Source organism: Ranitomeya imitator, chromosome 9 (genome assembly GCF_032444005.1).
Source record: "Ranitomeya imitator isolate aRanImi1 chromosome 9, aRanImi1.pri, whole genome shotgun sequence".
Taxonomy (NCBI): domain Eukaryota; kingdom Metazoa; phylum Chordata; class Amphibia; order Anura; family Dendrobatidae; genus Ranitomeya; species Ranitomeya imitator.
The window spans coordinates 119,784,795-119,927,480 of NC_091290.1; the positions used below are offsets into that span (position 1 = coordinate 119,784,795).

A 142,686-nucleotide genomic window follows, 5' to 3' on the forward strand; every position below is an offset into this window, starting at 1 on the left:
TGTCATCTCTGGTCAGAATATCATCAGTGTTTGGTCAGTGTGTCATCTCTGTTTGGTCAGAGTATCATCAGTGTTTGGTCAGTGTGTCATCAGTGTTTGGTCAGTGTGTCATCAGTGTTTGGTCAGTGTGTCATCAGTTTTTGGTGAGTGTGTCATCTCTGTTTGGTCAGTGTGTCATCTCTGGTCAGTGTGTCATCAGTGTTTGGTCACTGTGTCATCAGTGTTTGGTCAGTGTGTCATCAGTGTTTGGTCAGTGTGTCATCAGTGTTTGGTCACTGTGTCATCTCTGTTTGGTCAGTGTGTCATCAGTGTTTGGTCTGTGTGTCATCAGTGTTTGGTCAGTGTGTCATCTCTGTTTGGTCAGAATATCATCAGTGTTTGGTCAGTGTGTCATCTCTGTTTGGTCAGAGTATCATCAGTGTTTGGTCAGTGTGTCATCAGTGTTTGGTCAGTGTGTCATCAGTGTTTGGTCAGTGTGTCATAAGTTTTTGGTGAGTGTGTCATCTCTGTATGGTCAGTGTGTCATCTCTGGTCAGTGTGTCATCAGTGTTTGGTCACTGTGTCATCAGTGTTTGGTCAGTGTGTCATCAGTGTTTGGTCAGTGTGTCATCAGTGTTTGGTCACTGTGTCATCTCTGTTTGGTCAGTGTGTCATCAGTGTTTGGTCAGTGTGTCATCAGTGTTTGGTCAGTGTGTCATCTCTGTTTAGTCAGTGTGTCATCAGTGTTTGGTCACTGTGTCATTTCTGTTTGGTCAGTGTGTCATCAGTGTTTGGTCAGTGTGTCATCTGTTTGGTCAGTGTGTCATCAGTGTCTGGTCAGTGTGTCATCTCTGTTTGATCAGAGTGTGATCAGTGTATGGTTATTGTGTCATCTCTGTTTGGTCAGTGTGTCAGTGTTTGGTCAGTGTGTCATCAGTGTTTGGTCAGTGTGTCATCTCTGTTTGGTCAGAATATCATCAGTGTTTGGTCAGTGTGTCATCTCTGTTTGGTCAGAGTATCATCAGTGTTTGGTCAGTGTGTCATCAGTGTTTGGTCAGTGTGTCATCAGTGTTTGGTCAGTGTGTCATCAGTTTTTGGTGAGTGTGTCATCTCTGTTTGATCAGTGTGTCATCTATGGTCAGTGTGTCATCAGTGTTTGGTCACTGTGTCATCTCTGTTTGGTCAGTGTGTCATCAGTGTTTGGTCAGTGTGTCATCAGTGTTTGGTCAGTGTGTCATCAGTTTTTGGTGAGTGTGTCATCTCTGTATGGTCAGTGTGTCATCTCTGGTCAGTGTGTCATCAGTGTTTGGTCAGTGTGTCATCAGTGTTTGGTCAGTGTGTCATCAGTGTTTGGTCAGTGTGTCATCAGTGTTTGGTCACTGTGTGATCTCTGTTTGGTCAGTGTGTCATCAGTGTTTGGTCAGTGTGTCATCAGTGTTTGGTCAGTGTGTCATCTCTGTTTAGTCAGTGTGTCATCAGTGTTTGGTCACTGTGTCATTTCTGTTTGGTCAGTGTGTCATCAGTGTTTGGTCAGTGTGTCATCTGTTTGGTCAGTGTGTCATCAGTGTCTGGTCAGTGTGTCATCTCTGATCAGAGTGTGATCAGTGTATGGTTATTGTGTCATCTCTGTTTGGTCAGTGTGTCAGTGTTTGGTCAGTGTGTCATCAGTGTTTGGTCAGTGTGTCGTCTCTGTTTGGTCAGAATATCATCAGTGTTTGGTCAGTGTGTCATCTCTGTTTGGTCAGAGTATCATCAGTGTTTGGTCAGTGTGTCATCAGTGTTTGGTCAGTGTGTCATCAGTGTTTGGTCAGTGTGTCATCAGTTTTTGGTGAGTGTGTCATCTCTGGTCAGTGTGTCATCAGTGTTTGGTCACTGTGTCATCTCTGTTTGGTCAGTGTGTCATCAGTGTTTGGTCACTGTGTCATCTCTGTTTGGTCAGTGTGTCATCAGTGTTTGGTCAGTGTGTCATCAGTGTTTGGTCACTGTGTCATCTCTGTTTGGTCAGTGTGTCATCAATGTTTGGTCTGTGTGTCATCAGTGTTTGGTCAGTGTGTCATCAGTGTTTGATCAGTGTGTCATCAGTGTTTGGTCAGTGTGTCATCAGTGTTTGGTCTGTGTGTCATCAGTGTTTGGTCAGTGTGTCATCAGTGTTTGGTCAGTGTGTCATCAGTGTCTGGTCAGTGTGTCATCTCTGTTTGATCAGAGTTTCATCAGTGTCTGGTCATTGTGTCATCTCTGTTTGGTCAGTGTGTCATCAGTGTTTGGTCAGTGTGTCATCAGTGTTTGGTCAGTGTGTCATCTCTGTTTGGTCAGAGTATCATCAGTGTTTGGTCAGTGTGTCATCAGTGTTTGGTCAGTGTGTCATCAGTGTTTGGTCAGTGTGTCATCAGTTTTTGGTGAGTGTGTCATCTCTGTTTGGTCAGTGTGTCATCTCTGGTCAGTGTGTCATCAGTGTTTGGTCAGTGTGTCATCAGTGTTTGGTCACTGTGTCATCTCTGTTTGGTCAGTGTGTCATCAGTGTTTGGTCAGTGTGTCATCTCTGTTTGGTCAGTGTGTCATCTCTGTTTGGTCAGTGTGTCATCAGTGTTTGGTCAGTGTGTCATCTCTGTTTGGTCAGTGTGTCATCTCTGTTTGGTCAGTGTGTCATCAGTGTTTGGTCAGTGTGTCATCAGTGTTTGGTCAGTGTGTCATCAGTGTTTGGTCAGTGTGTCATCAGTGTTTGGTCATTGTGTCATCTCTGATTGTTCAGTGTGTCATCAGTGTTTGGTCATTGTGTCATCTCTGTTTGGTCAGTGTGTCATCAGCGTTTGGTCAGTGTGTCATCAGTGTTTGGTCAGTGTGTCATCTCTGTTTGGTCAGTGTGTCATCAGTGTTTGGTCAGTGTGTCATCAGTGTTTGGTCATTGTGTCATCTCTGTTTGGTCAGTGTGTCATCTCTGTTTGGTCAGAGTATCATCAGTGTTTGGTCAGTGTGTCATCAGTGTTTGGTCAGTGTGTCATCAGTGTTTGGTCAGTGTGTCATCAGTGTTTGGTCATTGTGTCATCTGTTTGGTCAGTGTGTCATCTGTTTGGTCAGTGTGTCATCTGTTTGGTCAGTGTGTCATCTCTGTTTGGTCAGTGTGTCATTTGTTTGGTCAGTGTGTCATCTCTGTTTGGTCAGTGTGTCATCTCTGTTTGGTCAGTGTGTCATCAGTGTTTGGTCAGTGTGTCATCAGTGTTTGGTCACTGTGTCATCTCTGTTTGGTCAGTGTGTCATCAGTGTTTGGTCAGTGTGTCATCAGTGTTTGGTCACTGCGTCATCTCTGTTTGGTTAGTGTGTCATCAGTGTTTGGTCATTGTGTCATCTGTTTGGTCAGTGTGTCATCTCTGTTTAGTCAGTGTGTCATCAGTGTTTGGTCACTGTGTCATCTCTGTTTGGTCAATGTGTCATCAGTGTTTGGTCAGTGTGTAATCTGTTTGGTCAGTGTGTCATCAGTGTATGGTCAGTGTGTCATCTCTGTTTGATCAGAGTATCATCAGTGTTTGGTCAGTGTGTCATCAGTGTTTGGTCAGTGTGTCATCTCTGTTTGGTCAGAGTATCATCAGTGTTTGGTCAGTGTGTCATCAGTGTTTGGTCAGTGTGTCATCAGTGTTTGGTCAGTGTGTCATCAGTTTTTGGTGAGTGCGTCATCTCTGTTTGGTCAGTGTGTCATCTCTAGTCAGTGTCTCATCAGTGTTTGGTCAGTGTGTCATCAGTGTTTGGTCACTGTGTCATCTCTGTTTGGTCAGTGTGTCATCAGTGTCTGGTCATTGTGTCATCTCTGTTTGGTCAGTGTGTCATCAGTGTTTGGTCAGTGTGTCATCAGTGTTTGGTCAGTGTGTCATCTCTGTTTGGTCAGAGTATCATCAGTGTTTGGTCAGTGTGTCATCAGTGTTTGGTCAGTGTGTCATCTCTGGTCAGAGTATCATCAGTGTTTGGTCAGTGTGTTATCAGTGTTTTGTCAGTGTATCATCTCAGTTTGGTAAGAGTATCATGAGTGTTTGGTCAGTGTGTTATCAGTGTTTGGTCAGTGTATCATCTCTGTTTGGTCAGAGTATCATCAGTGTTAGGTCAGAGTGTCATCAGTGTTTGGTTAGTGTGTCATCTCTGTTTGGTCAGAGTATCATCAGTGTTTGGTCAGTGTGTCATCAGTGTTTGGTCAGTGTGTCATCAGTGTTTGGTCAGTGTGTCATCAGTTTTTGGTGAGTGTTTCATCTCTGTTTGGTCAGCGTGTCATCTCTGGTCAGTGTGTCATCAGTGTTTGGTCAGTGTGTCATCAGTGTTTGGTCACTGTGTCATCTCTGTTTGGTCAGTGTGTCATCAGTGTTTGGTCAGTGTGTCATCTGTTTGGTCAGTGTGTCATCAGTGTTTGGTCAGTGTGTCACCTCTGTTTGGTCAGTGTGTCATCAGTGTTTGGTCAGTGTGTCATCTCTGTTTGGTCAGTGTGTCATCAGTGTCTGGTCATTGTGTCATCTCTGTTAGGTCAGTGTGTCATCAGTGTTTGGTCAGTGTGTCATCTCTGTTTGGTCAGTGTGTCATCAGTGTCTGGTCATTGTGTCATCTCTGGTCAGTGTGTCATCAGTGTTTGGTTAGTGTGTCATCTCTGTATGGTCAGTGTGTCATCAATGTTTGGTCAGTGTGTCATCTGTTTGGTCAGTGTGTCATCAGTGTCTGGTCATTGTGTCATCTCTGTTTGGTCAGTGTGTCATCAGTGTTTGGTCAGTGTGTCATCAGTGTTTGGTCAGTGTGTCATCTCTGTTTGGTCAGAGCATTATCAGTGTTTGGTCAGTGTGTCATCAGTGTTTGGTCAGTGTGTCATCTCTGTTTGGTCAGAATATCATCATTGTTTGGTCAGTGTGTCATCGGTGTTTGTTCAGTGTGTCATCAGTGTTTGGTCAGTGTGTCATCAGTGTTCGGTCAGTGTGTCATCAGTGTTTGGTCACTGTGTCATCTCTGTTTGGTCAGTGTATCATCAGTGTTTGGTCAGTGTGTCATCTGTTTGGTCAGTGTGTCATCAGTGTTTGGTCAGTGTGTCACCTCTGTTTGGTCAGTGTGTCATCAGTGTTTGGTCAGTGTGTCATCTCTGTTTGGTCAGTGTGTCATCAGTGTCTAGTCATTGTGTCATCTCTGTTAGGTCAGTGTGTCATCAGTGTTTGGTCAGTGTGTCATCTCTGTTTGGTCAGTGTGTCATCAGTGTCTGGTCATTGTGTCATCTCTGTTAGGTCAGTGTGTCATCTCTGTTTGGTCAGAATATCATCAGTTTTTGGTGAGTGTTTCATCTCTGTTTGGTCAGCGTGTCATCTCTGGTCAGTGTGTCATCAGTGTTTGGTCAGTGTGTCATCAGTGTTTGGTCACTGTGTCATCTCTGTTTGGTCAGTGTGTCATCAGTGTTTGGTCAGTGTGTCATCTGTTTGGTCAGTGTGTCATCAGTGTTTGGTCAGTGTGTCACCTCTGTTTGGTCAGTGTGTCATCAGTGTTTGGTCAGTGTGTCATCTCTGTTTGGTCAGTGTGTCATCAGTGTCTGGTCATTGTGTCATCTCTGTTAGGTCAGTGTGTCATCAGTGTTTGGTCAGTGTGTCATCTCTGTTTGGTCAGTGTGTCATCAGTGTCTGGTCATTGTGTCATCTCTGGTCAGTGTGTCATCAGTGTTTGGTTAGTGTGTCATCTCTGTATGGTCAGTGTGTCATCAATGTTTGGTCAGTGTGTCATCTGTTTGGTCAGTGTGTCATCAGTGTCTGGTCATTGTGTCATCTCTGTTTGGTCAGTGTGTCATCAGTGTTTGGTCAGTGTGTCATCAGTGTTTGGTCAGTGTGTCATCTCTGTTTGGTCAGAGCATTATCAGTGTTTGGTCAGTGTGTCATCAGTGTTTGGTCAGTGTGTCATCTCTGTTTGGTCAGAATATCATCATTGTTTGGTCAGTGTGTCATCGGTGTTTGTTCAGTGTGTCATCAGTGTTTGGTCAGTGTGTCATCAGTGTTCGGTCAGTGTGTCATCAGTGTTTGGTCAGTGTGTCATCTGTGTTTGGTCAGTGTGTCATCTCTGTTTGGTCAGAGTATCATCATTGTTTGGTCAGTGTGTCATCGGTGTTTGTTCAGTGTGTCATCAGTGTTTGGTCAGTGTGTCATCAGTGTTTGGTCAGTGTGTCATCAGTGTTTGGTCAGTGTGTCATCTGTGTTTGGTCAGTGTGTCATCTCTGTTTGGTCAGAGTATCATCAGTGTTTGGTCAGTGTGTCATCGGTGTTTGGTCCGTGTGTCATCAGTGTTTGGTCAGTGTGTCATCAGTGTTTGGTAAGTGTGTCATCAGTGTTTGGTCGGTGTGTCATCAGTTTTTGGTGAGTGTGTCATCTCTGGTCAGTGTGTCATCAGTGTTTGGTCAGTGTGTCATCAGTGTTTGGTCACTGTTTCATCTCTGTTTGGTCAGTGTGTCAGTGTTTGGTCAGTGTGTCATCTCTGTTTGGTCAGTGTGTCATCAGTGTTTGGTCAGTGTGTCATCTCTGCTTAGTCAGTGTGTCATCAGTGTTTGGTCACTGTGTCATCTCTGTTTGGTCAGTGTGTCATCAGTGTTTGGTCAGTGTGTCATCTGTTTGGTCAGTGTGTCATCAGTGTCTGGTCAGTGTGTCATCTCTGTTTGATCAGAGTGTCATCAGTGTATGGTTATTGTGTCATCTCTGTTTGGTCAGTGTGTCAGTGTTTGGTCAGTGTGTCATCAGTGTTTGGTCAGTGTGTCATCTCTGTTTGGTCAGAATATCATCAGTGTTTGGTCAGTGTGTCATCTCTGTTTGGTCAGAGTATCATCAGTGTTTGGTCAGTGTGTCATCAGTGTTTGGTCAGTGTGTCATCAGTGTTTGGTCAGTGTGTCATCAGTTTTTGGTGAGTGTGTCATCTCTGTTTGGTCAGTGTGTCATCTCTGGTCAGTGTGTCATCAGTGTTTGGTCACTGTGTCATCAGTGTTTGGTCAGTGTGTCATCAGTGTTTGGTCAGTGTGTCATCAGTGTTTGGTCACTGTGTCATCTCTGTTTGGTCAGTGTGTCATCAGTGTTTGGTCTGTGTGTCATCAGTGTTTGGTCAGTGTGTCATCTCTGTTTGGTCAGAATATCATCAGTGTTTGGTCAGTGTGTCATCTCTGTTTGGTCAGAGTATCATCAGTGTTTGGTCAGTGTGTCATCAGTGTTTGGTCAGTGTGTCATCTCTGTTTGGTCAGTGTGTCATCTCTGTTTGGTCAGTGTGTCATCAGTGTTTGGTCAGTGTGTCATCTCTGTTTGGTCAGTGTGTCATCTCTGTTTGGTCAGTGTGTCATCAGTGTTTGGTCAGTGTGTCATCAGTGTTTGGTCAGTGTGTCATCAGTGTTTGGTCAGTGTGTCATCAGTGTTTGGTCATTGTGTCATCTCTGATTGTTCAGTGTGTCATCAGTGTTTGGTCATTGTGTCATCTCTGTTTGGTCAGTGTGTCATCAGCGTTTGGTCAGTGTGTCATCAGTGTTTGGTCACTGTGTCATCTCTGTTTGGTCAGTGTGTCATCAGTGTTTGGTCAGTGTGTCATCTCTGTTTGGTCAGTGTGTCATCTCTGTTTGGTCAGTGTGTCATCAGTGTTTGGTCAGTGTGTCATCTCTGTTTGGTCAGTGTGTCATCTCTGTTTGGTCAGTGTGTCATCAGTGTTTGGTCAGTGTGTCATCAGTGTTTGGTCAGTGTGTCATCAGTGTTTGGTCAGTGTGTCATCAGTGTTTGGTCATTGTGTCATCTCTGATTGTTCAGTGTGTCATCAGTGTTTGGTCATTGTGTCATCTCTGTTTGGTCAGTGTGTCATCAGCGTTTGGTCAGTGTGTCATCAGTGTTTGGTCAGTGTGTCATCTCTGTTTGGTCAGTGTGTCATCAGTGTTTGGTCAGTGTGTCATCAGTGTTTGGTCATTGTGTCATCTCTGTTTGGTCAGTGTGTCATCTCTGTTTGGTCAGAGTATCATCAGTGTTTGGTCAGTGTGTCATCAGTGTTTGGTCAGTGTGTCATCAGTGTTTGGTCAGTGTGTCATCAGTGTTTGGTCATTGTGTCATCTGTTTGGTCAGTGTGTCATCTGTTTGGTCAGTGTGTCATCTGTTTGGTCAGTGTGTCATCTCTGTTTGGTCAGTGTGTCATTTGTTTGGTCAGTGTGTCATCTCTGTTTGGTCAGTGTGTCATCTCTGTTTGGTCAGTGTGTCATCAGTGTTTGGTCAGTGTGTCATCAGTGTTTGGTCACTGTGTCATCTCTGTTTGGTCAGTGTGTCATCAGTGTTTGGTCAGTGTGTCATCAGTGTTTGGTCACTGCGTCATCTCTGTTTGGTTAGTGTGTCATCAGTGTTTGGTCATTGTGTCATCTGTTTGGTCAGTGTGTCATCTCTGTTTAGTCAGTGTGTCATCAGTGTTTGGTCACTGTGTCATCTCTGTTTGGTCAATGTGTCATCAGTGTTTGGTCAGTGTGTAATCTGTTTGGTCAGTGTGTCATCAGTGTATGGTCAGTGTGTCATCTCTGTTTGATCAGAGTATCATCAGTGTTTGGTCAGTGTGTCATCAGTGTTTGGTCAGTGTGTCATCTCTGTTTGGTCAGAGTATCATCAGTGTTTGGTCAGTGTGTCATCAGTGTTTGGTCAGTGTGTCATCAGTGTTTGGTCAGTGTGTCATCAGTTTTTGGTGAGTGCGTCATCTCTGTTTGGTCAGTGTGTCATCTCTAGTCAGTGTCTCATCAGTGTTTGGTCAGTGTGTCATCAGTGTTTGGTCACTGTGTCATCTCTGTTTGGTCAGTGTGTCATCAGTGTCTGGTCATTGTGTCATCTCTGTTTGGTCAGTGTGTCATCAGTGTTTGGTCAGTGTGTCATCAGTGTTTGGTCAGTGTGTCATCTCTGTTTGGTCAGAGTATCATCAGTGTTTGGTCAGTGTGTCATCAGTGTTTGGTCAGTGTGTCATCTCTGGTCAGAGTATCATCAGTGTTTGGTCAGTGTGTTATCAGTGTTTTGTCAGTGTATCATCTCAGTTTGGTAAGAGTATCATGAGTGTTTGGTCAGTGTGTTATCAGTGTTTGGTCAGTGTATCATCTCTGTTTGGTCAGAGTATCATCAGTGTTAGGTCAGAGTGTCATCAGTGTTTGGTTAGTGTGTCATCTCTGTTTGGTCAGAGTATCATCAGTGTTTGGTCAGTGTGTCATCAGTGTTTGGTCAGTGTGTCATCAGTGTTTGGTCAGTGTGTCATCAGTTTTTGGTGAGTGTTTCATCTCTGTTTGGTCAGCGTGTCATCTCTGGTCAGTGTGTCATCAGTGTTTGGTCAGTGTGTCATCAGTGTTTGGTCACTGTGTCATCTCTGTTTGGTCAGTGTGTCATCAGTGTTTGGTCAGTGTGTCATCTGTTTGGTCAGTGTGTCATCAGTGTTTGGTCAGTGTGTCACCTCTGTTTGGTCAGTGTGTCATCAGTGTTTGGTCAGTGTGTCATCTCTGTTTGGTCAGTGTGTCATCAGTGTCTGGTCATTGTGTCATCTCTGTTAGGTCAGTGTGTCATCAGTGTTTGGTCAGTGTGTCATCTCTGTTTGGTCAGTGTGTCATCAGTGTCTGGTCATTGTGTCATCTCTGGTCAGTGTGTCATCAGTGTTTGGTTAGTGTGTCATCTCTGTATGGTCAGTGTGTCATCAATGTTTGGTCAGTGTGTCATCTGTTTGGTCAGTGTGTCATCAGTGTCTGGTCATTGTGTCATCTCTGTTTGGTCAGTGTGTCATCAGTGTTTGGTCAGTGTGTCATCAGTGTTTGGTCAGTGTGTCATCTCTGTTTGGTCAGAGCATTATCAGTGTTTGGTCAGTGTGTCATCAGTGTTTGGTCAGTGTGTCATCTCTGTTTGGTCAGAATATCATCATTGTTTGGTCAGTGTGTCATCGGTGTTTGTTCAGTGTGTCATCAGTGTTTGGTCAGTGTGTCATCAGTGTTCGGTCAGTGTGTCATCAGTGTTTGGTCACTGTGTCATCTCTGTTTGGTCAGTGTATCATCAGTGTTTGGTCAGTGTGTCATCTGTTTGGTCAGTGTGTCATCAGTGTTTGGTCAGTGTGTCACCTCTGTTTGGTCAGTGTGTCATCAGTGTTTGGTCAGTGTGTCATCTCTGTTTGGTCAGTGTGTCATCAGTGTCTAGTCATTGTGTCATCTCTGTTAGGTCAGTGTGTCATCAGTGTTTGGTCAGTGTGTCATCTCTGTTTGGTCAGTGTGTCATCAGTGTCTGGTCATTGTGTCATCTCTGTTAGGTCAGTGTGTCATCTCTGTTTGGTCAGAATATCATCAGTTTTTGGTGAGTGTTTCATCTCTGTTTGGTCAGCGTGTCATCTCTGGTCAGTGTGTCATCAGTGTTTGGTCAGTGTGTCATCAGTGTTTGGTCACTGTGTCATCTCTGTTTGGTCAGTGTGTCATCAGTGTTTGGTCAGTGTGTCATCTGTTTGGTCAGTGTGTCATCAGTGTTTGGTCAGTGTGTCACCTCTGTTTGGTCAGTGTGTCATCAGTGTTTGGTCAGTGTGTCATCTCTGTTTGGTCAGTGTGTCATCAGTGTCTGGTCATTGTGTCATCTCTGTTAGGTCAGTGTGTCATCAGTGTTTGGTCAGTGTGTCATCTCTGTTTGGTCAGTGTGTCATCAGTGTCTGGTCATTGTGTCATCTCTGGTCAGTGTGTCATCAGTGTTTGGTTAGTGTGTCATCTCTGTATGGTCAGTGTGTCATCAATGTTTGGTCAGTGTGTCATCTGTTTGGTCAGTGTGTCATCAGTGTCTGGTCATTGTGTCATCTCTGTTTGGTCAGTGTGTCATCAGTGTTTGGTCAGTGTGTCATCAGTGTTTGGTCAGTGTGTCATCTCTGTTTGGTCAGAGCATTATCAGTGTTTGGTCAGTGTGTCATCAGTGTTTGGTCAGTGTGTCATCTCTGTTTGGTCAGAATATCATCATTGTTTGGTCAGTGTGTCATCGGTGTTTGTTCAGTGTGTCATCAGTGTTTGGTCAGTGTGTCATCAGTGTTCGGTCAGTGTGTCATCAGTGTTTGGTCAGTGTGTCATCTGTGTTTGGTCAGTGTGTCATCTCTGTTTGGTCAGAGTATCATCATTGTTTGGTCAGTGTGTCATCGGTGTTTGTTCAGTGTGTCATCAGTGTTTGGTCAGTGTGTCATCAGTGTTTGGTCAGTGTGTCATCAGTGTTTGGTCAGTGTGTCATCTGTGTTTGGTCAGTGTGTCATCTCTGTTTGGTCAGAGTATCATCAGTGTTTGGTCAGTGTGTCATCGGTGTTTGGTCCGTGTGTCATCAGTGTTTGGTCAGTGTGTCATCAGTGTTTGGTAAGTGTGTCATCAGTGTTTGGTCGGTGTGTCATCAGTTTTTGGTGAGTGTGTCATCTCTGGTCAGTGTGTCATCAGTGTTTGGTCAGTGTGTCATCAGTGTTTGGTCACTGTTTCATCTCTGTTTGGTCAGTGTGTCAGTGTTTGGTCAGTGTGTCATCTCTGTTTGGTCAGTGTGTCATCAGTGTTTGGTCAGTGTGTCATCTCTGCTTAGTCAGTGTGTCATCAGTGTTTGGTCACTGTGTCATCTCTGTTTGGTCAGTGTGTCATCAGTGTTTGGTCAGTGTGTCATCTGTTTGGTCAGTGTGTCATCAGTGTCTGGTCAGTGTGTCATCTCTGTTTGATCAGAGTGTCATCAGTGTATGGTTATTGTGTCATCTCTGTTTGGTCAGTGTGTCAGTGTTTGGTCAGTGTGTCATCAGTGTTTGGTCAGTGTGTCATCTCTGTTTGGTCAGAATATCATCAGTGTTTGGTCAGTGTGTCATCTCTGTTTGGTCAGAGTATCATCAGTGTTTGGTCAGTGTGTCATCAGTGTTTGGTCAGTGTGTCATCAGTGTTTGGTCAGTGTGTCATCAGTTTTTGGTGAGTGTGTCATCTCTGTTTGGTCAGTGTGTCATCTCTGGTCAGTGTGTCATCAGTGTTTGGTCACTGTGTCATCAGTGTTTGGTCAGTGTGTCATCAGTGTTTGGTCAGTGTGTCATCAGTGTTTGGTCACTGTGTCATCTCTGTTTGGTCAGTGTGTCATCAGTGTTTGGTCTGTGTGTCATCAGTGTTTGGTCAGTGTGTCATCTCTGTTTGGTCAGAATATCATCAGTGTTTGGTCAGTGTGTCATCTCTGTTTGGTCAGAGTATCATCAGTGTTTGGTCAGTGTGTCATCAGTGTTTGGTCAGTGTGTCATCAGTGTTTGGTCAGTGTGTCATCAGTTTTTGGTGAGTGTGTCATCTCTGCTTGGTCAGTGTGTCATCTCTGCTTGGTCAGTGTGTCATCAGTGTTTGGTCACTGTGTCATCAGTGTTTGGTCAGTGTGTCATCAGTGTTTGGTCTGTGTGTCATCAGTGTTTGGTCACTGTGTCATCTCTCTTTAGTCAGTGTGTCATCAGTGTTTCGTCACTGTGTCATTTCTGTTTGGTCAGTGTGTCATCAGTGTTTGGTCAGTGTGTCATCTGTTTGGTCAGTGTGTCATCAGTGTCTGGTCAGTGTGTCATCTCTGTTTGATCAGAGTGTGATCAGTGTATGGTTATTGTGTCATCTCTGTTTGGTCAGTGTGTCAGTGTTTGGTCAGTGTGTCATCAGTGTTTGGTCAGTGTGTCATCTCTGTTTGGTCAGAATATCATCAGTGTTTGGTCAGTGTGTCATCTCTGTTTGGTCAGAGTATCATCAGTGTTTGGTCAGTGTGTCATCAGTGTTTGGTCAGTGTGTCATCAGTGTTTGGTCAGTGTGTCATCAGTTTTTGGTGAGTGTGTCATCTCTGTTTGGTCACTGTGTCATCTCTGGTCAGTGTGTCATCAGTGTTTGGTCACTGTGTCATCTCTGTTTGGTCAGTGTGTCATCAGTGTTTGGTCACTGTGTCATCTCTGTTTGGTCAGTGTGTCATCAGTGTTTGGTCAGTGTGTCATCAGTGTTTGGTCACTGTGTCATCTCTGTTTGGTCAGTGTGTCATCAGTGTTTGGTCTGTGTGTCATCAGTGTTTGGTCAGTGTGTCATCAGTGTTTGGTCAGTGTGTCATCAGTGTTTGGTCTGTGTGTCATCAGTGTTTGGTCAGTGTGTCATCAGTGTTTGGTCAGTGTGTCATCAGTGTCTGGTCAGTGTGTCATCTCTGTTTGATCAGAGTGTCATCAGTGTCTGGTCATTGTGTCATCTCTGTTTGGTCAGTGTGTCATCAGTGTTTGGTCAGTGTGTCATCAGTGTTTGGTCAGTGTGTCATCAGTGTTTGGTCAGTGTGTCATCAGTTTTTGGTGGGTGTGTCATCTCTGTTTGGTCAGTGTGTCATCTGTTTGGTCAGTGTGTCATCAGTGTTTGGTCAGTGTGTCATCAGTGTTTGGTCAGTGTGTCATCTCTGTTTGGTCAGTGTGTCATCTCTGTTTGGTCAGAGTATCATCAGTGTTTGGTCAGTGTGTCATCAGTGTTTGGTCAGTGTGTCATCTCTGTTTGGTCAGAGTATCATCAGTGTTTGGTCAGTGTGTCATCAGTGTTTGGTCAGTGTGTCATCAGTGTTTGGTCACTGTGTCATCTCTGTTTGGTCAGTGTGTCATCAGTGTTTGGTCACTGTGTCATCAGTGTTTGGTCAGTGTGTCATCTCTGTTTGGTCAGAATATCATCAGTGTTTGGTCAGTGTGTCATCTCTGTTTGGTCAGAGTATCATCAGTGTTTGGTCAGTGTGTCATCAGTGTTTGGTCAGTGTGTCATCAGTGTTTGGTCAGTGTGTCATCAGTTTTTGGTGAGTGTGTCATCTCTGCTTGGTCAGTGTGTCATCTCTGCTTGGTCAGTGTGTCATCAGTGTTTGGTCACTGTGTCATCAGTGTTTGGTCAGTGTGTCATCAGTGTTTGGTCAGTGTGTCATCAGTGTTTGGTCACTGTGTCATCTCTGTTTGGTCAGTGTGTCATCAGTGTTTGGTCTGTGTGTCATCAGTGTTTGGTCAGTGTGTCATCTCTCTTTAGTCAGTGTGTCATCAGTGTTTCGTCACTGTGTCATTTCTGTTTGGTCAGTGTGTCATCAGTGTTTGGTCAGTGTGTCATCTGTTTGGTCAGTGTGTCATCAGTGTCTGGTCAGTGTGTCATCTCTGTTTGATCAGAGTGTGATCAGTGTATGGTTATTGTGTCATCTCTGTTTGGTCAGTGTGTCACTGTTTGGTCAGTGTGTCATCAGTGTTTGGTCAGTGTGTCATCTCTGTTTGGTCAGAATATCATCAGTGTTTGGTCAGTGTGTCATCTCTGGTCAGAGTATCATCAGTGTTTGGTCAGTGTGTCATCAGTGTTTGGTCAGTGTGTCATCAGTGTTTGGTCAGTGTGTCATCAGTTTTTGGTGAGTGTGTCATCTCTGTTTGGTCACTGTGTCATCTCTGGTCAGTGTGTCATCAGTGTTTGGTCACTGTGTCATCTCTGTTTGGTCAGTGTGTCATCAGTGTTTGGTCACTGTGTCATCTCTGTTTGGTCAGTGTGTCATCAGTGTTTGGTCACTGTGTCATCTCTGTTTGGTCAGTGTGTCATCAGTGTTTGGTCTGTGTGTCATCAGTGTTTGGTCAGTGTGTCATCAGTGTTTGGTCAGTGTGTCATCAGTGTTTGGTCTGTGTGTCATCAGTGTTTGGTCAGTGTGTCATCAGTGTTTGGTCAGTGTGTCATCTCTGTTTGGTCAGTGTGTCATCAGTGTTTGGTCTGTGTGTCATCAGTGTTTGGTCAGTGTGTCATCAGTGTTTGGTCAGTGTGTCATCAGTGTTTGGTCTGTGTGTCATCAGTGTTTGGTCAGAGTGTCATCAGTGTCTGGTCATTGTGTCATCTCTGTTTGGTCAGTGTGTCATCAGTGTTTGGTCAGTGTGTCATCAGTGTTTGGTCAGTGTGTCATTAGTGTTTGGTCAGTGTGTCATCAGTTTTTGGTGGGTGTGTCATCTCTGTTTGGTCAGTGTGTCATCTCTGGTCAGTGTGTCATCAGTGTTTGGTCAGTGTGTCATCAGTGTTTGGTCAGTGTGTCATTAGTGTTTGGTCAGTGTGTCATCAGTTTTTGGTGGGTGTGTCATCTCTGTTTGGTCAGTGTGTCATCTCTGGTCAGTGTGTCATCAGTGTTTGGTCAGTGTGTCATCAGTGTTTGGTCACTGTGTCATCTCTGTTTGGTCAGTGTGTCATCAGTGTTTGGTCAGTGTGTCATCTGTTTGGTCAGTGTGTCATCAGTGTTTGGTCAGTGTGTCATCAGTGTTTGGTCAGTGTGTCATCTCTGTTTGGTCAGTGTGTCATCTCTGTTTGGTCAGAGTATCATCAGTGTTTGATCAGTGTGTCATCAGTGTTTGGTCAGTGTGTCATCTCTGTTTGGTCAGAGTATCATCAGTGTTTGGTCAGTGTGTCATCAGTGTTTGGTCAGTGTGTCATCAGTGTTTGGTCACTGTGTCATCTCTGTTTGGTCAGTGTGTCATCAGTGTTTGGTCACTGTGTCATCAGTGTTTGGTCAGTGTGTCATCAGTGTTTGGTCAGTGTGTCATCAGTGTTTGGTCAGTGTGTCATCAGTGTTTGGTCACTGTGTCATCTCTGTTTGGTCAGTGTGTCATCAGTGTTTGGTCATTCTGTCATCTCTATTTGGTCAGTGTGTCATCAGTGTTTGGTCTGTGTGTCATCAGTGTTTGGTCAGTGTGTCATCAGTGTTTGGTCAGTGTGTCATCAGTGTTTGGTCTGTGTGTCATCAGTGTTTGGTCAGTGTGTCATCAGTTTTTGGTGAGTGTGTCATCTCTGCTTGGTCAGTGTGTCATCTCTGCTTGGTCAGTGTGTCATCAGTGTTTGGTCACTGTGTCATCAGTGTTTGGTCAGTGTGTCATCAGTGTTTGGTCTGTGTGTCATCAGTGTTTGGTCACTGTGTCATCTCTCTTTAGTCAGTGTGTCATCAGTGTTTCGTCACTGTGTCATTTCTGTTTGGTCAGTGTGTCATCAGTGTTTGGTCAGTGTGTCATCTGTTTGGTCAGTGTGTCATCAGTGTCTGGTCAGTGTGTCATCTCTGTTTGATCAGAGTGTGATCAGTGTATGGTTATTGTGTCATCTCTGTTTGGTCAGTGTGTCAGTGTTTGGTCAGTGTGTCATCAGTGTTTGGTCAGTGTGTCATCTCTGTTTGGTCAGAATATCATCAGTGTTTGGTCAGTGTGTCATCTCTGTTTGGTCAGAGTATCATCAGTGTTTGGTCAGTGTGTCATCAGTGTTTGGTCAGTGTGTCATCAGTGTTTGGTCAGTGTGTCATCAGTTTTTGGTGAGTGTGTCATCTCTGTTTGGTCACTGTGTCATCTCTGGTCAGTGTGTCATCAGTGTTTGGTCACTGTGTCATCTCTGTTTGGTCAGTGTGTCATCAGTGTTTGGTCACTGTGTCATCTCTGTTTGGTCAGTGTGTCATCAGTGTTTGGTCAGTGTGTCATCAGTGTTTGGTCACTGTGTCATCTCTGTTTGGTCAGTGTGTCATCAGTGTTTGGTCTGTGTGTCATCAGTGTTTGGTCAGTGTGTCATCAGTGTTTGGTCAGTGTGTCATCAGTGTTTGGTCTGTGTGTCATCAGTGTTTGGTCAGTGTGTCATCAGTGTTTGGTCAGTGTGTCATCAGTGTCTGGTCAGTGTGTCATCTCTGTTTGATCAGAGTGTCATCAGTGTCTGGTCATTGTGTCATCTCTGTTTGGTCAGTGTGTCATCAGTGTTTGGTCAGTGTGTCATCAGTGTTTGGTCAGTGTGTCATCAGTGTTTGGTCAGTGTGTCATCAGTTTTTGGTGGGTGTGTCATCTCTGTTTGGTCAGTGTGTCATCTGTTTGGTCAGTGTGTCATCAGTGTTTGGTCAGTGTGTCATCAGTGTTTGGTCAGTGTGTCATCTCTGTTTGGTCAGTGTGTCATCTCTGTTTGGTCAGAGTATCATCAGTGTTTGGTCAGTGTGTCATCAGTGTTTGGTCAGTGTGTCATCTCTGTTTGGTCAGAGTATCATCAGTGTTTGGTCAGTGTGTCATCAGTGTTTGGTCAGTGTGTCATCAGTGTTTGGTCACTGTGTCATCTCTGTTTGGTCAGTGTGTCATCAGTGTTTGGTCACTGTGTCATCAGTGTTTGGTCAGTGTGTCATCTCTGTTTGGTCAGAATATCATCAGTGTTTGGTCAGTGTGTCATCTCTGTTTGGTCAGAGTATCATCAGTGTTTGGTCAGTGTGTCATCAGTGTTTGGTCAGTGTGTCATCAGTGTTTGGTCAGTGTGTCATCAGTTTTTGGTGAGTGTGTCATCTCTGCTTGGTCAGTGTGTCATCTCTGCTTGGTCAGTGTGTCATCAGTGTTTGGTCACTGTGTCATCAGTGTTTGGTCAGTGTGTCATCAGTGTTTGGTCAGTGTGTCATCAGTGTTTGGTCACTGTGTCATCTCTGTTTGGTCAGTGTGTCATCAGTGTTTGGTCTGTGTGTCATCAGTGTTTGGTCAGTGTGTCATCTCTCTTTAGTCAGTGTGTCATCAGTGTTTCGTCACTGTGTCATTTCTGTTTGGTCAGTGTGTCATCAGTGTTTGGTCAGTGTGTCATCTGTTTGGTCAGTGTGTCATCAGTGTCTGGTCAGTGTGTCATCTCTGTTTGATCAGAGTGTGATCAGTGTATGGTTATTGTGTCATCTCTGTTTGGTCAGTGTGTCACTGTTTGGTCAGTGTGTCATCAGTGTTTGGTCAGTGTGTCATCTCTGTTTGGTCAGAATATCATCAGTGTTTGGTCAGTGTGTCATCTCTGGTCAGAGTATCATCAGTGTTTGGTCAGTGTGTCATCAGTGTTTGGTCAGTGTGTCATCAGTGTTTGGTCAGTGTGTCATCAGTTTTTGGTGAGTGTGTCATCTCTGTTTGGTCACTGTGTCATCTCTGGTCAGTGTGTCATCAGTGTTTGGTCACTGTGTCATCTCTGTTTGGTCAGTGTGTCATCAGTGTTTGGTCACTGTGTCATCTCTGTTTGGTCAGTGTGTCATCAGTGTTTGGTCACTGTGTCATCTCTGTTTGGTCAGTGTGTCATCAGTGTTTGGTCTGTGTGTCATCAGTGTTTGGTCAGTGTGTCATCAGTGTTTGGTCAGTGTGTCATCAGTGTTTGGTCTGTGTGTCATCAGTGTTTGGTCAGTGTGTCATCAGTGTTTGGTCAGTGTGTCATCTCTGTTTGGTCAGTGTGTCATCAGTGTTTGGTCTGTGTGTCATCAGTGTTTGGTCAGTGTGTCATCAGTGTTTGGTCAGTGTGTCATCAGTGTTTGGTCTGTGTGTCATCAGTGTTTGGTCAGAGTGTCATCAGTGTCTGGTCATTGTGTCATCTCTGTTTGGTCAGTGTGTCATCAGTGTTTGGTCAGTGTGTCATCAGTGTTTGGTCAGTGTGTCATTAGTGTTTGGTCAGTGTGTCATCAGTTTTTGGTGGGTGTGTCATCTCTGTTTGGTCAGTGTGTCATCTCTGGTCAGTGTGTCATCAGTGTTTGGTCAGTGTGTCATCAGTGTTTGGTCAGTGTGTCATTAGTGTTTGGTCAGTGTGTCATCAGTTTTTGGTGGGTGTGTCATCTCTGTTTGGTCAGTGTGTCATCTCTGGTCAGTGTGTCATCAGTGTTTGGTCAGTGTGTCATCAGTGTTTGGTCACTGTGTCATCTCTGTTTGGTCAGTGTGTCATCAGTGTTTGGTCAGTGTGTCATCTGTTTGGTCAGTGTGTCATCAGTGTTTGGTCAGTGTGTCATCAGTGTTTGGTCAGTGTGTCATCTCTGTTTGGTCAGTGTGTCATCTCTGTTTGGTCAGAGTATCATCAGTGTTTGATCAGTGTGTCATCAGTGTTTGGTCAGTGTGTCATCTCTGTTTGGTCAGAGTATCATCAGTGTTTGGTCAGTGTGTCATCAGTGTTTGGTCAGTGTGTCATCAGTGTTTGGTCACTGTGTCATCTCTGTTTGGTCAGTGTGTCATCAGTGTTTGGTCACTGTGTCATCAGTGTTTGGTCAGTGTGTCATCAGTGTTTGGTCAGTGTGTCATCAGTGTTTGGTCAGTGTGTCATCAGTGTTTGGTCACTGTGTCATCTCTGTTTGGTCAGTGTGTCATCAGTGTTTGGTCATTCTGTCATCTCTATTTGGTCAGTGTGTCATCAGTGTTTGGTCTGTGTGTCATCAGTGTTTGGTCAGTGTGTCATCAGTGTTTGGTCAGTGTGTCATCAGTGTTTGGTCTGTGTGTCATCAGTGTTTGGTCAGTGTGTCATCAGTGTTTGGTTAGTGTGTCATCAGTGTTTGGTCAGTGTGTCATCAGTGTTTGGTCTGTGTGTCATCAGTGTTTGGTCAGTGTGTCATCAGTGTTTGGTCTCTGTGTCATCAGTGTTTGGTCTGTGTGTCATCAGTGTTTGGTCTGTGTGTCATCAGTGTTTGGTCAGTGTAACATCAGTGTTTGGTCAGTGTGTCATCTCTGTTTGGTCAATGTGTCATCAGTGTTTGGTCACTGTGTCATCTCTGTTTGGTCAGTGTGTCATCAGTGTTTGGTCACTGTGTCATCTCTGTTTGGTCACTGTGTCATCAGTGTTTGGTCAGTGTGTCATCAGTGTTTGGTCATTGTGTCATCAGTGTTTGGTCACTGTGTCATCTCTGTTTGGTCAGTGTGTCATCAGTGTTTGGTCTGTGTGTCATCAGTGTTTGGTCAGTGTGTCATCTCTGTTTGGTCAGAATATCATCAGTGTTTGGTCAGTGTGTCATCTCTGTTTGGTCAGAGTATCATCAGTGTTTGGTCAGTGTGTCATTAGTGTTTGGTCAGTGTGTCATCAGTGTTTGGTCAGTGTGTCATCAGTTTTTGGTGAGTGTGTCATCTCTGTTTGGTCAGTGTGTCATCTCTGGTCAGTGTGTCATCAGTGTTTGGTCACTGTGTCATCAGTGTTTGGTCAGTGTGTCATCAGTGTTTGGTCAGTGTGTCATCAGTGTTTGGTCACTGTGTCATCTCTGTTTGGTCAGTGTGTCATCAGTGTTTGGTCTGTGTGTCATCAGTGTTTGGTCAGTGTGTCATCTCTGTTTAGTCAGTGTGTCATCAGTGTTTGGTCACTGTGTCATTTCTGTTTGGTCAGTGTGTCATCAGTGTTTGGTCAGTGTGTCATCTGTTTGGTCAGTGTGTCATCAGTGTCTGGTCAGTGTGTCATCTCTGTTTGATCAGAGTGTGATCAGTGTATGGTTATTGTGTCATCTCTGTTTGGTCAGTGTGTCAGTGTTTGGTCAGTGTGTCATCAGTGTTTGGTCAGTGTGTCATCTCTGTTTGGTCAGAATATCATCAGTGTTTGGTCAGTGTGTCATCTCTGTTTGGTCAGAGTATCATCAGTGTTTGGTCAGTGTGTCATCAGTGTTTGGTCAGTGTGTCATCAGTGTTTGGTCAGTGTGTCATCAGTTTTTGGTGAGTGTGTCATCTCTGTTTGGTCAGTGTGTCATCTCTGGTCAGTGTGTCATCAGTGTTTGGTCACTGTGTCATCTCTGTTTGGTCAGTGTGTCATCAGTGTTTGGTCACTGTGTCATCTCTGTTTGGTCAGTGTGTCATCAGTGTTTGGTCAGTGTGTCATCAGTGTTTGGTCACTGTGTCATCTCTGTTTGGTCAGTGTGTCATCAGTGTTTGGTCTGTGTGTCATCAGTGTTTGGTCAGTGTGTCATCAGTGTTTGGTCAGTGTGTCATCAGTGTTTGGTCAGTGTGTCATCAGTGTTTGGTCTGTGTGTCATCAGTGTTTGGTCAGTGTGTCATCAGTGTTTGGTCAGTGTGTCATCAGTGTCTGGTCAGTGTGTCATCTCTGTTTGATCAGAGTGTCATCAGTGTCTGGTCATTGTGTCATCAGTGTTTGGTCAGTGTATCATCAGTGTCTGGTCAGTGTGTCATCTCTGTTTGATCAGTGTGTCATCAGTGTTTGGTCTGTGTGTCATCAGTGTTTGGTCAGTGTGTCATCAGTGTCTGGTCAGTGTGTCATCTCTGTTTGATCAGTGTGTCATCAGTGTTTGGTCTGTGTGTCATCAGTGTTTGGTCAGTGTGTCATCAGTGTTTGGTCAGTGTGTCATCAGTGTTTGGTCAGTGTGTCATCAGTGTTTGGTCAGTGTGTCATCAGTGTTTGGTCAGTGTGTCATCTCTGTTTGGTCAGAGTATCATCAGTGTTTGGTCAGTGTGTCATTAGTGTTTGGTCAGTGTGTCATCAGTGTTTGGTCAGTGTGTCATCAGTTTTTGGTGAGTGTGTCATCTCTGTTTGGTCAGTGTGTCATCTCTGGTCAGTGTGTCATCAGTGTTTGGTCAGTGTGTCATCAGTGTTTGGTCACTGTGTCATCTCTGTTTGGTCAGTGTGTCATCAGTGTTTGGTCAGTGTGTCATCTGTTTGGTCAGTGTGTCATCAGTGTTTGGTCAGTGTGTCATCAGTGTTTGGTCAGTGTGTCATCTCTGTTTGGTCAGTGTGTCATCTCTGTTTGGTCAGAGTATCATCAGTGTTTGGTCAGTGTGTCATCAGTGTTTGGTCAGTGTGTCATCTCTGTTTGGTCAGAGTATCATCAGTGTTTGGTCAGTGTGTCATCAGTGTTTGGTCAGTGTGTCATCAGTGTTTGGTCACTGTGTCATCTCTGTTTGGTCAGTGTGTCATCAGTGTTTGGTCACTGTGTCATCAGTGTTTGTTCAGTGTGTCATCAGTGTTTGGTCAGTGTGTCATCAGTGTTTGGTCAGTGTGTCATCAGTGTTTGGTCACTGTGTCATCTCTGTTTGGTCAGTGTGTCATCAGTGTTTGGTCATTCTGTCATCTCTGTTTGGTCAGTGTGTCATCAGTGTTTGGTCTGTGTGTCATCAGTGTTTGGTCAGTGTGTCATCAGTGTTTGGTCAGTGTGTCATCAGTGTTTGGTCTGTGTGTCATCAGTGTTTGGTCAGTGTGTCATCAGTGTTTGGTTAGTGTGTCATCAGTGTTTGGTCAGTGTGTCATCAGTGTTTGGTCAGTGTGTCATCAGTGTTTGGTCAGTGTGTCATCAGTGTTTGGTCTGTGTGTCATCAGTGTTTGGTCTGTGTGTCATCAGTGTTTGGTCTGTGTGTCATCAGTGTTTGGTCAGTGTAACATCAGTGTTTGGTCAGTGTGTCATCTCTGTTTGGTCAATGTGTCATCAGTGTTTGGTCACTGTGTCATCTCTGTTTGGTCAGTGTGTCATCAGTGTTTTTCACGTATGGATAAGTAAATTACAAAGCTTCTCCTATCCTTTGCAGACAGCACATGGGAAATAAAAACTCTTCAAAAACCTCAGTGTGAACATAGGCTTAGAATCCACCCCCACCCCCACCAGACTAGATCACTGGAATCTCGATCGCTAACTACTCTTCTTTACGGAATAATGGTCAGTTGACCTCATCAGTAGGGTATATTCACATGTTGAATTTTTGCAGCATTTTTTTTTTTCACTAAAAACACGTTGCTTACCAGAGGAAAACGCAACAAATAATATTAATGTTTTTGATGCGATTTTTTAATGGATCCATTTGAAAACCGCTGAAAGAACTGACATGCTGCCGATGTGAAAAAATTACATTGATGGTTAAAAGACGCAAGAAAAAAAAACTCATCAAGTTTGCTTGTACCATCAAACGCATGGAAAAAACGGCACTGGAAAAGAATACGCATTTGAGCATACCTTTAGCCGCACCAGGTAAGCTCAAGCTGACTTCCCATGTACTCTTTCGTGTTTTTTAGGTACGTTTAAAAACTTTATGAATTTATTGTTTGTTTTTTTTATTTTTTTTAAGCATTTTTTACGGAGTCTTATTTGATAACTAAGCCATGAGTCAGATCTGAGCAGTTTATTGGACATTTGTGCCAGTCACCTCCATACCGCATGGTGCAGAGCTCTGTGTGATGGCTTTACATGATGTTGCATGTTTGTTCAGGGCATTGTGGTCGGAGTGTGAACAGGGCATCGCTGGGCATTGTTCTGCAGTTGGGGAGGGGGTCAGTGCCAGCAAATTAGTGCTGAGTGTCTATCAGTGTGACCTGCTGGTGTGAATCAGCTGCAGCCCCTCTCTTTGTGACACTGTGACCTCAGTATATGGGTCCCTCTCGGCTCGCTCTACCGCCGCTGGACCATCTCACGGGCATGGAGATTGAGTAACCCATATCTGTCACCATGCAAGAATCTCCTAACTCCCTGGCAATGGATGGGTACTGTAGTAATGTGCCAGCCTTCCTCACCAAGCTGTGGACGCTGGTGGAAGACCCCGAAACCAACCATCTTATTTGCTGGAGTGTGGTATGTACTGGATGGGGGGCTTTATGGGGTATATAAGAGAGGAAAACTAATTTAATGTGTAAATTGTGTATTATTGTCTAACTTTTTCTGCTGTTTGTAATAACCCAATAAAAAAATAAAAGTAATCATATACAGGTGCTTTTCACAAAACAAGAATTTTATCAAAAAGTTAATTTATTTCAGTTCTGCAATACAAAAATTGAAACTCCTATATTATATAGAGTCATTACAAAATGAGTGATCTATTTCACGTGTTTATATCTGTTAATGTTGATGATTTTGGCTTCCAGCCAATTAAAACCCAAAAGTCATTATCTCAGTAAATTAGAATACTTTATAACAAGAGCTTGATAAATGATTTTAAAAATCCAAAATGTTTGGCATACTGAAATATATTTTGCATCAGTTACTGCATCAATGCGGCGTGGCATGGAGGCGATCAGTCTGAGGCACTGCTGAGGGGTTATGGAAGCCCAGGTTGCTTTGATAGCAGCCTTCAGCTCGTTTGCATTGTGAGGTCTGGTGTCTCTAATCTTCCTCTTGACAATACCCCATAGATTCTCTATGAGGTTAAGGTCAGGCGAGTTTGCTGCTAATCAAGCCCAGTGATACTGTTGTTTGTAAACCAGGTATTGGAACTTTTGGCAGTGTGGACAGCTTGTCGGCAGATGGAAACATGAAGTGCTCTAAAATTTCCTGGTAAACGGCTGCGCTGACTTTGGTCTTAATAAAACACAAAGGAGCAGGGGCGGACGCTGACAGCTTGGGGCCCCTGTGCAAGAAATATGTCTGGGCCCCCCTCCTTTTATTGCGACAAAAAAATGTATGTATATATATATATATATATATATATATGTGTGTGTGTGTATATGTATATATACATATATGTATATATGTATATATATATATACATATATAGCCACACACACATGAATGTATATATCTTACATAGTCTCCTTTATTATGTATATTGCCATTCCTTATTATACAGTGCCCTCTCTTGTTATGTGCAGTACCATCCCTTATATATTGATTATATAGAGCCCTGTTTTTTATTACCTACTGTAATAGCATTGGAGCATGGGAAAGCTTCTTTTCTAATGGAGGAGCTGATGGACTGGTCGTCTGGTCACCGGCTCCTCCATCAGCAGTCATATTGTATCTAAAAGGAGAGGGGACTATGCAATAAGAGAGGGCACTGTGAATAACAAAATTAACAAGAATACACTATGTAAGAGACAGTACTGTACATAACAGGAGAGGAAGCTATATAATAAGGGATGGCACCATATATAACTAGAGAGGATGGTCTGTAATAAGGGACGATGTTATACTTAATAAAAGAGGAAACTATATGCAACTAAGGATAGTGTTATACAGAATTAGTGAGTACACTATATACTAAGGGACTGTGTTATACATAATAAGTACGTACACTATATACTAAGAGACTGTGCTAGACATAATAAGCAATAATAATGTCTTCCTCCACCTCCCCTGTTCCTAAGTCCATTATAAGTCCCCTTTCCTCCCATCCCAATCCCCCACACTGCTCATTGTCCTCCTCCCCCCACATTCCATTATTTTCCTCTCCCAACCCCATCATTGCCCTCTTCACCACCTCCACCACTGCTTTCTCCACCACCACTATCATTGCTTTCTTCCCCACCACACCATCATTGCCCATTCCACCACCTCCATCATTTCCTCCTCCCCACCACCCCTATCATTGTCTTTTCCCTCACCACTCCCATCATTGCCCATTCCACCACCTTCATCATTTCCTCCTCCACCACCCCCATTATTGCCCTTTCCACCACACCATTATTGTCCTTTCCACCACCACCATCATTGCAGTCTCCCCACCACCCCATCATTGTTCTTTCCATCACCTCCATTATTGCTTTTTCCCCACCACCCCATCATTGCCCTTTCCACCACCTCCATCATTTCCTCCTCCCCCACCACCCCCATTGTTGCCCTTTCCACCACCACCATCATTGTCCTTTTCATCATCACCATCATTGCATTTTCCCCCACCACCCCATCATTGTTCTTTCCATCACCTCCATCATTGCTTTTTCCCCACCACACCATTATTGCGCTTTCCACCACCTCCATCACAGACTTCTCCTCCACCACCCCATCATTGCCTCCTTCCCTACCACTCCCATCATTGTCTTTTCAACTACCACCATCATTGCCTTCTCCCCCCACTACCATCATTGCCCATTCCACCACATCCATCATGTCCTCCTCCCCCATCATTGCTCATTCTGTCACCACCATCATTTCATCCTCCTCCACCACCACCCCCATCATTGCCCTTTCCACCACATCCATTATTTCCTCCTCCCCCACCATCCTTGCCCATTCCACCAACTCCATCATTTCCTCACCCCCTCCACCCCCATTATTGCCCTTTCAAGCCTCCTCCATCATTGCCTTCTCCCCCACCACCATCATTGCCCTTTCCACAACTTCCATAATTTCCTCCCCCCTCCCCCCCCATTATTGACCTTTCCACCATTTTCATCATTTCCTCCTCCCAACCACTTCCATCATTGCACTTTCCATCACCTCCATCATTTCCTGCTCCCGCACTATCTCATCATTGCCCTCTCTGTCACCCCCATCATTGCCTTCTCCCCATCAGCCCCATCATTGCCCTCCCCTCCCCCTACACACACACAGACACATACAGCATCATTCACCTCTCTGCACATTCCTCCACAGTGCTACACAGACGCACACACACAGACACACAGCACCTCCTCTCACCTGTTCGCACACTTTCCCGCAGCTGAAGTATCACCGTCGCCTTCCTCTCTCTGGCACAGCCAGCTGCTGAATGATGATGTCATCCAGCGGTGCTGCTGTCTGTGTGAGAGGAAGCGAGGGCAGGAAGCAGGACAGATCACTGCAGCTCCGCTACTATTTACTCTTTTAGGCAGCGGAGCTGCAGGGATCTCTCCCTGCCCGCCGCACATTAGGGCAAACTGACCAGGGCCTCCCCCCCCCGGAGCCTCAATTCGGATAAACAGGCCAGATTGCCCTCATTACTAGCCACCTTGCAGGGGCCCCCCTCCACCTCTGGGCCCTGGTGCAGCCACACAGGCTGCACATGCGGTATGTCCGTCCATGCAGTGACCCTACACCAGCAGATGACATGGCTCCCCAAACCATCATTGATTGTGGATACCTCACACTAGACCATGGAAATCAAGGTCCCAGAGTCTGGAGGAAGAGTGCAGAGACCACAATCCAAGCTGCTGGAGGTCTAGTGTGAAGTTTCCACAATCAGTGATGGTTCGGGGAGCCATGTCATCTGCTGGTGTAGGTCCACTGTGTTTTATCAAGACCAAAGTCAGAGCAGCCGTCTATCAGGAAATTTTAGAGCACTTCATGCTTCCCTCTGCCGACAAGCTTTTTGGAGTTGGAAATGTCATTCACCAGTAGGACTTGGCACCTGTCCTCACTGCCAAAAGTACCAATACCTGGTTTACAAACAACAGTATCACTCTGCTTGATTGGAGGCAAACTCGCCTGACCTTAACCCCATAGAGAATCTATGGGGTGTTGTCAAGAGGAAAATGAGAGACACCAGACCCAACAATGCAGACGAGCTGAAGGCTGCTATCAAAGCAACCTGGGCTTCTATAACACCTCAGCAGTGCCACAGGCTGATCGCCTCCACGCCGCATTGATGCAGTAATTGGAGCCCCGACCAAGTATTGAGGCATCTACTGAACATACATTTTAGTAGGTCAACATTTTGGATTTTAAAATCATTTTTCAAGCTGGTGTTATAAAGTATTCTAATTTACTGAGATAATTACTTTGGAGTCTTCATTGGCTATAAGCCATAATCATCAACATTAACAGAAATAAACACTTGAAATAGATCACTCTGTTTGTAATGACTCTATATATATGAGTTTCACTTTTTGTATTGAAGAACTGAAATAAATTAACTTTTTGATGATATTCTAATTTTGTGATTAGCACCTGTATAAAATAAAATTAAAATGATTTTTTTCTATGTTAAAATTAAGCAATAATATACAAAAGTTACCGTAATTCAAATTATTTTTTTCTATGTTAAAATGATGTAATAACATACAAAATTTAATTCAAGTTATTTTTTCTATGCTAAATTAAGTAATGGGATATGCAATTGTTATTTTTTTCTATGTTAAAATTAAGTCATAATATATAATAATTAAAATGTTTTTTCTATGTTAAAATTAAGTAATATAGAATAAAATTAAACAGCTCAATACAACTAAATGTAGCAACTGGTTTCTTCAAATTCAACCCAAGATAACACTTTTTCCTGACTACTGCAGTCTCAGAATTATTCACCCCCATGCCCCCTTCATGACAAGGGTATTTATTTATTCGGAGAACTACTCAGACTGTTATGACCTGCTAGAAATATCATGCATAGCCATAGACCAGCTTCTGCCAGGGTTCATGAGAAATCTTAGCCCATTTCTCTGGATAATGGCCTCCAGTTCACTAATATTCTTGGAATGTCAAGAAAGTGGCCCAAAAAGTTTGGAGAAGAGATCACTGCCTTGCACAAAGTAATGTGTGCAAAAATATACATAGGCATTGAAAGTTCTTAGAAAAAAAGCTTGGAGCAGAATTGGAAAGTTCAAGAAACCTTACATAACAGAAGTATGAAACTGTAACCGGCTGCCACCAGATTCTCGAGAATGCCGGTGGTCAAAAACCCTTGAGTGACAAGGAAAGACCTGCAGGAAGATTTGTTGGCAGCAGACATGCTAAAACGAACACCCTGCCTACAGTGAAGCATGGTGGCAGCTCTGGGGCTGCTTTACTTCCTCTGTCACTGAAAATCTGCAGTGTGTAGAGCTCAAGATGGATTTAATCAAGCACCAGGAAATCCAAAATCCAAGGAGAAAAAATATCATGCCTTCTCTAGGAAGCTGAAGCTTGGGCGTCATTAGAACATCCAACAGGACCAAAATCCCAAGCATAACTCATAGTCCGCCAAGGCTTGGTTTCAGAGGAATACCAAAAAAATTATGGAGGGGCAGTCACAGTCACTTGATTTGATCCTCATTGAATATCCTTGCTGGGACTTGAAAAACACGGTTCCAACAAACTTATGAACATTAATGACCTGGAGGCCACTACTCATGAAGAATGGGCTAAGATTCCTCAGGAACGCTGCCGGAGGCTAGTGTTATGACCTGGTGGTCAGGACAATAATGGACCTGGTGGTTAAGAGCACACGGAGTGACCTGATAGTTACTGATAATAAAGGACGAGCTCTGGGACGTGGGAACTCTGCTGACCGCAATCCCTAATCCTATCAAACACACTAGAAATAGCCGTGGATTGCGCCTAACGCTCCCTATGCAACTCGGCACAGCCTAAGGAACTAGCTAGCCCTGAAGATAGAAAAATAAAGCCTACCTTGCCTCAGAGAAATTCCCCAAAGGAAAAGGCAGCCCCCCACATATAATGACTGTGAGTAAAGATGAAAATACAAACACAGAGATGAAATAGATTTAGCAAAGTGAGGCCCGACTTACTGAACAGACCGAGGATAGGAAAGCTTACTTTGCGGTCAGCACAAAAACCTACAAAAAGACCACGCAGAGGGCGCAAAAAAGACCCTCCGCACCGACTCACGGTGCGGAGGCGCTCCCTCTGCGTCCCAGAGCTTCCAGCAAGCAAGACAACAATAAAAATAGCAAGCTGGACAGAAAAATAGCAAACCAAAGAAATACAAGCTGGAACTTAGCTTCTGCTGGGAAGACAGGTCACAAGAACGATCCAGGAGTGAACTAGACCAATACTGGAACATTGACAGGTGGCATGGAGCAAAGATCTAAGTGGAGTTAAATAGAGCAGCCAGCTAACGAATTAACCTCGTCACCTGTGGAAGGAAACTCAGAAACACCCACCAGAGGAAGTCCATGGACAGAACCAGCCGAAGTACCATTCATGACCACAGGAGGGAGCCTGTCATGATTCCAATGGCAGGGAATCACAAAAGGACAAGCACCAACGAGCTCTAGGGTGATGGAACCTGAGCTGACCGCGACCCTAAACCTGAACACACAAATAACAATAGCCGGGGAACGTGCCTACGTTGATCCTAGACGTCTCGCACCAGCCGAAGATCTAACTTCCCCTATTAGAAGAAACACAGACCTCTCTTGCCTCCAGAGAAATACCCCACAGAAATAGCAGCCCCCCACATATAATGACGGTGAAATGAGAGGAAGGCACATACACAGTATGAAAACAGATTCAGCAAAATGAGGCCCGCTAAAACTAGATAGCAGAGGATACCAAAGTAAACTGCGCGGTCAGCAAAAAACCCTTCAAAAAAACCATCCTGTAATTACTTGAACTCATGTTCCAACTCATGGAACATGAGGAGCAATTACAGCCCACTAGAGCAACCAGCAGCAAAGAAACAATTATATGCAAGCTGGACAAGACAAAAACAAAGCAAAACGTGGAACAAGAAAATCAAAAACTTAGCTTGTCCTGAAGACTACTGAAGCCAGAAGCTGAGGTAACAAAACACTCTGATAACCTTGATAGCCGGCGGGGAAATGACAAGAAAGCCCGGTTAAATAGGAAACTCCCAAATGCTAATCGAACAGGTGGACACCAGAGACAGCAGAACACAAATCACCCAGTACCATCAGTAACCACCAGAGGGAGCCCAAAAACAGAACTCACAACAGTACCCCCCCTTGAGGAGGGGTCACCGAACCCTCACGAGAACCACCAGGGCGACCAGGATGAGCCCTATGAAAAGCGCGGACCAAATCATCAGCATGAACATCAGAGGCAACCACCCAAGAATTATCCTCCTGACCATAACCCTTCCACTTGACCAAATATTGGAGTTTCCGTCTGGAAACACGAGAATCCAAGATCTTCTCCACAACATACTCCAATTCTCCCTCCACCAGCACCGGAGCAGGAGGCTCAAGCGAAGGAACAACAGGTACCTCATACCTCCGCAACAACGACCGATGGAACACATTATGAATAGCAAACGATGCCGGGAGATCCAAACGAAACGACACAGGGTTAAGAATTTCCAAGATCCTATAAGGACCGATGAACCGAGGCTTGAACTTAGGAGAAGAGACCTTCATAGGAACAAAACGAGAAGACAACCACACCAAGTCCCCAACACGAAGTTGAGGACCCACGCGGCGACGGCGATTAGCAAACTGCTGAGCCTTCTCCTGGGACAACTTCAAATTGTCCACCACATGACTCCAAATCCGATGCAACCCATCCACCACCATGTCCACTCCAGGACAATCAGAAGGCTCCACCTGACCAGAGGAAAAACGAGGATGAAACCCCGAATTACAAAAGAAAGGAGAAACCAAGGTAGCAGAACTAGCCCGATTATTAAGGGCAAACTCGGCCAGCGGCAAAAAGGTAACCCAGTCATCCTGATCAGCAGAAACAAAACACCTCAAATAAGTTTCCAAGGTCTGATTAGTTCGCTCCGTCTGGCCATTCGTCTGAGGGTGGAATGCAGACGAAAAGGACAAATCAATGCCCATCTTAGCACAGAACGTCCGCCAAAATCTAGACACAAACTGGGATCCCCTGTCAGAAACGATGTTGTCCGGAATCCCATGCAAACGAACCACGTTCTGGAAAAACAGAGGGACCAACTCAGAGGAGGAAGGCAACTTAGGCAAGGGTACAAGATGAACCATTTTAGAAAAGCGGTCACACACAACCCAGATGACGGACATTTTTTGAGAGACAGGGAGATCCGAAATAAAGTCCATGGAAATGTGCGTCCAAGGCCTCTTCGGGATAGGCAAAGGTGACAACAATCCACTGGCTCGAGAACAGCAAGGCTTAGCCCGAGCACAAACCTCACAAGACTGCACAAAAGAACGCACATCCCTCGACAAGGAAGGCCACCAAAAAGACCTGGCCACCAAGTCTCTAGTACCAAATATTCCAGGATGACCTGCCAACGCAGAAGAATGGACCTCGGAGATGACTCTACTGGTCCAACTATCCGGAACAAACAGTCTCTCAGGCGGACAACGATGAGGTTTACCCGCCTGAAACTCCTGCAAAGCACGTCGCAAGTCTGGGAAGACGGCCGACAAAATCACCCCATCCCTAAGGATACCAGTGGGCTCAGAATTTCCAGGGAAGTCAGGCACAAAACTCCTAGAAAGAGCATCCGCCTTCACATTCTTTGAACCTGGCAGGTATGAAACCACAAAATTGAAACGAGAGAAAAACAGTGACCAACGAGCCTGTCTAGGATTCAGACGCCTGGCAGACTCAAGGTAAATCAGATTTTTGTGATCAGTCAAGACCACCACACGATGTATAGCACCCTCCAGCCAATGACGCCACTCCTCAAATGCCCACTTTATGGCCAAAAGTTCCCGATTACCCACATCATAATTCCGCTCAGCGGGCGAAAACTTCCTAGAAAAGAACGCACATGGCTTCATCACCGAGCAATCGGAGCCTCTCTGCGACAAAACCGCCCCCGCTCCAATTTCGGAAGAAACAACCTCAACCTGGAAAGGAAGCGAAACATCAGGCTGACGCAACACAGGAGCAGAAGAAAACCGGCGCTTAAGCTCCTGAAAGGCCTCCACAGCCGCAGGAGACCAATCAGCAACATCAGCACCCTTCTTAGTCAAATCCGTCAAAGGCTTAACAACACTAGAAAAATTAGTTATAAAACGACGATAGAAATTAGCAAAGCCCAAGAACTTCTGCAGACTCTTAAGAGATGCAGGCTGCGTCCAGTCACAAATAGCCCGAACCTTGACGGGATCCATCTCAATAGTAGAAGGGGAAAAAATATACCCCAAGAAAGAAATCTTCTGGACTCCAAAGAGACACTTTGAGCCCTTTACAAACAAGGAATTAGCCCGCAGGACCTGAAACACCTTCCTGACCTGCTGAACATGAGACTCCCAGTCATCAGAAAAAACCAAAATATCATCCAAATACACAATCATAAATTTATCCAGATATTCACGGAAAATATCGTGCATAAAGGACTGGAAGACTGAAGGAGCATTAGAAAGTCCGAAAGGCATTACCAAATACTCAAAATGGCCCTCAGGCGTATTAAATGCGGTTTTCCACTCATCACCTTGCTTTATTCGTATAAGATTATACGCACCCCGAAGATCAATCTTAGTGAACCATTTAGCCCCCTTAATGCGAGCAAGCAAATCAGTCAACAAAGGCAAAGGATACTGATATTTTACGGTAATCTTATTCAAAAGACGATAATCTATACAAGGCCTCAAGGACCCATCTTTTTTGGCCACGAAAAAAAAACCTGCTCCCAAAGGGGACGAAGATGGACGGATATGTCCCTTTTCCAAGGACTCCTTAACATAATCCCGCATAGCAGTATGCTCTGGCACTGACAGATTGAACAAACGACCTTTAGGAAATTTACTACCAGGAATTAAATCTATAGCACAATCGCAATTCCTGTGAGGAGGAAGCGAACTGAGCTTAGGCTCCTCAAAAACATCCCGATAATCAGACAAAAATACAGGAACCTCAGAAGGAGTAGATGAAGCGATAGAAATCGGAGGTGCATCCACATTAAGCAACGCAGGATCCCCTGGTGCCAATGCAAATGCCCAATTTTGAGGGTCACCCCGCAGGAAAGATATAATAATCTTAACCTGCTGAGCAGGGTCTCCAGAAGAGCGAGATTTCAAAGAAAGGAACAGCTTGCAATTGTTCCTAAAATTCAGAAAACCAGATCTATCTCCAGCAAAGAACTCTGGAATAGGAATTCTAGGTTCAGACATAGGAGCATGTACAACAAAATCTTGTATATTTTGAACCTTAGCAGCAAGATTATTCAAACTGGAAGCTAAACTCTGGACGTCCATGATAAACAGCTAAGGTCAGAGCCATTCAAGGATTAAGAGGAGGAAAAAAAAAAAATCAGCCAGGCTGCAATTAAGGCTAGACAGCAACCTCAGAGGAGAAAAAAAAAAAAAAAACTTCCTCAGACTACTTTTCCTCCTACTTCAGCCCAAACATTCTGGCCGGCTATACTGTCATGATTCCAATGGCAGGGAATCACAAAAGGACAAGCACCAACGAGCTCTAGGGTGATGGAACCTGAGCTGACCGCGACCCTAAACCTGAACACACAAATAACAATAGCCGGGGAACGTGCCTACGTTGATCCTAGACGTCTCGCACCAGCCGAAGATCTAACTTCCCCTATTAGAAGAAACACAGACCTCTCTTGCCTCCAGAGAAATACCCCACAGAAATAGCAGCCCCCCACATATAATGACGGTGAAATGAGAGGAAGGCACATACACAGTATGAAAACAGATTCAGCAAAATGAGGCCCGCTAAAACTAGATAGCAGAGGATACCAAAGTAAACTGCGCGGTCAGCAAAAAACCCTTCAAAAAAACCATCCTGTAAATACTTGAACTCATGTTCCAACTCATGGAACATGAGGAGCAATTACAGCCCACTAGAGCAACCAGCAGCAAAGAAACAATTATATGCAAGCTGGACAAGACAAAAACAAAGCAAAACGTGGAACAAGAAAATCAAAAACTTAGCTTGTCCTGAAGACTACTGAAGCCAGAAGCTGAGGTAACAAAACACTCTGATAACCTTGATAGCCGGCGGGGAAATGACAAGAAAGCCTTGTTAAATAGGAAACTCCCAAATGCTAATCGAACAGGTGGACACCAGAGACAGCAGAACACAAATCACCCGGTACCATCAGTAACCACCAGAGGGAGCCCAAAAACAGAACTCACAACAGGAGCCCGACAACAGAATTCACAACAGTACCCCCCCCTTGAGGAGGGGTCACCGAACCCTCACCAGAGCCCCCAGGCCGACCAGGATGAGCCAAATGAAAGGCACGAACCAGATCGGCAGCATGAACATCAGAGGCAAAAACCCAGGAATTATCTTCCTGACCATAACCCTTCCACTTGACCAGGTACTGGAGTTTCCGTCTCGAAACACGAGAATCCAAAATCTTCTCCACCACATACTCCAACTCCCCCTCAACCAACACCGGGGCAGGAGGATCAACGGATGGAACCACAGGCGCCACGTATCTCCGCAATAACGACCTATGGAACACATTATGGATGGCAAAAGAAGCAGGAAGGGCCAAATGAAATGACACAGGATTGATAACCTCAGAAATCTTATACGGACCAATGAAACGAGGCTTAAACTTAGGAGAGGAAACCTTCATAGGAACATAACGAGACGACAACCAAACCAAATCCCCAACACGAAGTCGGGGACCCACACAGCGCCGGCTGTTAGCGAAACGTTGAGCCTTCTCCTGGGACAATGTCAAATTGTCCACCACATGAGTCCAAATCTGCTGCAACCTATCCACCACAGTATCTACACCAGGACAGTCCGAAGACTCAACCTGCCCTGAAGAGAAACGAGGATGGAAACCAGAATTGCAGAAAAACGGCGAAACCAAAGTAGCCGAGCTGGCCCGATTATTAAGGGCGAACTCAGCCAATGGCAAAAAGAACACCCAATCATCCTGATCAGCAGAAACAAAGCATCTCAGATATGTTTCCAAAGTTTGATTAGTTCGTTCGGTTTCGCCATTTGTCTGAGGATGGAAAACCGAGGAAAAAGACAAATCAATGCCCATCCTAGAACAAAAGGATCGCCAAAACCTCGAAACAAACTGGGAACCTCTGTCAGAAACGATGTTCTCCGGGATACCATGTAAACGAACCACATGCTGGAAAAATAATGGCACCAAATCAGAGGAGGAAGGCAATTTAGACAAAGGTACCAAATGGACCATCTTAGAAAAGCGATCACAAACCACCCAAATGACCAACATCTTTTGAGAGACGGGGAGATCCGAAATAAAATCCATAGAAATATGCATCCAGGGCCTCTTCGGGACCGGCAAGGGAAAAAGCAACCCACTGGCATGAGAACAGCAGGGCTTAGCCCGAGCACAAGTCCCACAGGACTGCACAAAAGAACGCACATCCCGTGACAAAGAAGGCCACCAAAAGGATCTAGCCACCAAATCTCTGGTACCAAAGATTCCAGGATGCCCAGCCAACACTGAACAATTAATCTCAGAGATAACTCTACTAGTCCATCTATCAGGGACAAACAGTTTCTCCGCTGGGCAACGGTCAGGTCTATCAGCCTGAAATTTTTGCAGCACACGCCGCAAATTAGGGGAGATGGCAGACAAAATTACCCCCTCTTTGAGAATACCCGCCGGCTCAGGAACACCCGGAGAGTCAGGCACAAAACTCCTTGACAGGGCATCAGCCTTCACATTCTTAGAGCCCGGAAGGTATGAAACCACAAAATCAAAACGGGAGAAAAATAACGACCATCTAGCCTGTCTCGGATTCAACCGTTTGGCAGACTCAAGATAAGTCAAATTCTTGTGATCTGTCAAGACCACCACGCGATGCTTGGCTCCTTCAAGCCAATGACGCCACTCCTCGAATGCCCACTTCATGGCCAACAACTCACGATTACCAACATCATAATTACGCTCAGCAGGCGAAAACTTTCTAGAAAAGAAAGCACATGGCTTCATCACCGAGCCATCAGAACTTCTTTGCGACAAAACAGCCCCTGCTCCAATCTCAGAAGCATCAACCTCAACCTGAAACGGGAGTGAAACATCTGGCTGGCACAACACAGGGGCAGAAGAAAAACGACGCTTCAACTCCTGAAAAGCCTCTACAGCTGCAGAAGACCAATTGACCACATCAGCACCCTTCTTGGTCAAATCAGTCAACGGTTTAGCAACAGTAGAAAAATTAGCGATGAAGCGCCGATAAAAATTAGCAAAGCCCAGGAACTTTTGCAGGCTCTTCACAGATGTCGGCTGAGTCCAATTGTAAATGGCCTGGACTTTAACAGGGTCCATCTCGATAGTAGAAGGGGAAAAAATGAACCCCAAAAATGAAACCTTTCTGAACTCCGAAGAGACACTTTGACCCCTTCACAAACAAGGAATTCGCACGAAGGACCTGGAACACCATTCTGACCTGCTTCACATGAGACTCCCAATCATCCGAAAAGACCAAAATATCATCCAAATACACAATCAGGAATTTATCCAGGTACTCTCGGAAGATGTCATGCATAAAGGACTGAAATACTGATGGAGCATTGGAAAGCCCGAATGGCATAACCAGGTACTCAAAATGGCCCTCGGGCGCATTAAATGCTGTTTTCCATTCATCGCCTTGTTTAATACGCACAAGATTATACGCCCCTCGAAGATCTATCTTGGTGAACCAACTAGCCCCTTTAATACGAGCAAACAAATCAGACAGCAACGGCAAAGGATTCTGAAATTTGACTGTAATTTTATTAAGAAGGCGGTAATCAATACAAGGTCTCAAAGAACCATCCTTCTTGGCCACAAAAAAGAACCCTGCTCCTAACGGTGATGACGACGGGCGAATATGGCCTTTCTCCAAGGATTCCTTTATATAACTCCGCATAGCGGCGTGTTCTGGCACAGATAAATTGAACAATCGGCCCTTAGGAAACTTACTACCAGGAATCAAATTAATTGCACAATCGCAATCCCTATGAGGAGGTAGGGCACTGGCATTGGGCTCATCAAATACATCCCGATAATCCGACAAAAACTCTGGAACTTCAGAAGGAGTGGAAGACGAAATAGACAAAAATGGAACATCACCATGTACCCCCTGGCAACCCCAGCTGGACACAGACATAGATTTCCAGTCCAATACTGGATTATGAACCTGTAGCCATGGCAACCCCAAAACGACCACATCATGCAGATTATGCAACACCAGAAAGCGGATATCCTCCTGATGTGCAGGAGCCATGCACATGGTCAATTGAAAAAAAAAAAAAAAAAAAAAAAGGTTCCTCGCATCATGTTCTCATACACTTTATGCAGTATTAGCCCTCTGTGTCTGTACTGCTACATACTTAGGCAGGTAACTGGTTCATGCAGCTTTACATGAACACCTGAGCCTTACACTATAGCTGGTCCGAATAACTAAAGCAATTGTTACCATCCACCTCTCGTGTCTCCCCTTTTCCTCATAGTTTGTAAGCTTGCGAGCAGGGCCCTCACTCCTCCTGGTATCTGTTTTGAACTGTATTTCTGTTATGCTGTAATGTCTATTGTCTGTACAAGTCCCCTCTATAATTTGTAAAGCGCTGCGGAATATGTTGGCGCTATATAAATAAAATTATTATTATTATTATTATTATTGGGTCCAGTACTGAGGCTTATTCTTGGCCAAAGGCGTAGCATCAATTCCTCTCAATGGAATAGGATACTGCAAGGGCTCCAAGAAAAAAACACAGCGCCTAGCATACTCCAAGTCCATCAAAATCAGGGCAGCGCCTGAATCCACAAATGCCATAACAGAATAGGACGACAGAGAGCAAATCAGAGTAACGGACAATAGAAATTTAGACTGTACCGTACCAATGGTGGCAGACCTAGCGAACCACTTAGTGCGCTTAGGACAATCGGAGATAGCATGAGTGGAATCACCACAGTAAAAACATAGCCCATTCCGACGTCTGTGTTCTTGCCGTTCAGCTCTGGTCAAAGTCCTATCACATTGCATAGGCTCAGGCCCATGCTCAGATAGTACCGCCAAATGGTGCACAGCTTTACGCTCATGCAAGCGTCGATCGATCTGAATGGCCAAGGACATAGACTCATTCAGACCAGCAGGCATGGGAAATCCCACCATGACATCCTTAAGGGCTTCAGAGAGACCCTTTCTCAAGATTGCTGCCAGGGCACATTCATTCCACTGAGTGAGCACAGACCACTTTCTAAACTTCTGACAATATATCTCCGCTTCATCCTGACCCTGACACAGAGCCAGCAAGATTTTCTCTGCCTGATCCACTGAATTAGGTTCGTCATAAAGCAATCCAAGCGCCAGGAAAAACGCATCAACATCATGCAATGCCGGATCTCCTGGCGCAAGGGAAAATGCCCAGTCTTGAGGGTCACCACGTAACAAAGAAATAATGATCTTTACTTGTTGAACAGGGTCACCTGAGGAGCGAGGTTTCAAGGCAAGAAACAATTTACAATTATTTTTGAAATTCAAGAACTTAGATCTATCACCAAAAAACAAATCAGGAATTGGAATCCTAGGCTCTGACATCAGATTCTGAACCACAAAATCTTGAATGTTTTGTACCCTTGTAGTGAGATTATCCATCCAAGAGGACAGACCTTGAATGTCCATGTTTACACCTGTGTCCTGAACCACCCAGAGGTAAAGGGGAAAAGAGAGACAAAACACACTGCAAAGAAAAAAAAAATGGTCTCAGAAGTTCTCTTATCCCTCTATTGAGATGCATTAGTACTTTGGGCCACCTGTACTGTTATGACCTGGTGGTCAGGATAATAATGGACCTGGTGGTTAAGAGCACACGGAGTGACCTGATAGTTACTGATAATAAAGGACGAGCTCTGGGACGTGGGAACTCTGCTGACCGCAATCCCTAATCCTATCAAACACACTAGAAATAGCCGTGGATTGCGCCTAACGCTCCCTATGCAACTCGGCACAGCCTAAGGAACTAGCTAGCCCTGAAGATAGAAAAATAAAGCCTACCTTGCCTCAGAGAAATTCCCCAAAGGAAAAGGCAGCCCCCCACATATAATGACTGTGAGTAAAGATGAAAATACAAACACAGAGATGAAATAGATTTAGCAAAGTGAGGCCCGACTTACTGAACAGACCGAGGATAGGAAAGGTTACTTTGCGGTCAGCACAAAAACCTACAAAAAGACCACGCAGAGGGCGCAATAAAGACCCTCCGCACCGACTCACGGTGCGGAGGCGCTCCCTCTGCGTCCCAGAGCTTCCAGCAAGCAAGACAACAATAAAAATAGCAAGCTGGACAGAAAAATAGCAAACCAAAGAAATACAAGCTGGAACTTAGCTTCTGCTGGGAAGACAGGTCACAAGAACGATCCAGGAGTGAACTAGACCAATACTGGAACATTGACAGGTGGCATGGAGCAAAGATCTAAGTGGAGTTAAATAGAGCAGCCAGCTAATGTATTAACCTCGTCACCTGTGGAAGGAAACTCAGAAACACCCACCAGAGGAAATCCATGGACAGAACCAGCCAAAGTACCATTCATGACCACAGGAGGGAGCCCGACAACAGAATTCACAACAGGCTAGTTTCTGGGTATTCATCACATTTCTAGCAGGTTATAACAACCAGATGGGCTCTACTAAGTATTAAAAATGCTTGCCAGGAAGGGGGGAATAAGCCTAAGACTGCAGTGGTAGTAAAAGTTGTATTTTGTGTTGAATTTGAATGAACCACTTGTTGTTTTGAGTTATTAACATTGTTCTTGTTTCACTGGATTATTGCAAACAGCAGAAGGTTTGTAAATTTTGCTAATAAACCGAATTTGCATCGGGGGTGAATAATCCTGATTGCACCTGTAGAACTGTGCACGCACCACTTTATGATGCAGTCTGCAGCAGTTTTTAATGAAGACCGTGTCTGATAATGTATCTATTAAGAACAGGACTGCAGTGCAGGTGGTTGGAGGGGGTTGACTGTACTGCACTGACTGTAATAACTAGATATTAGTACAGTGCCTTGTGAAAGTATTCGGCTCCCTGGAACTTTTCAACCTTTTCCCACATATCATGCTTCAAACATAAAGATACTAAATGTACATTTTTGGTGAAGAATCATCAACAAGTGGAACACAATTGTGAAGTTGAATGAAATTTATTGGTTATTATAAATTTTTGAGGAAATTCAAAAACGGAAAAGTGGGGCGTGCAATATTATTCGGCCCCTTTACTTTCAGTGCAGCAAAATCACTCCAGAAGTTCATTGTGGATCTCTGAATGATCCATTGTTGTCCTAAATGCCTAATGATGATAAATATAATCCACCTGTGTGTAATCAAGTCTCCGTATAAATGCACCTGCTCTGTGACAGTATCAGGGTTCTGTTTGAAGCACAGAGAGCATCATGAAGACCAAGGAACACAACAGGCAGGTCCGTGATACTGTTGTGGAGAAATTTAAAGCCAGATCTCAATACAAAATGATTTCCAAAACTTCAAACATCCCAAGGAGCACTGTGCAAGCGATCATATTGAAATGGAAGGAGTATCATACCACTGCAAATCTACCAAGACCCGGCCGTCCCTCTAATCTTTCATCTCAAACAAGGAGAAGACTGATCAGAGATGCAGCCAAGAGGCCCATGATCACTCTGGATGAACTGCAGAGATCTACAGCTGAGGTGGAACACTCTGTCCATAGGACAACAATCAGTCGTACACTGCACAAATCTGGCCTTTATGGAAGAGTGGCAAGAAGAAAGCCATTTCTCAAAGATATCCATAAAAAGTGTTGTTTAAAGTTTGCAACAAGCCACCTGGGAGACACACCAAACATGTGGAAGAAGGTGTTCTGGTCAGATGAAACCAAAATCAAACTTTTTTGTAACAATGTCAAACGATATGTTTGACGTAAAGGCAACACAGCTCATCACCCTGAACACACCATCCCCACTGTCAAACATGGTGGTGGCAGCATCATGGTTTGGGCCTGCTTTTCTTCAGCAGGGACAGAGAAGATGGTTAAAATTGATGGGAAGATGGATGGAGCCAAATACAGGACCATTCTTGAAGAAATCATGTTGGAGTCTGCAAAAGACCTGAGACTGGGACGGAGATTTGTCTTCCAACAAGACAATGATACCAAACATAAAGCAAAATCTACAGTGGAATGGTTCACAAATAAATGTATCCGGGTGTTAGAATGGCCAAGTCAAAGTCCGGACCTCAATCCAATCGAGAATCTGTGGAAAGAGCTGAAAGCTGCTGTTCACAAACGATCTCCATCAAACCTCACTGAGCTCGAGCTGTTTGCCAAGGAAGAATGGGCAAGAATTTCAGTCTCTTGATGTACAAAACTGATAGAGACATACCCCAAGGGACTTGCAGCTGTAATTGCAGCAAAAAGTGGCGCAACAAAGTATTAAGATAAAGGGGCCGAATAATATTGCACACCCCACATTTCAGTTTTTGAATTTCCACACAAATTTTAAATAACCAATAAATTTTGTTCAACTTCACAATTGTGTCCCACTTGTTGTTGATTCATCATCAAAAATTTACATTTGGTATCTTTATGTTTGAAGCATGATATGTGGGAAAAGGTTGAAAAATTCCAAGGAGCTGAATACTTTTGCTAGGCACTGTATATAGTGTACAGGTAATACAGGGATCCCTAGTGACATTATACAGGTGCTCTGTATATACGATTACCAATCAATGTCCCATCATAATTGATGAATAACTTCCTACCAGTATCAACACACACAAGAGACAGTAAAATAACTGTCACTTCCCAAGAAGCAAAAAATCCATCAAAATAACAATTCAAATTCTTTTATTAAAGATATAACAGAAAATTTAAAACAGCCACATATTGTATATCTCACCATATGACCCCAAGGAGGGTAACCACACTCTCTATTTATATGGAGGAAAAAAGTAAATAACAAATAAATATTTTAATTATTCCCATATATTATTTCCTACCCAACATAAAGAGCATTTTCCAGAGCAAATATCTCCTATATAGTATTAAACATATGTGACATGTTTAATACTATATAGGAGATATTTGCTCTGGAAAATGCTCTTTATGTTGGGTAGGAAATAATATATGGGAATAATTAAAATATTTATTTGTTATTTACTTTTTTCCTCCATATAAATAGAGAGTGTGGTTACCCTCCTTGGGGTCATATGGTGAGATATGCAATATGTGGCTGTTTTAAATTTTCTGTTATATCTTTAATAAAATAATTTGAATTGTTATTTTGATGGTTTTTTTGCTTCTTGGGAAGTGACAGTTATTTTACTGTCTCTTGTGTGTGTTGTGTGCTCTGTATATAGTATCGGTGCACAGAAAATAGAGTGATCATTGGTGAGATTATACACAGGAGATCTGTAAATGGCAACGCACTGGCATGCAATGGTTCATTATACTCTGGGACCCGGTGAGCAGAAGCACAAGAGGGGACCCGGACTAGGTCTGGGCCCCATCCTCTTTATTTCTGCTCACCAAGCACCATGCAACAGTAAGGGCAGTAATGCCCTGATGGCAGTCTCAGAATTATTTACACCTTCATAACAAGCATCTTTAGTATTTAGTAGAGTCTGTCTGGCTGCTATAACCTGCTGTAACATGATTCATTTTCAGACACCAGATTTTATCAGCATTCCTGAGGAAACTTAGCCCATTCCTCATGGACAATGGCCTCCAAGTCACTAATATTTTTGGGTTTGCTGCATGGACTTTCTTTAAATCCCACCAAATTTTTAACCCCTTTCTGACATTAGACGTACTATATGTATGGGCCCGTATGACCACTGACGGGATAGTACGTCAAACGCGATCAGCCGCGCTCACGGGGGGAGCGCGGCCGATCGTGCCCGGGTGTTAGCTGACTATCACAGCTGACATCCAGCACCATGTGCCAGGAGTGGTCTCGGACTGCTCCTGGCACAATAACCCCCAGAACCCTGCGATCAAACATGATTGCAGCGCTCCGGCGGCACAGGGAAGCATCACGCAGGGTGGGGGCTCCCTGCATGCTTCCCTGAGCATCTCCTACATCCCTGCAGGCCCCAGATCCAAGATGGATGTGGGGCTCTTTCCGGGTCCTGCAGGGAGGTGGCTTGCGAGCAACTGCTCAGAGCAAGCGCCGGCAAGTGTCCCTGCAGTGCCTGTCTGATCGCTGATCTGACACAGTACACAGCAAAGTGTCAGATCAGCGATCTGACACTATAACATGATGTCCCACACTGGGACAAAGTAAAAAATAAAATATTTACATGTGTAAAGGAAAAAAAAATCCTAAATAAATAAATATTGTTGCAATAAATATATTTCTTTATGTAAATAAAAAAAAAAAGTACACATATTTAGTATCGCTGCGTCCGTAACAACCCAACCTATAAAACTGTCCCACTAATTAGCCCCTTCAGTGAACACCATAAAAAAAAAAACGAGGCAAAAAACAATGCTTTATTATCATACCGCAGAACAAAAAGTGGAATAACACGCAATCAAAAAGACGGATATAAATAACCATGGTACCGCTGAAAGCGTCATCTTGTCCCGCAAAAAACGATCTGTCATACAGCATCATCAGCGAAAAAATAAAAAAGTTATATTCTTCAGAATAAAGTGATGCAAAAATAATTATTTTTATTTAAAGTAGTTTTTATTGTATAAAAGCTCCAAAACATAAAAAAAGATATAATTGAGGTATCGCTGTAATCGTTCTGACCCGAAGAATAAAACTGCTTTATCAATTTTACCAAACATGGAACGGGTCGGAATAGCTGGTTTTTGGTCATTCTGCCTCACAAAAAGCGGAATAAAAAGCAATAAAAAAAGTCACGTGCCCGAAAATGGTACCAATAAAAACGTCAACTTGTCCCACAAAAATCAAGACCTCACATGGCTCTGTGGACCAAAATATGGAAAAATTATGGCTCGCAAAATGTGGAGACGCAAAACCAATTTTTTTGCAATAAAAAGCATCTTTTAGTGTGTGATGGCTGCCAATCATAAAAATCAGCTAAAAAACCCGCTATAAAATTAAATCAAACCCCCCTTCATCACCCCCTTAGTTAGGGAAAAATAATAAAATTTAAAAGAATTATTTATTTCCAATTTCCCATTAGGGTTAGGGTTAGGGTTGAGGCTAAAGTTAGGGTTGGTGCTACAGTTAGGGTTAGAGTTAGGGCTAAAATTAGGGTTAGGGCTAAAGTTAGGGTTAGGGTTGGGGCTAAAGTTAGGGTTAGGGCTACAGTTAGGGTTAGAGTTAGGGCTAAAGTTAGGGTTAGGGCTAAAGTTAGGGTTAGGGTTGGGGCTAAAGTTAGGGTTAGGGCTACAGTTAGGGTTAGAGTTAGGGCTAAAGTTAGGGTTAGGGCTAAAGTTAGGGTTAGGGTTGGGGCTAAAGTAAGGGTTAGGGTTGGGGCTAAAGTTAGGGTTTGGATTACATTTACGGCTGGGATTAGGGTTAGGGGTGTGGTTAGGGTTATGGTTGGGAGTAGGGTTAGGGGTGTGTTGGAGTTAGGGGTGTGGCTAGGGTTGGGAATAGGTATAAGGGTGTGTTGAAGTTAGGGGTGTGGTTAGGGTTGGGATTAGGGTTAGGGGTGTGTTGGGGTTAGGGGTGTGCTGGGATTAGGGTTAGGGGCATGTTCGGGTTAGGGGTGTGGTTAGGGTTATGGTAAGGATTGGGATTAGGGCTAGAGGTGTGTTTGGGTTAGTGTTGTGAATTCTGTTGTCAAGCTCCCTCCTGTGGTCATGAATGGTACTTCGGCTGGTTCTGTCCATGGGCTTCCTCTGGTGGTTGTGAGTGGGGCTGCGGCTTCTGGGTTTCCTTTTACAGGTGACGGGGTTGATTCGTTGGCTGGCTGCTCTATTTAACTCCACTTAGATCATTGCTCCATGCCACCTATCAATGTTCCAGTATTGGTCTAGTTCGCTCCTGGATCGTTCTTGTGACCTGTCTTCCCAGCAGAAGCTAAGTTCCTGCTTGTTATTCTCTGGTTTGCTATTTTTCTGTCCAGCTTGCTATTTTGATTTTTGTCTTGGTTGCTGGAAGCTCTGGGACGCAGAGGGAGCGCCTCCGCACCGTGAGTCGGTGCGGAGGGTCTTTTTGCGCCCTCTGCGTGGTCTTTTTGTAGTTTTTGTGCTGACCGCAAAGTTACCTTTCCTATCCTCTGTCTGTTCAGTAAGTCGGGCCTCACTTTGCTAAATCTATTTCATCTCTGTGTTTGTAATTTTCATCTTAACTCACAGTCATTATATGTGGGGGGCTGCCTTTTCCTTTGGGGAATTTCTCTGAGGCAAGGTAGGCTTTATTTTTCTATCTTTAGGGCTAGCTAGTTCCTTAGGCTGTTACGAGTTGCATAGGGAGCGTTAGGAGCAATCCACGGCTATTTCTAGTGTGTGTGATAGGATTAGGGATTGCGGTCAGCAGAGTTCCCACGTCTCAGAGCTTGTTCTGTATTATTAGTATCTATCAGGTCATTTCGTGTGCTCTTAACCACCAGGTCCATTATTGTCCTAACCACCAGGTCATAACAGGTTAGGGTTTCAGTTAGAATTGGAGGTTTCCTCTGTTTAGGCACATCAGGGGCTCTCCAACCATGACATGGCATCTGATCTCAATTCCAGCTAACTCTGCGTTGAAAAAGTAAAACAGTGCTCCTTCCCTTCCGAGCTCTCCCGTGCGCCCAACATATGGGATATCAGCGTACTCAGGACAAATTGGACAACAACTTTTGGGGTCCAATTTCTCCTGTTACCCTTGGGAAAATACAAAACTGGGGGCTAAAAAATAATTTGTGTGGAAAAAAATTATTTTTTTATTTTCACGGCTCTGCTTTTTAGACTGTAGTGAAACACTTGGTGGTTCAAAGTTCTCACAACATATCTAGATAACTTCCTTGGGGGGTCTAGTTTCCAATATAGGGTCACTTGTGGGGGGTTTCTACTGGTTAGGTACATCAATGCAAATGCAATGTGACGCCTGCAGACCAAACCATCTAAGTCTGCATTCCAAACGGCGCTCCTTCCCTTCCGAGCTCTGCCATGCACCCAAACGGTGGTCCCCCCCACATATGGGGTATCAGCATACTCAGGACAAATTAGAAAACAACTTTTGGGGTCCAATTTCTTCTGTTACTCTTGGGAAAATAAAAAATTGGGGGCGAAAAGATCATTTTTTGAAAAAATATGCTTTTTTATTTTTATGGCTCTACATTATAAACCTCTGTGAAGAACTTGGTGGGTCAAAGTGCTCACCACACATCTAAATAAGTTCCTTATGGGTTTACTTTCCAAAATGGTGTCACTTGTTGGGGTTCAATGTTTAGGCACATCAGTGGCTCTCCAAACGCAACATGGCGTCCCATCTCAATTCCAGTCAATTTTGCATTGAAAAGTCAAATGGCACTCCTTCCCTTCCGAGCTATCCCATGCGCCCAAACAGTGGTTTACCCCCACATATGGGGTATCAGTGTACTCAGGACAAATTGCACAACAACTTTTGGGGTCCAATTTCTCCTGTTACCCTTGGTAAATTAAAACAAATTGGAGCTGAAGTAAATTTTTTGTGAAAAAAAGTTAAATGTTCATTTTTATTTTTAAACATTCCAAAAATTCCTGTGAAACACCTTAAGGGTTAATAAACTTCTTGAATGTGGTTTTGAGCACCTTGAGATGTGCAGTTTTTAGAATGGTGTCACACTTGGGTATTTTCTATGATATAGACCCCTCAAAGTGACTTCAAATGTGATGTGGTCCCTAAAAAAAAGGGGTTGTAAAAATGAGAAATTGCTGGTCAACTTATAACCCTTGTAACTCCCTAACAAAAAAAAAATTGGTTCCAAAATTGTGCAGATGTAAAGTAGTGAAAAGAGGGAGACACAAAAGCGCAAATAGGGTCTTATCAAACGTTACACAAAGTTGCCCACCAAGAGAACTACTCACCTGGTGAGATTGAAGGAAGGACATATATTAATGGCGGCTGCTGCAGATCCACAGGTCAGTGCAGGACCTGATTGAAGCACACACTTAGATAGGAGAAAAAAGGATCATCCCCGCGCTGCCGCATGAAGAATTTCAAAAATTGTAGAGGTTTCAACGTGGTTTATTCTACGCGTTTCAGGGTTCAGGTGACCCCTTCATCAGGACATACCACAAATATTGTACCTAGTAAAAAGGCTATAAAGGCACAATCATCTGTGGCTTTATAGCCTTTTTACTAGGCACTGCTCCTAATAGCCAGATTCCTACTCCACACTGATGAGGGGCAAAAACCCCAAAACAGCTGTCTGTGGATGGATACCATGCTTGGCATAGGTGGCTTTCCTTCATAGGATGCTGCCCTTCCCGTGGTTGTTCCTTCCCGGAGAAAGGCCTGGCTATTCACTGCTTGCGTTGAGAAACACGTGATGGTGTCTCTGCAGCTTCTTTACATATACCCTCTAACCCTAACCCTAAAACCCTAACCCTAACCCTCTAACCCTAACCCTAACCCTAACCCTTAACCTAATTTTGTGTGATTTAAGGGCATAAAAATTAAAAGGTGGAAAATTGCTAAATTTTCAACATTTCCATTTTTTTCACAAATAAACGCAGGTAATATCAAATAAATTTTACCACTATCATGAAGTACAATATGTCATGAGAAAACAATGTCAGAATCATCAGGATCCGGTGAAGCGTTCCAGAGTTATAACCTCATAAAGGGACAGTGGTCAGAATTGTAAAAATTGGCCCGGTCATTAACGTGCAAACCACCCTTGGGGGTAAAGGGGTTAAATCAGGAAACTTTTCAGGATACTTCAAAAACTCACAGGACTTCCTATGAAACTAGTGTTTATTAGTTCATGACTATAAGCTTACCAGTATTGAATTTATTCTGAAGCTAAGCCTTGGTGGACTTTGAGGCATGCTTGCAACCATCATCTGGTTGGGAGTTCCTATAAATTCCTGATACTTGCTTGAGTTTATCTTGCTCTCCACATGTTTTCCAGTGTTTCTAATCCATTTGCCGGAAAAGTTCTAATTTTGTTTCATTACATCATGGTGCAAAATCCAAGGACTTCTGTGGATTAATTTGATAGTTTTGAGCATATCGGAGGTGACTTTCTTGTGCTTTTGTATCAGTAGAGGTTACGTCTTGGAGTTTGGAAGGCCTTCAATGTTTAGTTTGCGCCTTTCTGTACAAACTAAAACCTCAGTGTCTGCTGCTACCAAATGTTGCTCCAGGTCTTCTGCAATCACTGGAACGTTTTTGACTACTGGCCTCCATTGGAATCTCTAGGAATACTCAGAGGCTTTGATATCTTTTTGTGTTTCCTTGACTTTGTTTGTGCAAGACAACAATGTCTACCCTCAAACTTATGGACTCTCCTTTTATTTCCAATCTGGTATATGATGTGTTTTATCTCATGCAAAATTCAATGAAACCTTGTCTCCAGCACACCTGATGCCACCCTTGATCATTGCATCAGGTGTGCTTGATACATCACATGGTTTGCAATTGCGTGCTTTCAGGCTGCGTTCACTTGTTGCGTCCGCATTCTGTTTCGTTGGGTTTTTGCCGTAATTTTGGCTTATTGTGATAAAACCATGCATTTTTGGCAAACGTCTGGAACATGTGAACACAGTCTTCTGGGGGGATTCTATTCACTGAGATGAATAATTCTGAGATTGCAGTAGCCATGAAAAGTGGCATTTGTGTTATACTAGTTACGTTGAGCTATTTAAATTGTTTTTGTTTCATTGGTTTATTGCAAACAGTAGAAAATGTGAAGATTTTGCACACAGCTTAATTTGCGATGGAGGTTGAATAATTTTGACAGCGCATTACATGCCATAAACTACAGTTTTACCTCCTCCAGCAACGGAAGAGGAATTATTCAGTTTTCAGTAAATACAAGTGTGCGCATTTCTTAAATGGGTAAAATTGCAAAGTGCTTGTAACAACGAGAAACTTTTCCATTTTCCTTTTATTAAGAATCCTCTCCATTCTGAGGGTTTTTTATTTTATAGTGTACAGTTCGTTGTCTAGGTCAGTGGCCACGCTTCACTCTCAGTCTGATCGGTTACCTAGACAAGGAGCACATGGTGTAAGCAGACTCTATGATCTAAAGCCTTAATGCCCTCCGATACTCATAAAAATGGCGGACACTAAGGGGCCTTTTTCCCTTGGAAAAAGGTAATAGTGGCCCCAAGAGTTGAAAAATCTCCAGGGTTTCTGCTAACGGGGGAACTGAGAACCTGGAGGACATGATCATGGTCAGTTTTTCCAGTCCCTGATCACGTGATCACTGTGATTCAAGACAATCTCATAAAAAAGGTGATTTCTAGTGTAAAAATAATTTCTCTCTCCTCTGACATGCTATAACATGTCACAAGAGGGAGAAATGGTGTATGCAAGCCCCCCACGGTACCTCGGCACCAGTGACACCATCCTCCGTTCTCCTCCTCCTCTTCATGAAGCAAAATGGCAGGCACATGCGCTGTGCGCCCACCAAAAACTCCTGGCCGGCACCCACAATGATTTTTTCTATTGGTTACTGACTTTTGATCACTGTGATAGAGTTTATCACAGTGATCAAAAGCCCAATAATTAGGAAATAGGATAGCACTTGGGCTGTGCACCTCTTTAATCATCCCCCCTGTGCCATCTCCCTAGTCAGATTATTCTTTTTTTTATTTTATAATTTTATTTATTTCACTCTTTGCCGTTAGGGTTTGGGTTAGGGTTCGGGTTGACAACAATATGATGACATTTTCAATTTGATGAACTAATGTTATCAAATTCTGTGTTGTACCTATGGGTTCAAAATGCTCACTATACCCCTGGTGCCCAGAGTCTATTTTAGCCAAATTTGTTTTCCAAAATTGAAGTATTGCTCCTTCCGTTCCAAGCCCTGCCGCTTGTCCAAACAGAACTTTTTGACTACATGTGGGGTATTGCTGCGCTCGTAAGAAAGTGGGTAACAAACAGTGGAGGTCATTTTTTTAGTCTTACCTCTTGAAAAAGTGAAAACAAGGGAGCTAAAAAGCAACATTTTAGAGATCTTTTTTTTCATTCCACATTGCATTAATTCCCGTGTAAACACATGAAGGGTTAAAACATTTCCTGTTTTCGAGGGGTGTGATTTTTTAATGGTATCACTATTGGGGAATTTCCAATATATAGGCCCCTTAAAGCCTATTTAAATCTGAATAGGTGAATAGGTCCATAAAGAAACAGGTTTTGTACATTTGTTGAAAAAATTAGAAATTTCTGCTACACTTTTTAACCCCTCTAACAAACTATCAAAATAAAATTAAGTTTGAAAAATGATGCAGATGTAAAGTAGACATATGGAAAATGTTATTTATTTCTTATTTTGTACAGCATGACTAACTGGTTTAAGGATATAAAGATTGAAAGTTTGAAAATTGCGATTTTTTTTTCTTCAAAATTTTCACCAGAATTGCAATATTTTCACAAATAAATGTAAGTCTTCTGGATTTTTTCCCCACTATCATCAAGTACAATATGTCACAAGAAAATTATGTCTGAATCAGTGAGATCCGTTGAAGCGTTCCAGAGTTATTACCACACAAAGTGACAGCGGTCAGAATTGTAAAATTTGGCGTGGTCATTAAGGTCAAAATGGGCTTGGTCACTAGGGGGTTAAATAAATATATATACTTAATCAACACTTGAGCTTGAAAACTTAAATCTTCTTCAATTATTATCCATGATAGCATATGTAGAAAAAGAGAAAATCATAGAGAAATCAACGCGTTTCAGGTGGTTAGACCACTCTTGCTCATGGCCCCATATCATGAGTTTTTCACTATTTATAAAAAAAATAACATTTACACCGATGTAAAATTTAACATTTTATTACACACAGTGAAAACTTCTCATGTGGAGTCATGTAGCTCTCTGTTATCCATCAAAGCACACGTAAAAGGCTCCTGAAGTCTGATGCAAGCTGTATGGACCATAGTTATGGAAACAAATTATTAATGGCCAAGGTGGTTTTGTTAGAACGGGTCAACGGTCTAATGTGCACTTTTATTATTTGTGAGGAAAGGATGGGCTGTGACGCTAGTTGTTGTGAATTCTGTGGCAGAGCTCCCTCCTGTGGTCACGAGTGGTACTGCGGCTTCTGAGTTTCCTTCCTCAGGTGTGTGGTGAAGTCGTTAGGTGCTGCTCTATTTAACTCCACCTAGTGCTTTGCTCCTGGCCTCCAGTCAATGTTCTAGTATTGGTCTTGCTTCCTCCTGGATCGTTCCTGTGGCCGTCTGCTCTGCATAAGCTAAGTTTTTGCTTGTGTTATTTTTGTTTTGCTATTTTTTCTGTCCAGCTTGCTTAATTGGTTTTTCTTGCTTGCTGGAAGCTCTGAGACGCAGAGGGAGCACCTCCGTACCGTTAGTCGGTGCGGAGGGTCTTTTTGCCCCTCTGCGTGGTTGTTTGTAGGATTTTGTGTTGACCGCAAAGCTCTCTTTCCTATCCTCGGTCTATTTAGTAAGTCGGGCCTCACTTTGCTAAATCTATTTCATCTCTGTGTTTGTATTTTCTTCTTACTCACAGTCATTATATGTGGGGGGCTGCCTTTTCCTTTGGGGAATTTCTCTGAGGCAAGGTAGGCTTATTTTTCTATCTTCAGGGCTAGCTAGTTTCTCAGGCTGTGCCCGAGGCGCCTAGGTCTGGTCAGGAGCGCTCCACGGCTACCTCTAGTGTGGTATGATAGGATTAGGGATTGCGGTCAGCAGAGTTCCCACGTCTCAGAGCTCGTCCTATGTTTTGTGGGTTTTGTCAGGTCACTTGTGTGCTCTGAACTTCAAGGTCCATTGTAGTTCTGAATTACCTAATCATAACAGTACTGGAGGCCCAAAGTACTAATGCTTCTCAATAGAGGGGAAAAAGAAGTTCTGAGACCATTTTTTTTTCTTTGCACTGTGTTTTGCCTTTTTTTTCCCCTAGACATTTGGGTAGTTCAGGACACAGGTGTAGTGATGGACATTAAAGGTCTGTCTTCATGTGTGGATCATCTCACTGCAAGAGTACAAAATATTCAAGACTTTGTGGTTCAGAATTCTATCTTAGAACCAAGAATTCCTATTCCTGATTTGTTTTCTGGAGATAGAGCAACATTTCTGAGTTTTAAAAATAATTGTAAACTTTTTCTGGCTTTGAAACCTCGCTCCTCTGGTGACCCAGTTCAACAAGTTAAGATCATTATTTCTTTATTACGTGGCGACCCTCAAGACTGGGCATTTTCCTTTGCACCAGGAGATCCTGCATTATGTAATATTGATGCGTTTTTCCTGGCGCTCGGATTGCTGTACGATGAACCTAATTCGGTGGATCAGGCAGAGAAAAATTTGCTGGCTCTGTGTCAGGGTCAGGATGAGATAGAGATTTATTGTCAGAAGTTTAGAAAGTGGTCCGTGCTCACTCAGTGGAATGAAGGTGCGCTGGCAGCTATCTTCAGAAAGGGTCTCTCTGAAGCCCTTAAGGATGTCATGGTGGGATTTCCCATGCCTGCTGGTCTGAATGAGTCTATGTCTTTGGCCATTCAGATCGGTCGACGCTTGCGTGAGCGTAAATCTGTGCACCATTTGGCGGTATTATCCGAGCATAAACCTGAGCCTATGCAGTGCGATAGGATTTTGACCAGAGTTGAACGGCAAGAACACAGACGTCAGAATGGGCTGTGTTTCTACTGTGGTGATTCCACTCATGCTATCTCCGATTGTCATAAGCGCACTAAGCGGTTCGCTAGGTCTGCCACCATTGGTACGGTACAGTCAAAATTTCTTTTGTCCGTTACTTTGATCTGCTCTTTGTCATCTTATTCTGTCATGGCATTTGTGGATTCAGGCGCTGCCCTGAATTTGATGGACTTGGAGTATGCCAGGCGTTGTGGGTTTTTCTTGGAGCCCTTGCAGTGTCCTATTCCATTGAGAGGAATTGATGCTACGCCTTTGGCCAAGAATAAGCCTACCTTGCCTCAGAGAAATTCCCCAAAGGAAAAGGCAGCCCCCCACATATAATGACTGTGAGTAAGAAGAAAATACAAACACAGAGATGAAATAGATTTAGCAAAGTGAGGCCCGACTTACTAAATAGACCGAGGATAGGAAAGAGAGCTTTGCGGTCAACACAAAATCCTACAAACAACCACGCAGAGGGGCAAAAAGACCCTCCGCACCGACTAACGGTACGGAGGTGCTCCCTCTGCGTCTCAGAGCTTCCAGCAAGCAAGAAAAACCAATTAAGCAAGCTGGACAGAAAAAATAGCAAAACAAAAATAACACAAGCAAAAACTTAGCTTATGCAGAGCAGACGGCCACAGGAACGATCCAGGAGGAAGCAAGACCAATACTAGAACATTGACTGGAGGCCAGGAGCAAAGCACTAGGTGGAGTTAAATAGAGCAGCACCTAACGACTTCACCACATCACCTGAGGAAGGAAACTCAGAAGCCGCAGTACCACTCGTGACCACAGTAGGGAGCTCTGCCACAGAATTCACAACAGCTAGTCACTACTCACGGACAGATGGTGAGGTGCAAGTGTCAGGCCTTCCGGGGTCAATACCAAGAAAGTACATAGACAACCAAGGGAAAAAACAAAGGTGTAAGTCAGGTCACAGTCCAGGGTCAATAACAAGAGATGGCGGATCAAAGCCAAAGGACAAGTCATAGGGGTAGTCAGAACACCAGAACATGGTTCCAAGATCAGGCAACAGAAGATCAGAAGTCAGAACAACAGAACCAGGCTAACACTCACCAGGAAGCACAAACTATGTCTGTCAGTAAGTAGCTGGGAAATCTCCAGAACACCAAACACCTGGAGAAAGTCCTGCACCTCCCAGTCACAGATTGGACAGCTGAGCTGTCAATCAAAGCACTGACAGCTCAGCAAGTCCATCACAGATTGGACAGCTGAGCTGTCAAAGCACCGACAGCTCAGCAAGTCTATCACAGGAATGGACAGCCAAGCTGTCAATCCAAACACCGACAACTCAGCAAGACACAGTTTCCATAGGACAGCATAGCAACCACTCACTGAGTGGGGGAATCGTGACATGGGCATGCTGAATTACACCATGCCTGAATCCTTGTTTCCACAGAAGAGATGTACCGTAATCTTAGAAGCTACTAATCTATCTCCTCTGTGCTAAAATAAAGACATGCTCTGTTGACCCTTACATTATTTTGGCAGTCTGACAGGTATTGAATCTGGCAATGTTTCCAATGTGTTGAGCTGTAACCTCTGTTTCACATTGACATTATTTGGTAGCATTATAGTGGCATATTGAAAATGTGACTGGCACTTTTGCCTGAGACAGAGTTTCTGACACCTGTTTATCAAGGGGCTTGGTTTTCTAGCACTGATGGATGGGCACTAGTTCGGATGTTGAGTGGTGCTCATGGGAGGAGCTGCGGCTGGTGATGCCAATCTCTGCCGTGGCCTGGGATAGAAGGAAAAAAATGTGGCCCCCAGAGGGAGACTGTTGTTGAAAGAAAGAGTGCATCTCTAAAAGGAGTTGTGCTCTGCATCGGGAAGACAATGCGTGGAGGGCTGTGATAGTGATGTGGAACCCACAGAGTAGTTGGCCTGAGTTTGTCGCTGATGAGGACCATCTGTTGTTATAAAAAGAGACAATTCTATGTATTGTGTAACTGACAAGCCCTTTGCCTCCTTGTAGTATTACCGCCAAGTTCTGTGCCTTAAAAATAACAAAATCATTCAATACTCACCCTCTTTGGGTCCAGTTTTGTGTCTCCTCTGCTGACCGGTGTATAGGCTGCAGTGGTGACATCATGTCCACAGCAATGCAGCCTATCACTGAGCTCAGCAGCTCTGCCTATGTGAGCGGCACAAGCCAAAAAGGGACATGGACGCCCAACATTCATTGGGAGAAAAGACTAACCTGCCTGGCCTGATTGCCCAAAGAAGCAATTATAAGAGTGGTATTCCGTCGCTATCACACATTACGAGAACTATTCAGGAATGGTTTGAGGAACGTGAGCGAGAGTTCAAGATGTTGACTTGGCCTTCAAAGTCTCCAGATCTTAATCCAATCAAGCATCTCCTTACAACTTACCGGACTTAATGGACCTTGCCCTAGATACCACAGGACACCTTCAGGGAGGTCTTGTAGAGTCCATTCATTGACAAGTTATGGTGGTTTTGACCTGACAGTGTATAATTTATTGATCTTAAAGGGAACTTGACATTACCAAAAACAGTATCAACCTGCAGAAATAGGGTTAATCTAATCCTATTTACCTGCTGATTAACCCTATTTCTATAGGTAAATGACATTTTTGGTGATTTGATGTCATATTCCTTTTAAATAGCAGCTTGTTGTAAATGTTGGTGTTTTCAATCTTTGCTCTTCCTTGTTTTGCTCTTTTTCAGAATGGAACCAGTTTCCATGTCTTCGACCAAGGCAGGTTTGCCAAGGAAGTCCTGCCCAAGTACTTCAAGCACAATAACATGGCCAGTTTTGTGAGGCAGTTAAATATGTGTAAGTATATCATCAAATGCGTCCATTCAAGCAAAATGGTCAGCGCAAACAGCAGACAGCGCATACTGTTTCCATCTGTGTTGCATCCAAGTGGTCGCCATTTTTCATTACGCTTATGATCACACAAATGTATTTTTGGCCCTTGTGCTTTCCATGTGCGCAAAATATTAAGTAGGAAACTGCATTTGGCCTTGAATTTTTTTAATACTAGATGTAAAATAAATGGATGCCATATAGATGTCAAAAACAGGCGACTTTTCATACGCTCATCTGAACTTAGCCTTAGGGCAGGTGCAGATGGACGTAGATTCTCTCATTCAGGAGAAACGGGCCTAATATACAAATCACACACTGATCAAACGCTGATCAGAATGCGATCACAATATGATCCGATTCTCTTGGATGTGGAGAAAATGAAAAACAAAATTATCTTGTCCAAAAATCTTGTGCAAAAATCGGACTGCCCTAGGATGACATCTGAGTGCAGTCTGATGTTTCTCACACACTCATTGACTTGCATGGACGAATGCAATTTCGAATATTGGATTAAACTTGGCATACGGTGATTGTTTTCTCAGACAGTCTCTGCTCAAGGAAAAAATCAGATGTATGCATGGCCCCATAGACTAACATTGGTCCAGGTGCGATCCGATGTTTTGTTGGATCGCACTCGGACCGAAAATATGCTCGTCTACAGCTGCCCTCGTGCTAAAATTCAGGGTTTTTTAATTTATGAGGAAAAAGGATAGCACACTGATAATAAAATGGGCACATGGGCCAAAAATGAATGAAAATCGGATCAAAGTCAGTCTGTTTTTATTTTTACCTGCGGGCAAAATAACAGGGCTGTGAATTCCTAATATTTAGCCCATTACACTTTTATTTTTAGATGGATTTAGAAAAGTGGTGAATATTGAACAAGGAGGACTGGTGAAGCCAGAGAGGGACGACACAGAGTTTCAACATCTGTACTTCCTGCAAGGCCATGAACATTTGCTGGAGCATATCAAGAGAAAGGTGAGGCTCAACTCTGCTTTTGTATACAATGAAGACTTTTGGACTAATATCGGCTGAATCCTTAGATATTGACAGGTTTGGCCGACGGTCTAATGTGTAGCGTTGTAGATTGTGAGCCCTCACGGGCAGGTTCCTCTCTCCTCCTGTACCAGTCGGTGACACGTTTTATTATTGTACTTGTTTTTTGTTATGTTATACCTCTTTTCACATGTAAAGCGCCATGGATCTCCATGAGATAAGGCGTTGGCCAATGTGTAAGTTGGATGCTCTCTCATGAAGAACATAGGAGCACTCCTTGGTATGGGAGTTTGCTGAGATGGCTGCCGACCGAACGGTCAGCAGAAGCATTGTTTGGCCAACAACCATCTAATGTGTATGGTCAGCTTAAGAATGAAACCTTCAAAAACCATGTTAGCATGAAAGCAAAGAAACTGATGAGAGCTTTGACTAAGCAGATATGAATTCTACTTTTTGTTATCATGTATGAACCACCTAAATGTGTGTACAGAATACCTATATTTATGAAGAGTATAAAATATGCGAACACTCCAGAAAGCCCCTGGAGATAGTTGGCGATCACAAGCTGTGCATTTCCTACTCATAACATCCATAAACAGAATCTCAGAAACTTCTAATTTGGAGTAGTTTTTATTATTGCAATTTTGGAGGCCCTGCTGAGATTCACACTTAGGATTTCACCCCCCGGAGTTTTTTTTCGGTTTTGTGTTTTCGTTTTTCGCTCCCTTACTTTCCAGAGTCATTACTGTTTAATTTTTCTGTCAATATAGCCGTGTCAGGGCTTATTTTTTGTGAGACGAGTTGTACTTTTGAACGATAATATTGCCTTTACCATGTCATGTAACAGAAAACAGGAAAAAAATTCCAAGTGTGGTGACATTGCAAAATAAAGTGGCAATCCCACACTTGTTTTTTTGTTAGGCTTTTTTGCTACGTTCACTAAATGCTAAAACTGACCTGCCATTATGATTCTCCAGGTAATTACGAGTTCATAGACACCAAACATGTCTAGGTTCTTTTTTATCTAAGTGATGAAAAAAAATTTCAAAGTTTGCTTAAAAAAAAAAAAATAATAATAGCGTCTCCATTTTTCGTGATCTCGGGTAAGGTGATGGCTTATTTTTTGCGTACCTAGCTGAAGTTTTTAATGATACCTTTTTTGTACAGATACGATCTTTTGATCATAACAACTACAGCGAAACAGCCAAACATATGATCACCAAGTGATCCCTTCCACTACCAACATAGACCCAATAGAGAATAAGGAAGGTGCCAATATGTAAAAAGGTATAAATTTATTGAGCACACATATAACAATATATACCAGCACTAAATGGCAAAAGGTATAAAAATATACATACAATAATATGGCAATACCCTAAAAGATAGGGGTAGAGTAAGGCAGGTTATATATCAGCGAAAAACCAAAAAAGGAAGAGACCACAATCCTAAGGGTGTATATCACTATATCCCGGATCACACCCAACTGAAAACAGCGTACCATAAGGCCCATATAGGGCTATACATGATCAAATACTATTGTGTTACAGACTGTCAATATCATGTAGTTGTTAGATATGATAGGCCAGTTGTACATAAGATCAAACCTAAACCATGTACCATCAGATATGGGTATAAAGAATACAAAGTGAGGCTAACCACAGTAGTGCTAGTATCCCTGTAGGGTGCCTGACTCAGATTACAGTCACATAGGTGATCACATACCAGAGTTCCGTAATACACATGCAGTGATAAGTTAATACAATAGTAGCACACATAATACGCAGCTCATATTATACCTGCGGCCATGATACAACCCCGGATGGTGGCCCCGTAGCGCACCTCGACGTGAGTTTCACTGCCCCCGCAGTTTCGTCAGGAGGCCTCCTGCATGTGTATTACGGAACTCTGGTATGTGATCACCTATGTGACTACAGGGATACTAGCACTACTGTGGTGAGCCTCACTTTGTACTCTTTATACCCATATCTGATGGTACATGGTTTAGGTTTGACCAAAAAAACAAATTTAATTCTGGCATTTTGATTTTTTCTCGCTACGCCGTTTAGCGATCAGGTTAATCATTTTTTTATTGATAGATTGGGCAATTCTTAAGGCGGCGATACAAAATATGTCTATGTTGGATTTTATTTTTATTGAAAGGAGGGTGATTTAAACTTTTATATTTTCTTTATTTTTTCATATTTGTAAAAACTTTTTTTAACTTTTGGCATGCTTCAATAGCCTTCATGGGAGGCTAGAATTTGCCACAACTTGATTGGCTCTGCTACATAGAGACGATGCTCAGATCGCCTCTATGTAGCTGAATTGCAGACTTGCTATGAGTGCCAGCACCTATCACAGGGTGGCGCTCATAGCAATCCGGCATCAACAACCATAGAGGTCTCAAAGAGACCTCTGGTTGTCATGCCGATGTACCGATGATCATGTGATGGGGCCACCGGTGTGCGGATTTCCGGCCAGATGGCTGGAAGCGCTTGTTAAATGTCACTGTCAGCATTTGACAGCGGCATTTATCTAGTTAATAGGCGCGGGTGGATCGCTATTCCACCCGCGCCTATTTCTTGCACATGTCAGCTGTTTTGAACTCACTGCCGGAGCCCGCATCAAAGCGGGGGATACTGACATCGGCATAATAGTTTGTCCAATGTCAGTAAGGGGTTATGAAGAGTATAAAATATACGAACACTCCCGAAAGCCCCTGGAGATTGTTGGAGATCACAACCAGTGCATTTCTTATTCATAACAGCCATAAACTGAATCTCAGAAACTTCTAAGTTGGAGTGGTTTTTATTCTTACAATTTTGGAGGCCCTGCTGAGATTCACACTTAGGATTTCCTGTACACACCGTAAGGCTAAATTCACAGGACTAAAAAAAAAAACCACCCTATTTCCATGCAGAAAAAAACAAATGTTGATTTTTCATCTGAATTGTCATTTGTATGGCATCCATTTTTATATGTATCAGCAGTTATTAAAATTTACAACACCAAATACAGTTTTCTATGTTAATAAATTGCAGTGTATCTGTAAAAATCGGATGCAATATGGATGATCCGTACGTGATCCGATTTTTTTGAATAGGCAGGTCTCATCTGAAATACGGATGACAATAGTGCACGCTGTAATTTTGTTGATGCAGACATTTGGTCTGTATAAAAAGAAAAATTACACAAACAGCCCTATTGAATAACAGCGCTTTAAATTTTTTTCACGGACAACTCTCATACCAAAAGTATGGTGTGAACGTAGGGCAATAGTGAGATTTGGCAAGACTCCTTCCTTACTTGAACAGGTCTTTAAAGGTGTTGGATGGGGTTGGGGTTGGGGCTCTGTGTGTCTGGTCATGTTCTTTCACACCAAACTCCCCCAACCATATGGATCTACTGGGACACAGTCATGCTCGGACAGAAGAAAGCCTTAATAATAATAATAATAATCTTCATTTTTATATAGCGCTAACATATTCCGCAGCGCTTTACAGTTTTGCACACATTATCATCACTGTCCCCATTGGGGCTCACAATCTAGAATCCCTATCAGTATGTCTTTGGAATGTGGGAGGAAACCCACGCAAACACGGAGAGAACATACAAACTCTTTGCAGATGTTGTCCTGGGTGGGATTAGAACCCAGGACCCCAGCGCTGCAAGGCTGCTGTGCTAACCACTGCGCCACCGTGCTGCCTTCTCCAAACCGTTCCCAGAAAATTAGAAGCATCATCTAAATCCCTTAGCATTAACCTTTCTCCATCATACTTTACAGTTGGCACAATGCAGTCAGGGAAGTAACGTTCTCTCGGCATTCACAAAATTCGGACCCGTAGGCCCTCACACTACTAGATTAAGAAGGGTGATCTATCATTCCATAGAATACAATTCTGCTGATCTAGAGTCCAGTGGTGACTGCTTTATACCACTCCATCTGACACTCGGCATTGTGCTTGGTGATGTAAGGCTGTAATAACTGCTTGGCTATGAAGCTCCCAGCGGGGGCGCAGTGTTTGTACTGATGTTAATACCAGAGGAGGTCTGGACTCTGCTGTTATGGAGTCAGCAGAGCACTGGTAAATTTTCTGCCCTCTGCTCCTCAGCACTGGGTGACCCTGTTCTGTAACTTTATGAATTCAGTTATAAAAAGGTGTACCCGATACTTTTGTTTATATAGTATATTACAATGTTCTATAACCTAACCAGGGGTTTTCTGCTTAGTAAGTTCTATGATGTATCGGGTCCGTCACCACTAGCACAGATAGAGCTAGCAGATGCTCTATCTGCGCTAGCGCGATGTAACGCCGGCACTTGCACTAGCGTATGTGCTGAACGGGCTGCTGCTAACGCAGTGTGAACCTGGCCTAAAACTGGAGGACCTTGAAAATTGGTAAAATGAGATGACCCCATTCTTGAAAAAAAAGCACATAAATTGTGTCATTCTGCATAGGTGTCTGTTGTGAAAAGCGAGGAGACAAAACTCCGACATGAGGACGTGAGCAGACTGCTGTATGAGGTGCAGAGCCTGCGGAGTCAGCAAGAAAACACAGAGTGCCAGATGCAAGATATGAAGCAGTGAGTCCATTACCGCCTGCAGAGATGTGACACACAATCACAAGACGGAGATTGCTCAGTCTATTCAGGCTCGGGCTTTACTCACTGTCAGGGAGTCACAGTCCACTTTCTATTAAGTCTTGTAAACTTTAGTAAAGCATCGTTTATCCCGCAGCTATCTCTCCCAATTCCTCCACACATAGGAGCCGAGCGCTCTTGTGTTCTCAATGAAAAATCTACTCTCAGAATCCTCTGGCAACAGCTTGGGCAGTCCGAAATCAGACATGTCAGACCCTTATCCTTTCTGATCTATCGAGGAACAGTCGGTAGCCTCTTATACAGCAGACTGTCTGCCAAACCAATCAATATCAGCAGTTTCAGCTGACCTTAGTCTAATGTGAATTGAGGCCTTTACAATAGATTTGCCAAGATTCTGCTTTATGTTGGAAAATTTGAGCTCATAATAGTACACAGACAGTTGTGTAAAAAAGTGTTTGCCTCCGTCCTGATTTGCTAGTCTTTCACCAAACAAATGTAAATTATAGGCAAGTAACAGAAAATGCAGTTTATAAATGTAGGTCTTTATTATTAAGGGGAAAAGAAATCCAAACCTATAGGGCCCTGTGTGGAAAATTGATTGCCCCCTAAACCTAATAGCTGGTTGGGCCACACATAGCAGCAACAACTGCAATCAAACGTTTATGATAACTGGCAACGAGTCTTTTACAACGCTCTGGAGGAATTTTGGCCCACTCATCTTTGCAGAATTGTAATTCAGCCACATTGGAGAGTTTCTAGCATGAACCGCCTTTTTAAGGTCATCCCACAGCATCTTAATTGGATTAAGGTCAGGACTTTGACTAGGCCACTCCAAAGTCGTAATTTTGTGTTTCTTAAGCCATTCAGAGGTGGACTTGCTGGTGTGTTTTGGATCATTGTTCTGCTGCATAATGCAAGTGCGCTTCAGCTTGAGGTCATGAACAGATGGCCGGATTTTCTCCTTCAGGATTTTTTGGTAGACAGCAGAATTCATGGTTCCATTTACCACAGCAAGTCTTCCAGGTCCTGAAGCAGCAAAACAGCCCCAGACCATCACACTATCACCCACATATTTTACTGTTGGTATGATGTTCCTTTTCTGAAATGCTGTGCTACTTCTACACCAGATGTAATGGGACATACATACACCTTCCAAAAAGTTCAACTTTTGTCTCATCAGTCCACTTTTGGTATTCTCCCAAAAGTCATGGGTATTATCAAGAATTTTTCTGGAAAAATGGAGACAAACCTTTATGTTCGTATTACTCAGTAATGGTTATCGTCTTGGAACTTTGCTATGCAGGCCATTTTTGCCGAGTCTCTTACGTTGGTGTCATGAACACTGACGCTAACTGATATAAGTGAGGCCTGCAGTTCTTTGGATGTTGTGGTAGGCTCATTTGTGTTTTCTTAGATGAGTCATCACTGCGCTCTTGGGGTAATTTTGTTCAGCCAGCCTCTCCTGGGAAGGTTCAGAACTGTTCCATGTTTTCACTATTTGTGAATAATGGCTGTCACTGTTGTTCACTGGAGTACCAAAGCTTTAGAAATGCCTTTATATCCTTTTCCAGACTGATAGATCTCAGTTACTTTGTTTCTCATTTGTTCCAGAATTTCTTTGGATCACGGCATGATGTCTAGCTTTTGAGGATCTTTTGATCTACTTCATTTTTTCAGACAGGTCCTATTCAAGTGATTTCTTGATTGAGAATATGTGTGGCAATAATCACGCCTGGGTGTGGCTAGGGAATTTGAATGCAGATTTCCAAATATGTGATAAACCAGTTAATTTAAGGGTGGGGCAATCACTTTTTCACACAGGGCCCTCTAGGTTTGGATTTTTTTTTTCACTTAATAATAAAGACCTTCATTTAAAAACTGCATTTTGTGTTTACTTCTATTATCTTTGGCTAATATTGACATTTGTTTGGTGATCTGAAATATTTAAGTGTGACAAGCATGCAAAAGACTAGGAAATCAGGAAGGGGGAAAACACTTTTTCACACAACTGTATTCTCTCACCTCTGAATGCTGAAGTGCCAAAAGAGTTGCACTATTGCATCCTACAATCTGTTGCAAAAGATGCATGTTAATGCCAAAGATAGCGCCTGCATTTGCAACCGAAGTTGCAAAACTTTTAAAAAAACTTCTCTGACCTTACAACTATATATGTATAAAAACATGCATCTGTTTTTACACGCCTGCCTATTGTTATTTTTATCCATTAAAGGGAACCGGTCATCTGATTAATGCTGCCCAAACCTTGGGCAGCAAGAATTTGAACCTATATATTGCACTTCATTCACTGCAGTGATACATTTGATTCCTGGCAATGTCCAGATGCACCATCTAATCACAAGGCCAGTAGTGGTTACTACTGACCACCGTATTACGATTATTACTAACACTAGCCCTTTCCTTTTGCTAGACAGAATGAAGTCCTGTGGCGAGAGGTAGTTTCGCTAAGACAAAACCATTCTCAACAGCAAAAGATTATTAACAAGGTGAGTGAATAAAGCCTTATAGTTGGCATGAACATATATTAATATATTGGAATTTAAAGGGGAATAAAGAAAAATTAAATAACTAATGCAAATTCATTACAGCAAAGTTCCTAAATGCCTTTAATTAGCAAATCACACTCATTATGCCTAAGGAAGTAATCACTGTCTTGTTACACTGTCAGAATCCTGTCCTAGAATGTTAATAGGACTGGAACATGTGAGCATTTGCAGTAGCAGGCTCCACTGTTGTGACCTGCAGATAAATTACCATATAGTATAAAATGTCAAACTGACTCCAGGTCACAGCAGCATTCTAGAATACAAGGTGGACAGCAGTGTGAGCAGCCTCTTCTTACCTCAGCACCCCTGCTATCTCAAGTGTTAAATCAGAAAGACAGGGTGGACAGCAGTGTTAGTAAACTCGTCTTATCTCAGCACCCCTAGTATCTCAAGTGTTAGATCAGACAGACAGGATGGACAGCAGTGTGAGCAGCATCTTCTTACCTCAGCACTCATAGTATCTCCGCTATTAGGTTATTAAATCAGATAGACAGGATGGACAGCAGTAGGAGTGGCTTTTTCTTACCTCAGTGTTCCTGGTATCTCCACTATTAGATTATTAGTTCAGGTAGACAGGGTGGATAGCAGTGTGAGCAACCTCTTCTTATCTCAGCACTTCTGCTATCTTTAGTATTAGATCAGACAGACAGGGTGGACAACAGTGTTAGCAAACTCATCTTATCTCAGCATCCCTACTATCTCAAGTGTTAGATCAGACAGTGTGGACAGCAGTGTGAGCAGCCTCTTCTTACCTCACCACTCCTGGTATCTCCAGTATTAGATCAGATACACAATGTGGACAGCAGTGTGAGCAGCTTCTTCTTACCTCACCACTCCTGGTATTCCCAGTATTACATCAGATAGACAGTGTGGACAGCAGTGTGAGCAGCCTCTTCTTACCTCACCACTCCTGGTATCTCCAGTATTAGATCAGATAGACAGGTTGCACAGCAGTGTGAGCAGCCTCTTCTTACCTCACCACTCCTGGTATCTCCAGTATTAGATCAGATAGACAGGTTGCACAGCAGTGTGAGCAGTCTCTTCTTACCTCAGCACTCCTGGTATCTCCAGTATTAGATCAGATAGACAGGTTGCACAGCAGTGTGAGCAGTCTCTTCTTACTTCAGCACTCCTGGTATCTCCAGTATTAGATCAGACAGACATGGAGGACAGCAGTGTGAGCAGTCTCTTCTTACTTCAGCACTCCTGGTATCTCCAGTATTAGATCAGATAGACAAGGTGGACAGCAGTGTGAGCAGCCTCTTCTTACCTCACCACTCCTGGTATTCCCAGTATTACATCAGATAGACAAGGTGGACAGCAGTGTGAGCAGCCTCTTCTTACCTCATCACTCCTGGTATCTCCAGTATTACATCAGATAGACAGGGTGGACAGCAGTGTGAGCAGCCTCTTCTTACCTCATACAAAACACAGAGAGAAAAGAACATGCAATAACGCAGGGATCAACAAAAATCACAATTTGTATTCGTTACAAATCCTAAAGACACCACACTAACAACATTAAAAACAATTAAAAAACATACATAGAAAGATTACCCAAGAAGTCTAATCACTCACAAGGGACCTGAGAACCTACAAAGATACCTCTATAATCCTAAACTATCCTGAGCAAGTAACTGCACCAAAAACGTGCTAACCAATATTAGCTATAAAGTGCAGATGGTGCAGACAATTAAATGTGCATTATGCCACAGAACAGTCCAATAGTTTGCCAAAAAGGCATATACACAAGCTACAGGACAAAAAATATATATCCAGATCTGTTGCAACCTATAATGGCATATAATTACCAAATAAGGTCTCCAATGGACATGCTCATAGTTGATCGGTTCCCTGAGGTAGAAGAGGTCATGAGGAAATCAGCCCCCTTGTGGCCCACCCAACGCGTATCGTCACATTAGTGACTTCATCAGGGATAATGGCCTCTTCTTACCTCACTACTCCTGGTATCTTCAATATTAAAATATTCACTGGGAGCACATCTTACAACATATGCTGGGGGAAGAGCATCCTGTTGCTCATGCTCACAGGCTCCTGTCCTAGAAGCATTCTAGGACAGGCTTCTGACAGTGTAACAAGACAGCAGCCAATTTAATTCTATATTGATTACATCCCTAGACAAAACAAGAGAGATTTGCTACTCAACGGTATTTAATAACTTACCATATTTATAATTACATTTTCTATAGTTATGGTTTTTTTTCCCGCAGAATCCCTTTAATGTCGCCATACACCTCTAATAGCTGTAGGTCAACTGCTTTTCCTCCTGTTGCTCTGTTTGGAAACTTCATATTCTCCACTTCTGAAGGATAAGAAGTAGTTACTCCTATGATAAAATTGTGCTTCAGTGATAAATAGCCCCTATGATCTACTTTTAGGGTAATTTTAAGTAAGAAAAACTTCTGTATATATTGGTACCAAGAGCAGTTAAAATATTTTTTTACTGTAAACTCTGACAAATGAGCAGACCATTTAGCATTTAATTGAAAGCAGGAGTAGAAACTGGAGATTAGATCCCAAGTCCCAAGCAGCACTGTAGTAGCATGGATCTAGTGTCTAAAATGTCTGTGAAGGTGCAGGAAACTTTATCCTGTAGTTTTGGGCTGAAGAAATCAAAGTGGGTAGAGTTTGCAAAATGACCATAAATATGCCTGTGTTTCTACCTTTAGGATACACTATACACTCCTGTGCACTTTATGCTCTTGCACAGTACCTTGCCTGGCCGACTTTACCCTCTGCCATCTACATCAGTATAGCTGCCATTGTTAGCTGGTTTCTAGCAGAGCTCAACTCTCTTGCACTCCTCTACAATGGAGCTTGTAATTACTAGGCAGTGTAGAGTTGTGCTGGCAAATCAGCAATGTGAAACTGCAAATGCTGCTCTGTTGATGTATATGGCAAAAGATAATCTTCTGCCATAAGCATCAACATGGCAGCACTGCAAATCAGAGTCAGTTACAGATTTGGAAAAAGACAATATAGAACTACATAATGGACAGTTGTAAAGGACTCTAAAGAGAACCATTCACCAGGTCAAACATAGTTTGATTTCGCCCTTATTTTCTTTTTGCTGCTCCCAATTAATTTTTTTAAATTTGCCATACTGTTTAATTTGCTCATTTGTATGGTCATTACCAAGAGGGCATTACTCCTCAAGTAATAATACAGAGCGGCCTAAAGAGATTCTTGTAAGCCACACTACCTTGGTCAAGACCATACAAATTTGTGCTATATAAAAAAGCCCATACCTCTAGAACCATATGGCTGATTTTAATTGGCTTGTTTTTATTCCACAAAAGTACATTGAAGGGAACCTCTCAGCCCATTTTTACATTTGTAAGTAGTGGTATGGTTATGTTAGAGCCATACCGATGTGTCAGTCATGAGAAATCCAGCGTAAAAATGATATGCAAATGATATGTAAATGATATGTAAATCAGTCTGGAAGTGCACTGGGGGCGTGTCAGTGCACTTGTACTCCTTCTTCCCAGTGCATTTCTAGCCCAAATTGCATGTGGCTCAGATTTTTAATGACTGGCATATTGGATTTCTGCAAAAAAAATTTAAGTTGATAATTGTTATTGAATATATTACTTATCTTTAGGATCGGTCATCCATAGCAGAACGTTAGGGGTGGGACAACTTTAATAATTTAATCACAAACTGATGAGCATAAAAAACACTATTTTGTTTTTATTCTTTGCTAGAAAAGATCTAGTTAAAGTTCACAAAGGAGTTCAAAAAGTGCAAATACAGCGTATTATTAGTATTATTTTACATAGTATTATTATAATGCACCTGTTTGTAGTTTGCCTTAGTGTCGCCTTTTAAATCTAGTTGTTACCGATGCCTATAAAGGGTGAAGGGTCACTGACTTCTGTAACTAACACCTGATTCTCTGCTTTTTCATGACAGTTAATCCAGTTTCTATTCGGACAACTGCCTCCCGGCCCCTCCAGTGCTGGGATAAAGAGAAAGATGTGAGTGCCTGCAGGAGATCACCCCCACCCGAGCTGACAAAACCTCCCCACCAACAAAATCACAAGCTCAGCGAGGTCCCCGAGTGCCGGTCACCTGACCCGCTCACCCTAGTGATGGGCGCTGAATGGTCTTGCTGAGTCAGATCTGCTGACCACTGGCTTTCAATATTCTGTGTGCAAAGTGCCCTCTCAGCTCCTGGGACTATTGTGGGGGCAGAGAAAGAAAGGGAAAAGCATCCAAAAATAGGCAGATAAGCACAATAACCCAATATCGATAACAATGGATGGAAAGATTTCAAAAGCATTATTAAAATGGAGAAAAACTTAAAGGGTTTGAATGAAGGGATATATCTTTGTTCAATCAAGGGTGTAGTAGGAGCTGTCACAACCAGGTCCTGGTGCCGGAGGGATCTTTTTGGAAACCTAAGATAACTCTAGTATTAAAATTGGACCATGTTAAGGATTTTGCAGGAGCTTTGAGTTGTGCTCAGGTTTCTCCGCAGTCCCAGACGCAATAATTGAAGCGGAGATCAAACTTTGTTCTCAGGATCACTGGTGGTCCCAAAGGTCGAACCCTCAGCAGGTAGTAAGTTACCCTGTTGTGAATTCTGTGGCCAAGCTCCCTCCTGTGGTCGTGAGTGGTACTTCGGCTGGTTCTGTCTATGAGCTTCCTTTGGTGGATGAGAGTGGTACTGCGGCTTCTGAGTTTCCTTCCTCAGGTGATGAGGTTAAGTCGTTAGGTGCTGCTCTATTTAACTCCACCTGGTGCTTTGATCCTGGCCTCCAGTCAATGTTCTAGTATTGGTCTTGCTTCCTCCTGGATCGTTCCTGTGGCCTGTCTATCCTGCATAAGCTAAGTTCTGCTTGTGTTACGTTTGTTTGCTATATTTTCTGTCCAGCTTGCTATATTGGTTTTTCTTGCTTGCTGGAAGCTCTGAGACGCAGAGGGAGCACCTCCGTACCGTTAGTCGGTGCGGAGGGTCTTTTTGCCCCTCTGCGTGGTTGTTTGTAGGTTTTTGTGTTGACCGCAAAGCTATCTTTCCTATCCTCGGTCTATTCAGTAAGTCGGGCCTCACTTTGCTAAATCTATTTCATCTCTGTGTTTGTATTTTCATCTTTACTCACAGTCATTATATGTGGGGGGCTGCCTTTTCCTTTGGGGAATTTCTCTGAGGCAAGGTAGGCTTATTTTTCTATCTTCAGGGCTAGTTAGTTTCTCAGGCTGTGCCGAGTTGCATAGGGAGCGTTAGGCGCAATCCACGGCTACCTCCAGTGTGGTGTGATAGGATTAGGGATTGCGGTCAGCAGAGTTCCCACGTCTCAGAGCTCGTTCTATGTTTTTGGTAATTGTCAGGTCACTTTGTGTGCTCTGAACTTCAAGGTCCATTGTGGTTCTGAATTACCTGTTCATAACATTACCCCCTGTCCCAGGAGTAAAGAAGATCCTAGAGTGAAAGTATATATCTTTGTTCATCCAGGGGTGTAGTTGGAGCTGTCACAGGTCCTGATGCCTGAGGGATCTTTTGGGAAACCAAAGTTAGCACTAGTATTAAAATTGGACCATGTTAAGGATTTTGCATTGGGACTGAGGAGCTTCGAGTTTCGTCTCGGTACATAACTATGCAATGAATGTGTAACCATGGAAGGGGCTAGAGGAAGAGCAGAAGTAGGATACCGTACGTGCCTATCATGTTCAAAGAGCTACTTCCTCCTATTTACACCTGGAGCTTAACTTTTAGGATTGCCGAAAGGTAGAAATCCAAGGTACAATGTAGAAAACCAGTTAAGCAAGATGAAGCCTTGGCACGAAAATCATTAAGTACATATAGAGTTTATGTAGAATATGCTGCACTTTCAGGGCAGATCATCCTTTGTCCTCGTGTCAATCAGATTTGTGATTATTGCCTAGATTTAGTTCTTCTGATAAAACCTTTTCTATTTTAGACCTCTTATGTTGGATGACGGGAACTCTGCCCTACCAGTGTCCAAATTTAGTAGACTCCTTCCTGTCGATTCACTGCATGACCCCTATTACATACAGTCGGTGAGTTTTCCTATTATTTTCTTGCTTGGGTGGCAAATCATTTAGCTAGACATAATAATTAAAGGGGGTTATCAAGACCCTTTAACCTAATAGTCTATCCGAATATCAGATTGTTGGGTGCCCTACTTGACCGGTTGTTTGAGAAGGCTCAGGTCAATCGGCAAGTGTGGACATAAAGCCAAGAAATATGAAAAATGAGGACTGGAGGAGAGTTCAGTCTTTTTTTTTCTTTATATCTCCTTCAATATATATAATATAATACACAGTGGGCCACAAAAGAAACTCCATAACATGGTCACTCTTTTATATAAGATAGATGACCTTTCACTTCCTATGTAAGAGGAGACCAAAATAACAAACCTTTCTCAAATATATGGGATTTGGAAAAGTAAAAAAAATGGCCTCTCAAATTAAGTAAAGTTCTAGCCCTTTAAGAGAAGGAGACTGGGGTTGATGGAAGTTGGGCTCTTCACTGTCTCACTATTTCGACAGCTTTGTGAGACTTCCTTCTTCAGAGCTGATAGATACCACCATGTGGGGGAAGCTTTGTTCACCTTGTAAACACACATTTTAGCAAGACAATCAACAATTTTGGTGAAAAAGTCACATAAATCATTAAAAACAAAAAATAAAGAACATTTCTAATTTTGCCCAAATTTCACGATCCACATGCATCATTTGGAAGAATTTGACCAAAAATTGGAAATGGATAGCACAACACTTAAAAAGAAAGGTGACTTACAAGAACTTTGATTGATGAATCGGACTCTTAATTTTTCGCATGTTGAGCTAAAACGTTCCAAACTTTGCACAAAAAGTTTCAGATGTACATAAAATTAACAATCCTCCTCTGGAGTGCTTAGTTCATGTACATCTGAAATGTTTGTGCAAAATTTGGAACTTTTTTTTTTGCTAAACATGAGCAAACATTTAGCGACTTTTTAAAAAGTCGCAATTTATGAATCAGCTGAAAATATTTGGATAACAAATACCTCGCCCATATGGGTGAACATAAAAAAATACAGCATATTATATATAAAATAGAGTTTAAAAAGGGCAACACTTTAAAAGAAGAATAAGGAGCAAATGAAAATGAGGTGAAAAATATGAAAAAATAGAAAAAAAAAGGTGCAAATGCAATAATGAATTGGACCCGATGTGTTTAAAAGTGAAATATCCTTTATAGAGACATTAATATCTGGTTTTGCTGGTATTCCATTTCAGTCATTCGGTTTTGTGCTGCAAATGGCAATAAATATGTTCCTTTCAGTAAAGCCAAACCCTGAGGGCATGAACTAAGTAAATAATACGATGAGTCTCTCTTGTACAATCGAATGATCAGCTCTGAGTCACTGTAGAAAAGTGTTACACATGTTGGTGGCCTGACCTCTTTTGTTCTGTAGTAATAACTCAAGACTTTAAAAAGAACATTTTTGGAATGGGATGTCGTGATATTCATCACGTTTCGCCCCAGGCAATACACCCTCAGGGGTTTTACTGTTTTTTTTTTTTAAAAGGCTCAGACTGGTTAGAAAGTCAACGATCCCCTGCAGCTCCTGATCCAGCACTCACCCAGTCTGTGCTGGTCTCTACTTCCAAGTCCCTTCTCGACACCCAGGAAATAGATGGCAATGACTGCTCTGATAATCATAAATGGGTCACTGTGGTGGCCAGTGATTGTCATGTCCAGACATTTCTGTGGTCTCAAGACACGATCAGGATGTAAAGTCCAGTGAGGACCAGGAGCTGGGTATAGGAGACGGACAATATCACGTCTTTGATTATTATCTAAGAATCTGCCAGGGAAGTAGTTCTGATCGTCTGTAGATCTTTTATATCTTTTTCTGAGCTGATAAGTGACCATAGACCACATTTACAAGAAAACAAAGCCTGTAAAAGCCAAATGGTGCAAAAGTTGTAATGAAACGCAATTACAAAACTTAATTTTAGCCCCAAATGCATCCATCTAAGTAAAAAAAAAAAAAAAAGTAACAATATCCCTTTAAATCATAGCATTCTACCACCACTAGGGGGAGATTAGGCATTTACTATATGTATGTATTACCTGTATGCAGTGAGCTCTGGAGCTCCCCCTAGTGGCAACTGCATTCTATCATTTAAAAAAAATCTGCAAATTTATGTGGACCTATTAAGATAAAGAAAATGATGTTTAGTGGTAGACATTAGGTTTAAATTAATTTAAATATCTCCCCAATGCCAGATGTTAGAGGAAACTAGGGTCAAGCAAGTGAGATTGCATTAAAATGGCACTGCTTTATCCTGTGATGGTCATATTTGGTTTGGAGTGTCACATACTAAATTCTCTACGTAGCCACCTACAGATCCAGCGTCCTCATTAAACAGCCCTGCTGTCAGTGCGGGGCCCGTGATTTCGGACGTGACAGAGACTCTACCCACCAACTCGGTGACGGCACAGCCTAATGCTGATGGGGAGAGGTAAGGATTCCCGCGAGATTTACTAAGAGGTTGGAGATTGATGCTTCAGGCGAGTAAAGCATTTGACGGTCTTCTATCTAATATATATATCAGATTTTACACAGAATGGTGAGAAATGAAAATTGTTTAAATGTCTATGGGCTGAAGAAATCAATCCGACTTATGTGATTTAGGAAATGTGAGAGGTTTTCCCATGAGCAACATGTATCTCCTATCCACTACATAGGTGACAAATGTATATTGGTGGGTGATCAACCATTAGGAACCTGTTGTGAATTCTGTGGCAGAGCTCCCTCCTGTGGTCACAAGTGGTACTTCGGCTGATTCTCTCTGGGAGCTTCCGTTTGTGGAGGAAACTGGTACTGCTGCTTCTGAGTTTCCTCCCTCAGGTGATCTGGTGAGGTCGTTAGGTGCTTCTCTACTTAACCCCACCTAATGCTTTATTCATGCTTCCTGTCAATGTTCCAGTGTTGGACTTGTGTTTCTCTGGATCATTCCTGTGGCCTGCTGCTCTGCATAGCTAAGTGCTTCTTTGCTATTTGTTGCTATTTTTTCTGTCCAGCTTGTCTATTTGTTTTGCTGGAAGCTCTGGGACGCAAAGGGTGTACCTCCGTGCCGTTAGTTCGGTACGGAGGGTCTTTTTGCCCCTTTGCGTGGTTTTCTTTAGGGTTTTGTGTAGACCACAAAGTTATCTTTCCTATCCTCGTTCTGTCTAGAATATCGGGCCTCACTTTGCTGAATCTATTTCATCCCTACGTTTGTCTTTTCATCTTACTCACAGTCATTATATGTGGGGGGCTGCCTTTTCCTTTGGGGTATTTCTCTGAGGCAAGGTAGGCTTATTTTTTCTATCTTCAGGCTAGTTAGTTTCTCAGGCTGTGCCGAGTTGCATAGGTAGCGTTAGGCGCAATCCACGGCTGCCTCTAGTTGTGTTTGGAGAGGATCAGGGATTGCGGTCTGCAGAGTTCCCACGTCTCAGAGCTCGTTCTATTATTTTGGGTTATTGTCAGATCACTGTATGTGCTCTGACCTCCATGTCCATTGTGATACTGAATTGTCTCTTATAACAGGAACTCCAATATTTATTACAAGGGGGTCACAAGTCCTGTGTGAATGAAGCAATAGTGTGCATGTCTGACCACCGAGTAGTGCGCATGGGTGGCCATGGAGTAGTGCGCATGCATGACCACCAAGTAGTGTGCACCTGTCATCACTGGGGAGTATGCATGTGTCACCATCGAGTAGTGTGCATGTGTCACCACCGAGTAGTGCGCATGCATGACCACCGAGTAGTGTGCATGTGTCACCACCGAGTAGTGTGCATGTGTCACCACCGAGTAGTGTGCATGTGTCACCACCAAGTAGTGTGCACCTGTCATCACTGGGGAGTGTGCATGTGTGACCACCGAGTAGTGTGCATGTGTGACCACCGAGTAGTGTGCATGTGTCACCGCTGGGGAGTGTGCATGTGTCACCACTGAGTAGTGTGCATGTGTGATCACCGAGTAGTGTGTATGTGTGACCACCGAGTAGTGTGCATGTGTGACCACCAAGCAGTGTGTATGAGTGGCCATGGAGTAGTGTGCATGCGTGACCACTGAGTAGTGTGCATGTGCCACCACCGAGTAGTGTGCATGTGTGACCAACGAGTAGTGCACATGTGTCACCACCGAGTAATGTGCATGTGTGACCACCAAGTAGTGTGTATGGGTGACCACCGAGTAGAATGCATGTGTCACCAACGAGTAGTGTGCATGTGTCACCACCGAGAAATGTGCATGTGTGACCACCGAGTAGTGTGCATGTGTGACCACCGAGTAGTGTGCATGTGTGACCACTGAGTAGTGCGCATGTGTCACCAACGAGTAGTGTGCATGTGTCACCGCTGGGGAGTGTGCATGTGTGACCACTGCTTCAATTGAGATGGAATGGAGCGGTGATCATTCATGGTTACTACCACTTTATTCACACAGGGACATAGAACTCACATTGTCAGGATTACTGGGGGTTCTGCACTAGGACCCCCTCCATCATATAGGTATACTTTGCATGGCTGATACATTTGGCTTGTGGGATCATGCAAGGCCGGCTCCAGGTTTTTGAGGGCCCCGGGCAAAAGAGTCTCAGTGGGCCCCCCTTTAACACAACCACGATTCATGATGCGGCAGGAAAAATAGCTGGCAAGCAGCCAATGTATCCCAGACAGCGTGAGTGGGCCCCCCGTCTCGCCAGGGCCCTGGAACTTGCCCGGGTACGCCGGGTGCTGACGCCGGCCCTGGGATCATGATCCATCCAATGAAATGTCTCAGCCCATTGCCTTTACATTGCAACTACTGATGTACTCTTTAGATTCCGGTAGACCCCACACACAAGAGATCCCTGTCAGCCCAATGATCATTCAGCCGATAGTCATCTTCCCTGACTCTTACGACTTGGCCTTGCTCTCCTGTGTTCTCTATGAGAGAGACGCTGCCAGGCCTCTCTGGCAGCGGCTTAACCCCCGAGGAACTAAAGGCTTGGCCATGGGATATCCAACCGGTCAGATCCTTCTCTACCCTGACATCATCTATCAGTCTAATGTGTACTGGGACTTCCCTACTCTCCCTTGTCGGCTGATGTTAGTGGGTTTGGAAGGCTTTCACCTAATCTGTACGGGGTCTTAATTTATGAAGGGCAGATTACTTTAGCCCTAAATTAATTGACTAATTTGTCTCATATTTCTGTGATCAAAAGATGACACCATGATCTCCTAAATAATGGCATAAGTGGAATTACATGGGAGGTCTACATAAAACCCTGGCTGCCTTAAGATGGGCTTGATAGATTCCATCATCCTTGTTCATTGTGCGTGCTTTTACTTCTAGGGGTAAGTGTCTTCTACTGATTAAAGAAGAGCCAATCAGTCCAGCAGTAAAGGGACCCTCTGAAGCGGACGTCCCCCTGACTGGCTGCACTGCATGTTCTGACCCTCCAGTGTTGCCAGTTGCAATGGTTCAATCTATACTGGAAGGAAAAGAAAGCTGTAGCCCACCCCATCCCTTAGGATCCCAGCAGCTGGAGGCGCGAGGACGGAGGAATCCCTTGGAGAGGTTATTTGAGGCTTCCTTTCTTTACCCACTCTATTAGACATCATATGCCTTTGAACCTTTATCAGCTCTCCTATATCTTGGAGCCCAATTTAAATCTCTTGTTGCCTTACAAATGATTTATGAAGGGGTAATATTACACTAGAATCAAAGATTTTTCTCTCTTTTTTTTATACACCCTAAAATCTTTTTTTGGCTTTGCAGCTGCTGCCTGGCATTGAGCACCGCTGCTCAGCTTGTGTGTAGCCAGAATACCTAAGTCCTTATTCCATTTACTCACACATGTAGACGTTTCCTAAACATGCAGGAGTAAAATGAAGCCATTTATTTCCCTAGACAGGACTCTCTTGACGGTTCTGACGTCAGTCTGGAAGGACTACAGCTCCTGCTCAGAAGTCAGCATTACAGTCTGGATTCTGCTGCTGTTCTGGATGTAAGCATTTTTCCCCAAGCATCATTGATGAAGCAAGGTGTGAATGGCATGATTGGTTGCCAATTTGCGCAAGTGCATTTTTTTTTTACACTTTTAAGCCAATTTTGTGCAATATGTTGAAAGTTTGTACTCCACTTTTTGGAAGGTCCCAATCTTAAATATATGGCCAGCCTAAGTCTGCAACTAATTAGTATATCAGTAATTGTCATGACCCCTCTGGAGGGTTATTTCTTAGCTTTCCCCATGTTCCATGGTAATGTACTGCGTATGTTCCCAATCATGATTTATATTATTAATACATTTTGCAGGTTTTTAGTGCTGGCCTCTGTGTAGGTGAATGGAGTCTTCCTGCCATGGATCCAAGTCTATCACCGGTGAGAATGCTTACATTAACCTGGAACTAAGGGGCGGCGCCTGACCCCTGAAATACATCCCCATACCGTCATCCCTTCTCCATCAGATAGAGAAATGTGATCCATCATTGCACAGAACATGTTTCCTCCAGAGTCCAGTGTTGACATCTTTACACCACTCAAACCGATGCTCGGCATTGTGCTTGGTGATGTGAGGCTCCATGCAGCTGCTCGGCCATGAAGCTCCCAGCGGGGGCACAGTATTTGTGCTGATGTTAGTACACCAGAGGAGGTCTGGACTCTGCAGTTATGGAGTCAGCACAGTGGTGGTGACTTTTCTGCCCTATGTTCCTCCGAACTTGTTGACCACGCTCTGTAATGTTACGGGGTCTCCACTTTGTGGCTGAGTTACTGAGGTCCCTTTCACTCCTCAATAATATCACTCACAGGTGATGGGGAGAGATTTAGGAGGGAAGAAATGTCATGAACGGACTCGTTACCCAGGTGGCTCCTATTACAGGTCCGCACTGGTATCAGTGAGCTCTTGAGGTGATGGTATACACCAGGGGGGATGAAGGACCAGTTGTTATACACCAGGGGGGTGAGGGACTTGTTATTATCCACCGAGGGACTGGTTGTTATACACTGAGGGGTGAGAGACTGGTTGTTATACACCGAGGGGTGAGGGACTGGTTGTTATACACCGATAAATGAGGGACTGGTTGTTATTCACCGAGGGGTGAGGGACTGGTTGTTATACACCGATAAATGAGGGACTGGTTGTTATTCACCGAGGGGTGAGGGACTGGTTGTTATACACCGATAAATGAGGGACTGGTTGTTATTCACCGAGGGGTGAGGGACTGGTTGTTATACACTGGGGGCAAAGGGAATGAGTGAAAAACCTGAATTTGGTGATTAAGACATGTGTCCAAAACTTTTCTCCATACATTGTCTTTACTCTATTTAACTATGGTTTATACTCAGATACAACAACTCTCAGTGGACCTGGAGAGGAATGTAGCCGAAATGCCTCCTAAAGGGCTGACTCCTCAGTTCAGCTCCCCTTGCTCAGGTAAGAGAGCAACCACAGCCAATATGAAATAATCCAAGAAAAGCCACCCGACAGGGATGAGATATAACAATGTCTTTATTATATATAATTGGCAATTTTAAACAATAATAATAAAATACCGAAAAATGTGCGCACACAAGGACAATATAATTCATAAAACATCAAAAGAATTTAAAAAAAAAATGGTACAGGCTGACCCAAAGAAAATATATAATATATATATAATAACAGGTACATACAACCCCCAAAGAGAGTATACAGATAACTAGCATAATATGGCCCCGAAATTACATATACCCATCATGGACACTCTATAATGTAATATGTGCAAATTATAGCAAAAAATTAATTAACTTGGTCACAATCGCCAAGCTACACGTGCAAAGAACTGCAATATAAAGTGCCAAAAAAGGGAGAACTTTGTATGAAAAAAATGAATAAAATAATTAATATGGCATATTACAATATGCCATAAAGTGTATCGTGCAAAAAAAGTGCAAAGTGCAATAATGTGCAAGGACCATAGGAATTGTAACTTCCACAGAGAGGTGCAATAACTAAGCAAATACTATGTTAATAATAATGTGCAACTAAACTGCAATGTGCAAAAGCGCCAATAAAGTGACCACACGTAAATAGCTAGACGTTTGTGCAGTTGCACAGCAAAGAATGTAGATGCTATATAAAGACACAAGGAAGTTGCCCAGTCTGAACTGTAGCCAAAATACCACAGTAGGAGCCAAGAGCCAATATGGCCAATAGAGCGCAATAGAGGGGGAATGTATGTTATCTTTCAATATACCTTAAGCAATGGGTCAGCCAGGTCCCGGAAAGGCGCACCCCGACGCGCGTTTCGGATCTCAATCCTTCGTCAGGGGGTGACTTGCTCAGGTAAGGCTACTGCATGGAAGGAGATGTGAGGGGGTTGGGCGGGTCAAGCTGTTGGGTCCAAGGGGTAGAAAATGTTTCTGACCTCCCCTTGCTAGTTCTGTAACGAGTGGTAGACCATAGGGGACCCTCATTAATCGCTGCTGCTTCTCCTCCTTTTGAATGTTTTAAGAATTTTCGCCTTATTCTCTGTACATTTGGCGACACTTTTTAAGCTGTCTTTCTTTTCTTTTTTTTTTGTCCTCGACAAATTTTCTTTTCCAGATCTGTTAGACAGATTCATGAAATTAGACTTTTTGGATGCGTTTTCAATTTGGCTCATTTTTGTGACTTTTTTTTTTTTTTAAAGGATTTGCAATTTTTGGTTCTAAAAATTTGTAAAAAAAAAAAAAAAACTGATTGCAAAAAGAAAAAAGTGCCTTTTTGATTTTGATGTTTACCCTCCAATTATTACAAATTTCTCTCATTTTTAAGGATATGTAATAGATTTCTGATATTTTATAGGAAAAGAACCAAATCTGGAGAATACAGTGCCTTTCTTGACGGAAGACATAGTGAACCTGGCAGGATCCTCGTCACTCTTCGGCGCAGAAGACAATGTGGCGTCTTACCTCTCTAGTGGGGTCCTTCAAGGCGATGCTACCCTAGGACTGTCCCCTCCGGAGGAGAGGAATGAGTGACCTATACAATCCATAGAGTGACACTTTACTGCAACACTGTACATACAATGATTGAAAATGGACCTTCTGCGCTGTATACAGTATACAGATATAGGATATTTCCATAATCCAAGGGTCCGAAACCCCGGCCCGAAGGGAAATCTAACGTCCGGTCGCCTATTTTATCTCTATTCTCTGCGGACACAACATGGAAGGATAAAGGTTTTAGTGTCAAATTGAATGTATTTTCTTCTGTCAATTGCTTAAAAAAAATAATATTAGTGTCTTCCAGTTCTTTAGATCTGCACAGTTTTACTAGGTGCCCTAATACTATACTGTATATTGCAGGAGGTTCATTTTCAGTGAAGGGGAGAGGTAGATTCGGGGTGTTTGTGTGAAGCACGCCCAGGCTTGAATGTATGAAAAGTAACGGGATCCAGGAACAAAGCGGAAAAGCTCTGCGGAGCCATTAATGCCTTGTACATGAATAATACACAGTAATAGCAATAATAAAACAAATAAAATAAATATATATATAAAAAAATATATATATATATAACATATAAAATACACATATATAATATATATACGGTATATATATATATATATTTTTTTTAAACTGATCCCGCTTGACCCCACCATTCCTTTCCTTTCCACCTGGATATGGTAATTAATGGGGTATTGCTGAATGTAATGAGTTACCTGCTGTGAGCTGCTAAGGATTCTGGGAAGCGCTGGTAATTTTTCTTTTTTTTTTTTTTTAACAAAGTTGAGCTTTGTTCCATATACATATATATATATATAGGTATTCATGTGTAGATATATATATACATCTCTCCAGGTAAAATAATATATACTTGTGTTTGTGTTGGTATATGAGAACTTTAAAAGGAACCTTCTACGCACTCCCAAACCATTTATATGTCTGTGTAGCCCTTTAAAAGATAGGCAAATTGATATTTTTAAGATGTTCCAGCAGCGAGGGATTGGGTTTTGAAGTTCTGAATGTGTATGTCTGGAAGTGCATTGGGGGGGGTGAAGATGCACTTCCACCTCCTCAGACTACCGCTGTATTCTCTGTCGTATATTGGAGGCACTGACCTGTCAATTAACCAGAAGAGAGTGGTGCTAGGCAGGGAATGCAGCGCAAGGCCGAGGAGCTGGAAGTGCATCGTTACCTCCCAATGCACTTCCAGACACATGTATACAGAATTTCAAAACACGGTTTCCCGCTGCCAGGTTCCCTTTAACTTATCCTTTTAATATATTTCTGGCTTTTATTGTAATTTGACGGCTTCCTATATGTAACCAGAGCACCCTTTATACTATTAAGGGTTAATTTGCTGCTTTGCCATCTACTCCCCTGCCGTACGGCATTGTAGACAGGTTACTTTTCGCCATGGGTTGTGTGGATTTCCAATGGTCCCAAACTGAATTGAACTCCTAATTTTGTTGGATTGCCAATGTGAGTGGGAGACTTTATTAACCAATCAGAGTTTAGCTTGTAATGTGTCACCGGACACATCAAACATGGACTCTGATTTGGTTGCCGTTGTCTAAGGCTGTTTTGCAGGCAAAAAGTTGAACAGTCACCCATACTACCTGCTCAGGATCTAGTTATCAGGAGGATAGCAAATTGAAAAGTAGACCTGATTGGCTTCTCTACGTTTTGTCTACTGTTTCCACGTGGCCCTGTATATGAATACTTTAGGGGCCACATCAGTAATCTGTGGTCAATTAATGGGACAGCCAACAGCAATCTCTCGCTTTTCCGCCAATTTTTCTCTCTCCCGACATAATCTATTGGTAGGCCCCTACAAACTAGATGATTGGCCAATCCCACCACAATTGGCGGGTTCGGACTACTGTTACTCAGTGTATATGAGGGTCCTCCGACTGTTCTCTGGAAAGGAAGGCACTTACATACTAGCAGTGCGGAGACCAGTTCTTTGAAAAGCTGGCCTAAAATATTAGGAAGTCCAAGGTTGGTAGCTACTTCGGGTGCAGAAGTCTGAAATACCAAGGAGAACAAAGGGCTTCCTAAAAAGAATTATCCCACAATCTTGGTCAAAACATATTGGAGTGTTAATACCGAACTGTTACCTGCTGTACTCTATTTGTGGCAAGCGCCATGATTTAATAACCCTTTATATCATGGCACTTGCCACAAACTGAGTACAGCAAGTAACAGTCCAATCTTTTTTTACCAAGATTGTGGGATAATTCTTTTTTAGGAAACCCTTTGTTCTCCCTGGTACATCTACAGAAATTATTGCCTACCTTGGGATAGGTCATAACTTGCTGATCCGTAGGAGTCTGACCACTGGGATAGACCTCTGCAGAGCTCCATTCTGGAATCAGTAGGGGTCCGCACGATTAGACCGCCACTGATCAGCAAGTTCACATGGATAGGTGATAACTTCTAAGAATGAGAAGTTCCTTGAAACAGAAAAAATGAATCTAAAAAGTGGATATGCCGGTGTGTATCGCAACACAATTTCTAATAGGACCAATGTTGGCCGGAGTAAACCTAGAGTCTAAAATATAAGAACTCTAAAATACAGATATTAGAAATAACTACGTGATCGGTCTCATATGGTTAAGGGCGGCTAATGCACTAGTCCCAGAGCTAGATCCCATATGGCCCATACAAATGTCCCCGCTCTTAGAAACCCAACGATCAACGTCACCGTCCTGGAAAATCCGCATTTTCTATAATCTACATGCCGATTCTACTTCTACCGAAGTATGTTAAGATTTGAGGAGTAGTGTTCTTATTTTTTGCTTGTCTGATTTTTATAAGCAAGCGTGGCAGTTTTCGATGTGCATTGAAGGGCTGAGTTCTTTAGATAAGTCATGTTCTTATTTATGGGACTCGTGCATTAACCAACGCCTTTATAGATCACCTTCATCGGGTCAAGATTTTGTTTTTAATAGGTATTGATCTGCCTTACACAATTTACAAAACTATTAGCTCCGTGGCCAATTTGTTTTCTTGTGGGCTTGGGTGAAACCTTTAGGAAGGTTGGCCAAGAAATTATACAAGGGCTGCATGGCGATGTTTGGTCTCACGACACAACCTTCAGGTTTCTTCTGACCTTGTTCCCCATAAAGAAACATGGAGGTTAGTCCAAAGATTTTACCTTGGCCCCCGATAGCCACAGCCTACACTTGACTCTCTGGGCAAGAACTGAAATTACATTTTGCCAAAAGTTAGGAATGATTTCCAATCACCCAGGCTAGGTGGGCAGACATGCCGCAGGAAGGAGGAACTATCAATCGGCTTGGTGGGCAGTGGTTCAGCCGCATGGAGGAACTGTCAATCAGGCTAGGTGGTTGGAGATTGAGCAGCAGCAGGGAGGAAGGACACTGAGGAGCTGTCAATCAGGGTAGTTGAGCAGAGATTGAGTGTATACTATCAACAAGGATTATACAGACATCCTGACATGGATTTCTAAAGTAAATGCACTAATCTCCTTAGGTCTAAGATCTTTTTAATAAAGATAGCAGTTTGCATTGAGAAATCTGATGACAGATTCACTTTAGAGCTGTATGCATGCTAAATATGGATTGAACATAATTATGCTTGACAACGACATCCACCATCAATGTACAAGGATATCCGTGTGACTGACAGCTGTATAACCAGTGTGACTGTATTAGATCAATGTATATATTCTGTGACTGTCCATAACATATTTACTCATTAAAACATGATCTACAATACATGGTGATAGAAATGTAGCAGACTTCCTCATATTTGTTCACTCCGCCTTGCTGTATATACCCCATAGCCATGGCCGGTAGCCCCCATTAATGTGGCTGATAGCCCCCATAAATGTGGCCTGTAGCCCCCCATAGATATGACTGGTAGCCCCATTAGATGTGACTGGTAGCCCCCATAAATGTGGCCGGTAGCTCCCATAAATGTAGCTGGTAGCCCCCATAGGTGTGACTGGTAGCCTCCATAGATGTGACTGGTAGCCCCAATAGATGTGACTGGTAGCCCCCATAAATATGGCCGGTAGCTCCCATAGATGTGGCTGGCAGCCCCCATAGATGTGGCTGACAGCCCCCATAGATGTGGCTCACAGCCCCCATAGATGTGGCTGGTAACCCCCATAGATGTAGCCGATAGCCCCAGAAATGTGACCGGTATCCCCCATAGATGTGGCCGCTAGCGCCCATGGATGTGGCTGGTAGCCCAATAGAAGTGGCCGGTATCCCCCATAAATGTGTCCAGTAGCCCCCACAGATGTGGCCGGTAGCCCCATAGAAGTGGCCGGTAGCCCTCTCTCCTTTTAGCCATGTACATTGTGGCTCTACTCCAATCTGATGCACTAATAAGACCTATTTGCACTATGCTGTAAATTTGTATAGTTTTACAAACAGCCCAAATTCAATAAATCTTGTTTTATCACGGTGTTTGCCTGAGTCACAGTTTGTTCTAGGATAGATATTTATTTTTATTGCACCATCCGGATCTACTGTTCCCACAAGCGAGGGGAGTGGACGGCAGTAATGCCGCTGTCCGGTCCTGCAAGTAAACAGCCTCTGCATACAAAGGAGAACTAAAGGATGACGGCTGTCCCTTCTGTCTCCAATATACAGTGACTATATGGACACACGGAATAATTATCCAACTAAACAGATAAACCTGCCAGTCACCCAATGGGTGCACAACTTTAGTTTTTCATCTAAGAGCCACATTGTCAACGCATGTATTATCCTAATGCCCACGGTAAACTTATTTAATGTACATTATACTGTATATATATATATATATATATATATATATATATGCATATACCGTATCTACAGTAGCTTATGGGGGGTCGGCGGCAGTGGAGAGGGGTCACAGGACGCAGGGTCGCTGCTGCTGGAAGATGGCGGTGTAGGAGTGGAGCGATGCTGCGGACCACAGGTTGGGAGGAGGGGGTGTCCCGATGGTGTGACGCTGCGGACCCTAAGCTTCAATAAAATGTTTGAGACAGGAGTGGAGTCCATCGATTTCCCAGCGGTGGGCTTCAGGAAAATGGCCCACGGAGGCAGCGCTTAAGACCGACCCCATTTTCCTACCAGATTTGGGGAAAAAGAAGTATGTCTCATAAGCCAAAAAATACGGTAGATATGTATATATACCATATATATATGTGTAATATACAGTGGGGCAAAAAAGTATTTAGTCAGTCAGCAATAGTGCAAGTTCCACCACTTAAAAAGATGAGAGGCGTCTGTAATTTACATCATAGGTAGACCTCAACTATGGGAGACAAACTGAGAAAAAAAAATCCAGAAAATCACATTGTCTGTTTTTTTAACATTTTATTTGCATATTATGGTGGAAAATAAGTATTTGGTCAGAAACAAAATTTCATCTCAATACTTTGTAATATATCCTTTGTTGGCAATGACAGAGGTCAAACGTTTTCTGTAAGTCTTCACAAGGTTGCCACACACTGTTGTTGGTATGTTGGCCCATTCCTCCATGCAGATCTCCTCTAGAGCAGTGATGTTTTTGGCTTTTCGCTTGGCAACACGGACTTTCAACTCCCTCCAAAGGTTTTCTATAGGGTTGAGATCTGGAGACTGGCTAGGCCACTCCAGGACCTTGAAATGCTTCTTACGAAGCCACTCCTTCATTGCCCTGGCTGTGTGCTTTGGATCATTGTCATGTTGAAAGACCCAGCCACGTTTCATCTTCAATGCCCTTGCTGATGGAAGGAGGTTTGCACTCAAAATCTCACGATACATGACCCCATTCATTCTTTCATGTACCCGGATCAGTCGTCCTGGCCCCTTTGCAGAGAAACAGCCCCAAAGCATGATGTTTCCACCACCATGCTTTACAGTAGGTATGGTGTTTGATGGATGCAACTCAGTATTCTTTTTCCTCCAAACACAACAAGTTGTGTTTCTACCAAACAGTTCCAGTTTGGTTTCATCAGACCATAGGACATTCTCCCAAAACTCCTCTGGATCATCCAAATGCTCTCCAGCAACCTTCAGACGGGCCCGGACATGTACTGGCTTAAGCAGTGGGACACGTCTGGCACTGCAGGATCTGAGTCCATGGTGGCGTAGTGTGTTACTTATGGTAGGCCTTGTTACATTGGTCCCAGCTCTCTGCAGTTCATTCACTTGGTCTCCCCTCGTGGTTCTGGGATTTTTGCTCACCGTTCTTGTGATCATTCTGACCCCACGGGGTGGGATTTTGCGTGGAGCCCCAGATCGAGGGAGATTATCAGTGGTCTTGTATGTCTTCCATTTTCTAATTATTGCTCCCACTGTTGATTTCTTCACTCCAAGCTGGTTGGCTATTGCAGATTCAGTCTTCCCAGCCTGGTGCAGGGCTACAATTTTGTTTCTGGTGTCCTTTGACAGCTCTTTGGTCTTCACCATAGTGGAGTTTGGAGTCAGACTGTTTGAGGGTGTCCACAGGTGTCTTTTTATACTGATAACAAGCTTAAACAGGTGCCATTACTACAGGTAATGAGTGGAGGAAAGAGGAGACTCTTAAAGAAGAAGTTACAGGTCTGTGAGAGCCAGAAATCTTGATTGTTTGTTTCTGACCAAATACTTATTTTCCACCATAATATGCAAATAAAATGTTAAAAAAACAGACAATGTGATTTTCTGGATTTTTTTTCTCAGTTTGTCTCCCATAGTTGAGGTCTACCTATGATGTAAATTACAGACGCCTCTCATCTTTTTAAGTGGTGGAACTTGCACTATTGCTGACTGACTAAATACTTTTTTGCCCCACTGTATATACCTGTATATACCTGAGGCTCCTCCTTCAGGCAGGTTAACAAATGAATTACTGAAACAAGAACACAACATTAAGAGATATTACAGTAGGACAGTTGTGCATAGGGTGATGGCGGTATTCATTTTTTATTTCGCCTCTCCGCTGCACAGATATTAGCAATCAAAGTATTGGCAGCAAGTGAGTTAACTTTTCTTAAGTCCAAGTGGGAATGATCAGACAGCAACTCATACAGGGAGATAAGTACACGCCCCTCAGTGAAAACTATCTGATAACACCCACTTTAAGTTAACACATTAGGTGCCAAATACTTTGATTGCTAATATCTCTGCAACAGAGAGGCGAAATTTAATGAAAAAAAAAAAGATTAATTCCCCTCTGCAGTCACTATTACATTTTGTATCCAGCTCGGCATGAAAAATCTGTTGAAATGTCGTTCAAGCACCTGTCACTTGCCATATGTGTAACTTTTTACTTGGTGTAAATGCCACTGTTTTCCAGAATCTGGTGATGTTTTCCTTTTGTTTCAGCTCCTCGTCATTCTTGTGGTAGTTCCCTCTTCCCTGTATGTAAATCAAGTATTTTCTTTTGCCAACTAGGTGCTGCTCTCAAGAAGATGCAAACAGAGAAGCTTATAGGACCTCGCCCCTTGGTTAACAAGTCTAGATTAACATACAAGAAAAGAGAGTCATACTTAAGGAATGGAGCAAAATAAAAACAACAGCAAAATTTACACCAGGTAACAAAAATACAAATGGCAAGTAGCAGGTTCTCTTCTGCAGTCTATTCTGGAGGTCTGATTAGTATTTTCAGCAATCAACGCTTCAAGGTGAGGACCCTTTTCCTATAAAGTTGTGTTACAAAATCCCAGTATCAGAAACCTGTAAACAGTACCAAAGTGGTTTCCCTATTTATTCAGACTTTTCATTCTGGAATCAGCAGTGATCTATCAGACTTCACCAATGTGATCATATCACACTTATTTATAACATATCTCAGGATTATTTTCAATGGATCTCCCCTTTAAAGATAATCTGTCACGAGATTTTTTGGCGGCGCATCTGTTGATGACACAGAACCAGGGGCTCCTTCCCTGTCCTTAACACTAGGGGGCGCCCTAGCTCGCCCTGTTCCCCAGATGACTTCTGAAGGTGAAGATGCCGTGGCCACGTATCTTGCCTTATCTCCTGATCTCAATTCTGATGCTTCAAGGTATCTCCAAGCTTACTCGTCTCTGCTGATCCAAGGTGCAGTCTGCATTTGCAACTCTGCTGCATCAAAATACTTGTTTTCAAATGCGTCTGCAGGTTCAAGGTTCTGTCCGCACATTCAACTTTGCTGTATCAAGATACTTGCCTGTCTACTCGTCTCAACTGATCCTAGGTGCTAAACTCTGCTGCATCCAGCACTTCCAGATATCTTGCTCTACTAGCCCTCGGTGTTCTAGGAGGCATTTGGCTAGCCCAGCTCCGTGGCAATCTATGCCTCTAGTTAGTGCTGCTCTCCTTTACCTATGGATTAGTAAATCTACTTCACCAGGTGAGCACCAACACCTGTATTGCAGCAATGTGTCACTTTTCATAAAACCTCAGCAGGAGCCAAGCTCTGAGTCCTCTTGTTCATGATCAGTTTGCAAATGTTGAGATGCCAAAATGCAGGTGTGAATGGTACCATAAAAAGTTTTATGTCAGTGAGTCAAATTTATTGATCCAATTGGAGAAAAAGCAAAAGACTTAAAAAATGAACATAAAGAACACAATGACCATTGCGCCAACTTTCTCATTTTTCTATTTTCTGTATTTTTGCATTAGTTTGTATTTCGGGGACAGTCCAATCGCATTAGGGTTAAATGTGCTAACTTCACCGCTCCGATCTTTTGCATCTTATTTAACCCCTTTCTTCCAGCAAACAATGCACTTAGCTCTGATTTCTCAATTCCACCTTCCCCTCCTTTCTGCTCCCTCCTCTTTACCACTCCCAGGTAACACAGAGCGGTGGCTTTGGTGCTGTCTTCAGTGTCTTCTGCGTGTGATCACTTCTTCTGGTTCCATCTCAGAATCCCTATTCATGTGGAAAATCATGTCCTCGGAAATAAGTTGCTTGTCCAGTTCAACCGCAAGGTTTGGGCATGTGGAGGGTTTAGAAAATGGACAATGAGGTTTGAAGGACGTCTTTTTTGGGCTCAGAGCTACTTCAGAAATGAAGAGGACTCTTCTTCTTATGCTTCTTCTGTGCGGTAAGTTTCCCTTTTTTCAAATGCTTCTGTGACACCTGTTGTAATTATTTTAAAGGATTGTTCCCAAAATATTAGGATAGCCCCTAACTTACTGATATCTGGGGGTCTGACTTTTATGATCGCCTGAGATTGGGGTTCTGGGACCCTTAACTTGGCCGTTCTCTGGTCAGCAGTCCCATAGGAAATGGATGGTCTATCATGTGCACTATTTAAGAATGGGTAGAGCCCGATAGGGGATAACTTAATATTTTGGGAATAATTTATAAATTGTATCTCTATTATAAGGGTTCTCTGTGTAGGTGGTTGAGCTGCAAACCCAAGAACATGAGTGACACCATATCTGGGCGGAAAAACCAAGCTCAATATTTACAGTACTAGATGGTGGCCCGATTCTAACGCATCTGGTATTCTGCCATCAGGACTATCATTAGTCTATTAGGATGAATTTTATATTGTGATAGTTTTAGATTCCATACTTTGTATATTTTGATTTGCACTTTTACATAAACTATGTATGGAGTGGTGTTTGTTTTCAATCCATGAACTGTTAGAGTATCGGCTACGGTCACACCACCGTCTTTCTCCCATCGGAGAAAATTGGTCTGATTATGCTAATCACACACCGATCAGAGTTTGATTGGAGTTTGATCCGATTTTCTCAGAGGTGGAGAACAAAAAAAAAAATATCTCCACCTTCTCCATTCAGTCTGTCCGTGAAAATCAGACCGCGACATCTGATTGACGTCTGATGTTCTCCATGGACCTATAGGCTTGAATGGCCGAGCACAATCCGATAATCGAATGTTGTGATTTTTTTCCATCAGACATGTGCACGGCCCCATAGAATAACATGGAGACGAGTGCAAATCTCTTAAAACGACACATAGCACTTGTCCGATTTCTGCGGTCGTCTGCACAAACCCTTAGGATACCTTATTGTTATGTTTCTTGTGTTTGAAGATGTCACTTTATGGTTTCTGCTGAATATATAATCTTTGGTTGGTTGATCAATAACAATCAGTTTTCTGCAAAATAAGGATTGCAGCTTGTAGTATCTGATGATAATATTGTATATGGACTTACAGCTGTGACGTGCGGCCAAGACGTCTGCAGCTATTACAACGTGACGGACAGTATTAGCAACGACGGGATGTCTCTTCAGCTTGTGAATATCAGATCTGTGAAAGACTGGCGGGAACCTACCATTGTAAAAGTGGATATGACCTTCAGAGGAGTCCTGGAAATGGTACAGTATATACAAAGATACGACTATTATATATATATATGAGAAAAAAGGAAAACAGCTGAAGCCATTGGAATATTGGTTTGGAGAGCTTTGCACTACAAGTGTGGTAATATGATGCTGTTCTAATTTTTCTCTCTCTATATATATATATACTTCACCTATGTTGCCTCATCTTCTATAGTCACAAGGTGTGTCTCACCGGCACTTACACACCTGCAGATGAGACGCAGGCGGATAAAAGTTTTATCAAATTAACATTTTATAAGTCCGGTTACTGCTTATTATAATATCGGTAAAAAATGTTCATTCATTCTGGCATGGATTTTTGAAGCAAGTACACCAGCCTTATCAGTCTAGGACAGTGTTTCTCAACTCCAGTCCTCAAGACCAACCAATAGGTCAAGTTTTCAGAATTCCCTTAGTATTCCACACGTAATAATTTAATCACCAGCTCAAGCATTAATTCCATCGCCTATGCAATGCTAAGGAAATCCTGAAAACATGACCTGTAGTGGGCCTTGAGGACTGGAGTCGAGAAACACTGGTCTAGGAGATCTATTTTACAGGGGTTGACTGATTACAAGATGTGAGGTTGGATGTCACAGAGCAGTATCGGTAAAAGGCTGGCAGCACCTAAAAGGTCCTAAGGGAACCATAGTCTTCGAATTTTGACCGATTTTCTGCCCCTGAGTTGCGGCCATGAAGTGGCTGCTGACCGGTGGAGTGGGTTTGCAGAGAATAGTCAGAAAGCTGAATCAGTACCAGGTGGTCAGAATAGGAATAAAGTCATCAGGCAGAAGAATAGTCAAAGCACGAGCAGGGATCAGTAATGGGAATCAAATTAGTTGGGCAGGAGCAGAGTAAAAGAAGTGAACCAGAGTAAGTAGCATTTATAACTGGCAACTAGAAGAAGGAAGCAAAAGGTTTACAAAGTGTGTAGTTCCTCCCAAGGCTCACAGAAGATCCTTAAAGGGAAAATCATGTCCAATAATTAACCCCCAAACTACATGCATAGAATGAACCACAAGTCCCAGCATATTCCACAGAACTGCATCTTCGTCCCACTTCGTCCGCAATAAAGTTATGGTGCCACCAATCAATAGAAGCAGAAGGAGCAAGTACAGACTTTGATGTTACACTGGACTTTGCCTGACCTCGGCTTTGTCACAATCTACTGAATTTAGAGCCTGATATTGGAAATTAAAGCAGATGTGACACCAGATTCCGCTACTCACGTGCGTGTGGGCAATGAGTGATGCAGATGACATCGCCGTCATACGTTAAAAAAATGTCAGCCAAACCCATCTAGTTCAGCTGGACGGGCTTACTATCTAATGTGTTTAAGGGTGTCCAAAATCATACACGTTGGCATATGTCGGGAGAAAATAAGGTTGAGCATATTTTATTTCAACATGCCCAATCGTTTTTATCTTATGGGAGATCATCCACCACCAGGGGTGTCTAGCAGAGGCTTATCCCCTTCGCCTATTGAAAACACATGCATGCTTGTCTGAGCTGAGCTTGCATGTTTATGAGGGTGATGGGAGGAATAGCTGTCGGTGGCTGACGGTAGTCAGAGCGTTGAGGCCGGTTTTACAGCAGGTTTACATCTAGTCATGGCAAGACTAATAGCTGTAAACTATGTTGATAAAACCAACAAAAAAATCTTTGAGAAGAACTTCAACGTTTTTAACTATTTTTCTTTTTTACAGGATGAAAAACTTCAAATTATGACAACCTTGATGGACTTTGAAATGGTGAGACGTTTGTGAGTGGTATGAGACTGCACTAAGTAAATAGCCTCCAGAAAAAGACTGACATGTTCACAACAGATGGACAGGATCAGATGGCATTGTACAATCCCTGTGCTTACCCTGGCATGCCAGGCTTGGTTTTTCACTGTCCTTAAGGAGAAACATGACCCATGAGACCCTAGTCAAAGGTCTCTCACCGAGCCAAATCAGATCCTGTGCGTAGCACTGATGAGAGGCAACACCCCAAAACACGTGTCTGTAAATTGAGATTCTGGTTTGGCTTTTATCCTAAGTCATGTGACAAGGCTCGTTAAAGGGTCGATTTTGACTTTTAGGATCAATACATCCATTAGGTGACACTAGAGCTCAAGCCCTCTATGAAGAGACAGTCTGCCATTCCGACACCAGCAGAGAGCTTGCGTCACCCTCTTTGTCGGAGACATGATGAAGTTGGTTGGTTGGATCATCCTATTTCCGAGCCCAACTTGTAGTCCCTCAAGTTTTGAGTTTCTGGTGAGATGTGACCTTCGAGAAGGAGATTCTTCTCCCCTCCCTGTCTATTGATGACATGATGAATAAAGGATGGCTGTTTAGTTCAGTTCATCCGGTAAGCCACCTGGTTCTTAATGTCAACCAACATGGAAAAGCTAATGAACTGGACCAAAAAGCCATCCCATGCCATCAACATACAAGGAAGCTCTCTGCCACATTTCAGGAGAAGTTGCTAACGCCTGGGACCACCGATCTCTGAAATAGGATGAACCACTAAGTTTTGAAAAATTAATAATATACCGTAAGTTTGTTAATTTCAATCACAGTAACTCACTTTTCCTATTGTCCGACATCTCCTTGGGTTCGTTATATGACATGGCTACTGTCCTGGAGACTTGGTCACTGGTCTCCTCAGAGATTACTCTCAACTCTTGTGACCTCTGTACTTGTACGGGATGCTGATCGTTCACACTCTCCATATTGACAATTTGGGATCAAGCATTATACAATGAGCCAATATTTCCAAGGCCAAGTCCACTGGTACCTCTTATTGGGGCCATTGGGGAACGCCATTCCCTCTCTGATGCCATCATGGGCTCTATGGCAATGGTAATGGACTTATCTTCATCATATCCGTCCTTATTCCGTCCTTTGCTTCTCCACCTGTCTTCCAGGTTCATAGTTTCCAATCTCTTCTACATTTTCATATCAAAAGCCAATTGCGTTAATTACAGACCGGTCATTGATATTAATGTTAGGGTTATTAGTCTACGGATTACTGATCTTCTTGGCTTTTTAACAGATCTGGGAAAATCAGTTCATATCCTGGAATCCTGAGGACTTTTGTGGGATAAACCGTATCCTCATACCGGAGGGCTCAGTGTGGATCCCTGACATCAACATAGCGGAAATGTAAGAAAAAAAAACCAGGAGTATATTCTTGTTATAATGAACCTACAAAATAAATGTAGCCAGGGGAATGCTTAGAGTATTGGGTCCAGATGATGGGAAGACACCCTTTTATTAATTTAAAGCTTTTATATCAAAGCGGCCAACGATTTAATGTTTTATATTACACATAAGGTTTTGCCTAGACATTGCTAAGAAGTTTTGGGACGTGATCTATATTCTGGAATATCGTTTGCTGCCTGTTTCGCCTGCCCCCAGTGTAAGCAGCTATAAAATCAACCATAATCTAAAAGTAAAGTGTTCTTGTTTCACCTGACTATGGGGAACTCCTGACGAAGTGCGCTTAAAGGCGCACCGGACTGTCACACTTTAGTGCGCTTAAAAACTGCACTTTTTTACTTTCAACAGGACGGAGGATGACTCTCTGGATGTGCTGTACATGCAGCTGTATTACAACGGCACTATAAGGAGGACTAAAACTCTGAAAGTGGTGACCACGTGTCCCCTTGACCTCTACAAGTTCCCTTTTGACACACAAAAGTGCAATCTAACATTTGGCACGAGCATGAATCCAGGTGAGGACAAGCAGAGGGATGGCGGCCGTCCGGTTTTACCTGTTATTTATTAACACGTGAATATTATTATACTGCAGAGTTTTGACTTCACCCCTTTAAGCGTAATATCTATAGCGCTGCCACAAGGCGGCTTTACACAAGGATTATTGGAAGCACTAGATGGTGGCCCGATTCTAACGCATCGGGTATTCTAGAATATGCATGGCCACGTAGTACCGTATATTGCTCAGCCCATGTAGTATATTGCCCAGCCACGTAGTATATTGCTCAGCCCATGTAGTATATTGCCCAGCCACGTAGTATATTGCACAGCGATGTAGTATATTGCCCAGCCACGTAGTATATTGCGCAGCCCACGTAGTATATTGCCCAGCCACATAGTATATTGCACAGCGACGTAGTATATTGCCCAGCCACGTAGTATATTGCCCAGTGACGTAGTATATTGCCCAGTCACGTAGTATATTGCCCAGCCACGTAGTACATTGCCCAGCCACGTAGTATATTGCCCAGTTACGTACTATATTGCCCAGCGATGTAGTATATTGCCCAGTTACGTAGTATATTGCCCAGCCACATAGTATATTGCCCAGTCACATAGCATATTGCCCTGTCACGTAGTATATTGCCCAGCCACGTAGTATATTGCCCAGCCATGTAGTATATTGCCCAGTTACGTAGTATATTGCCCAGCCACATAGTATATTGCCCAGTCACATAGTATATTGCCCTGTCACGTAGTATATTGCCCAGCCACGTAGTATATTGCCCAGTCACGTAGTATATTGCCCAGTCACATAGTATATTGCCCAGCCACGTAGTATATTGCCCAGCCATGTAGTATATTGCCCAGTTACGTAGTATATTGCCCAGCCACATAGTATATTGCCCAGTCACATAGTATATTGCCCTGTCACGTAGTATATTGCCCAGCCACGTAGTATATTGCCCAGTCACGTAGTATATTGCCCAGTCACATAGTATATTGCCCAGCCACATAGTATATTGCCCAGTCACATAGTATATTGCCCTGTCACGTAGTATATTGCCCAGTCACGTAGTATATTGCCCAGTCACGTAGTATATTGCCCAGTCACATAGTATATTGCCCAGTCACATAGTATATTGCCCTGTCATGTAGTATATTGCCCAGCCACGTAGTATATTGCCCAGTGGCGTAGTATACAGCATAGAGTCACATAGTATATTGCCCAGCCACGTAGTATATTGCCCAGTCACGTAGTATATTGCCCAGTCACATAGTATATTGCCCAGCCACATAGTATATTGCCCAGTCACATAGTATATTGCCCTGTCACGTAGTATATTGCCCAGTCACGTAGTATATTGCCCAGTCACGTAGTATATTGCCCAGCCATATAGTATATTGCCCAGTCACATAGTATATTGCCCTGTCACGTAGTATATTGCCCAGCCACGTAGTATATTGCCCAGTGACGTAGTATATTGCCCAGCCACGTAGTATATTGCCCAGCCACGTAGTATATTGCCCAGTGACGTAGTATATTGCCCAGCCACGTAGTATATTGCCCAGTGACGTAGTATACAGCACAGAGCCACGTAGTATATTGCCCAGTGACATAGTATACAGCACAGAGCCACGTAGTATATTGCCCAGTTACGTAGTATGTTGCCCAGTGACGTAGTATACAGCACAGAGTCACATAGTATATTGCCCAGCCACGTAGTATATTGCCCAGTGATGTAGTATATTGCCCAGTGACGTAGTATATTGCCCAGCGACGTAGTATACAGCACAGAGCCACGTAGTATATTGCCCAGCCACGTATCTCACAGGTTAAAAAATAAAAAATAAACATACTCATCTAACGATCCGAGGGCCCTTTGTAGTTCTAACATACTCTCCATTCTCGTCGCTGCTCCTCAGTTTCCTGTCTCTCCGCCTCCTGGGATCCAATGGCGCTGTGTCGATGGGCGCGCGGCTGCCGCCATCTTCCGTTCCCAGGATGCTTTGCGAAAATACCCAGATGACTTAGCGGTCTCGTGAGACCGCTAGGTCTTCTGGGTAATTTCGCAAAGTATCGCTGGGAAAGGAAGATGGCGGCAGGCGCGAGCGCCTCAGCGGACAACGGAGGATGAGTATAGCAGGTTTTTTGTTTTTTTTAACATTACTTTTTTTTACTATTGATGCCGCATAGGCAGCATCAATAGTAAAAGGTTGGGGACACACAGGGTGAATAGCGGCGGTAACGGAGTGCGTTACCCGCGGCATAACGCGGTCCGTTACCGCCTGCATTAACCCTGTGTTAGCGGTGACCGGAGGGGAGTATGGAGCGGGCGCCGGGGACAGTGCGGGAAGTAAGGAGCGGCCATTTTCTTCCGGACTGTGCCCGTCGCTGATTGGTCGTGGCTGTTTTGCAGCGACCAATCAGCGACTTGGATTTCCATGATAGACAGAGGCCACAACCAATGAATATCCGTGACAGACAGAAGGACCGACGGAAGTACCCCTTGTTCATGGTCTCCTAATCCAGTAATACTGCCATGACCCCTAAATACCCCCTTAAAGCAAATAATGTGCCCTTTAAAACAAATAAAGCTCCATTTACAAAGTGTTCTTGCTCCTTTAATGCCTCCTTCAAAAGTAATGATGCTCCCTTTATTGTCCCCTCGTAGTCCAATAAAGCAACCTTTGTACCAGAAATAAAGATTATACTCGCCTAATTCAGGTGACCACAGGTAGCACAATGCTGGGGCGTTGCCATCTTATAGGTTGTAAGTCTACGGCACCTTGTGGCTCATATGATGGAGAGTGGTGGTGCAGGGAGCCTGTGACTCCCTGCTCCACCATACCATCCAACTGCATCAGCGTCATGTTGACACCAATACAGTTCGAAGTGGCGCTAGTTTTGGGCATATAAACTGCTCAGGATCTTCAACATTGGTGATTTTACTGTTTTTACCAATTAATAGGCAATCCAAAATGTTGTCCAAGCTAATTAGACTGACTTCCAAAGAAGTAGGACCTACTAACGATGTGCAATCTCCCACCAGTGTCCGATGTCCTGCTGGTCCCGTCCTCCAGTGACGTGCTCGTTACGTTAACGTCAATGCAAGAATTTGCAAAGTCAGAATGGGATCTCAAAAAAATCAACGTTTTTCATGTAAATGTTTCCAAGTCAGGAGAGGTTTGGAGCAAAGTCATTTATCAGGTGATTCCATCCAAACATATTGCACAAGGGGTCACAGCCTGAAGTCTCTCGCCAAGTAGAGAAGCCCTTTAAGTAGTCGGATTTTCCAGTTATTAATGTTTCTTTCATGTCATTCGCAGATCCTGATCAGGCGGGCTCCGGTTCTGTACGTCATCAATCTCATCATCCCGGCCTGTCTGCTTGTGTTAGTAGACGTGGCGAGCATGTTCATCCCAATGGAGGGCGGTGAGCGCCTGGGATTTAAGATAACAGTCGTGCTTGGATTCTCTGTGCTGCTGTTGATTTTAAATGATTTTCTGCCTAACACCGATAATCCCCCAATATTGGGTATGTGCATTAATGCTTATAGCTCGTATAGCACTACTGTGGATAAAGGGGGCTCCAGGTTGCATTTTGTTAAAAAAATCAAACAAGCAAAAAAAAACACTTTTCTTCACTCCCCCTCCCCAGGTCCTGCACTGAGTCTCCACTTTCCCCACCTTGAAAGCGCTGCAGCCAATTAGTGAGCTCAGCAGCTTGTGCTGTCACTAAGGCCAGAGAAATCACTGATTGACTGCAGCGTTGTCAAAGTGACCACATGGCTGCAGACAATAAAAGACACCGGAAACACCAGCAGGGACTCGGCGCTGGACCTGGCGAGGGAGAGTAAAGCGCAGTTTGTTTGTTGTTTAAAAAAAACTTCAGCCGGGGTAAATGGGTTCTCCAAAACCAGAAAACTCCTTTAAAAGGGCTTCACAGCTGTCCACGCATGGCAGACATGGCCGAAGTCTCCTGTGGTCGGATGTAAGCGATGGCGGCGCACACTACAATACTGCAGTTTATTTCCCACTTAAGACAATTTTACTGTTAACTCCCATAATTCCAATATTCGAAGTTAAAAAAATATATATATTTTTTTCTTCTGGTGTTTGACTGTGTGCTTTCCATGTTCAGGTGTCTTCTGCATGGTATGTCTACTGATAATGATTATTAGCATCATCGACTCCATCTTTATATCCTATATGCTGTACCTGTCTGCTGTCAGGCCGGAGGTGCCCAAATGGTTGAAGCTTTGGGTACTGAAGCGATTGGCATTTGTCCTTCGAATTTCTACCCATCAAGAGTTAACAGATTCCATGACTCATGCAGCTAACAATAAAGGTATGGATGTATATGTCTTCTTGGGGTAATAGAGAGGCGTCCCCTTTCTTTTTTGAGACGGTTATTAAGAGTGAACCCATGGAACCACTGGTGGACACAGACAGAAGAGGGCCCCTGTGCAAGAACGGTATAGGGCCCCTTGCAGGCCAACAGCTCATCATAAGACACAATTCCACCTGCTTGGAGGTGGTAATGGTCTCCTTACTTCTTAAGTTGGGCCCCTGAACAGTCATGGTGAACCAGTGATATGTCCACCACTGCAGGTGAAATGTATGCCCAAGTGATAACTGCTAATCCGGCAGCCGGACCTCCAGTAATCCGAGTGATTATCAATCAATTATTCCCGCCCTAATGTGAATACCTTTGCTTCTAGCTATGGACGAATCTCCTGCAGCTCAAGAGTCAGAAGCCGAAACTAATAGACAACTGGTGAAGAACTCCAGGGACAGTCCAGAGATTAAGCTACTCAAGAGATTACTATTGGAACTGCTCATGGTCCGCCGACATCTCATTGTCTCCAAAAAGGAAGAGACAGCAAAGTCAGAATGGCACTTAGTAGCTTTTGTCTTGGACAGGTTCATTCTCATCCTCTATCTGATAATTGTGACAGTCATTGCACTAATAGTGGTGTTGGCTTGGGCTGCTTAAAAAAAACTTGAACTAGGTTTATGTGTTGCATGATATAGCAAATTTTATGACCATATTGGACAATTCTGCTGAAACATTCCGGAGGTTCACAGAAAAAAAGGGGAAACTTCCCAGACTCCTCAAAGACTAGGCAAAGCCAAAAAGATAATCTGTCAGCAGGTTTTTGCATTTCATCTGAGTGCAGCATAATATAGAGCAAAAGAGTCTGATTCCAGGGACGCGTCACTTATTAAGCTGGGTGCTGTAGTTTCAATACAGTCAGTGTTTTATCAGCAGGAGATTATCACTGCCGGACTAGTTCTCATGTGCCTCCTAGTCAGGCTGATCTGTGTAACCACGCCCCCACCACCGATTGGCAGACTGCTGACAATGTACACAAGAAACTGCCAATCAGTGATGTGGAAGGGGTTATACAGAGTTCCTCATTCAGAGAACTGCTACATCTACAGCAGAGAAAATAGGGATTCTAGGCAAACTACAGCAAGCAGTCGAGTAAGTGACACATCGCTGGAATCTTTTATAAGGTGTAAGTAGAAGAACAGGGTGGTTACTGTGTAACAAAGTATCCAATGTATACAAGCGGAAAGTGGACTAATCTGCCATGGTATAGCAATTATTACAGTATTTAAGAAGTCCTGGAAGATTTCACGCTACAAGGTTTTTACGATGATTCTAGAGGTAATTTGAATAAACAGGCACGGACATTGCTCTCCTTATTTGGGTACCTTCCTCGGTTCAGTTTGTAGCATTGAAGGCTGCAGATTATTTTACTCCATTCACTAAGATGGCGTAAAGGTTATTGTAAAGATCGGAGCTTGTGGGTTGTAATAGTCACCTAGGCAGGTTAACAATACAACTATTTTTTATTCCTTACTCCTATGGTTTTACAACAACTCCAGGTAGATGGCCAAATTGCATTGCCCCCAGTCCGCAAAATCCCCTCCCTGGGGCCGGAGGTCCCACTACCCCCATACCAGGTGATACTCACTGTCTGCCAACTTTTTGGTTGGCCCACAGATTTCGTATCTCCCGCCAGTATAGTCGGTCGTCAGAGTCCACGCTCCTCCAGACGACAGATAACACAACCCACGCCCATGCAGCAACAGTCCTTAGGAAAGTTCCTTAAATGTAGACGACAGATCCCTCAACAGTAGCACGTGTCCGGTCCAGCCGGTAGCGTATCTCCAAACTCCATAGATCATCCATCCATGTGCTCCAGGACCTCAGCCTAGATCCTCGCACCTCAACGTCACTCCAGCAACTCCCTGACAAGACATGAGACTTCCTGTTCTCCATCACACCCTTCTACTTAAACATTCACTTTCAGCTCAAAGAATGAGGAGTGTTCCAGAAGCCCATCACCTGGGACTGCATGTGAGACCCCCTGTGATGATGGCTCCGTTGGATCTACTATCACCATCCACACAATGGGACTATTGGCTGGGAGAACAGTGGAATGATTGCGTTCCTTGACTACTAACATTGGGTTTGGCCTTACGTATGCATAAGATCCAGCTGGATGTCTTCCTCTGCTTGGAAACATTGATTCCTGAGGATGAACTGATGAGCAAGCAAATCTCTAGATGGAAGACTGACGTAAGCGTAACTGATGCTCCGTGCTGGAAAAAGCCTGCATCTCTTAGATCCGTGGATTTCGCTCTACATCCATTGGTGTCCAATAGTCGTAGAACAAGGCCAGCTACTCAGTTATTAAAGGGAGGTTCACATCATTTGGATTTGCCTTAATACATACAGAAATTTGCACTAGAGCAGCCCTCAAAATAGGAAGGTACAGACCAGGAGATAATGTAAGACAACTGGAAAAAAGATATGGTCAATACACAGAGGTAGGGGAAAGGTTTCATACATAATGGGCTCTGTACAACTGTGGAGCCATATAGTGAATGGAATGTGAGACGTCACCATAAAAGTATGCAAAGAGTGAAAACAGCGTGAGAACTTCCCAGCGTTACAGAAAGTCAGTGAGCTGGTTCACCTGGTTTGAAATGAGAATTGTCCACATAGAATGGCGATGTCACTGTAATTGGCACAAAATTGAAAAGCATAAATTCTAGATGGAAAAAGACTTGGGTTGGCTACCTGTCCATCTCTCGGGCTGACGCAGACTTTTTCTGCATCCTCTAAATTGGAATTATCACTATGACTATGTGACTATGTATATAGCACTCTTGTTTTTAGGGAGATGTCCTATTATGTCTACAATACTGTATTTGGCGGCAGCAGACATTGTACTAGAGGTAGATACAGGAGGACAGTCTTAGGACACCTGGATGGGGAGCTTGTGGTGGCAAGGTGGGGAGGACAATTGAAAAGTAAGAAACTGATGATGTCTGGACAGGAAGAAGTGATAAGAGGTAGACAAGTGGTGATGTCAATGTTGGGCTGACACTTTGACAATTTGCTGACACTTTGAGATGTTGTACCAAGTCTGAAAGGTATCTCCTATCCTTTAGATGGGGGGGTATATTATTTCCCACTCACTGAGGTCCAACCAATCCCAAGAACCAGAGCTGTGAAGAGCTACATGTGAGTGGAGTGGTGCACTATCATCCTTATGGGAAACCATTCGAACACTGCACTTGGTTATCTCCTAGAGAATGAATGGAACGGTGGTGTGAATGATCAACCACTACTGAACTCACATGTGGCTATTGAGAGCTCATGGTCTTGGGATCAGTGGGGGTCCCAGCGATCCCCCATGGATAGTGGATAACTTCAAAACTTTGTACAACCCTTTTAAGACAATTTCCTGACACTTGTGATGGTCTTCTGACAATCTCCGATGCAGTAATAGTGTCAGTGTAACTTCCTCCACAGCTCCGTATGTAAGGGGGTCACAGAGACTGTTTTATACCCCAAGCATGTCCAGTTTAAACGTTGTTAAATGTTGCGAATTATACATGTTTTACATGTTTTAATACCATATTCTGCTATGTACATATATTTATGTGGTATGTAGATAGGGAGAGTTTAGTACCTTAAGACGGGAACTAGATGGGTTACAATAGTGTACATAGTTTATATAGGAGGAACTAACCGTGATAAGAGAGAGGGTTTTTCCTGTTCCCAGGGAGAAGGGGCCATAGAGCTCAGTCAGCTCCGCAACGTTTAAGAAAAGGGCATAGCTGTCCAGGGCCAGTGGGCCCGAAGGTTACAGCAGAAAAAGGCCACAGGTCGCTCTAAGATGTGGCAGCTTTCTACATGGGCAGATGCCCTCCTATCTGGGGTAAAACAGACAAGGGAACTCCTGAGCGTAGTGAAGCTGAACAGAGAGGACGCTGCGGTACTGGTCGAGACGGGATGAACCGGGTACAAACTGAAGGACATAGGGAAGAGCACAGGGAAAGTGAAGGATGTGAACGATGCAGAACTGTGTGTGATGCTGTAACTGATGTGGATGGCTGCAATTGAAAACAAGTAAAGTTCTACCTTTAAAGCTGGAATTGGACTCTGTCTTTTTATGTGTAACACCACCAGCAGCAGAACTTCTGCAACCCCGATGGGACCCTGATGGTGCAGAGGGTGAAGCAGAAGGTATGCCAAAAAAGGGACATTGTAGTTACGTGACAGGGAACCAGTGCGCGATTGAGCAATATGCAGTGCCCCAGAGTCCTGGTCATTGCAGTAATGTTATTCTTCCACCAGGGGGAGTGATGTTACGTCTGAAGGCAATGAAGGAGATCTTCTGTCCAGGTATCACAACCACAATACACACTTCACACTCCAGTCTGCCAGGGGGAGCCATGCTTCTATCTACTAGGGCACTCCTCACACTTAGGTAAAACTGGTGGGTTGGTTAGGAAGTTAGACAGAAGCTGACTGGAGAGAGTAGGAGATAGTCAGTCAGTCCTGACCGAGTTTGGCAGAGGCTGGTTGGAGTGGGTTCCAGCCAGCTCCAGACTGCAGCCTGCGGAAGGCGAGGATACACGGAGCTGCGGCTGCATCCCATGTGGCAGCATCCTAGGAAAGGACACGAAGGGAATTGTGTTGCAGTGAGTGAGAAACGAAGTCATAGCAGCAGGAGAGGAACATCAGTGGGAGACCAGCTAGAAGCAGGCTGCCTCCTTCTGAAGTGCAGTACCGGTAGCCAGAACACCGAGGGAGTAAGGATCTCTATGCTGTTACTTCAGAGACTGGCAGGACAGTTGATTCCACGTTGGCTGCCCGACCATATGCCCAGGAGGCAGGGTGGCAACTTGTGGGGGCTGGGGCGTCTCTAGGGTCCCTATAAAAAGCCTCAGGCCACCAGTCATACGGGTTTGTCCTATCCATCAGGGGGACAGAGAGAAAGAGACTTAACATCTACAATAGTTGTGAGGACCTTACAGAGTTGCTCAGCAGGGAGGGAATACAACGCCCAGGCACTAGAGGAAGGCTATTGAATTCCACCTGGATAAGGGGACTCTGGATTTGCCTTCAGACCGGCCGGACTCTGCCTACCCTGTGATCCGGCACCCTGGACTGTGGATGTTGAAGCCTTCAGTAAAGAGACTGCAACCTTGTGTCCTCGTTATTCACTGCGCCTTACATCATCCACCATCCACCATCTACACTCTGGGAAGCCCTGGGGACATAATTCACCTGTGGGAAGGTATACCATCTGGCTGCCATAACATCACCCCAGCGGACCCCTAAGCAGCGTCGGTCACCCTGACCGAATACTACAGGTGGTGTCACGAACATTATCCCTTTAAAGGCCTTTCCCCATTTCATCAACGGACGTTCCCGTAGGGCCACGGACCGGGTCAGCCACCGTGACATCCCCACTGGCACTGAGATGGTCATCAAAATGCGGGAGGAGGACACTTTGAGGGGCATCATAATGTAGGGGGAGCTGTGAGGGGCATCATAATGTGTCAAGGGCACTGTGAGGGACATCATAATGTGGGAGGAACTGTGAGAGGCATTAATGATTGGAGAGCACTGTGAGAAGCCTCATAGTGTGCGTGTGCGTGTGCGCGTGTGCGTGTGTGTGTGTAAGGGGGGGGGGACTGTGAGGTCAACATACTTTGTGAGGAGGTAAGGGAACTATAGGGCATTATAATGTGTGAGAGCCCTGTAAAGGGCATCAAACCGTGGTGGCATCATAATATGTGGGTGTCATCATATTCATCGACACACTTAAGGTATGTGTCCACTTTCAGGATGGCCGGCGGTATCGCCGGAGGGGCTTAGCCGCTCTGCGGTAAGCCCCGCCCCCTTTCTGGGACGCGATGATGCCGGATGTGTTCATAGCACACATCCGGCATAATCGCTCCCCACCATAGCGCCCTGTGCTATATCTTGCGGCGACGCAGCGTCGCCGCAAGATATACGGACATGCTGCGATCTGAAAAGACGCGCAGCATGTCCGGAGTCGCAGGGCCGCCGCGTGCGTGTTACCACGCATAGTGGAGACGGGATTTCATTAAATCCCCTCCACTATGCTGTAACATCTGGACGCTGCGTGTCTGACGCTGCGGCTCTATGCAGAGTCAGACACGCAGCGTTTCCTGCACGTGGACACATACCCTAAGAGGACTTAGAAATCCTCCCCAAAAAAATTCTTAAAAAAACACCAGTAAAAAAGCAGAGACGCTTACCTGCCCAGGCCTCCAAGCAAATGCACTATAAAGGTGCAGTGGACCCAATTAAAGATGGCGGAAACACAGGTGCAGCAATACCGATGAAACAACCACTTTCAATGTAGTGTTGGCTGTTTGGTAAATTAGTGCAGAAAAAATTCTACTAATCTGTATGCGGCGTTGTTCACATCAGGTGGTGCAGGCTTCCAGCCTGTTATTGACGCCCATACTCTTAGATCAGGGGGGCTGCATTTGTTTGGAGGCTAATACTAGGTTGGAAGCCCGATGCTCTGCACCACCTGTATGTGAACAACGCCGTCGCCGCGTACAGATTATTATAATATTTTCTGCACTAATTTACCAAACAGCCAACACTACATTGAAAGTGGTTGTCTCATCGGTATTGCTGCACCTGTTTCCACCATCTTTCATTGGGTCCGCTGCACCCTGTCGGTGCATTTGTTTGGAGGCCTGGGCAGGTAAGCCTCTTGGCCTTTTTTCTGATGTTTTTTGGGGGCCTCATTGTATAGAGGGTACGGTGGGGGCATTGTAGGGGATTATGCTGTGTGGGGCACTGAGGGTCTCCATAATATACGGGGGCACAGTGTAATACTGTGTGTGGCGGAGGACTGAAAGCAGACATAACATTTGTTGTGTTTATTTCGTTTTCACACTACAAATTGTATAAAACTTTATTGATCTCCGCCCCCAGTCACGTTTCCATCCAATACAACTGGATCTAGACTCTCTTCCAGGGCTCGTGACGCGCGCAGGCCAACCACACTCCGTTGCCGTGGATACGGGTAACGGCGGATCCTCGGCGCTGATTGGTTGCGGCGCTGCACGTCTATTCATCAGCCGTTCCTATTGGTCAGCAGGAGATGATTAACGAAAGCGTAAATGCGGCACATCCCGGAACTGAAAGGCGTCCTGTAGGCAACAAGAAAAGCTTTATTTGTATTCTGCCGTGTGTGGCGATAACACGTATGTATAATCTTCATTACTATTGCGTCCTCTGGTCTGTGCAGGAAATGTGACGGTGTCTGTCTGGGCTGAGATTTAGCTCCTCTCCAGCAGCATGGACACAAGGGAGACGAAGGGACATTTACCAAAGCGCCATCATTACAAACCATGGTGTTCGTGCGGAGCTTTTTTGATTATATGACGTCATTATTCACTTTTATTAACCTTTTGTTGAAAAGAAGTAAAAGTTGAACATTGCCTTTGTTGCCATAGCAACCAATCACTGCTCGGCTTATTATTGTTACTCCCTCACAGCCAATCACAGTGCAGCTTTTATTATTGTTACACCCTCGCATCCAATCACAGCGCAGCTTTTCTGATTGTTACTTTTATAGCCAATCACAGTGCAGCTTTTATTATTGTTACACCCTCGCAGCCAATCACAGTTCAGCTTTTAATATTGTTACACTTTCATAGCCAATCACAGCTAAGCTCTTATTTCTTAAAAATGAAAAGCTGCATCGTGATTGGTTTGTACGGAAAAGGCCAAATTCAGACATCTGCGAAACGCGGTCCGGTGGGTCTGCCAGTTCGCTGTGGATCAGATGTGGATTCACTGCTAAATCTGCATCATCGTGGCGAATCCACATCTAAACCTGCACCAGCATCCATACAGATTCTCCAGAGGATTTGTCTCTGGCTTCAAATTACAGTTCACCTTTAAAGGGGTTGTCCACTACTCGGACGTCTGAGGGAAGGGTGGCCGCTGATTGGCTGCAGCGCTCACGTGACATAACAATATCCAGAAGTGTCAGCAGATCCGTCTCCTTGGGAACTGTTACTGGGTCGGGGGTCTCCTTTAGTCTTCAGCGTAGTTTTGGATATCACCTGTCCATAGTTTATATGTTACATTTCATCTTTTCTGCCTTTTCGCAGGTCTAGTCCATGTAACATGGAGGATCTAGAAGAAGAGAACTTTACCCTATCAATGTAAGACCACATGTAATGATCATAGTATCTGGGAGGTCTCCACTGCTCGGACATCACTTATCCCCCCATGGTGTTTACACATCCATGGGTCCCGCCAAGGCTTGTATAGACTATAATGGTGCCGACTGAATGATCGTGCGCTCTGCCGTACCGATCTGTCAACCAATTTTCAGAATATAGTATCTCCTAGACCGGAGGAGGCTGGTGTGCTTATGATGAAAATCCATGTCAAAGTAGCTGTATAATCCCATTTTTTTGCATTGCAGTTCTTCCCCCAAGGATGCAGAATTTGACTGTGTGGTCGGACACTTGGAAGACATCATAATGGGTAAATGTGATCCACAACTGCCCCACCATGCTTCCTCTACATCACTGCTTGGAGGCTTAGATTTAGGGGGTGGAGAGTGACACCTTTTGGCTTATTTATTGGCAGGAGGGGACAGAATTTATCTTGGCACGTCCCTATATATTTCTCACGTATAGTTACCCCAGCTGGTGCCCTCCCTTTTGTCAGACTGGTGTTCCCTTTCTCCTGCTTCCAATATGGTGCCTCCTTATCATGGGGAATGCAGGGATAAGGCTAAAGCGCACTGTCACTATCTGTGCTTTGCTGCGGGCCAGACTCGCCCCTGTCACTGTGGTGGCCATCTCTGAAACTGGAGAGAACCCTAAACATGTCCTGTGATGTATAGTGATGAAATCGGATTGCACTCGCCCTCCGTCCCTGCAGCAGTGATATCATACAAACCGCTTGCATCACCGCTGCAGACAATCGCTGAGCTCAGCGCCTTACGTTGAGCGCATTAATTGGCTGCAGTGATGGTGAGCTGTCAACGTGACATCACCGCTGCAGACAATCACTGAGCTCATCGCCTTACGTTGAGCGTATTGGCTGCAGTGGTGGGCAGCTGTCAACGTGACATCACCGCTGCAGACAATCACTGAGCTCAGCGCCTTATGTTGAGCTCATTAATTGACTGCAGTGGTGGTGTATTATATGTGACACTCCTTTTGTATTTTTTTTTTCTAGATGAACAGTTTCAAGTGCTACAGGGAAACTTCATGGAAAAGTATTACCAAGAATTTGAAGATACCGAAGAAAATAAACTTACATACACTCCAATATTTAATGAATATGTAAGTAAATTAAGAAATCGCCTACATCATGCTGCTCTCAAGATTATAGGAAAAAACTGCTGACAGATTCCGTTTAAGTGACGTGTCTTCACCTCCAGCCTTAAGTTAACTTTCCTTCCATAAATATGTTTATGTGAAAAGGTGTAAATATTCCGTAAGACAGAAGCTGTGAATCTGACCAGTCCTACTATGTGATCAAATTTTGAGTGAGTGGCTTCTCCTATTGAGCATTCTGCCAGCACGATAGGTGCTGAAACTTACTTTTTTTTAAAACTTTTTAGCCCACTAGTACTTTCAAAAGTACAATAACCAATTAAGGGATTACATTTACTGTATGCACATTTGATTGTTTTTGTTGTAGATCAGTTTAGTGGAGAAATTCATAGAAGAACAGTTGATGGAGCGGATTCCAACATTTAACATGAGCACATTCATCGCTTCCTTACAGTAAGTGTGTAATGACAAAGTACGGGTTAAAAACAAAAAGTAGAGAGGTCAGAATCTAATCTTTTCGCCTACCAGTATCCTTAAGAAGATAAGACTTACAAATCCAAGATTGGATTGTCTTGTTGAAGCCGAACTTTTATTATTTATGTAATAAATACATAAGATATCGCTATATATTCCTGAAAATACATCAACTATGAATGTAGCAAACAACAATTGGTGAGAATAAATCCAAATAATGTTAATCCTGTAATGACCGTGGTAAATCGTAGCAGACGTGGTCCATCCTGAACCAAAATAATTCACTGTACTGTGGCATGTAAAAGTGTGGGCACCGCTGGCCAAAATTACTGTTGCTGTGAACAATTAAAGCTTAAGATGAAATTATCTCTAAAAGGGCTAAAGTTATAGATGAAACAATTCATTTGTATTTTAGGCAAAAAAGAGGGATTTTTGGTACTCGCCGTAAAATCTTTCTGGGAGCCTTCATTGGGGGATGGTTACCTGTGTCCCACAATGAAGCGATAAAGAAATATATATTTTTCATCTGTTAGATTTTAAAACTTACAAAAAGGAAAATGGGCCAGTGCAAAAAGTTTGGGCACCCTGCATGGTTAGTACCTAGTAGCGCACCCTTTTGCAAGTATCACAGCTTGTAAATGTTTTTTGTAGCCGGACCGACAGTCTTTCAATTCTTGTTTGAGGAATTTTCATCCATTCTTCCTAATGAAATTCTTCCTAATAAAATTCTTCCAGTTCTGTGAGATTCCTGGGTCGTCTTCCATCCTCTGCTATTTTGAGGTCTAGTCAGATTTCAATGATGATCAGATCAGGGGACTGTGAGGGCCATTGTAAAACCTTCAGCTTGCGCCTTTTGAGGTTCTGTTGTGGATTTTAACGTATTTAGGATCATTATCCATTTGTAGAAGCCATCCTCTTATCAACCTCCATTTTTTATTTACAGGTGGTGTTATGTTTGCATCAAGATTATGTTGAAATTTCATTCATTCATACCGTTCGTCCCTCTACCCATTAAATCTTCCCTGTGCCATTGGCTGCAACACAACCCCAAAGCATGATTGATCCACTCCTAATGCTTGATGATTGGCGAGATGTTCTTTTCTAGAAATTCTGTGTCTTTTTTTTTTTTCCACACATAGCTTTGATCATTGTGGCCAAAGAGTTCTATTTAACCTTATTGGTCCACAGAACTTGTATCCAAAATGCATCAGGCTTGTTTAGATGCTCTTTTACACACATCGGACACTGAATTTAATGGTGACGACGCAGGAGATGTTTTCTTCTGGCGACTCTTCCATGAAGGGCGGGTGTTTCTGAACAGTAGAATAATGTACAGTCATGGACAAAAATTTTGAGAATGAGACAAATATTAATTTTTCCAAAGTCTACTGCTTCATTTTTTCTAATGGCAATTTGCATATACTCCTGAATGTCAAAGTGATCAGCAATTACTGTACTTGCAAAGTCAATATTTGCTCAGAAAATGAACTTTAACCCCAAAACACATTTCAACATCATTGCAGTCCTGCCTTAAAAGGAGCAGCTAACATCGTTTTAGTGATTGGTCCATTAACACGGGTGTGGGTGTTGATGAGGACAGGGCTGGCGATCAGTCATGATTAAGTAAGAATGATATCACTGGACACTTTAAAAGGAGGCTGGTGCTTGGTATCATTGTTTCTCTTCACTTAACCATGGTTATCTCTAAAGAAACACGTGCAGCCATCATTGCACTGCACAAAAATGGCCCAACAGGGAAGAGTATCGCAGCTACAAAGATTGCACCTCAGTCAACAATCTATCGCATCATCAAGAACTTCAAGGAGAGAGCTTCCATTGTTGTCAAAAAGGCTCCAGGGCGCCCAAGAAAGACCAGCAAGCGCCAGGACCATATCTTAAAACTGTTTCAGCTGCGGGATCGGACTACCAGCAGTGCCGAGCTTGCTCAGGAATGGCAGCAGGCTGGTGTGAGTGCTTCTGCACGCACTGTGAGGCCGAGACTCTTTGAGCAAGGCCTGGTTTCAAGGAGGGCAGCAAAGAAGCCACTTCTCTCCAGAAAAAACATCAGGGACCGACTGATCTTCTGCAAAAGGTACAGGAAGTGGACTGCTGAGGACTGGGGCAAAGTCATTTTCTCTGATGAATCCCCTTTTCGATTGTTTGGGACATCTGGAAAACAGCTTATTAGGAGAAGAGGTGAGCGATACCACCAGTCTTGTCTCATGCCAACTGTAAAGCATCCTGAAACCATTCATGTGTGGGGTTGCTTCTCAGCCAAGGGAATCGGCTCACTCACAGTCTTGCCTAAAAACACAGCCATGAATAAAGAATGGTACCAGAATGTCCTCCAAGAGCAACTTCTCCCAACCGTCCAAGAGGAGTTTGGCACCCAACAATGCCTTTTCCAGCATGATGGAGCACCTTGCCATAAAGCAAAGGTGATAACTAAATGGCTCATGGAACAAAACATAGAGATTTTGGGTCCATGGCCTGGAAACTCCCCAGATCTTAATCCCATTGAGACCTTGTGGTCAATCATCAAGAGACGGGTGGACAAACAAAAACCAACATATTCTGGCAAAATGCAAGCATTGATTATGCAAGAATGGACTGCTATCAGTCAGGATTTGGTCCAGAAGTTGATTGAGAGCATGCCAGGGAGAATTGCAGAGGTCTTGAAGAAGGGTCAACACTGCAAATATTGACTTGCTGCATTAACTCATTCTAACTGTCAATATAACCTATTGGTACTCATAATATGATTGCAATTATATTTCTGTATGTGATATAAACATCAGACAAACACTAATAAAAACCAGAGGGCAGCAGATCATGTGAAAATATAATTTTGGTGTCACTCAAAAAGTTTGGCCATGACTGTATAACAACTCGAGTCTGCTAAATCTTTCTGAAGGTCTTTTGCAGTCAAGCGGGGGTTCTGAATTGCCTCGTTAGTAATCCTACAAGCAGCTCTCACTGAAATTTTGCTTGGTCTTCCAGACCTTATCTTTACCTCCACAGTTCCTGATAACTGCAATTTCTTAATTACATTTTGAACTGAGGAAAGGGCAACTTGAAAACGCTTTGATATCTTCTGATAGCCTTCTCCTGCTTTGTGGGCCTCCACCATTTTCATTTTCGGAGCTCTAGGCAGCTGCTTAGAAGAACACATGACTGCTGTTTTTAGCACAAGGTTAGAGGAGGCTGGCTTTTATAAAGTGGGGAAACTTGCATCACCTGGCCTTTCCTAACAATGATGGTGAACAAACCATAACCCTAACAGGTTAATTAAGGTCTGAAATCTTGGTCAATGTTATCTGATCACACAAACCTCCGTCTGTGCCAAAACTTTTGCATCTGCCCATTTTTCTTTTTGTAATTTTTAAAATGTAAAAGATAAAAATACACATTTCTCCTTCGCCTCATTGGGGGACACAGGACCGTTGGTGTTATGCTGCTGCCAAATACATAGGAAATGTTTCATCTTTAGTTCTTTCAGAGATCATTTCATCTTCAACTTGCTTAACTATTCACAATAACAGTAATTTTGACCAGGGGCGCCCAAACTTTTACATGCCACTGTAACTAAAAATCACAGTACCAAGTTGTCCTTTCAGCCCTCGTGGTGCTGTTGTTTGGGGGCCGAATATCCACCTGGTTTCTCTCTGTAGGATCATTTGATCCCATTCTCACAGATGCCCATAAATGTCCAGACCGTGTCGTCGCCCCCATGGAGCACGTTCACATGTCTGACCAATGGGGTGTCCCGGTCATGGTCAACGTCTACCAGATGGTCTCCTATTCTCCGCGGGTCTTGCCTATTTGAGACCACAGGTTGGTGCAGTCATTTCTGTGCACCAAAACCATCCACTTAGTTACACTCTACTCTGAGGCTGCCATGAATGCCGGGACTGTATAGCTTGTCCTTTTTCTGGTCAATGGGAAAACTTTCAGAGGAAATGTGGTATAGAAGGTATTTGCCACTCACTCCTTGCCGGACACTAGCCGTGGTATAGAAGGCCACTTGTGTATGTGGTCTCAAATATGGAGGCAAGACCTTCAGAGAATTGAGGAGTAGAGCTACTTATGAAGCGGGGAGGGGATTTCAGATTACTTCTAATTTTAACGCTTTCGTGGCAGATCTCATCGTCAGGAAATGGCCGGGGACATATTTGACATATTGCTGACTTTCACAGACTTCCTGGCTTTTAAAGAAATGTTCCTCGACTACAAAGCTGTAAGTACCACAAATGTGTTCTGGTGCTTAAAGGGGTAGTTTGCAAAAAATAAATAATAAAATATTTCACTTTCTTTTAACCATGAATGTTTTTAAAATAATACACCGGTATGAGCCTTCCAGTACAGGCCGCAGCGGAGATCTGTTGTTTGGAAGTTTCTCAGAAAGCGAAATGATCATACCATTGGGCAGGACAGGGACATTGCGACCCCCTGGTCATCAAATTTATGAGGAGCTATGATATTCGCTAGAAATCTTACTCCAGTAGAGACGTGTGGTGCGGTGCTCGTCACTCTGCGCCTCTTAATAAATCAGGAGGGTCCACTCCCAACATGCCGCCCCATCAACACTGGCGAAAGACCATAAGCAGAGACTAGATTAATCTGCGCTCCGTGATTGACAGGTGTATATGTACACACATGGGTGAGACTTATCAGTCACCCGATGCCGGTAGAAGCCGCATTAGGCTCATATTTCCACCATCTTTACAGTGTTCTCCGCCAACACATTGCACATTATGTTGAGTATTTTCTGCACATTACATAAGCTGTTAGCATGGAAAGTTCTGCAGTCTGGGTAATGGAAATCACAGCCACTAACAGCATCTTCTGTCTCCTGATTAAGGAAAAAGAAGGACGAGGCTTGGATCTGAGCGGTGGCTTAGTGGTGACGCCATTATTCAACTCTTCAGTATCGTCTTCTTCATAGAGACAATCCGCCATGTGGTCTGTTGTATTTATCTTGTCGCCTTTTCAATGGTTTTCTCTGTAGATTGACTAAGAACCAACCACAATCAACAGTCCTTAAAGGGGAGGACACTAATCGCCTCTCCTGCGGGTGGCTGATCCTGAGAATGGCTCACGGGCCGCCATTCTTCCTCACGTTGGTCAGGATTCTATAGAGCAGCACTGATTCCACCCCATGCCGTGTCCATGGGACTGATGCAAGTGGTAGAGTCAGTCCCATACACAATGAATGGAGGAACAGTTTGCAACCACTCCCTTAATTCTGGACTGAAGTTTAGAAGAATGGGCAAAAGTGACGCCTCTTCTTGTGATCAATGGGACCCCCAGATACAAGACCCTTCTCTCCGGGACTGTGGATGGGTAAAGAAAAGTCCGTTGTGGGAAAACCTGTTTTAAAGGGGCAAAACTTTTTCTTAATAGTGTGTTTGCTTTTTTTTTACATTTGTCTTTTGAAAATGTTACACTTGTTTGTACATATGTCCAAATGTAGTTGTGGTTTGCATCGACTGTACAGTACTGTGATTAAAGGGATAGTCCCATCCCCCGTGTAACTTTATTGAAACCATCGCTCGTAGTCCTATGCCAATTCCAGAACTAATTCACTTTCAGGGAGTGTGGAAAAGGCGAAGGTCAGCCATTACCATGGCTCCAATTCCAGTGGATGGGAAGCTGACATGACCCTATAGGTCAACCATACATAGACGATTGTGATGCTACTGGACAAAAAAAAAAGTCATAAGAGCACACACAGAAAAAAAATTAATCCGCAAGTATTCGTAAGACAGAAGCAGCGCGTTTTCACTTATGTCCCTGTAAGATGCTTCTTAACAGTGCCATACTTGTCCCACGTCATGGAAGCAAGCTGCAAGACAAAAAAAAGCCCCGTAGCCAGGGTTGTAGGTCAGAACAGACTCTCCCCCCCCCTTAATCTCAAAACTCTGCTGTTCCTGAGCACTTGGTGGTCTGACACCTGGGGGAGGGTCTCATACATTCTGTACTTAAGGAATTTGACAGTAAGCCATGTAGGAGTGTCTACATATCGATTGTACTGTACATCCGGTGACTCCTTGTTGTATATCGTATTTAAGGTGTTTTGTTAATAAAATATCAAAAATATTTATGACTGTTTCATTTCTATACTATGAGCCACGGTCTGAACTCCTAAGATATGTTCACACCATGTTCTTTGGTGCAGAAACTCTCCAATCACTCTTTTTGTAGCATTTCTGCTCCAAAAACTCAACATGAACAATCCTTTAAGTTGAGGTGTGTTCGTATAGTTGTTTCTTCCAAGGATGCAGTCAAACGGCCGTATTAATCGGATCGCAATGCACGGACTGGCCGGCTGCTCTCCTGACCCAAGCGTGACCGCTTCATACTTCTACACTCGGGTCAGGAGTGCCGCTAGCCAGTCCGAGCATTGCAATCCCATCTCTGTTCGATTTATACAGTTGTCTGGCTGCACCTTTAACAGAGATATTCAGGTAGGAAGCCGTTATTACCTAATGAAAAGGATAGGTTATAGCAATCTGACTCCCACCAACTTAGGAGGCTTACAATAGTGCATGCGCTATACTGTCACCCCATTAATTGTCTAAGGGACTGCCAGTCCAATAGCAAATGAATGGTGCAATAGTGCGATTGACTGCAGCTCAATTCTGGCAATGGATGGAGATCCCCAGCAAGCAGAGGTCCACCACTCTAGAAGTTAACACTTCTACCTACCAATTCCCATTTAGGAGGAGTTGTTCACTATTGGACCAGCCCTCCTGAACAGCAATGAGGCACCAAGACTTAATCTGAACAGTCATTCGGTGCTGACAGTCCCTATAGGATCAGAGAAGGGGTATAGAAAGTTTGATAGTGCGTGTCAAAGCAAAAAAAACCCTACACAGCCATGAAAAAGTGAAAGATGCCAATATCCCGAAATAAGTGACCAAATGGACCCTGTTACATGTGTTAGTAAACAGAGATTCACTATTATATGGCCAATTCTGGGTATAAGGGGTCTTTAAAAGCCCTTTTGATTTGTGAGGGGGTCTCGGAACCCAAACTTTATATCAATGGGGCATTGTGTGCAGTCAGACGATGAGAAGGCAGCATACGGACTGGCCGGAAGTGAAGCGTGACCGCTACACAGAAGTACATGAAGCCTTCACGCTCAGATCGGGAGAGCCGCCGGCCAGTCCGTTCCCATCTTGGTCTGATTTATACGGCCGTCTGACTGCGGGGGGTACAATATATTTAAGATGTAAGTAAAAATCCCATAGAAGTGGATAGGACCGACTGTCTTGTATGTGATAGAAAATAAATATTTCTGGGAAATACTGGAAGTCCTTGACTTTGTAAAATCTTTACTTGACATTCGTCCACTTATATTAACAGGGCAGAGCCTTAAAGCTCCGCTACATTGTGTACTTGATTACAACATTATTAATTTCTGATAATTCTCCATTTACAGAACATTCATCTATACAAAACTTGTCTTTCCTTTATTAACAGATGAGACGGCCCGTCTTCAGCACCCCGGCTGTGTACACGCTGCAGGGTGGGGAGTGGCGTAGGGCGACAGCCGGCTTACTGAAGGCCGATCGTATCGGACAGAATTGGTCGCGTGGTCAACCTGGTCATATCAAATTATAAATATAGGAAGAAAAAAAAAAAGGTTGATTCTTGAAGTCGCCGTCGTGCGCACGTTACAAAACTCTAAGTTTACACCTTTCCTGTATCTTAACCAAATATTCTTTGGAATATAAATTAAGCCCTAAAAAAGGTTTCATTTACAGAAAAATCACAATCCACAGTTTCTAAAGAAAATGACTGACCAGCAGAAGGCCACGTGTATAGAAAACAATGGTCAAATACTGTATTGTCTGGCAAAAATAGACACTTTGCAGTATGGTACAATTAGTTACAGTTTTTGCAATGACATTGATGCATAACTATAGTGCAAACCCTTTTCCAAAAAAAAAAGTAAAAAATGGAGCAAAATAACATTTCAGGTGTCCATTGGAGAGAATGTTAATGCAACAAGTCAGAAATGGCCGTGGCTATCCAACAAGGGCAGGTTTTAGCCCCCAAAAATGGATAGAAATACTCCAAACGTGATGGTCCAGTCCCAACAAGTACCTTAAGGAATGAATGTGATGTCCATCGTACACACGCTCTAATCCGGGATGTATCTCGCTTGTTAATAGATCTTCCATCGCGCTTCGGTCCATGTCGTTCAGGCCGTGATAGACAATATGGCCATTCTCCTCAATCTGATGCGAATACAAAACACTTGAAAATGACAGTATCTCGTTCATTAAAGAAAAGGACATCTTCCTGCATTTACTCCACAGAGGTCAAGAGATGTGAGAAATTTGGCGGACGCGAGTCTTTATCTCCTGTCGACACAACGGACAAGTCTCCAGCTGCAGAGCGCACTCCATGCACAGATCACTGTGGAGGAAGAAAGGACAGTTTCCATTATTTCCCTTCTTGTGCCTAACAGGGTACAGGTAGAGTCTAGCTGCAAATATCTCGTCGTTTTGCAGACTGCCATTCTTATCAGCCATTGCTGCAGTTACAGCAAAACTCAGCGTTTAGGAAAGTGGGTCGCAAAGTTTGACTTCCCACGCAGGCGCGGGGACTCAAATGTGTTTTCAAACAAGCCGAAGACAATCTGTTAGCACCCGAGCATGCTCAGATAACACCTTATCCCAGCATGTCCGCTCATCACTTCTCCCCATTCTTGAACAACTTTCCTTAAGAGACTGTCAATACACGATGACTGTTCAAACCAAGCACCTCCCCACATACTTGTTTTCCCATCTATGTCTGCCCTCCTCTGATTCCTATATAGCCACATCTGTCAAAGCAGGAAAATGGATGGAAAACGAGTAGGTGGGATGTCGCACCGAGCGTATGTGCTGGGTTTGAACAGTCATTTTGTGCTGACAGACTGGTTGGTCAAGAATGTGGAGTTCATCAGCACAAAAGGATTGTTCAAACCAGGAACGGACGATCAGTGCACACTTGCCATGGCCGAGCAGTTCAGTGCACCTTCCCACCTATCTTCACAGTTTACCTACCTCAGGTAAAAAAATAAAATATATAATAATAATAATAATAATAATAATAATAATAATAATTAGATGCAACCCCCTCCCCCCCCCCAAAAAAAAAAAAAAAGTTTGTTAACCTTTTGTGACTTTTTAAAGTCACATATGCTAAAATATAAAAAAGAAAAAAAAATATTGAAAGCTTACAAAAATACTAATAGAATGCATCATTCCAGCGGCTAAGCTGGCATATATACACTACTAACAAAAAGTTAGTGATATTTGGCTTTCAGGTGAAATTTATGGAAAACGTAAAAAGTTAACGCTCTAGTGATATTTTCTCATGACAGTAGTCAGTAATGGTGGTCTCCACATCTCAATTTATTGAAACAAAAGCCAAGAGTGGTGGATATACCCCAACAACTTGTCATGAGACCTTGAGCATCAATTATGGCTGACAAAGACGTCTCCTGCTCTTCTCAAGTGGAGTTACTGTCTGCTGAGGCATGGAGTCCCGCTCGTCTTGAAGGGCGGCCCTCAGGTCATTGAGGTTCTGGGGTACAGAGTTACGAGCCTCTACACGGCGGCTCAGCTGATCCCATAGGTTTTCTATGCGATTGACGTCTGCAGAAAGTGCAGGCCGCTCCATGTGAGGTCTCCCTCAGTCTCCAGCAGCCGTTCCCCAACGATGGGACCTCGATGAGCTGGAGCATGGTCGTCCATGAAGATGAACAACACAGGCCTATGACTGGACTAATGACGTTATTCATGTAGTAGGGGCTCATCACTGTACCATTCACAAAATGTAGGGTTGACTAAACACACCTGCCCACGCCAACACCACCAAAGGCTCGTCTGGCAACAACAATGGCTGACACATAGCTCTACTTGACGCCTCCAACATCGTTGGCGGCCATCATTTCTGCTCAGCACGAATCGACTTTTATCACTGGGGCTCACAGGTCTGTCGTCCAGCGTAGATGCTCCTTGGCCCATTTGTCGGTGCCTGGCGGTGTGGTAAGGTAACCGTACAGACCACGCTGATGGAAACTGTTTCGATTGGTTTGACGTGACATTTGGGTTCCTCTCACCTCCCTTACATGTGCCTGGAGTTGTGTGGCATTCATCATCCGGTTCTGAAGAGCTTTTTTCACAATAATGTCAGATGTGGCCAAAGGCGTCCACTTCTCTGCCTCCATCTCTGTTGCACCCTGCTAGTGACTCTGTGACCCTCTAAGCTCAGTGGCCACTTCCATCTGAGAACATTCTGCTTGAAGCTTCACAATGGCGAGGTCCTGGTCATCAACTCTTAGGTGTCATCTTGGTCTCATGATGTCAATATGTGACCAGCATGATGTGGAGGACTGATTAACACCAACTCTAATTGAACCCTGAAATGTATTGGCTGATTCATTTACCAGACACCTGCTGGGAATTTTCCCATTAAGCTCCTTGTTAGAGAACAACAAGTTGTGCAAAAAGTCCTGAAAACACTGAATAGTCGGACATGTGCATTCAGAAGTTTAGAGACGTCACATTACGTTCTCCTGAAAATGTTACAGAGCATTTTAGGTTCACCTGAAATTTCACCCGAAAGCCAAACATCCCTAACTTTATGTGAGTAGTGTATGTGCCAAAATTGTGGGACTTTTTGAAGAGTTACAATTGAGAAATCAGCCACAAACATATAGAAGAAAAAAAATAAAAAACGACCAATGGCAAATTTAGTAAACAATAACATTCTTTCAATTTGCACCATTTTAGACGTATAATTTATGTTCTCACCAGTGTTTTTTTTTCCCAATATAAATATATTTTTTATATTAGAATAAAAAAATTGCATAAAATATACTTCCAAAACGGTGAAAAATTGAAAGAAGAATTTGGCACAAATTAAAATATAGTTTTAAACTACAAAAACTAGACAATAGGGAACCTTAATGCAAGTAGGGGCACGAAATAAAAGCAACAGCTGCACTTCAGTGAACCCGTCCCAACCAATGTGGCCTTGCCAAGGTGCAATGACCGACCTGTGTCCACAAGGCCTCAGTTCTGTGTCGGCCACCTCGTCACAGCAGAGCGTGCAGCAGTTCTCCCGAATGCTGACTTGTTTTAACAGTGCTAAGCGTCTGTGCCTGGAGAGAAAGGGGGGATAAGGTCATTTATTTATTTATTGCATATAAATACCATGCCCTTTAAGTGGCCATATAGCGGGACCCTAGCCAAGCACTGAGATTTATCCATCTGATATGTATGGAGACCCCTGCACTAGATTCTGGGGTATGGCTGTGGAAGTCCTGACATTTTGGATTCTAGCATGCCCAGTCTCAGGCAGCGAATCCTCCCCCCCCCCCCCATCTTGGTTATGCCTACAAGCTTTTGTTGATAGCAAACTGGGCAAGTACTTAAATGGGTCATCAACATCAGATTGTTGGGGGGTCCGAGTCCCGATGATCAACCTATATCAGGGCAGTGGTGCAAGAGAATCTTCTACCTTGGCAAAATGACCTTTTCTTCAGGAGCCAACACGGCATATTCGTTAAAAGTGCTAAATTTGTTTGCAGGTGGATATTTAAAGGGCTTCGCTCCAAAGTTGAACTCGCACTGCTGATAGGACATGAAACTTGCTGCAGCGAAAAACCCCGACCTGAGGAGGAGAGGGGGAAAGGGTCAGTGATGGCAGCTGTATTACACAGGACGCAACTAACATTTACTAAGGGAGAACGGCGCCATAAAATACAATGGTGGACAGCACTACCATCCCCAGACAAGCAGTGTGTGCACCATGCTGGGAAACAGTCATGATATAAGTGCCCCCTTGTTAAATGCTGTTGTCAATCACTGACAGCAGTATATAAGACACGCCAGCCGGAACAAAGTCACAAGTCCCACCCATCAGTGCCCCTGTCACGTGATCGCCAGGTCTGCAGAAGACCCCTGTGCCTGCCACTCTGAATCTCCTGTGGCCGGTGTTCATAGATTATAATTTTTGCTATATATGAAGCACTGCCATGTGTAGCAGTAAGCATCCGGACGATCACAGCTTCAAGTCTCCTAAGAGGACCATCAAAGTTATAAATAAAATAAAAAAAGTTTACAAAATAAATAAACTAAATAAAAAAAAAGTTCAAATCAGGCGATCAAAAGATCGTAACTAATCCAAAATGGTATCGATAAAATGTCAGCCCAGCACGCAAAAAAAAAAAATAAGCCCCCACCCAGACCCCGAAAAATGAGAATGGTCTCGGAAAATGGCGACAAAAATGCAAAAAAATTTTTTTTTATTTTTAATGCAAAATTTTGGATTTTTCTCTTCAACCACTTACATAAATAAGCTATACATGTTTGGTATCTGTGTACTCGTACTGATCTGGGGAATCATTCTGCCAGGTCAGTTTTAGCATTTACTGAACATAAATTAAAAAAAAAAAAAAAATTGTGGAATTGCATTTTTCCGTTTTCCAGTACACGATATAGTGTGTACTATATACTGTTCACTAAGGCTTAGTGAATGGGATCCCATAGGCATCTGAAGAAGAGGGTAAATCCCTTTAAATCTTAAAGGCTGCATTGACATTTCTGCATTATCTAGTGTACCCCTTAGGCACTTTTGTTGGGGCGACTGCTGGTATATATTCAGGGCAGAAAAAAAAAAATTAGTCTTCCATTATCTGTCCAAATTATATAAAAAAAACACATGCTCAATATTAATACTGAGTGTTTCTCCTTGGAAAACTGGAGAGATGACGGAGGGAGCAGCAATGTCAGCACAATGAGAAATGCTCAAAGGACAATGGAGATGAAGTAAAATTTATTCATGTCATTACATATAAAAAAAAAAAAAAACCACAAACAAAAAGACGTTATTCTTTGTGATTCTCATACACTCCCTTTATGGCAGGCACCATACAAGCCCAATACGGTACATAAAAATGTTACAACGTGCGGAAAATACACAGTGATTCCAGTATAAGACCCAGAGAGGAGATGGAACTGTTTCTCTAGTCCATTAATCACAGACGCCAGGAAAGCAAACACAGCACTTACGTGGTGGAAGAGAAAACTTGTTTCTCAGGTGGAAGTTGGTTCCCGTTAAGAGAAAAGACCATTAACTTTTTATGCAAGTCCAATAAAAAGCCGACAGTGTCTCCTGCAGGACAAAGACACAGAAAGAAGAAATAAAAAATGTAGAAAAAAAAATGGAAATATCAGGAGAACAAAAAACAAGTAGTGGTGATTGAATATATGTTCACAGCTGTAAGATATACACACTGCTCAAAAAATAAAAAAAAACACAAATCCCACATCCTAGATATCACTGAATGAAATATTCCAGTCCTAAGTCTTTATTCATTACACAGTGGAATGTGTTTGAGAACAATAAAACCTAAATATGATCAACGTAAATCACAACTAATATCCCACGGAGGTCTGGAGTTGGAAAGATGCTCAAAATCAAAGTGGAAAATGAAGTTACAGGCTGATCCAAGTTCAGTGGAAATGCCTCAAGACAAGGAAATGATGCTCAGTACTGTGTGTGGCCTCCAAGTGCCTGTATGACCTCCTTACTGTACAATGCCTGGGCATGCTCCTGATGAGGCGGCGGATGGTCTCCTGAGGGATCTCCTCCCAGACCTGGACTAAAGCATCCACCAACTCCTGGACAGTTTGTGGTGCAGCGTGATGTCCCAGATGTATTCAATCGGATTCAGGTCGGGAGAACAGGCGGGCCAGTCCATAGCTTCAATGCCTTCTTCTTGCAGGAACTGCTGATACACTCCAGCCACATGAGATCTGGCATTGTCCTGCCTTAGGAGGAACCCAGGGCCAAGCGCACCAGCATACGGTCTCACAAGGGGTCTGAGGATCTCATCTCGGTACCTAATGGCAGTCAGGCTACCTCTGGCGAGCACATGGAGGGTTTGCCAATCCTGGTGTTCTGTGGCAAATGTCAAGCGTCCTGCACGGTGTTGGGCTGTGAGCACAACCCCCATCTGTGGACATCGGGCAGTCAGACCATCCTCATGGAGTCAGTTTCTAACCATTTGTGCAGACACATGCACATTTGTGGCCTGCTGGAGGTCATTTTGCAGGGCTCTGGCAGTGCTCCTCCTGTTCCTCCTTGCAGAAAGGCGGAGGTAGCGGTCCTGCTGCTGGGTTGTTGCCTTCCTACAGCCCCCTCCACATCTCCTGGTGTACTGGCCTGTCTCCTGGTAGCGCCTCCAGCCTCTGGACACTACGCTGACAGACATAGCAAACCTTCTTGCCACAGCTCACATTGATGTGCCATCCTGGATGAGCTGCACTACCTGAGCCACTTGTGTGGGTTGTAGAGTCTGTCTCATGCTACCACGAGTGTGAAAGCACAACCAACATTCAAAAGTGACCAAAACATCAGCCAGAAAGCATTGGTACTGAGATGTGGTGTGTGGTCCCCACCTGCAGAACCACTCCTTTATTAAGTGTGTCTTGATAATTGCCAATAATTTCCATCTGTTGTCTAATCCATTTGCAAAACAGCATGTGAAATTGATTGACAATCAGTGTTGCTTCCTAAGTGGACAGTTTGATTTCACAGAAGTTTGGTTTACTTGGAGTTATATTCTGTTGTTTAAGTGTTCCCTTTATTTAAGCTGTGTGTATACAGAGTATCTCCTAAATAACCCCACTGTGCTTTCTGCTGAATCTGAACTTTAGGCTATGTGCGAGCTCAGGCAGCAGAGGCGCGAGCTCAGGCAGCATCAGATAAACAGTTTTTTTCATTAGAGAAATGGTGCACAGTTTTAAAAATATGTAAATTGGAAAGTTGCTTATTGTTACAGACACAATCACACGTATCTTTAAAGATGGGAATAACCTTTTAAACCATTCCCAACATATGACGTACAGTTCCGTCATATATATCGGGTTCCTTACTTTTGCGGTAGATGATGGATTATTCAGCCATCATCTGCCTCTAACAGCCACGGGTTAACAGCACCGTGCAGTTAACATGTTAAATTCTGCTGTCAATCTCTGACAGGGGCATTTAACATGCACCGGCAGAAGGGCACCTCATTCCACATGCCCATCGTCGTGCCCGTGAAATGATCGTGGGACGCCGATGGGTTGCCATGACAGCCAGGGGTCTGCTGAAGGCTTCTGTCCTTGTCATGACTGTCCTCCTGTGAAAGTCAGTGTTTAGAAGGAATTCATAAGAGATTGTGACTTTCACTATACATAGCGGTGCTGAGGCCGTTATGTACCGCACAAGCGATCAGGTGATCACAGATTCATGTCCCCTAAGGGGACTAACAAAAGCAGTACTGAGCTGTGTGGCTGTGGATCCAGCACTGAAGTGAAATAAATTTACTCGGAACTGCAGCACAATCTGCCTGCTCTCTAAGTGTGCCAAGCGCACCTCTCACCCTTCCACCTCTGTAACCTGACACTTCAGAGAGCTGAAGTCTGTTTTGCTTTGACAAGGCAGGGGTGGGAAATGTGGCTCATAAGTGGAGAAAGAAGTAGATTTCTCTTATGGGATGAGCAAAGTTTTTACATTAGCTTGCACTATTGATTGATGAAATTACAGCGACCATTTAAAGGTGTCAAGGTTCCTACCTTCTTTCCAGCAGGGATGTTGGTGAGCTTTACTTTTAGCATTATACCATATCAGCTGCCTGCAGCCATCATACGCACATGAATACTCATCATCCCCGATGCCGTATCCTTCCTATGTGTACACAGAGCAGAGAGTGAGACAGAATGCACTTGCACTGTATTGTGCCGGCTGTGATATAGCTCCAATCACACCGGCAATTAACAGGGAAACTCAAGTCCCCAAAGCTTCTAATCTGGAGCCATTACTTTTTATACCTTTAATCAGGCATTAAAATATTGTGTTTAATCAAATGCACAAATTTGTACAAAATCAACTCATATGAAGGCAATAGAGTGCGGACTAGTCCTGCGAGGGGTCTATGCACAGAGATTAGTCTGGGCTCAGTAGCTGCAGTCACGCTCCCATAGGAGAGATTGACATTAACTTCACTGCCCGCCTTTTCACAGTCCTTGTTGCCCGACAGCGAAGATAACGCAATGTCAATCAAAGCCATGGAGGCGTGTCTGCAGCTACTGAGCCCGGACTAGTCTCAGTGCATAGACCCCTCGCCGGACTAGTCTGCATAGCTACTGGACTAGTGATTATATTGTAGGTTTAAGTCCCTTACGGGGACTAGGGGGAAAAAAAAAAAAAAAAAAAAAAGTCTTGGAATTTTGGAAATCAGAGGATGGAAAACATGTTACTAATATGTAAATGATAAAAAAAAAAAAAAAAAAAATATGGAAACTGAATTTTCAAAACATCTGAATTTACTCAGCATTGAGTATGAGGGCAAAATGCAGAAATCCCCGCACTTACAACAATGGCTGCAATCAATTAAGTTATTAATGGTCATCTGAGGAGTATTCTGTGCGCTAAATGCACTTGGGAAAACCATCAAGATCCACTGCAAGTAGCGGATCTTGATGATTTGCCAAAGTGCATTCAGTGTGGCAGAGCCTTCCTCAGACGACCATTAATAACCTCACTGATAGAATTCAAGGCTGTAAGTGTGGGGTGCTGCTCTGTAAGTGAGTATCATAGTCAATTTAGAAATGAAATTAAAAAAAACAAAAAAAAAAAAAAAACACCACACACACCCCACGATTGTAGCTCTCACCTCCACCCGAAAATGATATAAAAAGCAATCAAAGGGTCGTATGTCGCCCTCAACGGAATCAGTGAGGCGCTTACATGATTAAGGAACTTGCTGTCTTTGGTCGCCCAGCCTATCTGCATGACTCCAGAGGTGATCACCGTTACTTCATAATACCAAACACCATTGTCTACACAAAACGTGCAGCGAACACTCTCAAAGGAGGAAGCATCGCACCGGGCCTACAGGAAAGAAGAAAAATAAAAAATACAAAATAACTTTAAAATGGTTGTCAGGGACATTAATATTGATGACCTACCCTTAGAATAGGCCATCAATATCTTAACCGTGGAGGTGGGACACCCAACACCCCCACCGATCAGCGTGGATGTGCAGTACCCAGCAGTGGCCACTATGCAGTCGATGGAGCTGTGCAGGTCTGTAATGGAGTAGTTCCAGCCGCCAACACTGGAAACAGCTGATCGGAGGGGGCTGATGGGTGTCGTACCCCTACTGATCACACATCCTGAGGGCTGACCAATGTTAAAGTCTCGGATAGCCCCTTTAAATATTATAGGACAAAACGGAGGAGGAGGAGAGAATAATCTAGTGCTAGTGTTATGCGACAACTGCATTTGTCAGATTGTCCCAACTCCTTGTACGAGGATTAGCAGGAATATAACCCTTACTTCTAATCCATAGGGGGAAATCTTCAGGTACTCGCTCACGTCATTGCTGTTCAGCATGGCATTGATGGGCACCAGGTCAGCTTTCTCGTACGTCAGCTGTCTCCCTTCTTTCAGGACTGCAACATAAACAGGTAATGGAATTCCGTAGGGGGCGTCCGCTCCACATTATGTACAAGGCGAGAGGACACTTACATAAATTGTCCAAGCTCCACTGGGCACAGAAGCCCACCTGACGCTTCAAGAAATCCCCATTATTTGTCCACGTCTCAAGCAGGAGAAGACGATCGCTTATCCGAGACTCGGAAACAGTCATTTTATTTTCACCTATAAGTGAGTCAGCAAGGAGAAATGATCGCAAATTAATAATAATAATATAACCCCAGAATAAAAACCATCACCCCAAAAAACGTCACTTCTTACTTGTTTGTGAAAACTTCTCCAGTGCAATAAGTGCAAACAGAATGACCATGGGATGAAACCTGAAATTCTAGATCAGAGAAGACAAGACTATTAAAATGGGTTGTCCAGGACCATTCCAGATCTTCTAGTGATGGTCTCACCCCCGATCAGCAGACTGCAGGAGCTGGCTGCACACAGAGTGCCACAGCGCCACACACCGTAGTGGCCGCTCTCAGGTACTGCAGCTCAGCTCTCATTCACTTCAATAAGAACAGAGATGCAGTACCCCAGAATGGCCACTATGTATATAGAGCTTAACCCTGCTGTTCTGTTCGGTCTGGGGAGACCTATTTTGAACTTTGGTATTTTTTGGGGTGTTCAAGATGCGGTTCTGAAACTTGTGGTTGATTGACTTAAATGAGGATGGGTCGGTCGGCCACGGGTTTCAGAGCCGCATCTTGAATATTTTAAAGAATATTGAAGTTCAAAGTCGGTCATTTTTGACCAACAGAACAGCAGGGTTAAAGAGCACACTGCAAACTGCTGATTAGGTGGTGGATGTTGGACCATCACTGATCTTATATTCATGCCATACCCCATCAATATCGCAGTTCTGGACAACCCCTTCACAGCAATAACTTGCAGGAAGAAAAAAACAAACAACAACATGAATGAACTTGATCCCTTTAACCATTCACACTCACCAGACTTTCTAACAAGTACTCCAAAATCCCAGGGCTCAGCAGGGAGATACTAGCAGGACCTAAAAGGAAAAAATATATATTAAAAAAATATTGTGATGGAATATACCAGTAACTTTCACAACTTTTCATTTTTCCATCATCTTCCGAGGGTCATAAACTTTTTTATTTTTCTGTCAGCGCAGCCGTATAGGGGCTTTTTTTTTTGCAGGATTAGTTGTTTTTGATGACACTATTCATTTTCTATCTTTTTTTAAATTTTATATATTTGGTAAAAATATAAAACATAACTATGATTGACAGCAGCATTTACATAGCTCAGGAGCAGCGATCCCAGCCCTTATGGGCAGACGCTGACTGTATTAAAGCCGGTATCTGCCTTGTCTGTGATCTACATATACACATGAGCTGTTCACCTTTTACGAAATATGGAGCTAAAAAACGACATTTTGCAATTGGTCTTCATTAAAAATATTGTGCAGTTTGGTTTTTACTGGCTCCTGGTTTCCCTGCACATTGGACTGTGATGTTGTTTGTGGTCCTAATTCAGTGGAGAAGAGCTCGGAAATAGAAAATAAACTTTCCGGTAAGACATTCAGAGTGAGCTCACTGACGGATTCTCAGTTTACTCATTCTGCAGTAGCCAGAAATGAAAAATGAAATATGGAGGTGTTATTACTGCGATTATCTGTCCAGTCTTTTTACATACCACTCCATGACAGGTGAATAATACAAGTAATCGGGAGAGTAAGTTGCAGTCGGTGGATTTAGTGAGGACATAACACTCACCTGCCAATTTCTCAGCCAAGCAGCCTAAAACTGCAGTGGTGTTACGGTGCTTGGCGGGATTACTCGAGTCTTGGACCGCCGTGGCCGCGCTTAGATTTAATTTCTCCGTCAGCTTCTGTAGGGCATCCTGTAAAGAGAAATGATCAGGGCTGAGTGATAATTGTAGGCGAAGTATCTGGATAAGCGGCCGCTCCTGGCATCAGAGCGGCGCCGTGAACACTCAGCAGACGGATCGCACTATGGGTGTAGTCACCAGGCTAGTCCGGGTCGCTTTGGTTTCCAAAAATTAGGGTTGTGCAGTAAGAGAGGGGATAATCAATTGCTTGGGGTCCCTACTGCCGAGACCCCAGGGTCGGTAAATGCGGCCAGAAAGGTCTGCAGCACCGCCACACAGACTACAACTGGAATAGCGTGTGCATGCTCAAAAAGAGGACGGCGGACCCCCGATCTCATGTCTGGAGGTGGTCTAGCACAGGGCACCCCAACAATCACCCCACCTGGGATTGATGAGGAGCCGTGATTGTGGTACAACAGATGTAAAAACCATTGACGACCCATTTTTTCTGCACCTAAATTTGGAAATAGGGAAACGCAAGCAATAAAAGCCTGGTGGTCTTGGGAAGACAAATTATTATTATTTTATAATAAGAACAACACCCAATATAAAATATTTTCCTAAAATCGAAGATTACAGAAAGTCCATTAAAAAAAAAAAAAGTTTAGAAACTTTATATTGGTTGGTAATGCCAGAGACCTGCATTTCCCAGGAAGCCTATACTTTACACAGCCATTATTAAACCGTTGGCACGTCTTTATGGAGCGATTAGGGCACGCTTGGTGCCCCGTGCTCCCTTCATTATGGCGATTCATGCGGAGCTGAGAATACCCAGATGACACATACTTTTGTTGGCAGCGGACACTCATCCAGGAGCAATGTGATGACGGCCGGACCCAGAGGATCTTCTAGTGGAATGACTCTGATGAGGGACTGCACCACGTCCAGCCAGCCGTTATCTGTACGGGAAAGCAGAGCGCTCACAGTGATGCCACAAAGGAGAAAATACACCATACACCCGACTGCAGAGAGGATGACAACCGCCACAAGGCTCAGGACGTTATAGGGAGGCGGAACAAGAAACAGGGAATTACAGGGGTTGGTCCAGTTCTTATAGTATCCTCATGTATATCAGATCAGTGGAGGTCCGACTCTCTGCAGACCCCCTGTCAATCAGCTGTTCAGGTCCATTTACTCTTCACAATTACGGTGACTGGTCTTAGAAAAGCTCATTTCACTATAAACGTCCAGTGTTAACAGGCGCAAAACGCTCATTTGTCATGTGAAAAGTTCTCGGCAGCACATCATCTAAATAGGACCTGTGCTGCCGAGAACAAATGGCAGCCTATATGTACTAAATTGAATACTGATCATTCAGTGCCTGTGTAATCGGGGTATTAAACTACAGCCAACCGGTAAACAAGTAGCTGATTGGCCACTGTTTAGTGGCCCACCCAACGTGTCCAGTGATGGTCTCACATGCCCTGTCTCACCACCTGCGGTCTCACATGCCCTGTCCCACCGCCCACGGTCTCAGATACTCTGTCCCACGACCCTTTTACATAGGCAGCAGAGTAACTCCAGCTGTTGTGTGAGATGTCCTATAGGAGGCGCCACTAAAAGAGGCTTCTTCCAGATCCATCACTTTGGAGATGGTATATGAGGACTCTAGGCTACAAGAAGCCAACTAGCCAAATCTAGGAGCCAACAAGAAAGGTAAATGCAAAAAATAAATAAAGTACCTGTTTCTGCCATTTCATGCAAAGTGATCATGGAATATGGGGGCTCCTGGTCACTGAAAAGAAAATGGTTACAGGTAACATCTCACCGATTCATCGACACCAATCAGTGATACAGGGGTTACAGGATCAGCACAGAGTTGATGAATCCGTTTCTTTCCCCCGAAAATGAAGAGCAAGCTGGACGGTAGGCAGAGATCACAGATGCTTTTGCCATGCATATAAGCCAAAGACATTTTTTGCAGCTCTCATAGAAATAAATGGAGAGAGCAGAAAATCTGTGACCACCTCTCCTTTCCTGACATGAGCCGCAACCTGTTCTTAAGATAGATGGTGGTCTCAGCGGTGAGACCCATGTCTACTGATGTGCCATAAGTCTCTCAGATGGGATCACCCCTTTAAAAGGGGGTCTTTCACCTCAAAACGCTAATTATACCACTTATACAGATAAGTAGGGGACTAGGCACTTTTGCTGTTTTTTTCTTCCAACTATTTCATAGGCAAATGAGGGGCTTCCGGACGGCTTTGGTGATCACGGACCCTACAGCAGCATTCACACAGCGTCGTCCCCGGCTTTGGTTTTCTCATCTACCAATAGCAATGAGCTGACGAACGGAGGTGGAGAGCAGCGTTGTAAGGGTGATTTGGGGGTCCTTTCCACCTGGGAAGTCTATGGTGCTGATGATGTTACGACCCCAGTCACATACATGATAGGTAGGTACTGTGCACACGTCTCGGCAGTGTCGGGTGGTCTTCCATTTTTGGTAACACTCCTTCCAATACTCACGTGAGTAGCGTCGGGTAGACCCCTTTAAACTCAGACCCCCAAAGCTGACAAATAATAATGTGAATTTAGTGAAAAAGAAAAGAAAACCCATCTTAGTAGGCAGTCCGTCGAATGCTCCACAGGTCAGGTGAAATCTCACCCGATTTCTATCGTATGGCCTTACATGATGTAAGCAGGATGTGAACCGATGCGATCCATGGATAACCCAACTTACTTGTCTACAAGAGTTCTTATGACGGCCAAAGTATCCAGCACCAGGCCGTCCACATTGGGCTTTTTCCTCCGTGGCTCATGTGGTCCCCTTCCTCTCCTTGGTGGTCTTACTGGGTCTCTTGGACGGTTCCTAGATTCACTGGCAGGTACAATACGGCTCTCAGTTTGTTGGCTGGGCGAGTCTACATTGTCCTCCACCCCGCTATCTTCTCTACAAACGCAATTGTTCCCCATGTTACTGGTCCCCGACTGTTCATTTAAATGGACTGGATGGTGCCCAAAGTGCAGCAGAAAACCTCGCACAAGGCTCCTGCTAGCGTGAAATGCAATCCAAGCGAGCACAATCATCTAGAACGTTGGACACGTCGCAGCTGCGTGATCAGGAATCCGGATTTTCTCCATCTTCTTTGTGCAGGGTGCCGAGAGGTCCGTTACCCAGAATTATCTGGGACCAGGATCCATGTCTCCAATGCAGCACTGGAAAAAAAAGAAAAAAAAAAAAAAAAAGAAGAGGGTGTCAGTCCAGGTAGCAATGAATCCAAGACAGACCTATGAACTCATGTTATGACCATTTATTGCAAAACCACCCTTTAAATGACAGCAGTGCATCATACCATTGTCCTGACTGTGTGATGACGTAGCGGAAGGCAGAGGACGGATGAATCAGCTCAGATACCAAAGCAGCTCCCGCCACAGCACAACCAGGGGCTGACAAGGCATCAGTCATTTCCATAGGCCCTCTGACGTCAATCACAGCGGTCGCAGCTATTTTTTGGGGAGTGGTTGAATAATTCTGCAACCCATTTCCTACTTCTTTAAAGTGGATCTGTCATCAGACTTCATAATATAAACTTCATGAATTATTAAAGGGACATGATGAGCCCTCCCGGCCTCACCGACAGCTGCAGCTTGCACTGAGCAATGAGAGATCTCAGCAGCAGCAAGGAGGAGGGACACTGAGGAGCCGTCAAACAAAAGATAATACCGCCATTCCAACATGGTTCTTCAAAGGTAATACACCTGCCTCATCAGGTTTATGATCTATATAGTGTGTGTAGTTTGTACTATATAAAGGGTGTTTACATTTCAGTAAAAGGTAGCATTTTGCTAGAATATGCCATCACGTTCTGAAAATGGAAAAAAAAGGGAGCAAGTAAGTGTAGACCCTTCACCGTTCTTCCTTTCTAAAGGGGCTAATACGAGAAACCCAATTGCAATTCCCTGGGAAATACCTACAGCATCAGAGGTTATGCATAGCAATATACCATCATGTGAATATCCCTTTTATATGGTAAATATAAACATCTACCCCAATCAAAAGTGCAATAAACAAGATGGGATTTTCAATTCTATGAAAAAAAAAAAAAAAAAAAAAAAAAAACTTGCATTAGAACAAGACAGACTGGAAAAACCTATATAACCACCATCAACTATAGGAGGTCTGCAGCGGATATGTACATAAAAATGTACCTGAAAGGGTTATTCCCATCTTCACAGATGGATATTGTCACACAATCTTTTTTTTTTTTCTTTACAGCTGGTTGCCAAGAAGACCGACCACCTCTGCCGTCTAGATTGTAAGCGCTGAGCTGAAGCTGTGCGGGAGGTAACAGCGATCCTGCCAACCAACTTCAAACCAGCGCTTACAATCCCACTAGAAAAGAGCTTGTAAGAACGGTGCACGATCTGCTGTCTCGCCGCAGTGGTCGGTCTCCAAGGTAACGAGCTGAAAACAAAAGAAGACAAAAATGTTAATATCTCAAGAACAGTGGAAAATTTTAATGAGAACAGTTCTACAAGATGGGAGTAACCCTTTAATATATGGACAGCTCAAGTCCGGCCATTGTTAGTGCGTCCCAAGTGGTGACCCCCGTCTATAGGGCTGGATACCCACAGGGAGCCTTGTGCCATTGGTCGCCCCATACCGACCCACTAACAATGGCGGGTCCAGGTCCGGTGACGCCGTGTCGCCACGACAACTAGCAGTCGTGTCCTTACCGTGCAGTACAAGGTACACCTGTCCGGTCAGGCCTCCACATGTGATGTCACAGCAGCACAGAGGATGATGTCCTCCTCACACCTCATCTGCAGGACAAAGAAGCAGGCGACACAATGAAGGGCTGGGCACCTGCCATGCTCTGCTGCACCCCTCCCCCCAGCTCTGGGACACATGCATGCACCGAGCAGCCTCTCACCGTTATAAGGCTCTCGCACTATACCGCGCACTTCCGGTTTCCTTCGCCTCTCTGTCTCTCTGGTGTTGAAGACAGACAAGACCAATCGTGACGACACCAGCCGGGAAGTGAGTTGTATTTTCTGCGCATGCTCACAACCTCCTTTCCCTTACGCTGATGCCGGGACGGCCATCTTTATTAAGACACGCTGCGATTGGTTAGTGTCTTCAGACAGGCATGCTCGGATTGGTTGGAAGGTGACGTCAGCGAGGATTTCATTGGTCGGTGCTATGTAGTAAGGCTGGTGTTGATTGGCTAGAATCGCTATCAGCTATACTATAGCTTTTGCTGGAGAGAGAGCAGTGCAGAGAACGGCATCGGTAAGAAGGGGGCTGTCTGCCGGCTGTGGGGGGCTGCAGGGGTCACCTGAGGGCAGAGCAGGGATGGGGGGGTCTGGTTTAGTAGCTATTTGTGGTCTACTGTTCTGTAACGTCACCCAGTTGGCTGCTTGTTGTAGAACTACAAGTCCCAGTAGCTGAAGCTTGGGAAAAGTTTGTTTAACCCCTTAAGGACCGGACAGTTTACAGTTTTCGCTTTCTCATCTTCATCTCCGAAGAGCCGTAACTTTTTTTTTTTTCTTTGGAATTTTGACGCAATTGGTTTCCTGCTCTGGAAAATGGCGGAAATAAATCGCAATGGTGAAAAAAGAGAAAAAAAAAAACGTAATTCGGCCAAGTGGTTAAACAGCAGTGATCGGAGGGGAAGGGGGGGCTCTGATCGCTGCTTGTATAGGCGAATACCAGCCGTAGAAAACGGGTCGGCCCCCGCCGTGTGTGCCGCCATACAGCAGCGTAATGCTATGTCGTTGGGCAAGAAGGGGTTAAAACAAATGTGCCGGCATTGCTGCGCATCCCCAGTATGCACAGTACATGCATGGGGCACCCACAAAAAGGACGCTCCTATGCACGCCTTATTTAATAGATTTATGATCAGCACCCCCTCCCCCACTACTAGAAAAGGGGGCTCCTCATCGCATGACGAGTGGTTGGACACACACTGACCAAAGACCCCAAAAAACTAACTTGGCTGAATCCCTATAATTGGAAGGTCAGTTGATGTATTGGTTGGTAGTGCCAATTACATGAAGTGCAATGGCATTTTAAGTGCAGAAATGGAAAAAAAAAAGTGTAAAATTTGCATTAAATATAAAGGTAAAACGCAGTAAAACAATATCTATATAATCGATATTACAATCATGGTTCTTGTTTTTCCGCAGGGTTCAGAATGGACGGACATGAAGGGGATCTGGTTATGAACAAACGGTTTGTGACAGAATCCGAAATAGAGGAAAGACGAAAAAAAAGGCAGGAGGAATGGGAAAAAGTGCGGAAGCCGGAAGACCCAGAAGGTAGAAGGGGAAGAATAACTGATTCTTGCTTTATATGGGGGGGGGAAATAAATGTATGTTTTTACAATGACTGATATTAACCAGACATAGTCATCCATGTACCTAGATGAGAGAACCTCTGCGTTTAGCTCTGCTGTATTCTGTCCTCTGTATGTTACTGCAGGCTGCAGTTAGATGACACTGTAAAAAGGGTTAATCCCGGTGATATCTGTTCATCAGAATTCTGCCAGCACTTTAGGTGCTGGAACTTCCATCCCCTTATTTCAGAGCATACAGTACAAAACAAAAGATTGGACACACCTTCTCATTTAAAGATTTATCTGTATTTTCATGACTGAAAATTGTACATTCACGCTGAAGGCATCAAAACTATGAATTAACACATGTGGAATCATATACTTAACAAAAAAGTGTGAAACAACTGAAAATATGTCTTATATTCTAGGTTCTTCAAAGTAGCCACCTTTTGCTTTGATGACTGCTTTGCACATTCTTGGCATTCTCTTTGATGTGTCCAAACTTTTGGTCTGTACTGTACATTACACGCACCATTGTCCAATTATTTGCCCGAGCTTTGTTTTGTTGTATGCTACTTGACAGACAGGAGAGCGGGGCTAGAGAGAGCAGGGTAGGGCTAGCTAGTCAGGGAAATCGGGGCAGGGGAGAGTGGGGCAAGGGGGAGCGGGGCAAGGGGGAGCGGGGCAGGGGAGAGCGGGGCTGGGAGAGCGGGGCAGAAGAACAAGGCAGAAGAAACCAAGACCCAACCCCACTCCCTGTAATCCGTCTCCGAGACTTTGCTGCTAGAGATAAATTACACTTCACAACAGGCAGTGAACAGCAAGTGAGGCAGAAGTTAGAAAGCTAGTGGACAGATCCTTTTTGGGGCATTTTCCGGGTTAAATATACCATGAATGCAGATGAACTATGTATCTTATCAAGGGAGATCACATTGACTGTAAATATGGGGAATATTTAAAATATTTTTTTTTACATTTCTCTCCATTTATAACTTTGTATGTGAATTACACTGACATTTTTTTTTTATTGATACCAGAGTGCCCAGAGGAGGTTTATGACCCACGATCTTTATATGAAAAACTTCAGGAACAGAAAGAAAAGAAACAACAGGAATTTGAAGAAAAGTTAAAATTCAGTAAGAATCTTTTCCATGTCCTGCTTTACACTGACTGTCACGTCGGTAATGGAGCGACCGCTCAGCACGTAGACCCGTTTTTTTTTTTTTTTTTGCAGAAAATATGGTCCGAGGTTTGGAAGAGGATGAATCAAACTTTCTTTCCGAAGTTTCAAGGAAACAAGAGTTGCTGGAAAAGCAAAGGAGAGATGAAGAACGAAAAGAATTAATGGAATTTAGAATATCCTTTCAGAAACGAACTGTTGAGAAAGTGACGTTAAACAACTACACTTGGTAGTGGCCACTAAGCAATGTACGGGGCCACTGTATTCTGCCCTGTACATCGCTTATATCCTGCTAATGCCGGAGCGGATTTTAGCTGACTGTGGGGGAGTGGATTTTAGCTGACTGTGGTGGGGGTGCGGATTTTAGCTGACTGTGGTGGGGGTGCGGATTTTAGCTGACTGTGGTGGGGGTGCGGATTTTAGCTGACTGTGGTGGGGGGCCGGATTTTAGCTGACTGTGGTGGGGGGCCGGATTTTAGCTGACTGTGGTGAGGGGCCGGATTTTAGCTGACTGTGGTGGAGGGCCGGATTTTAGCTGACTGTGGTGAGGTGATGGATTTTAGCTGACTGAGATGAGAATGAGAAATGAAATACGCCATGTATATATCTTACAACCTTTCCTCCATTGTTTCGTAAATAATTGCTCCACTTTTAAAAACTGATTCTTAATTGTCTTGGCCCACAATGCACGGACTATAGCCAGCACATCCACAGAAAATAAGAAGAGGGAGACTGAGAAGAAGCCGCTGGCAAAACCCCCCGACACCAAGAATAAACTTTCTCAGTCCAAGTTGCTGGCAGGAGCCGTGCGACACAGAAGGTCAGCATGAATGGCTCAGTGATTATTGTTATAAGGTTTATGCCGAACCCATAAAATTGAGGGATAACGTCCTGATCCCGAGAACAGGGCTTGGGCAGTCTCCACCTTCCTTTTTAGGGGATTGGTACAGATCCTCAACAATCAGGATAGTATATCCTATCTAAACCCTTTTAGGTTTTTTTTTTTTTTTTTTATTTGCACATACCGTATTTAGGTGTAATATTGATTTTTTTTTTTTTTTTTTAGTAATTCTGAAAGCTCCAGCGCAAAGAAATTAAAAGTTGAGCATGAACAAGAAAAGTTAAAAGGTATGTCTTATTAGCGTGGTCATTTCTGGTGTGTGCCGGGCCACTGGTGCCAGTGATTATTGGTTACTTGTATATTCGGTGTCGGCCATATTTTCAGATCTTGCATACATACCTTGGTGTTTTGTGTTTTCAGAGAGCCGCTCCAGCCCTGCCGACAGCTCCTCTACCACCGTTCCCCGAGTCCATTGCCCTCCAGCCTCCATCTGTATTGGAATCTTACCTGGTCTCGGCGCCTATTCAGGAAGCAGCGATTCCGAGTCCAGCTCGGACAGCGAGGCCACGATAAATAACATGGGGAAGATTGTCTCCTCTGTATTTCGCTCAGGCACGTTCCTTGATGCACCTTAAAGTGCGTCAGAAAACCAGGAATAGTTGCTCTCGGTAATCCCAGCAGCGGTGCCATCTGCTCACATGGACACAGTCTCTGTATATAAACCGTGGAGCGCCCAGACATCATGCCCACTTACCACCCATGAGAATATCTTTCTTTTGTGCAGTGCGTTTTTAAGCTTAAAAGCTTATTAAAGCAATTAAACGTGGAGATGTGTGCTTGTGTCATCTCGACTACAAACATGGGCCATCGATTCTACAACTCCTTCACTAAATACATCTAATAATGTTGAGATTCTTCTCCATGGTGTTACTCAAATCTGTGGTGTACAGTGCCTTGAAAAAGTATTCATGCCTCCTGGGTCGTCATCCTCCATGAATGTGAACCTACACCCTAGTCTCATAGGCTGCAAGATACTAAGCAGGATTTCCTTTTTATTTAGCTCCATCCATCTTCCCATCAGCTCTGACCAGCTTCCATGCATCCCCAACAGCATGATGCTGCCACCACCATGTATGATGGTGGGGATGGTGTTTTAAGGGTGATATGCAGTGTTCATTTTCCACCACACATAGTGTTTTCTATTTACTCCTGAAAGGACTACTCTAGTCTCATCGGACTAGTCTTTGGCGTCATGGTCATAAGTTTATTTCAGGCCCATATTATTTATGATTTGTATAGATTTGTCCAACACGGACGTCATTTCTAGACTTCTACCGATCCAACTCTACTTCTATTGTTATACGGATGCAAAAATGGTGTCAGAAGAGAACCCCCGGACACTCCCTTTGCCTCCAATAATTCTGGATATTGGCATTCTTGAAAACGTCTTTGTGCAAAGTTTAACAACTTTCAAAATAGGCTTCCTTTAAAACTTTTCTTCCATTTTGCTGCTGCAAAGTGTCTGAAACTCCCTTTTATCTGGCTGAGTGCTTTGTAAAAACGTAACAAATCCATCAGATCTCCGCTCCTAGATATGATAGCTCTCCCTTCCCTTATCTCAGTGTGAAAGATAGCAGCAAGTTGGGTTGTACACAGATCTCAAAAGCCTTAAGGGGGGGTAAAGGAAAGTATCTGAAAGAAGGGCAAAATATAGGGAAGGCACATGAAGGGGAAATAAGTGCAGGATAGAAGCTGTATGATTATTATCTACTGAAAGCTTCAACACCCTAGATGCACGTCCAGCATGTATTACAGGGAGGGACACTCCCTCAAGAGTAAAATCTAAAACTTAACTGCATATCAGCATTATACAAGTTGGAATTAGGACAGAACAGTAATATTATCTTTTGCATAATACTTTAAGGTAAATGTATTTGGTATAAAATGTAAGTTTATTGAAAAAGACGGTGAAATGTACACAAAGTATAGAAATATGAATATGGTCATAATGTATCTACCTCTAATTCCTACATAGAAATATAAAATAGGTGCACGGTTTATGGACTTGGAAGTAAAACCTTTTTATCATATATGCTTGATATTTTAGGGCACCCTTTATTCTTATACCATTATTTTAAGGCATTGTGATGTACAACGGCAGTATAAAATCTCGTGACTTATCCTTCTGCTCTGCCTCTGAGCTCATAAACTGGTACCTAAAAGCAGCCATGGCTTCCTTACAGACGGCCTGAATTTGCCTGACTTTCGGGAAGCGAAGAACGTTCCTCCAAACTTCCGATACGTTCCGTGCATCTCTCGGAGTGGTTTCGAAGGCTTCCTTTCGTTTGCCTTGTCCGTCCCCATGAGTTATGTCGTAGATCCACTGACTAAGATGATCCATCAATTGTAAATTTGCGAATTTATACATCTCCTCCACTTTTTCTAATGGGTTTCTCACCAGATCTTCATACCTGACCAGCATGTATTTCCCTTTCAGGAATGGAGGAGGCTTATGGGTGGCCGTCTTGTACATATTTACGTGACTCTCACAGATTTTCTGTAAAACCTCGTAGTTTGTGTCATTTATCTTCGTGCCGTTGGTGTCGAGGACGACGCCATTGTCACCCGCAAGAGCTCTCGGAGTCTGTCCGCGAGACTTCCCAACCGCTCGAGGGTCTCGGACCAAATGGAGAATTTTCAGGTTTAAGGAAGGGTCTTTGAGAAGAGGATAGAGCACCGTGATGTCCAAGAATCGAAGCTCTTTCACAACAATGTGGCTATACTTTTCACATGCCTCTTCCACTTTACTAAATGAATGGTTTCCGCAAAGTTTCCTACAAGCCGTTCCATTCGTGATGTTGGAACGAGAAAAGGAATCGCACGCGGGGGGTGAACAGAGAGCCGTGTTGGAATACCAATGGAATAGATTCCAAACTTTATTCTTAGTTTCTATGTATGTATCGAACACGGACATATCGCATTTAAAGACCGATCGGACCATGTCCCTTACGGCCATGTGAAGAACGTGGGCACTGTAGCGCGGTAGGGACTTCCATACGTGCCAAGCCGGCTCCATCAAGTAGAAGACATCAGGGTGCTGGCTAAAAATCTGACCTAAGAAAGATGATCCAGACCTCCAGGTGGAAAGGATGAGAAGATGAACCTTCCTCGGTTGTCCTTCCGTAGTCGGTGAATTAACGTATGATTTTTGGTGGAAATTAACCAGGAAAATGATTTGTAGGAATATTACTACAGTAATTACACAGCCCATCACCCTTATCCTGGCCATGGTTTCCAAATGACCTCTTACTGTAAAACAAAAAAAAAAACAACATAAATAAGCTAAATCCATCAATTAATAAAAATATATTGTAAATGACAAGTTAGAAAGGTATACTAGATAAGTTTGTGTACTACGTTAGTGACTTACTTCTTTATTTCTTTATTTTTTTTATATAGCGCTAACATATTCCGCAGCGCTTTACAGTTTGCACGCATTATCATCACTGTCCCCGATGGGGCTCACAATCTAGAATCCCTATCAGTATGTCTTTGGAATGTGGGAGGAAACCGGAGTGCCCGGAGGAAACCCACGCAAACACGGAGAGAACATACAAACTCTTTGCAGATGTTGTCCTGGGTGGGATTAGAACCCAGGACCCCAGCGCTGCAGTGCTATCCACTGCGCCACCGTGCTGCCCCCACTGCGCCACCGTGCTGCCCACTTACTAAATCAACCACTACATTTTGACACTTCTACAATCGTTACTATTGGCAAGTATCCATCCTTTTAATTATTTTTTTTTAATATAAATTAATAGTAAATGTGAAAATAAATTAATTTGTAATATATCTTATTAAAGAAATCGGTTTCTTTCTCCTCCAGGACTGATCATTCACTCTCCATTCATGGGTAAAATATCCAGTGTATACAAGCTTTTCCATTACAGAGATAGGAGAAGACAGTTGATGCTTATAAAAGTCTATGGAGGAGGGAGGAGCTAGAGGCGGAGACAAACATTCTGCTGCAAGTTCTCCTGAAATTACAGCTACACTTAAAAAAAAAAAATTACCAGCTGTCATCTTCGACCTCAGTACAGGGAGTCTGGTCATTCACTGAAGACAGATTGTGCAGATTTATCTCTGAATTGAGAATAAAATATCAATTCAGGTCTAAAAGAAGCTGATTTCTATAATAAGATATGCTTATTTTCATGGGTATAATTGATTTATAACAAAACATTCCTTTTTGAAGGGAAGCTGTCAGCATGATGTAGGGGCAGAGACACTGATTCCAGTGATGTCACTTACTGGACTCTTTGGTGCAGTTTTGATAAAATCCCTGGGTTTTTTTTCTTCTGCAGACCTTGGCACTCTCCACAAGGAGAGATGGTATTCCTTAGAGTCCCATCAGAGACCTCTCATCCAGCCAAATCAGATCTTTTTTTTTTTTTTTTTTGCACTGAAGAGGGGCAAACACCCCGAAACATGTGTCTGTAACTAATCTCTGGTTTGGCTTTTATCCTGATTCATGTGGCAAGGCTTGATAAAGGGTTGATATTGACCTTTAGAGTTAATACTTCTAATAGGAGGCAACAGAGTTTAGGTCCTCTGCCTAAGTTAAGTGGACGCACATGTTTTTACATTACCACTCCACTTCTATACAGGAAATATATATATCTTGGTACCGTGTTAGCCAGTAGATAGAAAAATATTTAGAATTGAGAGTCCTCAGTGGTTGATACCTTTTAATGGCTAACTGAAAAGATGGTAACAAATTGCAAGCTTTCGAGACTACACAGGTCTCTTCATCAGGCAAAGACTAAAAGAAATTCTGAAGAATCACATATTTATGCACAACATAGCATAGAAAAAAAAACATGGATACGACAGGTGACATGAAGCAGAATTGCCATGAGTGATAAATAGTTATGTCCATAAATATCGGACCAGTTCTTAGATAAGGAATGTTTTATTGTCCTCTGGGGTCTGGTTCTGTTGTGATGACCCCTCAGTCTGAGAGGCAAGTTCCTTAGTTGATGTAAAAAGACATAAATCCATGCGACACATTCATTCCTGCACTGAGACTGTCAAAGGTCGTCATCAGTTTATACTCCCATACTCTTCTGTCTCTCTTAGATTTGAAGCTACCTTTTAACACAAGTAATTTCATGTCCATAATGTTATGATTTGGGAGACAAAAATGTATTGCCACAGGTAGATCCATTCTTTTTCTCTTATTGACTCCACTTCTAGTGTATATGAGAAATGTCACGTCATAACATGTAGCAGCTACGGGTAGGAAACAGTCTAGGGACACTGAACGTCTCTGCACTTCTCATGGCAACAAGCATGCAAACAGAAACTGGCCATATGGGAATGGTCATGTACCAGGCAGAGGACAGTGCATTAGGATCTTGCATAGATCTTCTTGTAGGAGTTCTCGGGAAAAGGAAAATAAGGACATGTACAAGAATATACCTATCTGTCCTAATAACTGCAGGAAGTCTTAGGCCTTATTCACACGAGTACAACCTGGAATTTAACCGCATTGCATGTTGCCAACTCTATGTCATATAGCAATACAGTGAGACCTCTCCTAAAGACCACCTCTCGAGAAGACCACCCCCCATCCAGACTCCATTTCCTGTAACAGATTTTCTAATTCACCATGTATTCTGTATGCGGCCCATAATCTTTGAGAAGACCGCCACCTAGAAGACCACTTTCAATTCAATTTTGGGTAGTTGTATCAAAAAGTTTCCACCGTAGTCAGTTCAAATCACCCTCTTTTCTCACCAAATAATAATATAAAATCTTAAAAAAAAAAATCTTAAATGTTATTAAAATAAGATAGATGAAGAAAGAGATAGAGAAAAAGAGAGATAGAAGGTGATAGAGTGAAATAGAGAGATAAAGAGAGATAGATAAACAGGTTAATAGATAGATGATAGATCGAGAAGATGGATAATAGATAGAAAATAGATAGATGATAGATAAGGTAGATAATAGATAGATAATAGATGATGGCTAGATCGATAATAGACAGAAAATAGATGATAGATAGATAGATAATAAATATATAGATAATAGATAAATAGATGATAGATAATAGAGAGGGATAAAGAGAGATAGAGAAAAGAGAGACCACTTTACAGCACCAAAGCTTGGGTCCCCATTGACTTCTATGGGGTCTGGTTCAGATTCAAGTTCGGGTAGAGTTCTTGTACAGGAACCGTACTTTGGACTAAAATTGGGTCAAATCTGATGACCCCGAACATCCACGTGTCCGGTGATCCCTACACACAGCCCAATGATCCTTGGTCTCCCCTTCATGTTCTGACGTTTCTCCATATGGAGGGCAGGTCTACTTTTCCCACTATTATCATTTTTATATAGACCGGCCATATAAGTGTTCCTAGATCCTGAAAGTGAGGGGTCAGGTCACCATTGTCCGCAGAGACGTGGCTTATATGATAACCAAGGACCCTCGCTTGGCTCCTTCTCCCAGGAGAGTGACAGCTTATACCTGGTCCAAGAACTCGACATAAAGGTTAATAATGAGGAGAAAAAAAACCTTAATTCGTTAACAGATTAATTCCCCTCCCATTAAACTTATATACCATCACATTACAGAAAGGTAAAACTATGAATGACAGATACTTGTAGATGTTACTTACATTTCTAAAAAGGAAAATCATTTGTGTGACCCAATAAATAGTAATTAATTGAATGAAGCAGGGAGCATAAATGGGATGCGTTACCTTAGATGCAGGCGTTATCAGCTCTTATAAGGAGGCATGTTTCCACCTCTGCCCAGCGCTGTACACACTGCATGAGCACAGGACATGTGCCAGACGGGCACGGTATACAGCAGGAGATGGCGGTGCGACCAGATCACCTGTGTGACTATGTATAGATACACGGCAGCGTGTGGCAGGGGCGGTAACAAGATATGCCAGAGGGACAGATGGCAGTGTATTCCCTGTGGGCGCAGATATAAGGATGCTGCTTTATCTTTGTCATTTGTAATATATCAGATAAATCTGCTTCTTTCACCTCCTGGATTGATCTTTCGTTCTCAATGTAAATTATTCACTGAAATATTACATCACTGCGATAAGAGATGACAGTTGCTGCTTTTAAAATTCTATGGAGGGGGAGGAGCTAGAGGCGGAGACAGAAATCCTGCAGCAAGTTCTCCTGAAACAAGTTAAAGTTCTCCATAGAACCTTATAAGCAACAACTATCATCTCCTATCTCAGTAATGAGAAAATCTGTATCACTGAGATATTACATTACGGAGATAGATGACAGTTGCTGCTTTTAAAATTCTATGGAGGGGGAGGAGCTAGAGGTGGAGACAGAAATTCTGCCACAAGTTCTCCTGAATCAACACTCACAGTTCTCCATAGAACTTTATAAGCAACAACTGTCATCTCCTATCTCAGTAGTGAGAAAATCTGTATCACTGAGATATTACATTACTGAGATAGATGACAGTTGCTGCTTTTAAAATTCTATGGAGAGGGGAGGAGCTAGAGACAGACATTCAGCTGTAAGTTCTCCTGCAAGTTAGGCAATTGTTCATACGTTTTAGTATTTGTACGTCAACACCAGGAGTGGGACAATCAGAGAAAAAGTATAATAGAAACACGTCACCACTTCTGTATTTATCACCCCCTCCTGGTTTTGGCTTACAAATACTGATGGTAAATACTGACCAAATACTGAACGTGTGAATACGACCTTATGGTTCTCCGTAGAACTTCGTGAGCACCAACTGTCAAATCTTATTTCAGTAATTGGAAAATCTGTATTCACTGAAATTTTACCCTTGGTTTGGGAATGATCAGTCCACGAGGAGAAAGAACAAAATTTGTCTGATAAGAGATAATGGGACAATTTATCAAAGCTTTTACGCCAGAAAATTTTCATAAAAACTTTGCGGAAAAATGTTGCAACTTTTGGCATTTTCATGCCAGTTTTGTCAAAGCTGGAGAGCAGGAATAGGGACGGCTACGGACGCTCGTCAATGTTGTTAAAAATGCTGGCATTTTGTACTCCAGAAATCCTACTCCAGTCCCAGAATGGTGACATTTTGTACTCCAGAAATCCTACTCCAGTCCCAGAATGGTGGCATTTTGTACTCCAGAAATCCTACTCCAGTCCCAGAATGGTGACATTTTGTACTCCAGAAATCCTACTCCAGTCCCAGAATGGAGAAGCATGACACTCAGAAGATGCACCAAATTCTTTAAGTGCATTAAAGAGTAA

General features: G+C 43.5%; 6 protein-coding genes across 7 annotated transcripts; 4 read left to right on the forward strand and 2 right to left on the reverse strand.

The window, feature by feature from the left end:
- The first annotated feature begins 23,068 nt into the window (after nt 1-23,068).
- Nucleotides 23,069-78,627, forward strand: HSF4 (heat shock transcription factor 4). Its single transcript, XM_069740064.1, has 14 exons — nt 23,069-23,216; nt 55,298-55,406; nt 56,296-56,423; nt 60,904-61,028; nt 63,475-63,550; nt 67,547-67,611; nt 69,556-69,655; nt 71,884-71,899; nt 72,004-72,112; nt 74,977-75,201; nt 75,535-75,631; nt 75,940-76,005; nt 76,972-77,059; nt 78,497-78,627. The coding sequence occupies exons 1-14, from the start codon at nt 23,094-23,096 to the stop codon at nt 78,625-78,627; spliced, it is 1,458 nt and encodes a 485-aa protein (XP_069596165.1). The 5' UTR covers nt 23,069-23,093.
- Nucleotides 78,628-87,363: 8,736 nt separating this feature from the next.
- On the forward strand, nt 87,364-101,033 carry LOC138648801 (5-hydroxytryptamine receptor 3A-like). Its single transcript, XM_069738739.1, has 9 exons — nt 87,364-87,611; nt 88,697-88,857; nt 90,570-90,614; nt 91,906-92,015; nt 92,421-92,587; nt 95,624-95,781; nt 95,901-96,108; nt 96,715-96,921; nt 97,295-101,033. Exons 1-9 carry the CDS (start codon nt 87,575-87,577, stop codon nt 97,567-97,569), a joined length of 1,368 nt encoding a protein of 455 aa, XP_069594840.1. The 5' UTR covers nt 87,364-87,574; the 3' UTR covers nt 97,570-101,033.
- Nucleotides 101,034-104,025: 2,992 nt separating this feature from the next.
- Nucleotides 104,026-112,811, forward strand: ARL2BP (ARF like GTPase 2 binding protein). Of its 2 annotated transcripts, none has more exons than XM_069738740.1 (7): nt 104,026-104,138; nt 105,054-105,107; nt 105,374-105,435; nt 106,138-106,244; nt 106,606-106,691; nt 110,853-110,949; nt 111,574-112,811. In XM_069738740.1, exons 2-7 carry the CDS (start codon nt 105,070-105,072, stop codon nt 111,655-111,657), a joined length of 474 nt encoding a protein of 157 aa, XP_069594841.1. In that variant the 5' UTR covers nt 104,026-104,138; nt 105,054-105,069; the 3' UTR covers nt 111,658-112,811. The 2 variants fall into 2 exon arrangements, with proteins under 2 accessions (XP_069594841.1, XP_069594842.1); XM_069738741.1 differs by having other exon boundaries at nt 111,721-112,811.
- Nucleotides 112,812-114,028: 1,217 nt separating this feature from the next.
- RSPRY1 (ring finger and SPRY domain containing 1) lies at nt 114,029-131,119 on the reverse strand. The gene is made up of 16 exons (XM_069738742.1): nt 130,985-131,119; nt 130,788-130,874; nt 128,791-129,266; nt 127,793-127,845; nt 126,897-127,009; nt 125,996-126,122; nt 125,210-125,268; nt 124,527-124,593; nt 124,299-124,430; nt 124,107-124,222; nt 123,516-123,659; nt 122,342-122,453; nt 119,789-119,891; nt 118,236-118,388; nt 117,772-117,876; nt 114,029-115,139 (listed from the first exon to the last, which is right to left on the reverse strand). Exons 3-16 carry the CDS (start codon nt 129,135-129,137, stop codon nt 115,043-115,045), a joined length of 1,728 nt encoding a protein of 575 aa, XP_069594843.1. The 5' UTR covers nt 129,138-129,266; nt 130,788-130,874; nt 130,985-131,119; the 3' UTR covers nt 114,029-115,042.
- Nucleotides 131,120-131,287: 168 nt separating this feature from the next.
- Nucleotides 131,288-135,235, forward strand: PSME3IP1 (proteasome activator subunit 3 interacting protein 1). Its single transcript, XM_069738745.1, has 7 exons — nt 131,288-131,343; nt 132,240-132,371; nt 133,426-133,524; nt 133,623-133,744; nt 134,252-134,388; nt 134,635-134,696; nt 134,830-135,235. Exons 2-7 carry the CDS (start codon nt 132,248-132,250, stop codon nt 135,042-135,044), a joined length of 759 nt encoding a protein of 252 aa, XP_069594846.1. The 5' UTR covers nt 131,288-131,343; nt 132,240-132,247; the 3' UTR covers nt 135,045-135,235.
- A 1,194-nt stretch (nt 135,236-136,429) lies between these two features.
- LOC138648806 (carbohydrate sulfotransferase 5-like) lies at nt 136,430-141,231 on the reverse strand. Its single transcript, XM_069738744.1, has 2 exons — nt 141,174-141,231; nt 136,430-137,718 (listed from the first exon to the last, which is right to left on the reverse strand). The coding sequence occupies exon 2, from the start codon at nt 137,696-137,698 to the stop codon at nt 136,544-136,546; it is 1,155 nt and encodes a 384-aa protein (XP_069594845.1). The 5' UTR covers nt 137,699-137,718; nt 141,174-141,231; the 3' UTR covers nt 136,430-136,543.
- Nucleotides 141,232-142,686: the final 1,455 nt, after the last annotated feature.

Bases quoted from the DNA above. Each gene is read 5' to 3' on its own strand.
- HSF4 (XM_069740064.1), top strand. From the start codon at position 23,094: ATGCAAGAATCTCCTAACTCCCTGGCAATGGATGGGTACTGTAGTAAT. The intron at 23,217-55,297 runs GTATGTACTGGA...GCTCTTTTTCAG, and splicing joins ATCTTATTTGCTGGAGTGTG to AATGGAACCAGTTTCCATGT. The intron at 56,424-60,903 runs GTGAGGCTCAAC...CATTCTGCATAG, and splicing joins TGGAGCATATCAAGAGAAAG to GTGTCTGTTGTGAAAAGCGA.
- LOC138648801 (XM_069738739.1), top strand. From the start codon at position 87,575: ATGAAGAGGACTCTTCTTCTTATGCTTCTTCTGTGCG. The intron at 87,612-88,696 runs GTAAGTTTCCCT...ATGGACTTACAG, and splicing joins TCTTATGCTTCTTCTGTGCG to CTGTGACGTGCGGCCAAGAC. The intron at 92,016-92,420 runs GTAAGAAAAAAA...TACTTTCAACAG, and splicing joins GACATCAACATAGCGGAAAT to GACGGAGGATGACTCTCTGG.
- ARL2BP (XM_069738740.1), top strand. From the start codon at position 105,070: ATGGAGGATCTAGAAGAAGAGAACTTTACCCTATCAAT. The intron at 105,108-105,373 runs GTAAGACCACAT...TTTGCATTGCAG, and splicing joins GAGAACTTTACCCTATCAAT to TTCTTCCCCCAAGGATGCAG. The intron at 106,692-110,852 runs GTAAGTGTGTAA...CTTTCGTGGCAG, and splicing joins ACATTCATCGCTTCCTTACA to ATCTCATCGTCAGGAAATGG.
- RSPRY1 (XM_069738742.1), bottom strand. From the start codon at position 129,137: ATGATTGTGCTCGCTTGGATTGCATTTCACGCTAGCAGGAGCCTTGTG. The intron at 124,223-124,298 runs GTAAGTGTCCTC...TTTATGTTGCAG, and splicing joins GTGGAGCTTGGACAATTTAT to TCCTGAAAGAAGGGAGACAG. The intron at 115,140-117,771 runs GTCGGTCATTGC...CTTCCTCCACAG, and splicing joins CTGAGGCCTTGTGGACACAG to TGATCTGTGCATGGAGTGCG.
- PSME3IP1 (XM_069738745.1), top strand. From the start codon at position 132,248: ATGGACGGACATGAAGGGGATCTGGTTATGAACAAACGGTTTGTGACA. The intron at 133,525-133,622 runs GTAAGAATCTTT...TTTTTTTTGCAG, and splicing joins TGAAGAAAAGTTAAAATTCA to AAAATATGGTCCGAGGTTTG. The intron at 133,745-134,251 runs ATATCCTTTCAG...GTCTTGGCCCAC, and splicing joins AAGAATTAATGGAATTTAGA to AATGCACGGACTATAGCCAG.
- LOC138648806 (XM_069738744.1), bottom strand. From the start codon at position 137,698: ATGGCCAGGATAAGGGTGATGGGCTGTGTAATTACTGTAGTAATATTC.